The following is a 144179-nucleotide window of genomic DNA, read 5'->3' as shown; positions in this document are numbered from 1 at the left end:
GGAAACAGCCTCCCATGACCAAAGTGATGGACATTTTCCTTTCTGTATACTTAAACTCTCTGGTCCTTCTGATCCTATGCCAACACCTTCCCCGATCCTCCTCATTACTCTTGGCTCCCTTTCTCTCTCTCTACTCATCCTGTGAAGGGCATCATTCCCTGTGAATCCATCTCCAGCCCACACTTGTCTTAATGCTACCTAGTCAGCCAAGGGCTTAGCATGAAACAGGGGGCAAACTCCCACAGCTTTAAATTACTGAGGAGTGTTTATAAGGTACAGTCTACAAAGGGGTAGGCAGGGGTTAGGGAAATCAACAGAGGGTAGTTGAGAACTGTGAGGCTCGCAACCCCAAGAGGACCTCAATCACCCGTAGGTCTGAAGGAGTCTAGGAAAGAGAGGTTATGGGGACTCCCAGAGGGAGCTGTGGTCTTTGATAAAGAATTATAGTCAATCTTCAATGATTCACTGACCCAGAAGCGGAGGGGAGCTCAGGAAATAAACATGTATTCACCTTCTTTCTATCTCTTGATTTTTCTCCGTGTCCCCCATTGGCAGACTGCAAAACCCAGAGGGCCGGACAGCCCACTGACATGGTCCACTCGGACAGTGCTGCTGGGACCAGAACAGTGACAAGGGCTGATCTGAAGAACAAACAGAAGGCATGAAGCTACAATGAACACTCCCCAGATGATCTCATCCATCCCTCTAAGTTTGACTACAACCTATATACAGATGACTCCATACCATTACCTGCACACCAGTGGCTCCCAAAGCTGAGTGCACCTTGTAATCACTTGGGAATTTTTTTTTTTAATTAAAAAATAAAAATAAATAAAACCACGTCCATGTCCTACCCATAACAATTTTTATTTAGTTGATAGGAAGTTTAGCCTGGGCTTTTGTAATTTTTAAAAGTTCCCTAATGGGCGCCTGGGTGGCTCAGTTGGTTAAGCAACTGCCTTCGGCTCAGGTCACGATCCTGGAGTCCCGGGATCGAGTCCCGCATCGGGCTCCCTGCTCGGCGGGGAGTCTGCTTCTCCCTCTGACCCTCCCCCCTCTCATGTGCTCTCTCTCATTCTCTCTCTCAAGTAAATAAATAAAATCTTTAAAATAAATAAATAAATAAAAGTTCCCTAATGTGCAATTACTGTTGAGAACCAATTTTTGGCCTAGTACCTGCAACATGTTTCAAGATTACTTATGCAACTGCCTACAAAAACTCTCCCCTTGATTTCCGATACGCATTACAACTGTACAAACGAAACATGTTATTTTCCTTCAAATAGATTTCCACCATTAATTTTTTTTATTCTTAGTCGGTACACTACTGTGCAGCCAGATTCTCAAAATAGAAACCTAGATTCACCAACGACCTAAAAGTTGTTCGCAGTTCTCTGTAGCCATGATGGTCTTTCTTACTCTGTTAGCTGCACGGCCCTTTACTTTGTGTAAATAAACTCCTCCTCTGCCCTTAAAATGTGACTATCACCTCTAAATGGTCACAAGGGCTCTTCCACTGCAACGCTTAAGGTGCTTTCAAATTTTAATTCAACATTTTTACCTACCAATGACGTTCCTAAAAGTATAACTAAATATATCATGTGTTCCCCAAATGAGTTATAAACCAAATTGTAGCACATTAAAAATCATTGACATTAATTCCAATTTATATTGATTGTGAAGTAAATTAATTTTATAAATTTAAATTTATAAAAATACAAAGAAGATACTGTTTTTACATGTTTTAAGTTATGTAATAAGGTAATTATGTATACTATTTCTGCTTCAGGTAAAGAAAAGCTTTTACTGCTAAAACTGTTGAAACGCCATTGTTCTCAGTTGTGAGATCAGGAAAAAGCAGGAAGAGATGCTATAAGGGCAAAGGAGTTGGGGAGTGATCCACTGGATTCTTTCTTCTGGTTTAATCCTCACCACATCAAAACTGATTCAAGCCTGTGGTGCATTTACCCAGCAATGGGTTTCTGAAAGAGACGACAACAGGATAGGTAGGGGAGAACGTGGCAGTCCCTCTTCATTCACGCTGAAATGTTAGCCAATCATCTAATTTCCCCCCAAAATCCAACACAGCACAAGAACCTTTAGATTTATCTATTTTGTAAACCAACACTTCAGAACTATAAATAATACAGTAATTAAGAACACAGATTGATGGGAAGTAGAAAATCTTGGCATTGCTCTTAATTAAAAAAAAAAAATACTGATCCATTTAGATGGGCATCTAAAGTAACCAAATTCAGAGAGAAAGAAAGCAGAAAGGTAGCTGACAGGCTGAGGGGAGGAGGCAGGGGAAGCTGTGACAATGGGTAGAGAGTTTCAGTTTTGCAAGATGAAAATTTCTGCCTGTCTGCTGCACAGCAACGTGAATATAATTAGTACTACTGAACCGTATACTTACAAATGATTTAGATGCTAAATTTTGAGTTATGGGTTTTTTACCAAAGTCATCAAACGATCTTGAACAAAAAGACATCACAGCACATGGACTCTTTCCTAAATAAACCTAAACTAGTTAAGTATCATTTAGTGGTCAAAAACTTCTGTGATGATATTAGTTGCTCTTTTACAAACTTTGTAAGAGTACATTTTTTTAACCTGAATCTCTGCTCTCTCCTATAGGACTTTCTAGAGTTTTCCATGGCAGCAACTAGTTCTTGTTGATCTTGGTAACCCCAACGCTTAGCACCCTGCATACTGCACAGTAGACCCTCAAAGATGTCAAGACTGAACGAATGGGTGAATGAATCCGATTTAAAACATCAATCCATATTCCTCAGAAACTTTTTTTTATTGTGACATAGTAAATGTTTTTTTTTATTTATTATTTATTTATTTATTTATTTATTTATTATTCTTATGTTAATCCCTATACATTACATCATTAGTTTTAGATGAAGTGTTCCATGATTCCTTGTTTGTGCATAACACCCAGTGCTCCATGCAGAATGTGCCCTCCTCAATACCCACCACCAGGCTAACCCATCCTCCCACCCCCTCCTCAGAAACTTTTACAAACACAGCTACGAATGCTTGTTCATTTGACACTTTTCATAGCTATTTCAGGCTATGACGATGTGGAGAGTCACTAACTGCAAACCCGGGTGGGCCTGAAGGATGTCAGGTGATTGTGGATCTCCCTGTAATGTCATGTTTGTTTGGTTGTTTTTTGTGAAAGCAACTGTTTCTCCAGCCATTCTGAACACATGCTCCAGGCATCATTCCAGGTGATTTTACACATAGTCTACTTGCTAATCTAACCTTCATGTTAACGCTAAGAGGTAAGCATTCTTTTCCCAAAGAGGGAATTGAAGAACAGAGAACAGAGAAAGGTTGCCCAAGGTTACAGAACCAAAAAGTGGATGACCTTCAATTTTTTATATAAACATACTGAAAGTATAAATCAGTGTGATGAATTTTTCAAAGTAAATTCAGTGTAGTTAGAATAAAAAAAAAAAGTCTCACTCTCATCCTAGAAGTTTCCCTCAGACCCTACACCATTACACTGACCCCTAAAGGTAAACCACTTCTTACTTTTATCATTGCAGTATGCTCACACTTGTGGTTGAATTTTAAATAAATACCCTGTATAGAGTGCAGTCTTTTGTTTCTGGCTTCATTCACTCAAGTATGTTTGAGTTTCATCATGTTGTTGGGTGTGTAGCAAGAGTTCCTTCATTTTTATTTCCTTACAGAATTCCATTCTATCGATATAGCACAATTCATCCATTCTATTGTTGATGGACATCTGGACTCTCTCCCATTTAGGGCTACCCAAATAATGCTGTCGTGGTCATTTTGCACATGTCCTGTAGTGCATATATTTATACATTTCTGCTGTATAAGTACCTTGGAGTAAAAGTATTGGGTTGTAGGAAATCTTGAATTTTACTTCAAATATTTTTACTCAATTCCAGGACTTTTGGACAACTCTGTGCATACCCTGAGGTTTTACTATAGGCCTCAGGCATAACTTAATACTTTAGCCATTTAATCATTTACAAATACATTTAACTATTTGGTGCGTGTGCGTGCATGTATAAGACAGAGGGAGAGAGAGAGAAGTGATACAGTTCATTATGTATGAAGCGCATGGAAGTCCTGAAGTAGAACAATAAAACCATCTGAGTCTGTTCCTTACCTTCATGAAGCTTCACAATCCAATAGTTTGATTCAACAAGAGGCAAAAAACAAGAACAGATTTAGCATTTCTAAATTTCCTGTCATTCAAGTCAATCGTACTAGCTTAAACAAATTGAAATGACAAAAAAAAAATTTTTTTGAGCATGTCAGACTTTCTTACTTTTATATAAACTGAACTATTTATCCCACTTGTTCCCTGTTGTTCAACCCAAGAGAATCTTTATGTCTGAGGTGCTTCTTAGGGTAAATTCCCCTCAGTACCAAGAACTTGGGTATTACAGATGGCCAATGATTCAAGGTTCTCCATCATCTTAAAGAGACAGTCTAACATATTCAGTAGAAGGACCAGTAAATGGCGGGTCCAAAGAACTACAACCACCTGGTTTGGTCATGGCTCTGTCACAACCACGATGTGTGACCTCTCATTATCCACTGGGATTTTCTGGGCCTCTGTTCCATTTGTAAAAGAATGAACACTAAGAGATGCTTCTAGCTCATGCACTCCACACTTCAGTTTATGGCTTACGGTTCTTGGCTTATTTGAATTATGATGAAAGAATTCCACTCTTAGAGAAACTATTTATAATACCCTCAACTAACATAGTCCTTTAACAGGAAATCTGATTGGGTTCATTTTAGAATATACTGCATAATATTTTAAAATTGAAATAAACTTCTAATACTTTCTCTCAGTAAGTAAAAGTCTGTATGTACCTGTTAACCTATTTTATTTAATACAGATTAGGAAGGTCTAATGAGCAATTAATACCTAAGTTTTCTTACTCATCATGTAATTATTTTATCATCTTTGAGATTAAATGTCTCAACCAAGGCTGCACACATTAAGTGGACAACGAAGAAACACCTAAAATTTGAATGTCAGTTACAGCACACACATAAAAATAGTATATCCACTTCTGTATCTTCAGCTCTCATAAAGATGATTTTTCCTACATATTTTTTTCTGGATGCCATCTTCATTCAATAAAAAGCACATTTCTGAAGCATTAGTGTAAGTTGCTCTTTATGCCAGTCAGTAATTCACATCATCTGCAAAAAACATGTTTGGATCCTTCGACACCCTTTAGAGATGAAAGGAAGGAATTTGTGTGCTAAAAGGGCTTCATGTGCCCAAATCATGCAAATTCGCTCCGCCACTTCCTAAGATTTGCAGATGTGTAGATTGCTTCCGTTTTTGTTTTTTGTTTTTTTAAGAGTAGGTATACAACGGTATGAATCTCAAATCAGCTTTTGTCCCACCTCACGGTTCTTCAAATGATGAGAACTGATTTATTACTGAGACATTGTGAAATTCTGAATGGAACCTCATCTTCCATTTTAATCTTTTATGAAGCAACTGGGTAAAAATAAATTATAAATGCAAAAGATGTGTGTCAGGGTATGTCTGCACACATGTTTACATAACATACGCATATATGACACAGTGATGGGCATCAGACCTCTTGGAGAAGTAGAGTGACTTGAAAGAAACCTTCAGATTTGGCAAAGAATAGGAAAGAAATCGTGTTTCATAAAATTTGGACAGCCTCACAGCGTTCTACAAAGTGCTGGTACATAGAAGACAATTACATGTTTTTTTATTATCACAAAATCCTGGGATCACTCTCTCTGGAAGCACATGGAATAAAGAGGGAATGTTGTAAGTTATTAGATTTCTTAGGCCTACTTTGTTGTACTTATTTTTTATATACTATACATATAATGTCTTCACCCATTTGAAGGGAAATCACCTAAGATACCAGAGAAGCATTTAATTCTATGGAAGAAATGTTGTCTTGGAAGATATCCACCACATCTTGGAAATAAACTCTCACTCTGTCTCCCAGTGTGTCTGAGGTGGCCCTTCAAATCACAGGCCTTTCCTTAACAAATACAAAATGATAGAATGCTGTGGGTTTAAAAGCCACTTCAGTGAAAAATAATAAGACCACAGTGCTGGAGTAAAAGCATGATAAACCGTGTGCACGCTGGTGATGACGACTTGCCATGAGGATATGGATGAATTCTGACTGCCCAGGAGCCATCCTGGCCCGAGCAAAAGATCATTACTCCTTTGTGTTTCCTTCCCAAAGAAAGAATTAAAATGCAGTGGAATCCCCCGGACCCCTTTTCACATTTTCTGAGTAGGTCCTTTCCTGTCTTCTCCTATATAGCCATTCACACTGTTCAGCAACTTTCTGGGCGATGAATAAAATCCACAAAACTGACAGGAGCCTACAATGTGCTCTTTGTAACTGGAAACAAGGTTTTGGAGGAACATATGGTGGGAAAGGCACACAGAACGGCTCACACGGGATGACTGTTTTCTCTCTGGCCTGGAGCATACCTACCCTCCAGTTTTCTGACGGAATCCCCAAGCATCCCCACTGCCCCCTTCCCTGGGACCAGCAAGCAGAAGCCATGAGTAAGCAAGGGCAAGAGCTGAGGATCATGGTCCTGTCTCCAAATGCCTTCCTTCTCGACTTCTGAGAAACAATGTATTACCCACGGACAGCCTCTGAAGCAACCTCAGGGGAGCTGACTCCCCCGAACTGGGGCAGGCTGGAGAGAGTGGTGGAGAGAGGAAGGGAAGGAGTGGGAGAAAAAGGGGAAGGCGAGTCGAAAGGCACACTAGGGATGCTCCCTTTCTAACAGTGGTTCTTGAGCAGCTTTGCTGTTAAATGGGGTTTGAACTGGAATCACTTTGGTATGTGGTGGGGAATGCAATTCTCTATCCCTCCTTGAATGTACATAAAAAGTATCAGTAATAAACTGAAAAACTTAAACCCATTTTTCCCTGATTTTTATTTTTATTGATACCTGTAATACCCCTCTACACTTAGCTCACAGGATGGACTCACTTAATCCTACATCAAAAGTTATGAGTTTAAATCGAAAATATACCACTTTTTCTAATGGTGCCACCAATGAGGATGTCATTGATTCATTGTTAAATGTTCAATAATAAAATAATCAATATTACTCCAGTGACATAGTCTTTCACTCTAAGAATATTATAAACATAAACTATTGCAGAAAAAAAAAAAGTGGTAAATCGGGGTGTTTCTTCAAATTCAACAGGAATTTGACAAACATTTCATGCCACACTATTTTGGGGCTAAATATTGCTATTGAATATTTTTGGTCTTCTAAAGCTAAACCTTCTTTGCCAAAAATGTCAACCACCTCATTTAAGCATCTTTTTAAAAACCCATGTTTCTTTCTAGCATGTCCTCAAAGACTTCTGGCCTAAAATAGAAATGTACAGAAATCTCTTCCAAGAATTCTTTCCCAGAAGTACAAGTCTCACCTGCTGCTTCCCTTTTTTTCTCCAGGCTGTCTTGGTTTCTGTGGCTGTAATTCATTCTTTCAGTTGCTCCTAGATGACTAATGACACCTGAGCACCAAGTCAAGGGCCTCCTCTAGGCCATCATCATCCTTGGGCCTCTATAGCAACTCCCATGGCTGGGTCATGGGAGGTCGGCCTCCTACAAATCTCACCTACACTGGCCTCCATGGATCTTAAATTTCCCAGTTTATCTTGTCTCACTCTTTTTAACTTCCTCTTACAGACTTTATTAGTCTTTCTACCCCCAACCCCCACATTTTACTTTCTATGTGCTAATTCACTCAGTGAGTGTACCTATGACTTTACATTTATGTGTCTGGTATTCCTGCCCCATCTAACTGTCTAGATAGAAATCCCTTTGGATACTAACTGATTGTCACCCCAAACCCAACGTGTTCCAATGTGAACGCATCATCTTTCTCCAAAAACTGACTTCCCTTTAAAATTAACAATCAATTCCTGCCTAGGAGTCATTGCTCTTTTAAGTTCATTTTGGAATTCTCATTCTTTATCCACCTTTCCCCCCAGTAATATCATCCCAACCCATTTATGTTTTTCTTTGCATCTTTAAAAAATGATTTGTGTTGGGGCACTTGGGTGGCTCAGTCAGTTAGGTGTCCAACTCTTGATTTTGGCTTGGGTCGTGATCTCCAGGTCCTGGGATAGAGCCCTGCATCAGGCTCCATGCTCAGCTTGGAGCCTACCTGAGACCCTCTCTCTCTCTCCCTCTGCCCCACCACCACTCACACTCACTTGTGCTCTTTCTTTCCCTCTCTTAAAAAAAAAAAGATTTGTGTTGAACCATTTCTCTCTATTCCTACAGCTACACCCTCATAACTGATCACCATAGTTCTGTAATTTCACATTTACATTATTATACGATTCTCCTGCCAAAACTGTTTTGCCTTCCAAAACCTACCAGTCTTCCCTCAATAACCTGGCAGCACCTCCTAGATCCTACTGCGTCAATTCTAAATCCTCTCTTGTGCGAATCAAGCATGCTCTCAGCTAAGGTTGTTCTGATTCTGTGTGGTTAAAAATTGTCACATTGGAAATAAGCACAGTAGAGTCTTTATTATATGTCTTTACACATGCTATTTTTTAGAAATTTTTTTTAGCTGAGTGATAATTTCATATGCTTCTGTATAAAAATGATTTATTACCATAAATTTAATTTGTGTTTTAACGATTCAATCCTTGTATCTTTTAGCAGTTTCACAATTAGTTCCTGTGAAGAAAACCAGCCTCTTCATATTTATCTGTTTATCATTTTTATTTCATTATCTTCATAACCCGTTCCCTAAACCAGACATGGTTCCCTAAACCATTATTTCATATGCTCAATCACTAGGCAAGAATGTAATTCAGGAGCTGCCAACATATTTTAATGCTTTTAACTTTTTTCTCTTACCACAGTCTGATGTGAAATTCACTCCATCTACCAATCAGTCCATCATCATCTTCCTGGGCTCGTTACCAGGGCCACTGATGCCAGTCCTCCATTTCCCCCACTTCTCCCACACACCTTTCTCTGAATCCTCGAGCTGCTCAAGCTGCCCAAGCTGACCGCTCAAGCAACTCCTCCCTTCTCTCCTGTCAGGCTCTTTTAACACATTGCCTCCTGAGCTGACTTCATTCTGCTCTCATTACTTCAATCATCTGCATTACCTAACTCAAATCCAGATGGACTTACTTACATGCTCTTACATTTTCATCCTGCTCACTCCTTTATTGGCCCCTTCCATATCTAAAACCCCTTGAATAAAGGTTCTCTTGTAATTAATTAGTAGCAAGTTAAAGTAAAGGAGGTGGGCGCCTGGGTGGCTCAGTTGGTTAAGCGACTGCCTTCGGCTCAGGTCATGATCCAGGGTCCTGGGATTGAGTCCCACATCGGGCTCCTGGCTCAGCAGGAAGCCTGCTTCTCCCTCTCCCACTTCCCCTGCTTGTGTTCCTGCTCTCGCTGTCTCTGTCTCTGTCAAATAAATAAATAAAATCTTTAAAAAATAAATAAATAAAATAAAGTAAAGGAGGTTCATTAGTTTATTTCATCTAGTCAACAATGTCGGAGCCTATTATTACTCAATAAATACCATAAGGTACTGGAAATAGCCTCAGATTAATAGTATTCTAGAATAGATTAGAGATACAATGTAGTCAAATAAGTATATCCTTAGGTCAAGAAAGATAAGATATTCAAATTTAAGGAACACTGCCCAAAGCTTACTTGTCCAAAGACTGATAAGCAAATATGTTTAACAGAAGGTTGCTCCTCCCCAGCTCCTCAGGCTCTCCTACCCAGATCCCCATACCGTGACCCCCAACCCAGCTTGTTTCAGGCACCATATCAGCTAATGAAACAGACTGTCCTAAGGCTCATGGCATTTCCTGTTGGCCGGCTAAACATTTTTGTAAACCAAAATTCTCTAGATGGGTAAGTTAAATACAACCTCAGTATAAGTGTGGCTACAGAGAAAACCCACTACAAAAACATCTAAATTCGTAAGAGAATCTAGGTTCCACTTGGAAAATCTGGCTTTACTATGAAATGACAACCAGTTTGAATACTTCTGTCTCAGTGTGACTTATCTGTGTTCCCACAAAGCACACTGCATTTTTACACTGGGGAATTTATCTCTTTGTATTATAATGAGATTCGTATATATAGGTTTTCCCTACCAGTTTTTTTTTTTTTTTTTAAGATTGTATTTATTCATTTTTAGAGAAAGAAAGTGGGGGGAGCGGCTGGGAGGAGAGACAGGGATAAGCAGACTCCAAGTTGAGCATGGAGCCCTATGCAGGGCTCTGTCTCAGGACGCTGAGATCATGACCTGAACTGACTGAGCCACCCAGGTGCCCCTTCCCTACACCAGTTTTTTTATGTGGTACCTTGAGTTATTCACTTAAGTTTTTCCAAACACCTTAGGTATCCAATGTGTGCTTTGCAAATGAAAGAGAAAGGATAAGTATTTGTAACTGACTTTTCTTTACAGAAACTTCTGAATTACTATTCATTTTATCCCATTAAAAAAAGATATCAGCTGTGCAAAGATATCCTCTCCAAAGAACATTGACATAAGATTCACTGACATGACTTTAATCACTAGTCATTATCAGATGCTGTCCAAAAATATCTCCAGCCTATATCTTTAATTTGAGCTTGAAATCACATATCCAGGGGTATCTGGGTGGCTCAGTCTGTTAAGTGTCTGCCTTCGGCTAAGGTCATGATCTCAGGGTCCTGGGATCGAGTCCTGCGTCGGGCTCCCTGCTCAGCGGGGAGTCTGCTTCTCCCTCTCCCTCACCTCCTCTTTCCTGCTCATGCTGTCTCTCTCTCTCAAATAAAATCTTTAAAAAATTTTAAAAATTAAAAAAATATATCACATACACAACTTCCTAAATTATTCTCATCTTGGACATCATTTCATTGATATTGACAACTGGAGACATTAGGGTTTCTAACACCACCTCCAGTCTGTGCTGAGTGGAGTGATTGGTACCTCGATCTACAAAGTGACTCAAGTCACAAACCATATGCTTCCTTACTCCTCCCTCCTCCTTGTTCCCCAAGTTCACAAAATCACTAAATTGTACCCTAAGGGCCCTCTATGTCCATGTCCATTCAGGTCTCCACTTTCTTACCGGCCCTATTCTAGTCTAGGCCAAACTATTTCCCACTGCAGTAATGGCTTCTCCTCTCTGCCTTCATTCTCATTTCCAACCATTATCCGCACTGCATTCTCCATACTTTCTAAAAAATGATAACATACCTGTCATTATTCATTTTAGGACCATACATGTTCCTCCATGAGCTAGCCTTTACCTCTCACACTGTATTTCTGACTATTGCCCAATAACTCCCCATACCTAGATTTCTACTCCCATGTGAATCTCCGTGTCTTTTAGTACCTTGAACACAGCATGTTTTCTTTGACTTCTGGGCCTTCTCAAATGTTTTTTGTTTGGTTATTTGTTTTGTTTTGTTTTGTTTTCTGATTAAAATCTTCTCCACTACCATATCCTTCTTTAAACTAATCAGTCTTCAGGTTTTGGCTGAGACATGACTTCCTACAGAAAGCTGTTCTTGATTCCTGAAGTACCCTTCCTATGTATACTCTTCGACCTGGTGCTTTCCTCATCAGAGTACTGATGCTTTAATGCCTCTTTGTATGCCAAATTACTCAAAATCAATGAACGGCAATTACAGTGTCATGGTCACACAAATACTTCTCTTTAAAGAGCCAAGTGGGAAATAAATATGTATTTTCATGTTTATGCAACATTTTGGTTTTCTTGGAATTTCTAATTGCCTATCATTCCTTCCTACCTTCCTTCCTTCCTTCCTTCCGCCTTCCTTCCTTCCTTCCCTCAATTTCTTTTACATTATTACCTTTTATCATATCAGTTATTTATTCAACATCATTATAGAGTCAAGTATCTTATAAGAATATTGTTCTTTAATATTTTTAGAGGCCTCACTCCTGAGGGCCTTTAACTTCTCCTTCAAACTACACTGATTCTTAAACTGCTATTATCATGGGATTTCCCTTTACTCATTTTCCTAATTGGCTTCCACTTTTTTCTATATCCTATATCACACTATTTTCTTAGTTTGTGTCTCTGTTTTCCTATACCATTCTAAACTCATTATCTAAGAAAATTTTGGTAGAAAGTAAATTTCCAAAATTTTTCCATATTATGAAGATATCATGATTTGGTCCTCACACTGGATTGATAATGTGACTGGAGAATGAAAATGAATTTCTCTCCAGAATTTTGAAGACCTTTCTCTACTATCTTTGAGCATCCAGTGTTTCTGCTAAGAACTTTTAAAATTTTATATGGAAATAATATCAGGTTTACAAAACAGTTTCATAGATAACACAAAGCATTCCTATATACCCTTTTCCCCAATTTTTCCTAAGGGTATCATCTTACATAACAGTGTCACACTTATCACAACTAAAAAATCAACACTGGGGGACACCTGGGGGGCTCAGTTGGTGAAGTGTTCAACCCCTGATTTTGGCTCAGGTCATGATCTCAGGGTCCTAAGACTGAGCACCACTTCTGGCTCCACACTGGGTATGGAGGCTGCTTAAAATTCTCTCTCTCCCTATCTCTCTGCCCCTCCTTTGCTGGTTGCTCTTTCTCTCTCTAAAATAAACAAACAAACAAACAAACAAACAAACAACATTGGTATAAGGCTATTAACTAAAACACAGTATTCAGATTTCAGTAGCTGTTCCACTAATGTCATTTTTCCTGTTCTAGGATTCCATCCAGGACACAGGATTGCGTTTAGTCCTCATGTCTTCTTAGTCTTTTCCAACTGGAGATGGAACCCCAGTCTTCTCTTGTTCCTCATAGCCTGGAATTTTTGAAGAGTACTGGTAAGGTATTTGATAAAACATACTTCAATGTTGCCTTGGTTGGCATTTTCTCATGATTAGACTTGGGTTATGGATTTGCTACAAGAATGCCATAGAAGTGAAGTGCCCTGCTCTTCAAGAAAAAATGTTGATGGAAGTCTGATTCTTACCTCTTGTAGACAACCAGATTTTCCTTTGTGGGTGTTTTCTGTGATTTCAAGTGATGTTTCCACGTAAGGATCTTTATATTCATTGTGCCAGGTCCTCAGTGAATTCTCTTTGATGTAATTTTATTTTTAAGCTTCGGAAAATTCTGTTATTTCTTCTTTGATATTTCCTCCTTTATCTTTATCCTTACTTAATCTTATTTATAGGAGCATTTATTAGTTGTTTGCTTATACTGTATCTTGAGTTGCTTTCCTCTTCAAGTAAATTCATCTTGAGGATAACTCACTAACAGGAATTGTCTCTTACATATCTTTACCCAAAATTTAAGAAGTGAAACAAACAGATTTTTTTCTTACTGATCTCCACACATTCAAAACTGAAATCCAGGGAGGCATAATTTTGGCTTCTCTTTCTTCTCCTTTATATAATTATATTTAAAAAACTCTTTGTCCTATTTTGGCCTCTGAATACTTGAAAGTAATGACTCATAATTTTCAGCATTCTTCATCTCCTTCTGTCCCACAGCTGACAGGGTGGGCATACTGTATGTATGCCTTGGCTTTCTCTCCACAGTCCTAAAGGGATGGGAGCCAAGAGTGTGGTCCTTCTGACACCAGACACTGTAAGCAAAGTGTGGCTGTTTTTTCTCTGGCGAATGGGAAGATGGACTACAGTTGACATTGACAAGATGAGTTTCAGTTACCAGCTGCTCGGCTGGGTCATTTGGGTTCCCATAAGGTTCCCCGCCACTGGCATGAGGTAATGTTTCCTTTGTCATCAACAACTCTTTTTACAACCAAGTTTTAGACTGTTAGATAAAAGCTAATTTTATGATTTTCATTTCCTCATTAAAATAGGTCATATGCAGAAAATGTAAATTGGAGACTGTCTTCCAGATTTTCATGTTGTGGTTTACTCTGGCTTCCCCAGTCCATATTGAGTTACTTCAAAAAAAAAAAAAAAAAAAAAAAAACCAACAACAACACATTTTTAACTGAAACTCTAGAGTCCCTTTCAAAAATCAGTCCATCAAATACATACAACTTGCTAAGCAAATTAAGGATTTTTGGTCTAATATAAATCTTAGTTCTTGTAACTAGAGCCAACAACAGATTTTTTTCAGCAATTCAAGAAAACTGAGAGGCTGTTTACCCATGTTATACAATGTACCTATATGGCCCTTTGTCCCTCAAACTGCCCCCTAGTTTTAGCTTTATCAGTATTAGTAGTTCCATAATAATGGGGGAAAGGTATAATTTTCCTCCTTCTGGAAGCACTGTTTAAAAAAAATTAATAAATGAGAGAGTTCAAATGGCTAAAATAATATTTTAGATTATTCATGGATTATACTAACTGCCTATCAAATATTAATGACTACAAACAAAGCTGTGCTATCTTTATTTTATGCAATAAATCTGGATAAATACATGGAAAGGTTATTTTGTTAGTTAAAATGATACTCCACAAACTTTCAGAAACTATGGCGATCTCCTAATTTACAAACAGTTGCTACCAATATAGCATTTATTTCAAAGTGTAACTTATTCCATAAAATGAAGATGCAAAACCTCATAATTGGATGAGGATGAAGGAGCAGGCACCTGAATGTCTCAAGGAAGCCCTCCTCCTGTTTTATACCTCAGAAGCCAAACATGTTACTTGGTTATTTACTCTCAAACTTGCCCCTACTCCTTATACTCTAGCTGATTGACTGAGATCAACATTTATGCAGCCTCCTGATTATCAGACTCTACTCCCTGGATACCTAAGGCTCTAGGAAAGTTTAAATTCTTTTGAGACCAAATAAACATGTAAATACCTGACAAGGTGTGTTTATTTGGTCTAAGGTGAATCTAGAATGTAAGTTCTTTAAAGTTTAGATGTTTTCTTATTTAAGAAATGTGGGGGATTTCGATGTCCATGAATGTGCAGTACTACATGGTAGGGAAAACACAGGTTTTGAAGTAAGTTAGATCTGTAATTAGCCTTAGCTCTTTTATAGATATTGGAAAAACTATATAAAAGTTGCATAATTTCAAATCTCTCTTCCCAAGTATAAATAGGATTATTTGTATGTATTCAAATGTTTAAGGACATTTATTAAGGATACATAAAATTAAGTGTCTTGTGCTATCTGGTATTTAGAAGTGTTCAATAATTATAGCTAATGTTTTTTAATCATAATATAAGAATAAAAAAGAATGTCTCTCCATTCTTGATTAAAAAAATAATCTAAAAAACACACATATATCTCCCAGAATATTAATAAATTCTAAGATTAGATTTGAAATACAATTATCTAATAAAGAAATATGAGTGTGAAATGAAATCATGTTAAATATTCACACTTTGAAAGAGCAGCCTTCTGAGAAGCTAGAGCAGAATTCTTATGCCTTGTAAATAATATATACTCTGTAGGCATTAAAGTTCTCAGCCCTTCTTGTCTCCCTTTGTCTGTGACGATACACTAGGTAAACACTCCCATTTCCTTTTCACATCTTTCTTTCTTCCCTTCATTCTAGCAATGACCTGGAACTACAAGAAAAATTACTGTCAGGTAAAAGCCTTTTTAATAGATGCTGCAAAGAAAATTATAATTACTTTAAAGCGGTAAAATTGTAATCCTAACAAGTAATACTCAGAAATGTTCATCCTAAACATTCTTTGAACTCCCCAGTGATATTTTCTGAAGCTCTGAAAGTTTCCCCTTTTAAAGAACTAACATATAAAATACATCCACTCTCCAACTACAGATAAGAGCCACTTTAATCCCATATTTTATTATTGTAAGGATAGATAAATGGAAAGATAAATGATGTGAAGCACTCAAATGATCAGACCTATAAAGGGCTATATATGGGAAGTCATAATTTTCCAGACCTCTCCAACATATGGCCTATTAGCACTCCACAGAATAAAATGCGAAGACACAACTCTAAGAATTAAGGTAAAAAAAAAAAAATTCAGTTGAGTGAACACATAGCTATGGCCTCTAAGTCCGCTCTCACTACACGCTGCTGATACTGGATTTGTCTATGTGACATTTAATATTCAGCTCCTGGAGGGCCGGGAAAGGTACATTGCTAAATTGTGTGGAGTTAACACTTCCATAAAAATAAGAGTTAACATTTTATGCTAAAATTATGTGTGTGCCAGAGGTGCTAATTGCTCTACATAGATCATTTAATTCAATCCATTCAACAGCTTAATGTTTTATGTATTATTAACCCCTTCGTTTTAAATATGGAATGCAAAGTTTAAAAAGGCTAGGTTATTGCACACCCATGTGCATTCATAATAGCGTTCACAATAGCTAAAATGGGGAAGCCACCCATGTGCCCATCCATCCATGATGGATGAACGGATAAGTAAAATGTGATATGTGCCTACGAGGGAGTATTATTCAGCCTTAAAAAGTAAGAAAATTCTGATACATACTACAAGGTGGATGAACTCTGAAGACACTCTGCTAAGTGAAGTAAGATAAATACTGTATCATTCTAGTTAGGTGAGGTACTTAGAGTCATAAACTCATAAAGACAATAGAATGGTGGTTTCCAAGGGCCAGGGTGAGGGGACCATGGAGCTGTTGTTTAAAATGGATACAGAGTTTCATTTTTGTAAAATGAAGAGTTCCGGAGATGAATGGAGGTGGTGGTTGTACCACAATACGAGTGTACTGAATATCACTGAACTATACAATTAAAAATGACTAATACAGTATCTTTCATGTTATGTGTATGTTACCAAAATTTTCAAAATTGGGGTAAAAAGGCTAGATAACCTAAGCAAACACGATCAGTACTCGGGCAGTCTAAAACTTGTACCCACCTCAACATCATGGCTTTATGCTGTCTTTCTGTAGATCATGCATTGCCTTGGGCTTGAGAGGGTATTCTCCGAGCATCTGCAAGTAAATCTTTTCCCTTGGAGTGTTTGAAAGAAAACTTGGCTCTCTGGTAAGCCATAAGAATTTTTTTGAAAATATTTTGAATATTGCCTTTTTATTTTGTGGTGCCTACTTGAACTGCATATCAAAGGTTGCCTGTTTATCGGTGAGTTTTTACTACAAAGTATGATACAGAAGATCACACTGAATTATTTAGGTTTTTAAAACTTTGCTTTATACTTGATTATCTAAAACACTATTTTACCTCCATCCAGTAAATACTTATTGAGTGCCTACTGTGTACCAGGCCCAGATGCCAATATAAGGTATAAATAATGATTATGGTCTAATGGGATAATATAGACCATGAGAAAAAGGAACCCAAAAGGACATTCAGCTCACCCTGGAAGGAGAGGGAAAGTGCTCCAGATCTACTGACACCAGAAGGACATGCCTTGAAGGATGAGTAGTGGTGAGCCAGATGGACAAGGAAGTTAAAAACATGCCTAGAGTGAGGCATATGCATGAGCAAAGGCATGGGCCAGCCTGGTGCATTTCTGGAAGTATCAGGAATGCAGTATGATGGCAGGGAAGGCTACCGTGAAGGGTATGGAAAGGCTAGAAAGGTAGGCAGGTAAGGACAGGAGCAGCTATGCTAAGAGGTTAGGCTTTGTAATGGAGAGGGAGACTGGGTACTTTTAAATGAGAAAGCGCCATGATAATATTAAAGTCTACAACATATCGCCCTGGTGAATGTGTGGACGAATCTGAAAAGAATGTTAACACAGCTCTCCTTTGCTTTATTCCTTAGTACACTTTGGCTGTGTGTCTGGCCAAAGAGAGCCTTATAAAATTAAAGACCAATGAAATGATTTCAATACAGGGAAATTCAACTTAAAAGAAATAATGGGATGAACCAATGGGAGAGGGAATGCAGCCTGGACATCTTGTGTTCACCTCAGAGGGGATAAGGAAGAGGGGTAGGGTTCTCAGATGGCTCTTCAATTAGGCCATCTCTTGTGACCTATAGCCACAACCCATGAAGTAGAAGAGATCTGCTATCAACTGGACCACCCAACTGCTTTCACAGTGCTCACCCACACCACTGAACAATTCAGAGAAGATTCCTTTAACATATGCAGTCAGTGTTTAAGCCTCACTAACATTTTTAAGCACTGAACCTTTTTGAAAAGGTTCTAAAAAAATAAGTATGAAACTAAATCTCTCCAATACCTCATGTGGCATACATGTGTATATAATCTAGAAGGTGCATCTAGGGAGATGCAAAAGGAATTACAGTGCCCACAAGCTGCAGAACCTTGATATAAGCCTCTGCTATACTCAACACTTCATTCCTCTTCTCCTGTATTTTACTCCTTTGAATAGGCAGGTCTGTTCTCTCCATCATCCACCTTTATGTATTTTGGTCTCCTCTGACAGGGGATATTCCAGAGTATTTTGGCATTTCTCATCGAGTGCCTAGAACAGTGCTCTGCCCACAGGAGCAGGTCTATGAGTATTTACTAGTAAAAATTAGAGCCTAACCTAATTCAAATGCCTGAGCCAAATTCCCACAATAATGTGAATTTCTCCCTGTAATTTATAGTTTATAGCTAGAAACTGCTATGACCTCATCATGGTTAGGGGTCAGCAAGGTGGGAGAAGGAAGGAGTGTACTGAGGACAGAAGGAAGGTGTGGAGGCCAGGAGAAAACCTAGTGTGGGGAACTTTTTATGTAATGTTTGTATTTGTTTTCTGTTGTTGTTTGGGTTTGTTTTCCTTGTTTTTAAGAGCAGGTGGCTCTCTCCTAACATGTAATTAACTTCCAAATCTCCATTTTTTTTGGTGTATACTCTAAAGCTGGTAATTTATTTATTGTCATTCGTTCTGTCTTTAGCAACAAAAACTACAGTGAAGACAAAGGAAAAATCAATGACATTTAAAGGTAAATATGGAATTCAGACCTAAAAGTTTTTTCCTCTTCTTCCCATCTATTTATCTGTAAACTTTGTTTTTATAACCTTACGCTTAGGGGCACCTTTCAATCAGCTCTCAAAGTTCTCTAATTCGTGGGGCTGTCTGGACACTCGTATTTCCCCCAAACATAACCCTTTCCACCTACACACACACACACACACACACTCTTCTGTCTTTAAATTCCCATGATATTTTATTTATCCTTTTCATATAACTTATCACTCTCGTTTATTAATGATGTGCTATGATTATTGAGTATGTGCTCTGTATCAAGTTCTGTATCCATGTACTTTACAAAACATCATTCAACTTAATTATTTGAAATAATTTAGTTAATTGTCCTTATCTTGTGACCCTTTTTCTGTATGAGGGCATGAAGACCTAATTTATATCTGATTTTTCTTTTCCAAACATGATAATGTCTTCATATGCATCCTTTCTGAAGCCAAGCACATAATTAAATATTTGACGTGTGCCTAAGTGAATAAATAAGTCTTTAAAAGAGCATTTGGTTTTTATTCTTAAACCAAATATTCTACTGGTAAAACTTAAGTTGTGGTTATGCAGGAAGATGCAAGTTCTTTATTAGGTACATAAATTGGCAACTATTTTTCCCAGTCTCTGGCTTTTCTTTCATTCAGTATCTTTTGAAGAGAAGTTTTAATTTTGACGAATTCCAATTTACTTTTTTTGGGATCATGCTTTTGGTGTAGTAAGGCATCTGTACTTAACTAATTATCCAAATCACAAAGCACTCTTCTCTTAGAAGTTTTATGGTTTTTAGTTTTACATATAAGTACATGATAAATTTTGAGCTAATATTTTATATCCAGCAAGGTATGGATCGGAGATCATTTTTTTTAGGTGTGGATATCCAATTATTTTAACATCATTTACTTAAAAGACTATCCTTTCTACACTTAACTGTCTGTGAAACATTGTAAAAAATCAGTTGTCCATATGTGTATGGGTCTATTTCTGGAACATATGTTTTAGTCCCTTTGTCTATTTGTCTATTTTTATCCCAGTACATCACCGTCATCATTACTATAGCTTTAGAGGAAGTCTTAGAATCAGATACTTTTAGTTCTCCAACTTGGTTCTTCTTTATCCAAGTTATTTTGACTCTTTTAGATCCTTTGCATTTCCATATTTTAGAGTGTTTATCAATTTCTACAAAAAAAAAAAAAAGTCTGGAATTCTGATGAATAAACACAGTTAAGCTTCTTTCCTAACCTTCATTGTTGTGTTTTTTTTTTCCCTTTTTTTTTTCCTGATTTCGTAGACTTTCTTCCAGTCAAAATGTTCAGTAGAAATAGTGTGAGTGGATCTTTATTTTGTTGTTCATCTGAGTAAGACAAGATTCAACCTTTCACCACTGAGTATGTTCACTGTAGGACTGCTTTTGTTTTTGATGACACTTACCAGATTAAGTCATTTCTCTTCTAACTTTGCTAAGATTACTTATCAGGAGTATATTTGTTTTTTTAATATGAAAAATTCGTTAATTTCTGAATATTAAACTGAACTTTAATTCTTAAGATAAATGCTTCTTGTTCATTATGTATTATGTTTTGTATGTTACTGGGTTTGATTTGCTAAAATTTTGTTTAGAACTTTTGCCTCTTTGCTTTTAAAGAAAATTATTCTTGTTTTCTTTTCTGGCAATATCCTTGGTTATGGTATCATGTTAAGCTGGTCTCATGCAAACATGTTTGGAAGTGTTTCTCCCCTTTAAAATTTCTGGAAAAGTTTGGACAGAATAATTCTTTTAAATATGTGGTAGAGAATACTTGCGAAGCTATCTGAGCTGGAATTTGTCTTTGTGGGAAGATTTTTAACTATAAAGGGCCTTTCTTTGAGTGAATATTGACTATTTTTTTCAAGTAATTTGTCCATTTTTTTCCAAAGGTGTCAAATTTCCTGCCATTCACTTGTTCATGACATTCTTTTTTGTCTTTTGTGGGTTTTTGTTTTTTCTTAGTATCTATGGTATCTATAGTGATGCCACCTTTTGTTTTGTTTTGTTTTTGATTCTATTTTTTCCAGATCATTCTAGCTAGATATCAATTAATTTTATTGATCTTCTTTAATAGCCAGCTTTAATTTGTATTTTTCTCTATTATTTTTTTGTTTCCTATTTTATTACTATTTTGATTTTCATTATTTCTTCTATTTACTTTGTGATTAATTTGCATATATTTTTCTAGTTTCTTAAGTTGGAAAGTGGAATTATTAATTTGAGGCCTTTCCTTTTTCTAGTATGGGGGTTGAGTACTATTCTTTCTGTTTAGACTGCTTCTTTAGTAGCATTCCACTTACTCAGGTATGTTGCATGTATATTCAGTTCAAAATATTTTCTAATTTCCATTTTGGTTTCTCATTTGACACACAAGTTCTTTAGAAGTATGTCATTTACTTCCCAAATAATTGAGCAATTTCCAGAGATCTTTCTGTTATTTATTCCTCACTTAATTTTATATCCATGAGAAAACATATTTTGTGTATGAATTATATTAAATGTATTACGACTTGTTTACTGTCTAGAATATGATCTACCTTGGTAAATGTGACACGTGACATTAACAATAATGTGAATTCTGCAGGTGTTGAGAGGACTGTTATATTAAATATTAAATTATCAAAACATAATTGTGAAATTGTCTAATTCTCTCAGGTTCATGAGGTTTTTTTTTTGTTTTTTTTTTTTTTTTTTTTTTTTTTTTTTAAGATTTTATTTATTTATTTGACACACAGAGAGAAAGCACAAGTAGGCAGAGAGGCAGGCAGAGAGAGAGAGAGGCAGAAGCAGGCTCTCCACTGAGCAGGGAGCCCGATGCGGGACTCGATCCCGGGACTCCAGGATCATGACCTGAGCCGAAGGCAGTCGCTTAACCAACTGAGCCACCCAGGCGCCCGGTTCATGAGTTTTTAATCTTTTTTTATTGTGGTAAAAAACACCACTTAAAATTACCATCTTACCCTTTTTTTAAGTGTACACTTGAGTGGTGTTAAGTACGTTCACATTGTTGTAAATCAGATCTCCAGCACGTTTTCATCTTGCAAACCTAAAACTCTACACCCACTAACTCCCTCCCTCTCCCTTTATCCCCCAGCCCCTGGGAACAATCTTTCAACTCTCTGTTTCTACAATTTGACTATTCTGGGTACCTCATACAAGTGGAATCATACAGCATCTTTCTTTTTGTGACTGGCTTATCTCAATTAGCAGAATGCTCTTAAGGTTCATCCATATTGTAGCCTGTGACAGGATTTCTTCCTTTTTAAGAGTAAATAATATTCCATCGTATATATCCACCACATTTTGTTTATTCATCTGCCAACAGACATTTGGGTGGCTATAAACTTTGTCTTTTGTGAATAGTGCTCCTCTGAAGATCTCCTCAAGGTCTTGCTTACAATTATTTTGGATCTATGCCCAGAAATGGGTTTGCTCAATCATATTGTAGTTTTAATTTTTTGAGAAATTTCCGTACTGTTTTCCATAGCAGTTGCACCATTTTATAATTCCATCAAAAGTGCAGAAGGGTTCCAATTTCTCCATATCCTCCTCATCAAACTTGTTTTATTTTTTGTTCTTGTTGTCAATGTTGCTATTGTGTTTATTTTTTATAGTAGCCATCCTAATGGTTATGTGGTGATATCCCATTGTGGATTTGACTGGCATTTTCAAATGATGTTGAGCATCTTTTCATAGGCTTGTTGGTCGTTTGTACACTTTCTTCAAAGAAATGTCTCTTTAAGTCCTCTGCTCATTTTTTTTTAATCGGGTTATTTCTATTTTTATTGTTGAGTTGTAGGAGTTCTTTATATATTCTGAATATATATTCTGGTTTATCTCCTTATTAAATATATGATTTGCAAATATCTTTTCCCACTCTGTAGGCTGCCTTTTCATTCTGTTGATCGTACTCTTGGATGTACAAAGGTTTTTAAGTTCAATGTAGTCCCATTTGTCTATTTTTGCTTTTGTTGCCTGTAGTTTGCAACTAGCCTCTGGAGTTCTCACAGAAGTATTCTGATCCATATATCATTGTTAACTCAGTGTTGCAGTTGGGGAAGGAGGGCCTGTAGCTTCTTAGTCACATCATGCTGATGTCACTCCATACTGAGTGAATTTTGAAGCTCTGTTATTAGGTGTATGAGCATTTGGAATATATCTTTTAATGAATTCAGCCCTTTCATCATTATGAAATAAATTCCTGCATCCCTGACTATACGCTTTCCTCTGAAATCTATTTTTGATATTAACATGCTGCTCCAGATTTATTTTGATTAATATCAGTGTGGTATATTTTCAATTATTTTTAATATCTTTTTGTCTTCATATATAATGGCATATGTTATTGGCAGGATGTAGTTGGCTCTTGCTTACCTTAATCAGAGCATTTAGACCATGTACATTTAACGGTAACATTCACATGTTTTTAACTCTTTTATCTGACTCTTTGTTTTTTGTCTCATGCATTTTTGTTAACTTTTACTCCTTTTTTTGCCTTCCTTTAGATTAATTGTAATTTTTTTACGATTACATGTTATGTCACTTGGTGGTTTAATAGAGAAAACATTTTGTTATATGATTCAGGTGGTTACCTTAGGATTTATAATATATAATGTTAATTTATCACAGCCTACTTTCAGGTGATATTATATTACTTTATCTATAGTATAAGAGCTTATATTTTTATACTACCTTTTCTCCCCTCCAAAACTTCGTGCTAATGCCACCATGGGTTTATCATCTGTAGTGTTTTTAATACTTTTATGGGGATTCAGAGTTGCATCTGGTTTTATTTTTCTTTTACCTAGTCTTCTTTTTATATTCCTTGTAGTGTAGGCATAGTAGCAATGAATTCTTTCAGGTTTTGTATGTCTAAATAAGTCTTTATTCACTTTAATTTTTGCAAGACAAATCTTGCTAGGTATAGAATTCTAGTAGGGTAGGTGTTTTTCTATCAGTACATTAAAGAAGTTGCTCCACTCTTTCCTCACTTGCATTGATCCCTTTGATAAATCTGCTGCCATGCTTATGTCAGTTTCTTTTTCTCTCTGGCTCCATTTAAGATTTTTCCTTTTTCACTATTTTTAGCAAATTGATTATGACATGTTTTGGTATTTTCTTTTGCTTTGGGTTCTTAACCATCTTGGATATATAGCTTTATAGTTTTCATTAAATTCTGCAAAATTCCATTACTTCATCATTTTTTTCCTCCCATTTTGTCCTCCCCACCTCCCCTTTTTCCTCTCCTTCACAAACTCCAGTTGCACACATAGGCCACCTGAAGTTGTTCCATAGTTCAATGATATTCTTTTAACTTTATAAAATTAACTTTTATGTCTTTGTTTCATTTTGGATTGCTATATCTTCAAGTTTACTTTTCTTGTTTGCAATGACTAATCTAATGTTAACCCTATCAGTAAATTTTTCATATAAATCATTGTAGCTTTTATCTCTAGGAGTTTGATTTTGGTCTTTTTTATATCTTCCATATTCTTATCTACTTTAACACAGGAACACAGTTATAATAATTATTTTAAGGTCCTTGACTATTGGTTCTAACATCTGTCATTTTTGGTTTAGTTTCAACTGATAGATTTTATTATGGGTCGCATTTAACTGTTTTTCTGCATGCCCAGTAATTCTGTATTAGATGCCAAACATGGTGAACTGTTCCCAAAGTAGATGTTAAACATTTTGTATTCTCATAAGTATTCTTGATCTTTGTTTTCAAATTTAATTAAATTACTTGGAGACACTTGAAAAATATTTTGGTCTTACCTTTATGATTTGTCAGGGAATTTGAAGGAGTACTCAATCCAGCATAAATTACTTATGACTAGTGAAGCAAGACCTTCTAAGTACTCTATCCAACATGTAATAAATTATGAGGTTGTCCAGTCTAGCTCATGGCCATAAGTTCTATTCCTGTGTGAGTGTCAAACAATGTATCTCTGGTCTTTTCAGATGATTCTTTCTCCTGCCTTGATAGTTTCCTCACCTACAAGTGCTGATCAATATTCAGTTGAATACCAAGGAGGGCTCTCAGAAAATCTCAAGAGTTTTCTCCCTCTGTCCCCTCCCTCACACTCCCTCTCTCAATTTCTCATCTCTCTGGAACTGTGTCCTGAAAAGTCTATCTGTCTTGGTCTCCTTCTTCTCAACTCAAGGATGACACTGGATTCTGGCCAGGTTCCTTTTCCTTGTGCCACGACCTGAAAACTCTATTAAGGTTTTAATCTGGGGAAACTGAAGAACTCACATTGCTTATATTTAATCTCTCAGGGATCACTGTCCTTTGTACCGGATGTAAAGCGTCTTGCAAAGCACTGTTTTATATATTTTGTTTATTATTTCCTTAGATGTTTATAGTGAGGGGGTAAACTTACTCCCTGTTAATCTATTTTATAAAAAGCTTTTTATTATATGAGTGGTATTTTTTTCATTCCTGATTAAATAGTCTACTCTACAGATAACACCACATACAACCATGATATTTTCTTTGTAGTTAAATATTTCACGACCTTCTTGATTAGATAATGAATCTGCATCCCATTTGGATAAAAACATATTTATGACTTTGAAAGTTATTTCATTTTAAAGATAACACCAAAAGAATAATGGCAGGTATCTTTGCATTTAATTTCATTACCTTGCTAAGGACCCATGGGATGCCATTTGCAAATAAGAAAACTAAAGAATAGCCTTATCTTCTAGCTTTTTAAGGCAAAGAATTGGTGACAATTAAATAGGCATCTTTTGCCAAATAAACATAAATAAGAAATCATTGCTTGTTGTCACTGGTGAGAAAAAAATTTCACCAAATAATTACCTCTGTACAATCTTTCTTTTGTTCTCTAAAATATTCACATCAGGAAAAACATACAAGCAGCTGATGAAAAAAAACTTTATTTTTTTCTCTTTTAAAGATATTAAATACATTTAATGATCTGGGAACTGTAATTGTTGACAAATATGCATCTATTTATTAGCAAATTTAGAATTAACTTCAGGAATGCCCATTTTGATTAAAAGACTTAAGTCATAGATTTTGGGATCACATATTTCCAAAGATTCTTTGGAAAATCACCCAATAAAACAATCTCTTCCTGACAGGGATTAGCTTTGGTATTTTGACTTCTTTTTTGGTCTTTTATGATGAATTGGGAGACAAAGGTGGGAAATGGGATTCTTTTCTGTTGATATAAGTTATTTTAACTGATAATAAAATATCAAGATTTTTTTCTGTGCTAATATTAGAATCCAGCACTGTAAGATTTCTCTTTGAGACCTTAAATACTTTCTACTGCAAGAATTTTACTGCATGCAATTTTGCTGGGAAACTCTTTCAGTGTTGTCTGAAAATACCATGATGTCTGGGTCTTGGTTTGTTTGGATGAAAGACAAAAGGAATGATGTAAGAGAAGCTATTGTGAGGAAAGGCCATTATTAACATTTCAATGAAACTGAGTGGGCTGAAAAGGTTCACATTTATGTTGAACTAGTTAGTGGAGTGACCTTACTGCTTTACACCAGGAAATTTTATATGGTCTTTAACTTACTAGATATAACTGTTACTGTAATTCCAATAAATTATTATAAGAGCTAACTAAAAGGGAATAACCCTAGTTATTATTGCTATTGTCTACCTTAGACATCAACAGCATAAATACAGAACAAAAATTCCATGTTCACAAATCACATACATTGAAAAGACTATTATTACATATCAGCTAAGAACTTGCTCAATGACAAATGGATGAGTATTAGTGAGATTCCATGAGGTAGAGCTATATAAAAGAATGTAAATGAATAATATCATGTGTTCCAAGGTGTTTGAATCACCAATCTTATTAGAGAGAGAATAAAATTTAAAGAAGAAAACTAAGATCCAATTTCTGTCTGCTATACAGGAGAAAAAGTCTTGACACTTACTCTCCAACTGAAGAATTTCAAATACATGAGGAGAAAGGGAGGCAACATTCCATGCAATGTTCTTCATTTAAACTTGTCACAGTTTAACATGTTTATTTTTTATGCAACATCCTGCATCAAAATACAATAACACTAAAGAAACAGAATCCTTGAGAGACTACAGTTTAATAAAATTCAACTTTTTTGGTTTGTTTCCATCCTTACTTGTTTTACTTTGCTCATTTTCCTGTTTGAACAAATACAATATAGTGATTATTCTTTAATTTTTCTTTGAAGATTAAGTTTCTGAGCTTCCATTCTGGATTTCAAGATTCACTATACAGTAGACTCAAAGCAATATAATTAAATGGCCCTGTTCTGTTTTTGTTAAATATTTTATGTTTGTGTACATGTGTGTTAGGACATGTACATGTGTGCATGTGTGTGTGCGTGTGTGTGTATGTTTGTGTGTGTGTGTGTATGTTGGGTGAAGTAACAATTATCTCTTTTGGCTAAGACAGCACAACATAACAACAGTTCCAATTAAATGGTTATTTGAGTTCTGGCTAAGTATGGTTCACTATTCAAAAAAGAAATCAAATTAAATATGATTTCCTTATGCTCCACAACAATTGTAGCATTTTGGAAAGCATAGGAGTCACAGCCTTGCTGAGGCCTAGCTTCCACTCAAAGGTTAACCAAAGTGAACATTTCAGACATAAAAAGTCCCATCAGGAGGACAAAGGAGCAAAGATGGCAAAATTATCGTTTCCCATATTGCCTTTCACAGAATTATTATTATTACTTTTTAAGATTTACTTATTTATTTGAGAGAGAGAGCGTTTGAGTGTGCGAGCGTGGCAGGGGGCGGGGGGGGGGGGGGCAGAGGGAGAGGGAAGAGAATCCCAAGCAGACTCTGCCCTGAGCACGGAGCCTGATGCGGGGCTCGATCCCACGACCCTGAGATTGTGACCTGAGCCGAAACCAAGAGTCTGTCGCTCTACTGACTGCACCACCCAGGGGCCCCAACACAGAATTATTTTTGAGCTGGGTAATTTCATGTCAGCCAAATACTAATTGGGTAGTATAACAGAATTGTAATATGATATATTTTATCCTAAAGAAAAGCAGAATGTCTTTCGCATTTTATCTTTCAGGACTTTGAACTGGGAATTGCCTGGGGAAGGAAGCACTTAGAGACAACAGATGTTGTGAGCCTGCTTTCTCTGTAGCCCTCTCAGTGTTGGCTGTTTTTCTCACAGGGGTGCATTCCTGAGCCCAGAGATGAGGTGCATAATCCCCTCGCTTCTCATCCCCACTTCCAGACAATTTCCCCTCCCTTCAAGTCTAGCTTGGAATAACATGCCTGACTCTTCCTTATAGTCCTTGTTGCTGTCCATTTACCAAGTCTCAGGTCCCTCTCCCTCTTGTCTTTACACTAGAGATTTTAATACTTGTGTAGATGATCCTTCCGATAACTGGACTCTCAATTTTTGGGAATCCTTTCATCCAATGTACTTGTCCTCATGCAACTCATCATTCCTCCCACAGCCATTTCTAGCTCTGATCTTGCCCAAGGGTCAAGCATCCTTCTCTTCAACTACTACCTACTAGAACCGTGGGTCCCATAATCTTTTGACCTTACAGAAACTTATTTCTCATTAATGATATTATATTTTTACTCTCTCCCACCACCCCACACTCCTCCTTCTATTCAGAATAATTTCTATGGCCAGTAGATACAATCAGTGCCTTCTATGTATTCTCAACATCTATTCTCCCCTCTCTCTATTGCAGGTAATTATAAACCACATTCTGGTCTGGATTTTACCCAGTTTGTTTCTCCTCCATTCCACTAGTCATGCAACCACTTGTGGAACTAACCGTGACTGGAGAAACACAAACATCAGTGCTGATGGTTCCCATTTTCAGTTCACTATTGCTACCCCTCAATGGGCCCTCATACTGCCCAGCAACCATAACCATGCTGTATCTCCCTAGTGTGAGACAGACTCTCCTTCTCTCTCAAGTGTCCCTTCCATACCTTTTCTACTCTCCTCAAACTTCCGGCACCTCCTCTCCCATTCTCACTCTGCACTAGTTTTCTTGATTCTTACTTCAGTTAGAAAAGAGAAGCAGTCAGAAGGTACTCCTACAGGTCCCACAACCCAGTGAGTGTGAATCTGTACATTCTGCCTTTCCTCTTTTTACTGTGGCGGCCCAGCCATGCTCCTCTCAGAGGACACTCCCCAGCACACACTAGATTCCGTCTTCTTTGACGGTCCAGGGCATGGCTCAAGTCATTCTCTTCTTTCTCCTCTATGTCAAACACAGTTTCCTTCACTATTAAATCATTCTCATCAGAGTACAAACATGCTATTATTTCTTGCATCATAAAAAAATAACCTTATCATGGCCTCACCCTCTAAACAGTAGATTGTCTCAAAAGTGTTGTTTATACTGGATCTTCTAGTTTTCTCTTAATTTCATTCTAAACAAATTCAGCTCCATTCTGTGACCACACGCACTCAAAGACCTCTACATTACTAAAACCTAAGATCGATATCCATATCTAATTTATCTGTGCTGCCAGAAGAACTGGACACAGACGAGTATTTTTATGGAAGAGGAATGGTCTGCAAGTAGAAACGAGGAATAGGAACACCTACACCGTTTCTCTCTCCTTCAAACACGTTCTGTAGTTGGGTCCCAAGATACTACCCTGCCTGGTTCTCCTCCCACCTTATTAGCTCCTCTTCTCAGTTATCTTCCCCTTTATATCTTTATATTAAATCCTTATAATGTGGAGACACTAAAGGCTCCATCTTTGGACCTCTTTTCTTTTCTAGAAGTACTCACTCTCATGCTAATTCCATTCAGTCTTGTAGCTTTTAATGCTTTCATATCGATGCTCTGAAATTTATGTCTCCAGCCCTGACTTGTCCTTAGAATTCCAGACTCCCATGTCTAACTATGTATCAGCATTCCATTTACTCAAAGATTCATTCTCAGGGCTAGTTGGTTCCTCAGTTCAATGTCCAGATGTTCAGATTTCACTTCACCTTTTACCTTTGTACTCTAACATCTCTGTGTGCATCTTAGACATCATGGTATTAAGAAGATTTGATCAGATCTGTGCAGTGATCTCAGGATCATCTCTGGACTCTTCTGAAGAGTAACTGGGCTATTCAGCTCTGGACTAGGAAACTATAGCATGTGTTTGGAAAAGTGGATTAAGAACAGGGAAGTGAGTGTGCCAGTATCCCTTGATACAAGGATTTTTTTTTTCCTGAGAGGTATTTTATCTCTGCTATTTTCAAAACAGGTTTGAATGGTTGTATTACTGTTTTAAAATTCCCTTGAGGCAATGCTCTCCCTTATTATCTGCACATGATGCTCTACCTTACTATTGCTTTCACCAAACTTACTGATTTTTAAAAAAGATTTATTTACTTTAGAGAGAGAGAGAGAGAGCACAATGGAGAGAGGAAGAGGGAGAGAGAGTCTTAGACTCCACACTGAGCACAGAGGTTGATACAGGGCTTGATCCCAGGACCCCAAGATCACTACCTGAGCCGAAACCAAGAGTCAGATGCCCAACCAACTGCATTACCCAGGTACCCCACCAAACTCACTGATTTAAAATAGCCTCAACTTTATAGTTAGCCATAAGAGGTCTGCATAGCCCCATTCAGGGTGAACAGTGTAGGGAAGGGAGAGGGAAGATGACCAGAGCAGGTGAGTTCCTCACAGACCTCACCGTAATTCACTCAGCCTAGAATGCCTACCCCAAAGGTTGTCAACCCTTTTGGTATCTTCAGTGCACTGTCCTTACCTTGTTTTGGGGGCCCCCACCCCTGGCAAATGCTCATTTCTCACATAAATCTCTCCTTTACATATGCCTATAGTTTCTTTTTCCCTTCTCCCCCTGGTGGGCAAGCCTGGCCAAACACCAGCTTCGTTAGATGAGAGCAGGTAAATATGGCTACAGAAAAATGTCTGACCATTCTGACAGATCACACTTAAGATCTCTTATCAGAAAAATAAAAGCATACCCTTGGCTGTGCAGAACAACCCTACCTTTAATTCCACTCACTAAAGAACTACTTCCTGACTTTTCTCTTTTCTCCCATCCCCAACAGCTTTTCTTCATTCTTACATTCGACTGATGACTTGGCCTCTTACTTCACTGAGGAAGTATTGGCATTCAGAATAGATTCAGGTTATTACCCCCTTTACCAAATTCACCAACCTACTTGTGTCTGAACCATACATGCATACTCTACCTTTGCTCCTAAAATAGCAGGTGAACTGCCTGTATTCAATACCCCTGGAGAAGCAGATCACAAACCCCCTGTGCTTAGTCAAGACCTTTGCATTTGAAGTTTGCGTTCATTCTGCTACTTCATCAAGTATTCCTTCTATTTGATATTTTATATACTCATTTTTATATATTGTTCAATCTTTCATTATAAAAACAGTAACAAACAAAACTTCCCCAGACACAAACCATCTCCCACTGCACCATTTACCACCACTTTCCAAGAGCTGTCGATTTCTCTTGTTCTACTTCTTTCTATTGTTCATGCATCAGGGTGGAAACACCTGCCAGTACTCAGAACATATTTTCCTTAGAACAACACACAGCTCATCCCATCACTACTTCATCCAGTTCTCTGATCAAATGCTATTTCTTCAGAAAAGTACTTTGGTCATCTTCTTAATAAGCAAGGCCCATTTCCCATCGAACCCTCCATTCATCTTCTGAATTTTCCTTCTTATCACTTATCACCTCCTAAAATCAATCTCCCTCTCTCTCTCACACACACACACACATACACAACCCTTGTATGTTGTTTTTTCTATCTCTCTAGTAGAATATAAATATCCTAAAGGCTGGTGACTTGGATTACCATGTTCAGGACTAGTTTTTCAGAAGAGTGCCTGTCATAAGTTCAGCCCACAGTATATTTGGTAAGTGAATGAATGAACAAAAAAACCTTATATTTATTTATTTTTTGTATTGGGATGCTACCAACAAATTTCATTTGTAACAGGGTGTTGACAACCCAAAAGTTTGAAAACTTCTGTACCAGATGATAAAGTCCCCTTTCTACTCTTTTTCTATTAATATCTTTAGGTCTTGACCACACTGAATTCCAGGTTTTTAACTATAATTCTATCAGAGAACTTGGTCAAATATATAATCAAATTAATTACATTACAAAGGAAGTTAAAAAAAAAAAAAAGCTGAGTGTCCCTAGCATATTGATACTGCAGGTTCAATAATCTACACTTGGAAGAATTCTAAAGAGTGAAGAGCTGTTCAGTTATATGAGAGGACATTAACTTTTTTTAATGAGTCATTATCCAAGTCATGTTCTATGTCCTATAGTGCAGATGATGTCTACTGGAGAGAGTCCTGGAGACCAGTATTCAAATTCAGGCTTCTCTTCTGGCATGTGAATCTGGACAAATCTATTTTAGAAACTTCCGTAAAATGCAATAGCAGGTACCACAGTGGATAGACTGCCGGGTGGCTCTCCTGTTTATGCTCTGTCTCATCGCGTCCCCTTGAATGCAACTGGGACCTCTGACTTGCCCCTTACTGACAGAACATGGCAAAAATCATGGGATGTCACTCCTGTCATTTGGTTTTATGCTACATTACATAAGATTTCCATCTTAGTAGACTGGAAGGAGGTTAATCTGGCAGGCCTGATGAAGCTTGCAGTCAGGATGGGAACACTCACAGGGCAAGAAACTCTGGACTGCCTCTAGGACCCATGGGCAGCCTCCAACCAACAAGCAGCAAAAATCGGGGGCCCTCAGTCATACAGCTTCAAGCAAAAAATTCTGCCAACAACCTGCATCAGAGTGGAGGCAGATTTTTTTCTAACAAGCTTCCAGATAAGAACACAGCCTAGCTACATCACGCCTGTACTCCTGATTTACAGAAACTATGAGATAATTAACGTATTATGTTTCAAGCCACTAAGTTGTAATTTTTTATGCAACAACAGAAAACTAATACACCATTTAGTAAGCCAATGCATGTAAAGTAAAGGCCACCATACTTAGAATTATTAATAATGGATAAGACAGAGGAATGAAGAATAACTTAGGCCACCACTGAGATACCCATCTTCTAGGAAGGTCAGTGGAGAAAGAGCTCCCTTTCCACTCACTGGGGCTACAGGTAGAAATGGTTGAGGGGCCCCAGAGTGGAAACTAAACATCATTACTTACATTGCCAGTGTACTAATATGAAAGGAAATAAGAAGCCCCTGCTTTATTTCTAGTTAACATTTAGGTAACTGTGCTCTACCAGGTTAAAAGACATCGGGAATTTTTTTTTTTTTTTTTTGCCTTCCCTGATTCCCAAAATAGTATTTTGGGGATACTATTTCTGGAATAGTATTCCCACTGCAGCATTTTTAAGCACTTCTTAGAATTATAATAAATTATTTGCATATTTATATATGGAATGACCATTTTCCTTTGAGATGGGGACAGGAATGTCATCTGTTTTTTTGTAACTGCTTAAACTTAGTGATTTCTCAATACATGTCTGTAGAAGTGAGAAACACAAGTTGAACTTTCTCGAATGCTCACAGGGTAATTCAATAACCCCATTTCCAATTCTCTGCTCAATCCTCTATAGATCCTATGGAGAAGTTTTACGAAGCATCATCTCTATTTCTGGCCCATGAAAGTGTGCTCAGCACATTTATTGGTGTGCAGGATGGCAAAGATTCACTTAGAAATAACGATGATCCTGCAGATAATATACAAAGGAGAAACTGAAGCTGTGTTTGTGCTCATGTCCCAAAGCCACTTGGGCACTGGTTATTCTTCAGAAAGCTTTAGACAAAAAGCTACAGACTTATTCAGAACCTCTTGTTTGATAAGGGCTGCTGGAAACTCTACATAATAAGAGCAGTCTATACATAGATTTTTTTTTAAGCCACTGTTCCCTTGTACCAGCACGACAGATATTATCTCTGATGTCTGTGGGTAATACTTATTTTTATGTTACAGGAAGTCTAAATATAATCCTAGAAATCAGGGGGAGAGATTAAGAGTTTATTTTATTCTCCTTAAGAAAAATGTCCAAATTCATAAGACAGCATTTGTTGTGTTGGTCCTTGCTTACTAAAATACCCTGGAAGACTTGTCAACACATCCTAGTTGTGTTGTGCTTTTCTCTCTCCACCCTCATCCAAGGAAGCCACGTATGCTTATCCCTCGCCCCTTCTGATGCAGGAATACTTTGGGTGGGTGGGTAGGGGAATATATTTTCCTTTATTATTAAAAGCTATAACCAAGGAATGATTTGTAAATTTGGATAATTAGCCTCTTTCATTTTGGGGAAATTAACAATATACCAGAAATGGGGGTCGGGGGATGAGACCCTGTTTTGCTTGAAGCAATGAGACCCACGGGTGGGGAAACATAGGCAGGATAAACCATTAAAGGTATCTGCTTTCATGGATATTGACCTTTACCAGGACATTAAATCGAGTCTTCCATTTTTCAGTTTATTAATAGATTCTACTTAACATCCCTGAGAAAAACAGTACTAAATCATCTAAGCTTTCCTTCAGAGCACCCAATGATTACCTCCAAGGGAAGACTTCTGAACCTTGGCGTTACCATGGAAATATTAAGCTGAGGCTCAGAATCAGTTCACTTTTCCAAACCATCCAAATGTTCCTGTTTTAAAATGTCATCACTAGTAAATCTACTTTGTTTGGTTTTACAATGTGTGTAGCAGTAATCCAGGGAAGTAGTAAGCCTTTTATTAGCCTCCAGGATAGCAATCTTAAAAGTACACATATATAATAAATATATAGAATGTTTATACATTCTGCCCTAACAAAAATGTCTATATGAAGAAATTTTCATAATTTTTTGTGATAAATTTCTATTCTACTACATTAAGAGCTCAAAATGATTTTTCTTAGAAAGTTGAAAGGAGCTTAATAAAAATATGTAAAATATATGTATATGCAATATATATCTTATATGTTATATATTTTATATATATATATATATATATATATATATATATATATATATATATATATATATTTAATGGTTTTCCCAAGCTCATTTACTCTGAAGACAAAAATGGGTCAATATACATTTGAAGGACAGCGAAGATACACACATTTTTACTTTTATTACTTCCCATGTCTGCTTTTCTCTGCATTTTTAGGATGCCTAATTAGAAACACAAAGAAGAAAGAAAAATGGTTTTAGCCCCCATCTTCAACAGCTTATAAACCTCTTCAACAATGTTAAACTCCCAGAGGAATGAGGATCATTTTATCTTACTAAGGATATAATAGCTATATTCCCTGGAGCTGTCAGGAATAATTTTATAGAACATCATAATATAAAAAATATTTTTAATGTATTCAAAATATGGCACAGGAAGAACTACAGCCATATGTACAATTCACAAAAATAAATCACATCATTTCTGGCTGTTAATTAAGTCTGTTTAAAAGCTTTTCTCTCATACTTAATGCATCTTTCAGAATAAAAAGAAAATAATCTTATTGAACAAAATGTGCTAATATGCGGTTAAGAGAAAGATGAAAATTTTCTGAATCACTATATATCTAAAATTAATTACTGATGGGGCAAGGTCTTTTTTCAGTTTGACAGAAATAGCCAATTATAATTTTGTACTTAAAGTTGCTCTTTCTTTGAAATATACAGACTTGAAAATTCATCCAAAGCAACCTTATTTCTCAAAAGCAAATTTACCTTGGAAAACATGTCTTCCCTTTGTTAGCTCACCAGTGGATTAAATCCTCTATAAAACAGTCTGTGGTGGGTGAAAGGAAAATAATTCCATTTGAATGATTTTGAAACATATTTAAAGACTTGATGAAGACATGTTCTCTAGAAAACCCAGAAGCCATAACTCACTGTGATTTTTCTTAAGCTCCTGTCAACTTCCCAAGAAAACATATTTTGAGCTCTTAATGTGATTGAATGGAAACTTCTCACTAAAATTTATGAAAATAGTGTACATAGACATTTTTATTAGGACAAAAGCAAAAACTTCTGCTCACATACTGACAGCTTATCAAGCATCCTAACGAAAGCTTTGGTTTCTCTCTTCCACTGGTGGCCCCGCTGCTCTCCTGGTGGGAAATCTCCTGCCATGTGCAATCTCGAGGTGGCCTGGGAGCCTGTGTCTACTCAGCTCAGTGAGTCAAAAGAGGGGAGGCAAGAACCCGTGAGGCAGACACTGTGGCTGATGAAACCCATATAAATTCCTCCTGTCCAGCTGATTTGGCTGGAGGGCATCAGAACTCTACAGACCCCAACACCTAAAATGCTCAGACCAATCTGGCTACTTCTTTCCTCAGAGGAAAGCTCACAGGGCTGTTTTTTGTTTTTCAGATTTTTCACTTTGCACAATTTTAGAATTCTATATTACTATTTTAGCTTATAAAAGGAAGAGTTAGGGAAGCATCCAATTGAAGGGAGGACAAAAGGAGAGAGTTTGGGTTTTTTGTTTTGTTTTGTTTTGTTGTTTTAAGATGACGGTGTCTGAATATTAGGCTTATTAGTAGCATTGTTCTAGTAGCTTACACGTTTTTACTAATTTATCCCTGCAACTATCTAACAGATCAGGAGATGGAGGCAATAGAGAGAGGCCAATAATTAGCCCAAGGACACATCTAAATAGCACAGCATTTAAACCCAGCATTCCAGGCTTGGAGACAATATTTTCCACAAATCCATTATACTTTCCTTCAATGGTCAAATAAACCAACTGAATTTTGTTTTAATTTCATTTAATTGATTAAGTCTGGCATGATTCAGGTCCAACTTCAAACTAGTTCCACAATCCATTTTATAATATAGTGATTGGGTATTAAGAAATTACCTAGGCTTTCTCTAAATTCATTCATTCATTCATTTATTCAATGAGCTTTAAAAATGATGTGTGAGATCCTCTGCTGAATTTGGGGCTATTTTCTGCAACAAGACAAGTATGATTCCTGCTCTGAACTCTGCACTCACATTCTAAGGGGAGAATGAGAACCAGCTGTCATACATGGGATGAACAGAGCAAAAGGGGAAGCAGAGATTGGTGTAATGCCAGGAAGCATGTGTGTGGTGGGCATGGGGGTTGCTGAGGAATACTGGAAAGGCCAGCAGCAGTGAATGGGGATCATGCTGAGATCTGAAGGCAGGAAGAAGTTAACTAGTCAGTGTTGTGGAAAGTGGCTGTATCCCAGGACTTAAAGACCTGACTGAATGAAAAGGACAAGAAGAACGGACCCAAAATGAGGCTGGCAAGAAGGCAGGGATGGGTTATGCAGGGCTCTTCCTGAGCTGAGGATCAGGGACTTCATCAGGTGCAAAATGGGGAGCCATTCAAGGCTTAAGACCTAGGGAGGGTCACACACTAATTAGAGGTTTTAGAAGATGTCTCCGGTTCCAATCGTAGATGAGAAGAACAGATGTGTACACCTTTGGGGAGACTATGACACTTGATCAAGTTCAAGATGGTGGTGGCTCATCCTTGAGGGAGAAGGATTAAAGAGATGCTCAGTGTGTAGAGTGAACACGGCTGAGTGACTAGCCGGTGGAAAAGCAGTAGAATGAGGTGGTGAAGGGAAAGAGAGAAGCCACGGACAGTTCCCTTGTTAACGGCATTAATGTATTACTCTGTTCCCTTCTAGATTAAGTCTCAAAACATGATATAGCCCATAGTACTTATAAAACTACTTTGATTTCTGCAAATATTTCTAATATTAAATATTTTCTAACATTCAATGGGATCTATGTTCATTTTCCCATTTCTGTAAGTAAAGCCCTAATAGAATGAAAGTGATGCTTTTAATTCTTGTCAGAATACCATCATAACACACACACAAAATTAAAATAGCTTTACATTTTTTTACATTCCTATATTTACATTCATATTGAACTTTATAGGGACGAGTCAGAATCCCCCACGTGGTTGTACCAAATGCACTGTATAACCATGCCTTGCCAGGAAAACTGTCCTGGAAAGGGCATGCTTGTTTAGTTTCCTGGTTGTTTAAATTAACTGTAAAAAAGGATGTGGTTCTTCAATATTATTGAATAATGTTGCTCAGACTTTTCTTGGGTGTCACTCAACTTCCATAATAACATCCCTAAACAAAGGAGTTAGTTCTATCCTAAATAATGGTTAATACGGTGAAAATGCCTGTCCATCAGTCATACAGACAAACCATTCAAGACTGGAGAAATAGTAAGTGATCCTTCAGTGCACTGAGACCAAGCTACTGATGCAAAGGTAAGAATGGCCATTCTCACATATTAACTCATTTAATCCTCCCCAAAATGTAGACGGTAATATTTATATCTCTACTCTGTGGATGAGAAGTGAAGATACAGAAATTAATCATCCTGCCCAAGGTCAAAAGCCGGGAAGGTATGGGAGATAGGGTTCAAAGCAGCCAGCCTGCATGGGCGGCATGTGTTACCAGAAAAACACAGACATGGAAAGCGAAAGTTCCAAACATGTATCTGAGTAAGCGCACCTTCAAATAATCCCATTAATGTACAAATACCGTGTCTTTTCTCTGGGAAAGTTAACATGATAAAGATCACCTAAAGTAGAGTAGCCGCCATGACTCGAACTAAGTCTACTGCCATTTAGCAGATAACCTCCTTATCATGCAGAAAAACATCAGGGCAGACAAATGGAGCACAAAGGAAATGAGACTATCAGCAAAGAAGATAAAGAAGCTTGTACAAAGCACCTTTTTATAAATGGATGGTTGTCAGTTAAAAATCAATTTCCCATGGACAAGACCAAGAGCAAGCAAGAGGGAAATAAACATGTTTAAACTCTGGGAGAGTCCATAATTTAAATACAGACTCTTCTGTTGAGTGGTAGTGTGTATTGAATCAGTTCCACCGTGGCGATAACAAACGTCACGCCGCATTTCAGGAGGCACGAGAGAGGAAGCAGGGGTAAGAGGAACGAATGCATGATTGATGCTGAATATTTGGGGTTGCCTAGAGCAAAGGAGGTGGGGGCTGCACAAATCCAGATCTTTGAAGATTTAATAGATTCCTCATTCTCTGTCAGTTGGGCCTTTCAGATTTGTGAAGAGTGAGCTCTGTTTTTCCTTACACATAGGTTTTTGAGCTATGGCTTTTAGGTTGAAAAAAAAATCGGGTCGAATTTAAGTGATGAACAATAAAAGTTTAGGATTAGAGATACTGTTTTATTCAGCATCTAGGTGAGGATCTGCAGTGAATTCAAATCTTAAAAATGGATGTTTTTATAATGACACAAGCTGTATCGCTGTGACATGTTCATAGAAAGAAAATATTTGAAATTGTTGACATTTGCATGGTAAATTGGAACGTGTGGCATAGGCAAGGGAGAAAAATTAAGGCACAATGGTGAAATTAAAGGTTACTTGTTAATACTGAAGGCAAAATTCTAGTTGAACTGGAAGGGGGAAGGGTTGCTAATTATTTTTTTCTATAGATGGAATATAAAACTAAGTGTAAAAAGTTCCTGAATGAGACCCAAGGGTTGGCATTACAGCAAATTCAATGATTTTTGAAATGCATGCCTCTACAAAGAACACACTATTATTCCGTCTAGACTTCATGGCACAGTAGAATAAACAAAGACTGACAGCATCAATATATTTCATAAATCTATTACTGGAATTTACATTATTTCTGACTATTAATATTTTCTGGGCTACCCTAGGGTAAGCAATGTGTGTATCTTATAAAATAAAATCTATTGGTAATGCCATTTGTTAGCAGACAAAGAAATAATAATGGCATTTATTTCTGAATATATTCATCTTCTTAAGTAAACCTAGGAAATCTGAACTTGGACCCATAGATAATTCATTAGCTTCAGTCCATAGGTTTGTTTTCTTAGAGTCTTCTCATATATATAATATCCTAGCACAGTTTTTGTAAGATTGCTTCAAGGAATTTTTTTTTTTTTCCTGAAAGGGTATATCTCATATAAAATAAACTATGATGGGTAACTTGTAAAGCTATCGATTGACATGGAGCTGAAATAAATTCTTTCTAAAAAATTTTCTTCTAGAGATATACACATTTTTGTAATGAAACCACTAGAAACAGATGGAGGTCCACCAACAGGCCTCACATTTTTGAGTCTAACATTTCCTAGAGCTGTGGATACAGAGAAGACAACTAAAAATATAATTCTGGAGAACAATTAGTCACTCTCAGGAAATCTATAAATACATGGGAAAGCAATATGGTATAAACATTCTGCCCCACAGACAAGATGAGCCATATTATATTATATCATGTCATGATTTGCAATTTTGTGTAATGTAGACATGCTTCACCATTTTTTTTTTTTTTTACTTTTATTTTTAGAAATCACTAAAAAGGAAATAGTCCCTTTGGCTGAAAGGTCCTATGTCCAGAACATAGGAATGCCCCCCGTCCCTCCTGCTCCTGCACTGGCAATCTCTCCAGAAGGTTCCTTCACTGCTCTCACTTGAAGATGAGAGCTTTTGCCTGCTCAATCTGATGAAGTTCTCCTACAAATACACATTCCTATGAAAACAAACCAAAAGGGAAAAAAAAAAAAATGGAGCTGGAAAAGCGGAGCACATGGAGTGTGCTTGTTTTGCAAAAAAGAAGAACTGGCTTGATTTCTCAGAGATTTGGGGATACTGACTGGCACTTAAGTCCACAGATGCAGTAAAATCATGTACACATCTATGCATGAGTGTGGCTGGGTGTAAACCAGGTTTTCTATTACCCCAGAACTTGGTGTTGCTCTAGGCTCTTGCATATAGAAACTATAATAAAAAAATTAGTGAATAATAATTAGTAACATGTTGTGCCATAGGATATTGCCAATATTTTTTTACAGAACAGCAATTCCATATAGCTCTTCTTAATATCAGTTATTTAGAGGTATGGTAGGTAAAATAATACACTGTGTTTATGTTTTTCAATTTGTGCTTATATATGCTGTTTCTTTTAGTGGTCATTAGGAATTAATTTCTAGAATATTCTCTCCAAACTCCATGCATGATTTAATAAAAGTTAATATTCTTGGGTTCAAATCTATCCTGATTTTCTTACTGAAAACCAGAGCTCAAAATTCATATTGAATATGTATAAAAAGATAGAGACATGAGAAAAAAAATGTTATTGTTGAAATACAAACCAAGGGACTTTTGGTATTGATTTCAGACTCATGAATTAAAACGGCAGTCACAAACTACAGCCTAATGACAAAAATCCAGCCCAGTGCCTGTTTATATAAATAAAGTTTTATTGGAACACAGCCACACTCATTTCTTCCCATCATGTCTACGGCTGTTTTTGTGCTACAGAAAGTTGAATAGTTGCAACAAAGACTCTAGCCCACAAAGCCTAAAATATTTGCTGACTGGCCCCTTTCAGAAAATGTTTGCTGATGCCTGGTTTAACACAAGGGTAACATTTGATAATGTGAAACCAACCCCTGACTAGGAAAGTCTTGGAATACTTTTGTATCAGTCAGGATGGACTAGGTTACACTGAAGTGACAAAGAAACCCAAATGACAGTTGTTAAAACAGCTCATTTGTTGCTCATACTAATGGCCACCACTGAGTTTGGGGGCTCTGCTGCATGCAGTCATCAACCTCACTAGACAGCTCAGATAGCAGGTGTGGATGGAACAGCTCTCTGGAACTCTGCCCGTAACCTTGGCACAGGAAACAGTGTCTCAAAAACATGCACAGGTCCTTTAAGCTTGTGGTGGAAAATGACATACATCACTCATACATTCTTGATCAAAGTAAGTCCTATGGTCTGGAGGCACCTAAATTCAACAATGTAAGAAAGGGAAGTCCTGCAAGGAGGAGTGGATACTGAATCACAGCCCCATCAACAATCATAACTTCCAATAGGATGTTATGTCTGTGTTAAGTAACCAGTTAGGCAAAAAGGGATGGGGGCACTTCTATTCCAGAAGCTGCCTGTGTTACAGTCTGACTGGAGAGAACAGAAGGAGAAATGGCAAGAGAGAAGACTGGACATGTAGGCAGAGTGGACCCTGGAGGGCCCTGATACAACGCCAAAAAATTCACCTTGACTCTCTGGAAGCCATGGGAAACAAAGATAATTTTTTTTTTTCTTTTATGTTAGAGGCCTATTTGGAGATAGTGAGTATCAATAGAACTCTTTGTAACACTTAATAAAAGGATGCATGACTTGGTTTGTACCCACTGAGAATGTTTATTTTTAAAAAGCTCTTACAGTGAGACTTTGATAGGAACCCTAGATTGAAAATGATTACTGAAAAGGAGTTCCACACTGACTGTGATTGTCAGGGTTTTCAAACATACTCAGGTATAAGATGAATCTATCACCTTCATTCTAGACACTCCACGGTTTAGTCCTGTTACTAAAACTTTGAAGAGACCAGTCTCCTCAGTTAAGAATTCACTAATGTCTCCTCAGTTACGAATTCATTTATTTGAATTCTTCAGATTCAGTCCCAATTTTTATTTCTAATAAGAAACCAGAGCAGATGTAAAATAAATAAGTAGACATATATAGATCTCAAAAAGTAGAAACATGCTTAAAATATCCTTCCATTCACTCTCAAGTGATCTAAGTCCTGTTTTTGGTGTGTGGTTTTGTCTTTTTTAACCTGAAACTCAGCTCGAACCAGACTTTCTTGATAAAACCTTACCTGCTGTGGACCTCTGGGTCTGCCTTCCCCAGGGCTCGGTGGGCTCAGGGAGTCAACGCTGTGGATCCGCTTCTGCTTGGCGCCTAGTACCCCACCTTCTTGTCCGCCCATGGGGGTCAGGCCCCCAGCTCCCCGGCCGGCCGCAGCCGGGTCTACACGACACCCCAGGGATCGGAACGCCAGCGCGGAGGCCCGCGGGCCAGAGGCGCGGCCTGGACCAGGTGGCGTCGAGTTTCCCAGGAGGCCAACAGGGCGCCCCTGGAGCCGGCAAGGTGCGGCTAGGTGGCTTCGGCGTGTGGCGCAGTACGTGCGGGACCCGAGGGAGGTGCACAGAGGGGACGGTGCCCGAGCTGCAGCGGCAGAAGGGGCAAAATCGGCGTGAGGCGCTGAGGCCCACACACCCTTCCCCGAGGAGCCGGATCTCGCGGGACCTCGGGAGGTACACGGGCTGCCAGAGGCCTAGGACGACAAACACCTGCTGCCCTGGGGCCGCGGCCCCTCCTCCCAGGCTCACCTGTTAGGGTCTGGCCCATGCCCCTTGGCATGTAAACCCCAGTCCTTGTGGACCCTCTCTCCCACCCGCAGAATCACAGTGCAGGGCTGGCCAGGTGCGGGTGGCCAGGTGCGGGAGGCCAGGTGCGGGTGGCCAGGTGCGGGTGGCCAGGTGCGGGAGGCCAGGTGCGGGTGGCCAGGTGCGGGAGGCCAGGTGCGGGAGGCCAGGTGCGGGTGGCCAGGTGCGGGAGGCCAGGTGCGGGAGGCCAGGTGCGGGTGGCCAGGTGCGGGAGGCCAGGTGCGGGTGGCCAGGTGCGGGAGGCCAGGTGCGGGTGGCCAGGTGCGGGAGGCCAGGTGCGGGAGGCCAGGTGCGGGAGAAAGGCCTCGTGCTGCGCCAAAGCTCTCCAAGCGCCGCACCTCCCAGGCCAGACGGGGCAGTGAACTGCACATGCGCAGGCCGCCCCGCGCTGCTTTCCAGGAGGGCGAAGACCCAGGGACCTCGCTGGTGCACACCCCGGGGGGCCAGGGTCCAAGGCCAGCAAGGAGAATGCACCCTCGCATTGCGCAGCCTTGAGCCCGGTTGTTCCTCTTGTCGGCTTGGAGCTGTCTGGAATTCATCCCAGGAGATCATTGCTGCCTGTTTCTCCAGCCTTTCTCCTGAAGAACAGCCTCAGGAATGTGGGGGATCCCCGCATCCCCTGCTCTGTGCTGCCTCTGTGGTTAGCTCGTAGGTCCATCAGTAAGCTCATTGCCTTATTAGGGTTTTACGTCAGATGGGCATGGGAATCAATTCTGGTCCAAGAACCATATAGGTAACACTATTTGTATGCTTCTAGGAATATGTCCTGGCTCTTGAGAACCACCAGAAGGAGGTAGATAGGTAGGTAGGTAGGTAGGTAGGTAGGTAGGTAGGTAGATAGATAGATAGATAGATAGATAGATAGATAGATAGATAATAGATAGATGATAGATTGATAGATGATAGGTAGATGATGATTACATAGATAGATGATAGATGATAGATGACAGATAGGTAGATGATAGATGGTAGATGATAGATACAGAAGATAATAGATGATAGATTGCTTATTATTCATTTCTATTAATTACTTCTTCCTATTCTTTCTTCCAATTATTTCCTTTCTTTTATTTTTTTGTTTTTGCTAAATTCAGTGGTATCCAATAGACTCCCTAGACAGATGTAGATTTTCTATATCTGTACTGCCCAATATGATCGCTAATACCATTTGTGGCTCTTGAGCCTTGAAATGTGGCTAGCACCACTGAAGAATTGGACTTTGAATTTTATTTGATTTTGATTAAATGTAAGTAGCCACATTTCTACTGGTTACCACATTGAAGAGCACAGTTCCAGATAGTGTCATGCCTGGATGTAAGGCTACTGCCATACTACAAACCTGTGAACTAAGACAGTAGTGATGGTAAAAAGGAGCAATAGAGAATCCACATCTGATACATCAGTGAACCTCTCAATAAACGAGCCCCAGTGGCTACCCTAATTCTGATTCTTTATTAGGTATTTATAGAATTCTTTGTTATTTAGGTTTGGATTCCTAATACATAATTTAAAATATCCTAACTAATACAAATTAGCCCTTAATTTTATACTACCCTATATTCTCCATCCTTACTCTGATTAAAGTGTAAGCAATTTCACTACAGGAGTCATGCCTTATTCTTCCTTTGTATATTCCACAATTCTTGCAATACAGAACTCCTACACTGCATGTGTTCATTGAAAAGCACACAAAGTAGGCTTAGACCCTTTTCTGGCATTTTCAGCAGTGGTATCTAAGGGGCAAATTGCCTTCTGAAAGTAGCTAGTATGTCCAGTAACCACAGGGAAATAAAAAGTTCTCCCCAATACTTCTCTCAACTGCTCTCCCATGAGACATAAATGTGATCATCATCGGACAATCTTTCCACCATTTAAAGTAGTGATTTCTTGCATTATTTTGACATGATTTTCTCCTAAATAAAAATTTACACAGAAATTCACTGTAAAAGACAGCAGATGGGGTGCCTGGGTGGCTCAGTCGTTAAGCGTCTGCCTTTGGCTCAGGTCATGATCCCAGGGCCCTGGGATCTAGCCCCGCATCAGGCTCCCTGCTCTGCAGGAAGCCTGCTTCTCCCTCTCCCACTCCCCCTGCTTGTGTTCCCTCTCTCGCTGTGTCTCTCTCTGTCAAATAAATAAGTAAAATCTTTAAAAATCTTTAAAAAAAAAAGACAGCAGATGAACGTACAGCTGTGGGTAAAGGCGGTGGTCAGAGGCTCCAAGCCCTCCCTTTCTCTGGCCTGACCGACCCCTTTGGGCAGACCTGGAGGTACTTCCTAGTCGAGCCTTCTATGCATCAAGCTCAGTTTGAAAAACTCAGATCTATGTGTAAATTTCTAACTTGCTAAAATGTGAAACTCTAAATATTGGTAATTAAGTTCTGTAAGGCAGTAAGTCTTTATGAAATGATCTAGCCATGTTTTTAAAATATGTAAAAAAAAACAGAATTAACAATGTATGTTTAACATTTAAAAGAGTAACGCCCTTCCTTGCTTTGCTTTTTATGCTAGAAGAATTGACACAAGGCCACTGTGAAAATGTTGCATATGAGCTAGAGTTGTAAAACTCCGTATTCCTCAAACACATATTTGTCTCATCTTCACTTGTCCCTTTTCAAATACTTTTTTAAACTGCCAGCATAAAAATAATGTATATTTGATAAAATATGGAAAGGCAAACAATTTTTCACCTATAACTTTACTGCTAACAAGAATAACACTGTTAAAATTTCTATTTTTTCCAATCTTATTCTATACCTATATTTTTACAGCTGTAATCATAGTAAATATGCAATATTCTTTCTCCACATATAATTAAGAACAGTTTTTCTGCATTATATTAGCTAAGAAGACATACTTCAATTATATATATAGCTAGCTAGATCTAAAACATACATTTACATACATACATGTGTGTGTGGGTGTGTCTATTTTAATGGTTATTTCTCTGGGAAAATAACATAAATCCGGGGGGGGAAGGAAAATTAGAAGAAAAACAGAAAACAGGACTTTTAAAAATAATTGTAATTCCATTATCAGCAATAAATAGGTTGAACTTTGAAATATGTTTAAGTAGATTAATTTATGGCTACCATACTGAAGAGCATTATTCTGGGTACGGGGTCACAGTCATGCCCACAAGCCTGCAGAAGACACCACCACAGTGGTAAGAAGGAGCAGTGGAGAAAACCCATGTCCTTGGTGTGTCCTTGAAGCTCTTAATAAACCAGTCCCAATGGCTACTCTAACTCTAGATTCCCTGTCAGGTCTTTATAAAGTTCCATATTGCTTAAAAAATAATAAATTAAACATATAAATAAGTAAAGGAATAAAGAAATCAAGTTATGTATTATTTACATCATAATTTCAGTTGCATCCACCTGAAAGCATCCTAAATAGCACAAATTTCCCCTTAATTGTATCAGCTGTACCCAACCCTATCAGCTCTACATGTTAGCATTGAAAAAAAAAAAAAGAAAGAAAAAGAAAATCTGCAATAGTGGACTAACAAAAATAAAGGAAAACTTAAGTTGTGTGCTTGCTGCCCGTGGGACACCATAAATCTCTTTTCCCTACTATCTCAATCCTCGCAGCAATCCAAGAGTTGGTATTCCCACTACCCCTAATTTGCAAATGAGGAAAGGAGAACACAGGACCTGGTGGGGTATGGACTTCGATACAATCATACTCAAAGCCCAGCATTTCTTGCATTTTCCACCAATGTGAGACAGTAAAACAGGATTTCAGGTCTTTGCTCATAGGTCTCTTCCTTGGGGAGGCCTTCTTCTTGGGTCTGACTTAGAATTGCTATGACTGCCACTCGCAGGGTCTTGCCTTGTACATCTCCCCGCTTCCTTTCTCTCTTCTGTACTCCACAGTATTTAACAAAGAATGACATGTATTTGTTTTGTTTCATCTCCATCATCTTCTACAAGAATCGGGGCTTCGTGAAGGTTGAGATTTGTTGCTTGTTTGTTTCCTGCTGTGCTCCCAATGCCTGCCCAGAGACGAGGACATTCAAAACGCATGTGTTTAAGGAATGAATGAATGTTCTACTTTGCTTTTCCTTGACTAATAGTGCTATTAAACTTTGAAGCTAATGATCTATCGATAACTTTTTTTTTTTTTTTTTTTTTCCGAGATAGGCCTATTTCTCCTCTGAGCCATGTATTCAATCCTCTGGTTCCTGTTCTGGTAGTTCAGTTTTGGGGTGTTCGGGCTGTGTGGAGGGACTTGGATCCACTTTTCCTGGTCTGTGGAAAGTCGGTGTGGGGCTCACTCCTGGTCTCCCCATCCTCAGACAGCTGGAGTTCACCTGGGAAACCTCTGAGGGTGGGGCCAGCCTGCACAAGCCCAGGGAGGTCAGGGCATTAGACAGTTATTTGCTTTGAGCCTCTCGATTGGCGTTTTACGTTTTAACCCATACTTTTTTGTTTACCTACTTGCATTACCTCTCTATAATAAAAAGAGTAACTTTTCATTACCTTTGTTGAAAACACTTCTCCCCATTCTCACATTTATCATATAACTTGCCGCATGGATTTATTTCTTAGAATTCATTTTTCTTATAAACTCTGGATTTTCTCTAACCAATTATTAAATCTTTACAACTCATTCCTAACTTTAACTTCTTGTCAAAATATGCACATTTTTTATTCACAGTTTGTCCTGGACTAAAGTTTTAATACTCTCTAGTAAGAAGTGTATTCTTAGATTTTTGAGTTAATAATAATAATTTTTTAAAAAGGCATGAGTTAGCTATCTAGAGTCTTCAATATTAATGGAAACTTACTATATCTGTCCCTTAGATGTTTTTCACGTCTCAGGGATTTCCATTTCAGGGTTTAAAAATGTTTTTTAAACATTTTTTCATGTTTTTCATGTCTAAGGGATTTCCATTTCAGGGTTTAAAAAGTCTATGAATGAAAGAGTCATCTTAAATATCTTTTTATTTCTGTGAATGCATGCCAGCGTTATGTTTGATGTTGGGGACAGAGCAGTAAGACCAACAGTAGCTAGCCCGTGAGTCTTTTCCTTCCAGGCACTACATATTTATTTTGCATGCAAATTACATATGAAAATGTGTGCCAGGAGACACAGACCTTACAGTCTCTGTCTTTTCGGGATCAGGTCTCAATCCCTGCTCTGTTACTTGCACACCTGTGTGGCCCTGGGGAATTTCCTTAACTTCCCACATGTGCCATGTCTCAAGCTTATGTTCAAAATTAAACTCTTCCCCCGTCTCCCCATACAGATCCTGCCTCAAAGTTTCCCCTGTTGGTAAACGGGATTTCAATTCTTCCAGTTGCTCAGGTCACAAACCTTGAAGTCATTCCTGACACCTAGTTTCCTCTTATACAACTCATTCAATCTTTTAAAAAGATATACCATCAGCTCTGTCTTCAAGATAGGTCCAGAATCTAATGCGAAAATCACCACACCTATTATGTGATAAAAGGCAACATCCTTTCTCACCTGTACAATGCTATAATTTCCCAGCTTAACCTTTCTTTTTCTACCTTCTTCCCCTATGGTTTAATGTCCACAGGGCTGCCAGTTATCTTTTTGTTTTTAATAGACTTTATTTTTGAGAGCAGTTTTAGGTTCACAACAAAATAAAACGGAAAATACAGAGATTACCCATATGTCCCCCACCTCCACCCCGACACACAACAGCCCCCACTGTCTACATGCCCCGCCAGAGTGGTCCGTTTGTTATAATTCGTTATAATCGATAAACCTACATTGATCCATCATCATCACCCAAAGTCCATAGTGTATATTTGGGCTCACCCTTGGTGCTGTACCTGCTATGGGTTCCAACAAATGTATAATGACATGCATCCACCACTGTCATATCTTACAGACCCAGCCATCTTTTCAAAGTGGGGTTGATTCTCCATTCTCTCAAGACTCTTCAATGGTTTGCCATCTCCCTCAAAATGGAACTCCAATTCTGCCATGAACTTTAAGGCTCTCTGTGATGGGGCTCCTTGTTTCCTTTGGTATCTCCTCTGTCATTGCTACTGCCTCTTTCTTGCTCTCTCTAGATGCTCCCAGATGTTTGCATTTACCCTTCCCTTGGCCACATTGCTCTTCCTCAGGCATCAGCTCAGCTTGCCCCTCGAGTAACACCTTGCTTTCACTCGAGCACCACCTTGGCAGAAGGGCAGGCATCACAACCAACCCCGCTCTGCTAGAACCCTCTTCATTCTCTGAGCCCTTATTCTGCTTTCTTCTTTCTTACACTTATCTTCTCCAAATATTTTATGTATTTTTGGGCTATATGAAGGTTGTCTTTATGTTCTGACATAATGTAAGTCATGAGATTAAGGACTTTACTCTTTCTGTTCACCATCACACTGAATAAACTGACTTCTCTGTGCCTCAGTTTTTCCATCTGTAAAGTGGATGTAATAATAGAAGCCACAATGCAAGATTTCTACAATGATGAAATAATGTCACAAAGCAGATAAAGTTATGCTGGTATACCATGTTTACTACATGTTAGTTGTACTTATTTTTGTCATTTTTGAAGATAATGTAAAGAGCTCATTGTCTTTTCCTCTGGCTCTTTTTCCTCCTTTTAAACTTTAGTCTCTCTGGACTCTTTCAAACTAGTGTCTGGACCTTATGAAACTCTGCCATTCTATGTATATTAATAGCTCTAACAGGCCCTAAATACTTAGCAGCTGACATTTTTAAAATACACTAATATAGTGTTTTAAATGACAAGATTCATCCAATACAGAAATTGAATGTGGTTAAAATAGTCTTATAATACAGCTACAAAAATCATAATAATACCCACTTTATATGGAGAAACTACTATCTGTCAGAATGTTTTTAATGTGTTTTCTCTAACACTTAAAATAATCTTGCGAAGCTGGGATTATTTCACTGAGTTTTGAGATCAGGACACTGGATGTCAGAGCAGTTCCGACTACATTGTCTCTTTAGACCATAAACCCAGCAAGAGGTGGGCCTGGGATTTAGGATCATCATGCTCTGGTTTTCAAGCATTGCTCTTCTCACTATGACACAGATGAGGAGGCTTTGAGGGAATGTAACTCAGCATAAGCTAGCTTCTACAACAGCCATGAATGTAAGGTTCAGAAATGCCAGCACTCCTTAGTAGGGCAGGCCCAGCCATGAGCAGGGTGTCCTGGAGGGCCTCTCATGGGCCACACTGCAGTGTCTCACAGAAAGTTTACCTGGAAGATTGAGTTACTTTTTAAAGAGACTTTAAAAAAATGTGCAATTTCACAGCTTTCGCAAAACCGTGGTAAGGGTGAGTGAACAGCTGGCATTTTGTGTATGGAAAAGTAGAGACCGTCTACTCCAGGTAAACTGATACATCCTGTAATATAATATATACAATAATTTCACATGTCATCGTTAGAATCTCACTGTTTTTAAAATACCTGATTAATTGCAATCAGCTTCTTTGCTTATTGTTTTGAACTCTGTGTGTGTGTGTGTGTGTGTGTGTGATTGGTTCTTCCTCTCTCTGACTTTGTGCTGGGTTTTTGTGTAGATCAATATTCATATTGTTTTTCTTTTCTTTGTAGTGTATATTATATTGGTGATATTTTAGAAGTACCATTCACAGGGAAATTTTTCTTGATTAAAGCAGTATTAGGAAGGTGATGGTAAGGAATTCACTTATTTTTGCTTATAAAATGAATTCTATGCAGTCATTAATTTGTCTATATTCAAAGTCAGTTTTTCTCCCTTATACAAGAGGATTACATCTTTTTTTTAAATTTTGATATTTCCTTTAAATGTTGACATGCTTAAGGAAACCAGATTCTTTAACAAAGAATGCAAGAAAAAATAGTCAAGACTAAAGTTTTAAGCATTTTTATAGACTCTCCATTGCTTTGTACCCACATTGAAAACTAGAGGTGATCTTTTAGTCTGAAGATTTATTAAAAGCACAAATGACCACCAAAATGAGTTACTGAAAGAACAAATAAAAAGTTAGTGACACCCCTCCTCCTCACAAAATCCCTAATTATACTACAAAACCAGTTATCCAACTGTTTAATCCTTAATGTAGAAAAATCCGTCTGGAAGGTAAACACACTTTAGTATTTGTAGCCAGCTGCATAAAGAAGCACATTGTAAAAATCTTGGTTTAGAATGGTCTTCAATTTTACTTGTTTCTTGGCATCCCCAAATGATGGTGGATTTGACTATGTCAAAAACCAAACTTTGCACAGTAAATAGAACAAAACAGAAAGATGAATTTGCTGTGATGGTTTTAATCTCAAAACCAGGAAACTCAGGGCTATAGGAGCAATGAGTTCTAAGTTACTCATAGACTAAGGGATTCTTATGGGACAAATATGGAGGTGATTTGTCTTTTTCAACTGACTGGTTGCCTGATGATCTTTCTTACTTTAGATCAGATTAGCTGTCAGATGAAGAAGGAAGTCCAGTGATGGCATGAACAGACTTGACATTTGGGGATTGGCTGATGCCCTCTACTAATTTCTGAGAAGAGCTGTAACTTCCTTTGAGGTTGGGTTAGGTCTCCTTCATCACCTGCACATATGTGACTCCATTTCACTTTTGCTCTACCAAAAGGCACAGGTAAGAAATAAACATTAATAAAACAAAGGCCACACATGGGGCATTTGTAAATATCACCTTACCTAAATCTCACCAATATGTAAAGCAAGCCATTTTCTACCCCTTTTATAGGTGAAGAAACTGAGTTCTGAGTAAATTGCCAAAGTCACAGAGATAGGAATGTTGCATATACTCAACGTTGGTTTTTCCCCTTAAACCCCGGGACTCTAAGGGATGGCTTTTTTGCCCCCTGGCATGATCACTAAAGATATACAGTGTACACACAATGAAACAAGATCAAACAGTACAGAAATATACAAAGTACCATGCCAACCCATCATTTCCAAATCTCCTTTGCAAAATTTACCATTGTCATGATTTAATGTACAACTTTCTAAATTTTTCAATGTCTAGACAACAAGAGTTATACCATGGCTGGGCCAAGGTTCACCTACACATGTGTTTTGCTTGGCTAACACTGTATTTTTAAAGCATTTAAATGAAATGAAAACATTAAACACATACACAAAAGCATACATTAGCACCCGAATCTAGTCTACCTTGTCTTGAGAAACATAAGCATCTAAGTGGGGCACTGGTTCCTGCAGGGCACCAGTTGGCAGGCACTGGGGATCCTGTGCCTCAGTCCACATAACTCCCTCCCATCACATGCCCACAGTCACACCTGGCCTGATGTTACCTGGTTGGCTCCTGGGAGAACTTCGAGTTTGCAACCCAGATATTTATCCATTAAATATCTTTTTCCACTTATTATTTTATTGGGGCTATCTTACCGTATCTTCACTTCATTTCTTAAATACCTATCCACTAGTCCATTGTTTGGATACAATATCCTTTATTCAACGCTCTTAATACAGCTGAAGAGTTAGCCTGTTTCTGATTTTTGCTACTGAAATGCTTTAATGGCTGTCCTTATACATATATTTTGCCACTTGTGTTTATGTTGCAATAAGATCTAGTCCTAGAGGTGGAAATTGTAGGGTACAAAGGTATGCATGTTTCATCCTTTGATGAATTGACCAAATTGTCATCCAAAGTTTGCATTGAATGTATTACATGTAAAAGCACCTATTCCCCAGTGCCCTCAAAAGGGTCAAGTCACATATGAGTAGACACTCAATTTGGAACCATTTTGGGGAAAGGGTACATTTTAGAACATGAAAGAAGTAAAGTATTATGAACTTTATTTTAAAATTGCTTTTAAAACACCTATGTCCACCTTGAACTTTATTCAAGATGCCGCTGTGGACTATGGTGCAATGGTTCTTCATCGTAGAGCAAGACAATCCTGAAGAAGCCACAGGAAACTGCTCTGCTCTGCTCAGATCCTCTTTGGTAAATGCAGTAAAGAACTCAGGAGAAGCGTACATTGCTGTAGGAGATTGTACTGAGTGTGGCTTTTCTATTGTTCCTAGCTTTTGACCTATTGTTCGAATAATTTTAAGGAAAAAAAAAATCCCTCCTGAGAAGGAAATATAATAAACACCACTTAGGAAATACAGAGATATAAATATAATAATGAGAAGAATGTGCTATTTCTGCCAAATTACTGGTGGAAATCTAAAAAGGAAATTAAGGCTTTTTAAAACCCAGCAAAAATGTTCACTTTACAAAGAATAAATCCTGCTTAAACCTAACCTGAAGTGAGATTTGTGAAAGATTGACTTGACATCCATCTCCTAAGACAAGAATAACAAGAGAGCCTGAGCACAGAAGTATTTATGGCTTTGCTCTTTCTAGAATATGATCATCGATCTAAGTATTTTTCTATGACAACAAAGATCATGTCTGTTCTTTTATACATTTCCTCCTTAACAAGTAATTTTAAGCTATGTATAAATATATATGTGTGTGTGTATATATATATACATAAACTATAAACTATATGGGGAAGATATATATATATATAATACATCTTCCTCAAGCAGAGTTTAGAGACTGACCCTTACCTTCATTAGGGTTTAAACAGATTTCTCTTTATTTTCAGAAAATAAGTTCCTTGTCCAAATGATCAACTCTACAGAAAACAAAATTCAATCTTTATCATATAAGAACACCTCCATGACAAGGATTTTAAGGTAGAAGGGTAGAAATTCCCTACCCTGAAATAGAATCAACTTTTCCATATCTTTTGAATCATTACTTTTCTTACCTTTATATGCCCCATTTTTAACTTTTCGCTTCTCGTTTCTTTCTGAATAGTTAATGAAAAGCAAGTGACTTTTATATGCTTTGGTAGAGATTCAGTGAAAAAAATCAATATATTACTTATGCCTATCCTTGATCTGCCAAGAGAACATTTCACCATCTTCCCTTGCCCCCTTATCCTTTGCAAAATGAGCCAGATCAGAAGAAATATGGGAATAAATATGCCACTTTACAAATGAGAACAAGTGCTATGCTTATCCAAGTGGGCTATAGATCACATTTTGCTTAAAAGATCCCAAATTTAAAATTCTCCCAAAAGATTGAAGCGATAGAACATTAATTCATTCAACAAGTACTTGCTCAAGATTTACTATGGGCTAAGCTTCTAATAAGGTGTTGCAAAGATATTAGGAAGTATCAGATAGTTTCTTCTTAAAATCTGAGTGAGAAAGTACACATACATAACTATGTGGAAAGCCCCAAATTATTGACCCAAACTGAAAAAAAGAAAGGGGCCATTGACAAGTGTAAAGCTCTCCACTTAGTTTAAAAATAATCCATTTCATAGGCTCACATTTAGGAAGAACTGAGAACTGGCTACAAACTGTAACAGCCGCTAAAATCCTGAACATGAGCCTCCCTTTAAAGTGTCTATCATCATCCCCAACTGAGACTCAAGATGTAAAAGTGCAACAGAATTCTCACAATGAGTGAGAAATCCTGGCCAAAATCAAAGTGAGGAGGAAATGTCTGTGTGCCCAGCACACAGGAGATGCTCAACAAATTGTTGGGAAATGAATCAATAAATGAACTGTCTTCAAACATGGTTGCAATGAATACCTGAGGAATAAAGCCATGTTGTTCCTTATTTTCACTTTTCTAGGGAGGAAATAAGCACTGTGAAGAAGAACTGAAAAGAAAGAAGGTTTCTCAACCTATGGTCCGGTTTTGTAAATAAAGTTTTATTAGAACACAGTCACACCCACTTATTTACCTTTCTCTAGGGCTTCTCTTAAAGCCTAAATTATGTACTATCTGGCCTTTTACAGATATTTCCTGCCACCAGCAGGGCTCCAGTAGGGCCCATGGCAACCTTGTTACGATAGTGCTGATGATTTTATAAAATAAAGGGGTGTGGCATGACACAGGGAAACAGTGCCTTCCCTGTGGGAGCTTCTTCATTCTGTTGCAGCACAACCTGAGCTTATTTTCTTGCTTTCTTATGTAGGAGGATTTTTCAGAAAATATGTGTTTCTGTGACCAACCACATTTAGAAAAGACTATATATAATAACCTCTTACTGAAGATTCTGAATAATCTATAAGCACCTACTTACTCTTATTCTGAGGTGACCTGTGGGCAAGGAGCCAGGGTTGCTTTGACTAACCCATTATTTTTCAGTCATATTTGAGGAAGGAACTCCTGTTCTCAGAGCATCCTTTAAACTCACTAGTGCCAGCATATACATTTCCTTAGAGAATATTGCTCCCTTTCTGTACGTAAAGGAATTGGTGGAAGTGTCCGAAGTAGTGCGGACACGCACGGTAAAAGATGATCACGATGACAAGAACATTACATGCCAGGCATGAATGTTTAGAATCCTAACAAAGCACATGACAAACTATAAATAAACTTGGTGATTAGAACTTTGTCTATAGTAGGATGATGTTTTTCCAAGCAGCCCCATGGACCTTCAGCATCAGAATTACCTGGGATACTTGCTAAAAGTGCTAACTTCATGGCTCCACCCAACAATAAATCAGAATATTTGTGGTGGTGATGTGGATCTTGATTTTAATAAGTCCCCAGGTAATTTTCATATGCCTTATTATTAAAGAACCAAGGCCTCTGGAAGGTCAACAGAAATCTCTGGGAGAGAATCCCAGGGCCCATTTGTCCATGATATTCCTACTTTCCCCAGGACTTTGGTAAAGCTGTATATCATCCAAACATGAAGCCCTACTGCCTTAGGATAACATCATTGAAGCAATGGAAGCAGACTGATGCCTTGGGAAAACCACAAAACAGAGATTTGTACCCATCATAGCCATCTCTCTACCAAATTATAAGACATCAAGAACATTTGCAAAGAAGTCTCAGCTTCATTTCTCACATTTTCCATAAAGTTTTCTTGGATCCTTCAGTCCTCCAAGATGTCTTTGTCCCTTGAACTTGACTGTAGTTTAGTTTCTTCCCCATTATTTCATAAATATTTGTATTGTATTGAATATCATAATATTCTATTATTTTATATTTGATGATTCTTATCTGCCCATTGCATATACTTAAAAACCTGCTTGTACATTGTGGGACACAGTGGGGACAATTAAATCTGTTTTAATAAATACATGTGGCATGTTTGATTTACTGGTAATTTCAAGTCAATAGCAACATATGCATGAACCTTGTCAGGACACTTGCTCACTGTCAGCTATGTGAGACTAACAGGCAGAAAAAGACTCCTGACCATGTCCAGCTATTTCCTCTCCTCCCTCCTGATTATAAACACTGGTCTCAGCGACTTTACAGGTGGTCTTTAGGGGGAAGAGCAGTTCCAACATCATATAATATTGGGAAGTGATGGCTAAGCTATGAAACTGAGAATATAGAGTTTGGAGTCTGCTTGTTTCACTCATCAAATAGGCTCAGGCAGGAATTTCCCTGCAGTCCTGAGGTACAAGTTAATAGCTTGAGTAACAACAACAACAAAATTGTTGTGCACAGAAGGAATGTTTTCCTGAGTGGACATGGTAAAAATTGTGTATCCCCAAAGTCACTGAAGCAGCCAGGCATCATAAGCCTTAATTAGGAGAAGAAGAGTTGAAAAGAATTCTCTTAAGGTGCTGATACAATGCACACATGTCCTGTGTGAGGGAAAGATGTGTATGATCTGCAAGGTGGAGGTGGGGTTTCAGATAGCTGTGTGGCAGAACTGTAAAAAACGGAGGGAATGTGTAGAATCAGAAAGGAAACAGAACATCATAAACACTTGAAGGCACAATTCAGTAGTGCTGGGGAAATGATCAACAGAAGATCAGAGAGAGTTCAAGAGCGAGACCAAGAGGAAACCCGGAATATACCGTCTCGATATTAGTTTTGCAGGCGAAGAAATAAGAGGGTATCCATACTCAAATGGCCCAGTGAAAAAGCCCAGGACTTCTCTGAGGAAGATCTGGGGCCACCACTGGGTGTGAGGAGGGGTTTGGAGTGGGTATGAGGAGGGGGTATGAGGAGGGGGTTTCCCTGCAGCCAACCTCAGTGGGGTGGTGCCCCGGTGCGTGGTGGGTGCCAAGCTCACTTCTGCAAGAACCTCTGTGGTCTTCAGAAACTTCCTGGGCTTGAAGGTAACTTTGATTAATGAGTGAGAGGTAAAAACAGAGTATCTCTTTAAGGCTTAAAACAGTCTATCACAAAATGTAAATTCAACAGGTTTATAATTTCATAAGGACAGGAGCCTGTCCCATGGCCATAGTAGACACACAGTAATTACATTTGCAAGAGAATATAATTTTCCACCGAACTTTCTCACAGGAGCAAAAATTAGTTATGCCTTTGAATATCTTCTGTGCTAAATTCAGCATAGGCAGCCTGAGGGGATGCAAGGTACCACTGCTAAGAAGGAAAAGCTAAAGGAAGATCCAAGGGTTTTCGATGATCTGTACGTCTTTCTATATCAACACCTATATCCATAATAGATCTAGATATTTTGTATATGTGTATATAGGAGCTAGATTAATATCAGTAGCCATCTGTCTGTGGCTCCTACCTAATACTCCTTTCTGTATTTTTTCCCACTTCTATTGGACTGTGGCCACAGAAAGTGACGTACAACAGAGCTATCTGGCCATGCAGCCTACAGTTTGGAAAATAATTAAATGTCTCTGCAGTTGATTGTTCATATTCCTGGGATGGAGGAGGTCTGTGCCCTCTTTTAGTGACCACAAAAGAAGGAATGTATTCTATCAGCTAAAGTACTGAAACTTCAGAGTGAGGCCTCCAAGGATTAGATTGTGTTTGTTTGTCTGTTGTTCTGTTGCTTGTTTGCTTCTGATAATTTGCTTCTCCTGCCCTCTCTCTGAGCTCTTTCAAGGTCATCAGCTTCTAAGAGCCCTTCTCTTGTGACACACAGATGACTGACGTGTCAGAGTTATTCCCAAGGAAGCTTTGGTTGCTGATCAAAAGTAATAGCTCTGCTCCTCTCATGGTACATTTACTGAGAATTTGAGAGCAGTCAAATGTATCATGAAGAGTAATGAGCTCTAATTTAGAGTGAATTGAACAGGAGAAATGCTGTATTTGCCTGAAACACTATCCTACAGAAACCTTGTTTTGTGGTTCGACTTTATTGCCCTAAAACCCTATCAACCGTTGATTCTGAGCTATTGTGCTCCCTAAATATGACAGCAAATATGCCCTTCTCGAAAATTAAATTTCACTGAATTTAGTTTTCATTTCCTTCTATTTTCTTTGTAAGAATTTTATACCAACTTTTTTTTAAGGATTTATTTATTTATTTGAGAGAGAGCATAAGCAGGGTCGGAGTGCAGAGGGAGAGGGAGAGAGAGAATCTCAAGCAGACTCCCTGCTGAGCATGAAGCCCAACACAGGGCTTGATCTCATGACCCTGAGATCGTGACCCGAGCTGAAACAAGAGTCGGACGTTTAACCTACTGAGCCATCCTGGTGCTTCTACACCAACTTTTAAGATACCAGCTTTCAAATTGTATTTGAAAAGGAGAAAACAAATGAAACCTTTTATGAAACTATGATATGCATGCTACTTTAAAGATGAACCTTTCCCTTCTACCTCCACCTTACCGACTTCTGTGGCCCAATGCGCCTTTGTAGAACCATAAGATGTCTGAACAATGCCGTTGTGCTCTCATTGCTTTCAGGTAAGAGTATTTAGTGGGACTGAAACTAGTGTTAACATTGTCTCTCCTACAAGTCCCAGTAAGAGAGTGAAAGCTAAGGTCTACTCAGAACTTTCCTATTTACCTTACGGTGGGCAAGAAATAGCCTTTGATCAAAAAATATTTCTAACTTTTTAAGTATTTATTTGAGGACTACACATCTGTGGCTGAAACTAACCAACTGAGAGAAACTAGTTAAATCATGTTCATCAGATAATCATTTTATTATATTTACGTTTTGTTACAATTTTTATCATAAATTCCAACTCATCATTCTTTTCTTCTCAGAAAAATCTGTTGAACTTGGAAAAAATCCATCTTCTGAGTGAGAATATTCTGTCTGCCAAATGGTGATGGTTGGCATTTGAAGAAAAAGTAAACAGTGAAATAGTGAGATAATTATTTTTATGGAAAGTACTATTGGTAACAATATACCAAAGTTTGTTCTTCAATTACTTTGGACTATAAATAGGCAATCAGAAGAGGATGACGGGAAAGACTATTCCAGATTTCTATTTGAGTTACACTAGTTCCAAAATGTAAAATTACTTCATATTCTCCCAGATATTAGTGCAATTAACCAAAGAGCAGATGCCCTTCTTTATGGATGCTTACTTATGTACTGAATGAGAAAGATGCAGTAATTGGCTTGATCCAGATGTCCATGTGAAGTAATTGGGATTCAGAAATAGCAAAATTTCCGAAGAAATATGAAAGGGATACTAAATCAAAAACCATGATTTTTTAAATCATGGGAAACAAATTCAAGCAAAAAAATAGTGCTTTAAAAAATGTGTGATTTTAAAAATGCACATTCAATAATTTCAGATGGCATGGGTTTAACACTAATGTTGCAACTGTACATTGTTTATAAGATACTTTATTAGTCTAAGATCATAACACTATTTCTTTAGAGCTGCTGATTCCCTGGGCACAGTCATATCGAAAATGATAAAAATATGTTACTCTGTGGCTCCAATCTTTCAGAATTCTAACTATCATTCATTTCCAGTCAGATATGTCACAAAAATTCCTATGCAGTTTCTTGTTCTATCAAGGCTCTAAAATCATGTCTAGCTATTCTCAAGAAATCTAAATATACAAGCCTGACATTCTTGTCACATAGGGTCAACCCTTTGTCAATCAGGACTACTGTTTGGAACAAAAGAAATGAACTTGGTTAATAGAAACGGAAGAAAAAAAAAGGATTATAGGGGTACAGATAAATTAGAGAATCAATAAGAAGCCTAGAAAATCAGATTTGAGGACTCAGGTCCAGAAACTCATGGTTAGAAATAACAAAAATTAAGCTCATGCACAGGGACAACTGTGGGAGGGTGCAGTCATGGCAAGCTCTAGAACACCATGAGTGTTGTCTCTGGACCATGGATGCTGCCATCTCCAGTGGAATAAATTCTAAGTCCTGCTTGCCATTACACATGCAAAGACCCAAGTCGGGGCATTCACATGGACACAATTAGGTCCCCTGGCCTTCTTGGAGCTAGCAACGTCTCGGGGAGCAAGTATCTGCTCACCCTTCCTTCCTTCCTTCCTTCCTTCCTTCTCTCTTGCCTTTCGTGACCTTTCTACTTTTTTGCTGCAAGGTAAAGTCAGAAAGTTGAGACACTGGACATCCAGAGGAGTGAAAAGTGCTCATAAACATGTGGTGTCATTTCTCCAATGTACCTACCCAGTGGTGTGGAGAGGTAATCTCTCAATTGTGGCCACTTTCCACTCAGGAAAGAGCACTATTGACTAAACTTGTACTGTTTTGTTTAGAAGAGATTTATGAAACATAATTTATATTATTATTGTCAAGATTTCATGTGTTCATTATAAAATAATTGGAAAACAGATAAGCAAAGAGAAAGAATAGCACTCATGACTCATCCAGCCAGAAATGAAGGGTCAACATTTTGTTGTGTATTTCGAGATTTGAAAAAAAAAATTTTTAAATAAAAATGTAATTGTGTGTGTGTCTAAATGTATATGCAAATGTACACGCATACCACACAGAAACATAGTTAGATAGCTTGAGAATACAAAACAACATATAGCAACATATATCAACATGCTTCACATTTCATAGTTTTCCTACATTATTTCTATTTACTCACATAAATTCCATTAAATTACTATATCATAATTCATTTAATGCATCCGCTATTGTTGTCATTCAGGAACTTCTCCTCACATGTCTTTCCTGTGATAAACAAGCCTGCAATGAACATCTTTAGAGAAAAGGTATAATTACATTCTCAAGATAAATTTTTAGACTTGGTTTCTCACAGGATCAAAGTGGGATATCTAATTGCCTTTTCTAGGAAAGCAAAAGCTTCAGATTATCTAACTCTGACAGAGCTAGCTAGCATCCTGTCGTTAACAGCTGTGGACTTATAATTGGACCCATCCAAGGAATGTTTCTATAAACCATAAACATGTTTATAAGACGAGAGTCTAAGTGTTTTCCCCTCTCTGCATTGTTTGATGAGATAAGGCTCAACAAGAAAGTGAATCCCTGATGTCCAGATTGTCAGAATGGAGTCCGGTCATTAGGGAGCACATTTAGGACGGAAGAATTCTCTTCACCTCTCTCTACCCCCATCTAATAATGTTTAAATCCACTTTATCCATCCTTCAAATGACAACTGAAGTACAGCCATTCACAAAAGCTTCTTTCTCTTCAAGTGACCCCTCCCTGGTTTTCTCTTCCTTCACATTTTTCCTGACACAAGCCCCCCCACCCCCCAACAGCTCACCAGCAAATTTTGCTTGGGAAGTGCAGTCACTCTATGTCTTTATGCCCTCATCCCCCTGATATTCCATGACCAAGACACTACTTTTTTACCTACATTCTTTCTTAACTGACCTAGAAAAAAATATTGATTTTCATTGCAAATATAATGTGTGCTAAATCTTTAAAATCTATAATTACAGAAAAGTATGTATTAGAAGATAAGCATGCTCTGTAATCCACTCTTTACAGAGAATCTGCTTCCTAACTGCCACTGTTCCCCAAGAGTGTTTCTTGGGGGCCCCTGTCTTCTCTCAATATAGACCAGTTTCTTCCAGTCAACATTCATAACCAATAGAGTCAACTAGTCATTTGCAAATGATCAAAACTTCTTTCTTGATTTCAGGACGCTTACTCTCAAGTGCCTGTTGTATTCCTTTGCCGGAAGGGTTGTTTTGTTGCGTGTCTGTCCCTTGGTTCTGAGGCTAGAGCTGCTTTTGATCACAAGATGTGATCTGGCACTTTCTAGTCTTGCATTCATCCTCGTACAAACATTTTTGTCTCAGTTCCTGGTGTGCCCTGAGATTCATTCTGGTTATTCTACTCCTTGGTCAGATCTACTCCTGATCCCTTAGTAGTGTCTTGATAAAGAAAACGTGCAAATTGGCTTATCCTGATCACTTGTTCTTCCAGTTGAAGATGAAACAGTCAGCTTCCCCAAACCACACAGCAGACCATGAGGGAGTGACCTGTCAAAAGACTATGGGGACCAAAAATGGATGTTTGTGGCACTCAGAAATATTGAAATTCTTGAGCGTAGCCTTCAGACTTTCTCGGTGCTCCTTTGCGGCTCCTTTTTTTTTTTTTTTTTCCCCTGAGAGGGGGTGGCAAAGTGAGAGGGAGAGAGAGAATCTTAAGCAGGTTCCACACCCAGTGCAGAGCCTGACACGGGGCTTGATCTCACACTCCTGAGATCATGACCTGAGCCGAAATCAAGAGTTGGACACTTAACTGACTGAGCCACCCAGGCACCCTTGTGTCTCCATTTCTAATCTCAGCCCAAACTAGACTGCTCGGTGTTCTCAGAAATGGGATTCATTTTTTTAATTATACTTCTAAGGCTTAGCTTAAGTTGTTCTCTTAGCTGAAATATTATTTACACTATATAGGTTTTCCTGGCCCTTATCTCCACTACCCCATCACTCCCTCAAATAGATACAATTGCTTTTGAATCCGTATTTCCATGGCACATTGCAAAACCCTCTGTTAAAGTACTGATCACATAGACTTGCAGGAATTTATGTTTACATTTCAGTCTCTCTTAGTTAACTGTGAATTGCCAAGGTTAAGTCTTAGCTTAATAGACCAGGATGCCAAAGAAAGTGCTTTGACTAAAACATAAACTCAATAAACATTTACTAAATTCAAATTTTGTACACTTAGCAACAGAAATATCTCAGAGTTGTTCATATTATTTTCGTTAGTTCAATCAGCTTTAACCATACAACATAACCACGCAAGAAGCTTAAGCTACCCCACTGTCACTGACATATAAAAGCACTGAAGTTATTGTTGGTAAAAAAAAAATGCAGTTAGTGGTTGGTACAAAAACAATTTGTACCACAGACTATTTCTTTCTAATCAAACATTTATTGAACATCTAAGCACAATGCACAATGCTGGAATCAGAGGTCGTTGATGTTTTGTATAAACGTGACAGTCGTGAGATTCTCTTCTCTCGAAAATTGAGTGCTGTGGATAGCCATCCATGATGCAAGGCCAAGAGGGAAACACCCCCGAGATGGTGAGATGGTGATTCCTCTGTGCATAGATGATATAATTCTGAGTTGCAATGCACTCCATTAATTAAACAAGTCTGTGTGTCCATAATTTAATTTGCTGAAAGAATTCACAGGAGCGATGGGAAACTGGATTCCCTTGCTTCCCATAAATGTAATTGGCATAATGAGCAGCTTTCCCTTTTGAGTCACAACACCTTACAGTAATACCTGCCTCACGTGATACCCAGCTCTCCTGGAATTGCACAGAGAAATAATTTTCTAAGTGCAATTCAGCTCAATGGAGATAGATATCACATAGCATCAGAGACTTGAGAAGTCAAGAAAATGAAAATGACTTCAGTGAACTCGGTGGGTGGAAATAGTATAATCTGAGTCAAATAATAATTCATATTAACTCATACGACATATTTCCCTCTCATGCTAGGTATTTTCAAAGTTGGCAAAATTCGAAATGGAAAGGAAAAAATCTTAGACGGAAATGTGAAATACCTCACATCGTATTTTGATTAGCAGTTTTCAAAGCACTTCTGAATGCCCTACCTTGGTGTTTTATGCATTGAGCTTATGAATGAGATGTGTTTTATCTTCCTCCTCATCATTTCCTTTTATAAATGATAAGACGGGTTATTCAGAGGATTTCATAATCTGACCTTTGTGCTAAGCTGTCTCCATGATGTAATTTTAAGATTGTGTCAGCATTTATCACCAAGTCAGGATCACACTAGATGCTCAGTAATTATTTACCCGGTGAATGGATACAATCACATAAAAAACTTCTCTCTTGCCACTTATTCCTAAAAAAATGTTAAGTTATTTTTAATGCTGACCACCATGAAGTCAAATATCTTCATAACTCCAATTTCTCTAAGATCACAGTCACCAATGTGGTTTTTTTTTTCTTATTTAATTTGAAAATGGCATTTTTAGGCCTCCAAGATAAAATAACCAATAAAAGAGGAAAAGAGAGTCTTTGATTTTGTGAATGTACTTTAAACCTCTCCCTCTATCAGGGTTTAATTTCATTCTTTTGTTTCTCCCATTCACCTTCTTGTTAGTGGCTTCTTCCCAGTTAATTATTTGTAGCCATTAGATTTCAAATGCAATCCCTTTCTTCCCTTCCTGAGCTACATCGTTAACAATCATAAAGAAAAATAACCAGGGAGCTAATAAATGTCATTTTTTACATGTTATATAAAGTATTTGTAAAACAGTAAGCACTGTTCAAGTATCCTTAGAATTGGCCATTTAAGACTTTAATATCTGGCACTGAGAAAAATAGTACTTTGAAAGCTTTCATTTTATACCTAGGCTATAGAAATTTCAGCACCTACTGATAGGTTGTGAACATTTACAAGTGAATGAAACAAATTAAATGGCAAACTCCTACCAGGGTTTGAAACATAATATTTTAGTGGCTGCTTTATTTATCAAATAAAAATAGAACACTGAGCAACTACTCAATTAACTTAGTTTTAGAATTCTTTGAAGCAACCTGACTAAAAATTCCATTATGTGTAGGAAGATCTATGTTGTATTTTTCATTAATTCAGTCTATTTCTCAAATCCTTAAGTTCTTATGCCAGAGTCTCAGAGGATCACCGAGGCTAGATGTTTATATCTACATATCGGGCTCTATATCTATCACACCCTTCCTTTCAAGAAGGTTGTTTGGAAAAATTAATCTGGGTGTTCTTCATCTACAATACCTCTTTTGTCTCCCCTCCACTACTCCAACTCATTTTAGTTAACACTTTAGGCCTTAGAAGGCAACTAGCTCAGAGAAGGAATGATACAGCAAGAAAAAGAGTCGATTTCAAGCATCATTTGAAAGAAAGGTTTCAAAAGCATGGCCTTTTGATGCAAAAGACACACATATTGTGTATGTGCCATAGATAGGAGTCAGTTTCTCTCCTCTGGGCTGGGGGCCTCCTATTCCCCATCACCTGCCCCATCAGCAGGGATTTTGCCAAGGGGAGAGATATCAGAATCTAGACAGGTTTTAGAATGTGCAAGTAGGAAAGAACACTGTCCTACTCCCTACTTAGAGATGGAAGAACAGAAACAGCAGCTTTGCAGGGCACTCTGACAATCTGTGCATGGACATCAAGGGTGCAGCATGTGGTATCAAGGACTAGAGGCCTGTAACGGCCCCACAAAATTCACTAGTACCCCAGAGTGCTCCTGGAAAGCAACCAATGTTTCCCATCTCCCCCAGGATGGGTGTGCACGTTAGAGACAGCACACTTGCAGAGAGCTCAGGATTGGGATGAGGGACTGTACTTACAAATAACAGTGTGGGCCATAGTCCAGATTGCCGGCGAAATCAAAGTAAACTCAGTGGGTGCTCACAAGGGCCAGACAGGACAATGGCATTTATGGGGATGCCAGTGTGGTCCACAAACCCAAGATTAAACATTCAGCCTACTTCTACTGTTATTATAAAAACAGAACAAAAAAACAAACAAAAAACAACTCCAGAATTGTATATCACTCATTCCTAAGGAGGAAAGGGGATTAGATAGAGCCAAATCCTAATTAATTCCATAAACATGTCTTCCTTTGAGGGAAATAAGCTCAAAATAAAGACGAGTTTGACAAGGTGAGCTTGTGAAAACTTCCATACCCACGTTTTTGCTGTGAAAATATTGTGTGTTCTCCCTAAATCCAATCTAAACAGTACTATAAGGTAGTGAGCCATAAAGTTCCTTAAGGATACAAATCAAATTTCAAAGTAGTTCAAGGGTAAAGCACAAGAAAAAGAATTAGGTAAAAGTGAAGAATCACCTTAAGACATAAACTCCAGGCAAAAATTCAAAGGAGTTTGTATGGTATATTAAAATCATTGGACTTTTATGCCATTAGAATAATAAGAAGTTACTGTAAGTTGTTGAATATGGGGATGACAAAATCATATCTACGATTTAGGTTAATTTTGTAAAAAATGTGAACTATGAATGTGAGATTTAGAATGAGAATGTTAATTGAGAGGCTACTGCACTTCTCCATGCAGGGGATAATAAGGCAATAAGAGTAAAATATGAGAGGTGGATATCAGAAAGATGGAATTAACAGCATTAGATTTGACTGGTGATTAATTATGGAGAAAGTACGTTGTCAGAAAACAACTCAGATTTCAAAAACTAAGGGGACATGAGTAGGATTAATGAAGGAGAGGTGTTGGCTTGTGGTTAATAGCATAATCCCGAACATTTTTAGTTTTAGGTGGTGGAAGGACATCTAAAATGGCAGGTAAGAGATGAATCAATAGGGGAAACATCTAAGAGAGATGATTGTTGAAGATAGGAGGAAGATAGGATTGCTGAAGGTAAGAGCATAGGAAAAGCAACTTGCCTATGTGTATGGAACAAGAAGAGAGAGAAAAGTGCGCAGAGATGGTAGAGAGATGGGAAATTGGCAGAATGCTAAGAAGCCAAGAAATCCATGTAATCATCCCTCATGACTGTTGAGAAGTCAGTTGAATAATCAATGTGACTCATTAGGACACACTTGGTTCTTAGACTTATATGGATAATGTAGGAGCTTGCAAGTGTCTTCAAAGCAATTAGCAATACTGATGATGACATTGAATTATGCATGTTCCTCCTCCTGGATTTTCCAAGACCAATGCTTTTCATTGCTGCTTTTTTCATGTTTGTTTTAATTACAATGTCTATGCACACTGTTTCATCCTGAAATTTTTATTTTCCAAATGGTTTTCCATTTTAAAGAGACTAAATAAAGGTTCTGACTGAGCTGTACTTGTGGGAATTCCTAGATCTTTTTATAGGAAGTTATTTTAGTCGAATGGAGTTGGGAATCAGATTTCCAGTTGGAGAGAATGACAGAGACATGCAAATTCAGAATATAGCTGTACAGCACCCTCATGTTAGTGAAGAAAGAAAATTTTGACTCATCTGAATAGTAACTGCTAAACATCTGAATATTTTAAAGGATTGAGAGAGAAAAAGAAAAAGAAAACCCTGTATGTTACTTGTTTTATTTAATTTAGTGAACTTCAGAGGGCAGACATTGATGGAGACTGCTCTTTGCTCATCCAGATCCAGGGTTCCTTCTGCTCCTGAACACACAATGAAGCTTTCTGGCTCGGGGTCCCTTGCAGTTAGCTGAGGCCAGGAGACTGAGTTGTAGCCAGTGGAGTGTCAGCAGAAATAATGGGTGACAACTGCAAGCCTGATTCCCTAAACTGTAAATACCTTCCAGTCATGATCACTCATATTTTTTTTCTCATTGGTCATTTGGATGGAATGACCATTGGCATCTTAGACGTTAAGGATGGAAGGTCCCCTATCAGCCTGATTCCTCAGAGAATTATGTGGAACCAAGCTCCCATCGTGTATCTGGAGCTGCTCAGGCTGGGCTAGAGAGAAAACTGAATTCCCACTGTGTTTGAGTCATTACGCATTTTGAAGTTTCTTTGTTCAGCAGCTTGTGTTACTTCTATTCAGACACCCCCTACCTCAGCATCACTGGGGAACTTCCATCCTTGTCCCTTCCCTCCTGTCTCTCCTGCTGTCTCTTCCCCTCCCTTCCTTCATTTAACTATTATGCTCTTTCTCCTCCTACAGTCCTCATGCTGAGATCAAGAGGTGGGAATACTGGCTCTGGGGATATTGTTCTTACTCCTTATTGTCAGACCAGTCCTTCCTATAACAGGCTCTTGTCATCTTGCCAATTTCCATGCCATGGCCCTGCATGTACCGAGGTGTTGACACAAAGCTCACAATCATCCTAAGTGTCTGGTTTGGGAAGATGTCTTCCAACACAACACATCTAGCTTCAAAAATCCATCATCCTTTACTGCTACTTCATTTATGCCACCCACTGTCATATACACATTGACGTCTTCATCTTTACCTAAACGTGTCCGAATACTTTAAAATCTGATATTCTCTTTTGGGCCACAGCTTCCCGCTGCACTACCTTGTTCACTCTGTACACGCATGCTATCTTCATTCACCATATCATCATTTCAATGGCCTCTGCTTATTCCTCTGCCCATAAGCTTCACTTGATACAATGTCATCCAGTGTCTAGTGCGTAGTCTTTGAGTATTAGTATCTAGTATCTAGGTCTTACAACCAATCGCTTTAACTACTATTTCACACTAACAACCCCCCCATTTCCTTCGATATCCACCAATACTGCCATGTTCATTCAGCGCATAGTGGTTGAGTACCTGCTGTGAATCTGGAGATCAGAGGAAAGGTCCAGAATGTTGTTATAAGTGTAGGAGTCATCAGCACTAGAGGGTACGTAAGGTCATGGGACTAGAAAAAATCTCCTAAGTGTGAGACTGTAACTAGAGAAAAGGGCCCAGAATCAATTCTAAAAGAACTCTTGAGGAAGGGCAGGCAAAAAAGAATGAGGAAGAGAATCCAGGGAGGTATAAAACAAAATCCAGGAACATTTAGTATTGCTGAAGGCAAAAATGGTTCCTTGATTTCAAACAATAGAAAACAGATTAGGCTAACCTCAGGAAACAAATTGATGGGGAAAGTATTTTAAGGGACACAGAATTGAAGAAAAACTGGAGAAAACTTTGAAACCTTAGATGGTCTAGGAACTGGACCTTATTTATGGTCTTATCAGTGCATTTGCTGAAGTCTAAATATTTTTGGTCATTGCGTTGTTCTGTTTAAAAATTATATATGCAAGAATTTGTTATTCTAGGGGAAGAGTAGAAATGAAGACCCACAAACTATGTGATTAAGTAATTAAACATTATAAATCTAGGTAATAAATTAAAATATATTATTTGCTCCTACCTGGGCAAATATACCTACAAATGGAGAAATATGTGTAACATATAATTTTACTTAGCTGAAATTTGGCAAGACATGGAAGATGACTAGACCATATTACTGAGCATGTTTAGATGAATAATGACATTAAGACACACAATTTATAAATTATTATATAGTTACTCACATAAATCATTTTTTGTTTTCATTTCAGAAAAATACTAATTAAATCATTATGATCATTATTTTACATAATTTGATTTTTATTGTGATATGAAATATAAGAAAATGAACTATTCAAAGATATAAATTTAAAGATTTTCATCAAAACTGTATAGTAGAGTATATATAAAATTTGAAGAACTAAGACAATTTTTTCATCTTTTTAAATGTCATCTTTCTTCAAAGGTATTCAAAATTATCTTCAAAACATAAGAGGTAAAATGTAAGTTTTAATTAATATCAAAATATAGTAAGTCATTTACATAAACTAAACTTTATCTACATTAAAAGTAATTAAATCTAAAAAATAATTAAATCTTAAGTAATGTTGATAAAAACAAGAGTAGAATTTAAAATCTATCTGCCAAAATGGGAATTAAGTATCATGCCTCACACTTGGTAAATACAGACCTACATGCATCAAAATTTGAATAACAGGGATTATTGACAATTACAAATGTTTCTCAACTACCTCATGCAAAAACACACTCACACATAAATAGCGCCATACTCTTACAGTATGCCTCTGGAGCTATGTATGGGAACACAAAGTGAAACAAGAAAATAAGCATCCAGCACTACTGGGAAACGATAGCTCATTATTCAGTCCAAACCAGCATCTATTTCTTTTTTTTTTTAAGATTTTATTTATTTATTCATGAGAGACAGAGAGAGAGAGAGAGGCAGAGGGAGAAGCAGGCTCCCAAGGAGCAGGGAGCCCGATATGGGACTCGATACCAGGACCCTGGGATCATGACCTGAGCCGAAGGCAGACGCTCAACCATCTGAGCCACCCAGGCGCCCTACCAGCATCTATTTCTACACCAGCAGGGGTATAACCACAAAACTCTGTGACACTTAGACACAGTCATCTTTTAAGGACGCTGGGCAAGAGACATGGAAAGATTTTGCTTGAAGCCTGAATTGTTTTAGGCATTAGAGCACATGTTGGGAATACAGATCCTCCTTGGTCAGTGCTGAGCACTGGTTCTCAAGTGATAGAGATGTCTATGTATTCTTTAAACAACAGAACCCAGAGTAGTGAACTTCATGCCTGTATCTCAGAGTGGTCCTGGTTGGGTGATCCCCTAAAGTAAAATTAGGGTATACTAATTAAATAAGGGGGACTAAATGCAGGTCAAGCAAAAATACACGAAGAAAGAAATGGTCAATTGGTTAAATGTGGCTTAAGTAATTTAAACATTGGATATAGAAGTATTCACTTGAACTTAGCAACTTGGAAGTCACTAAAGACTTTAGCAAGATCAGTTTCACTAAAAGGGAGATGAAGGAAATCCAATTGAAGTGAATTGAATTGTGAATGGGAATGAGAAGTGAGGAATAGAGACAGCGAGGCTTAACAAATCCCTTGAGAAATTGTGCAGTGAATGCTGAGTAGAGGCACGGGACAGTCATGTGAGGAGGATATAGGGTAGGAGCACAATTTTATAAAATAGGAGATACTAGAGAAATTTATTATGCTAAGGAAATAACCTAGCATAAAGGGATAAATGGGTGATTCAGAAGATAAGGGAGGGGTAATTAAAAGAGCAAAGGCATTGAACAGAGGAAGACAGATGGAGGCCAGAGAAGAAATGGAAGGACTGATTCTCAGTATCAGAGGAAGGTATGGCCAGAAGACCAAGTGCACACATTACAGAAATTAACACAAGAAGGTTTAGGGAACTAGGATTTGGTACATAGATCCAAAACATATTGAAAAAGCCCCTTTCCCCAAAAAAAATCAGTTATGATTCCAGGGTACTGTACCCAAGACTTTAAAGGGTGACACAACTCAAGAAGGATAGATGAGATCTCAAAAATACACAACACAAAATCAGATGTCTTTGCATCCGTGATGAATGAATGGCTTTCAAAATGGGAGAAAGTTGGGATGTCTGGGTGGCTCAGTCGGCTGGGCATCTGCCTTCGGCTCAGGTCATGATCCTGGGTCCTGGGATCAAGTTCCATTATCGGGCTCCTTGTTCAGCTGGGAGTCTGTTTCTCCCTCTGCCTGCCCCACCCCCTACTTGTGTTCTCTCTCTCTCTGACAAATAAATAAAATCTTTAAAAAAAATGGGAGAAAGAAACCATGAATAAGAAGATGAGAAAAATGGTAGTCTTAGCAGAAACAAGAAAGCAAGCCAGATTGAGTGCAAATCTTTCTAAAAACACTAGAATTGTTAGATGTGATAATGAGATATCTAAGTAGAAATGCCTTTGGGCCATTGCATCAGAATTTAAGAGCAGATATTGGAATCTTGGAGCAATCAGCAAATACTCATAATCTCCTAACTCTTAGCACATTAAAAAAGGGGAAAAAAAGAAGAAGCAAAGAAACAAACACTTTAATTTTGTATGTATAATGTGAACACGTAATAACAAAATAAAACATGTTTTCTAAAAATAGATTCCTACATGTTTTCTTAATTCTACATTAAAAACAATGTGATCTTGTTTTTACTTTTTAATAGAATAACATTTATAATATAAAAATGTACACTGGAGAGTAGAATCATTAACTATATGTGTATTAAGTTTAGTTTATTAAAAGCATTTTTATTGGTCTCTCTTAAAAGCAATGTCTCAACTGCCTATGCAAAGTGAGTTTTAGTATACCAGTCTAATATAACAAGATGAAACTTTTACATTGTTCGGATATGTCTCAAACCTTCTGGTTTATGGAGATGATCATGCTTTACCTCCTAAATGAGTATGTAATTTGTGTCACTTAAATTATCACTGTGAAACTAGGAGATAAAATTTCAATCCACATCTAACTGGTGAAGCTTAAATTGCTAAGTATACTGTTGAGAGATTCAAAGTTTATAACAAAAGAATTAAGAAAGCAAACATAAAGGGAAGTGTCAAATAAAAAAATATATTGAAAATATATTTGGAGGAGTCTGTAGAAGTAATAATATTGTGGTGGTCTAATCTCTCTCTCCTGGAACCTAGTAAAATGTCAAGGAGAGTAATAGAAAATATGTTACATTTAAGGTGCTCTCTAGAAAGTTTTAAGAGTTAAAATTACAAATGAATGAGAATGCAAATTTTCTATTAATGGTTGAGACAGAATGGACTAAAGGGCTATCTTTTCTCCATTTTGAAAATTTTAAGAATATTTTTGCCATTTTTAAATAAATTTTATTTTTTAGAATAGTTTTAGACTTACAGAGAAATTGTGAAGCTAAAACAGAGCACCCATATACTCCACACTCTTTCTCCTATGATTAACATGTTATATTAGTATGATACATTTATTACAATTATGAACAAATATTGCTACACATTATTTTTAAATGAAGCCCAAATTTTGTTCTGCTTGCCTTAGTTTTTACCTAATGCCCTTTCTTCTGTTCTGGGATCCCATCTAGTGTACCACCTTACAATTGGTCACCCCATCTCTTTAGATATCTCTTGACTGTTTCTCAGACTTACCTTATTTTTTAATGACCTTAACTATTTTTAATGAGCACTGGTTGGATATATTGTAGTTTGTCCTTCAATTAGGATTTGTCTGATTTTTTTCCCATAACTAGACTGGGATTATGTGTTTTGGGGAGAAAGAAGAGAGAGGTAGTTTGTGTTTTTTGTCACATCATATTAAGGATAGTTGCCGTTGGCCTTAATCACTTGGCTGAGATAGTGTTTGTCAGGTTTCTTAACTGTAAAAATTATTTTTTAATCTTTTTTTAAGATTTTACATATTTATTTATTTCAGAGTAAGAGAGAGAGAGCAAGGGGAGGAATAGAGGGGGGGAGGGAGAGGGAGAGAGAGAGTCTCGGGCTGACTCTGAGCTGAGCACGGAGCTTGATACCTAAGCCAAAACCAAGAATCAGATGCTTAACAACTGAGCCACTGAGGCATCCCTAAAGTTATTCTTTTTTAAAACCCCTTTTCACAAGGTGTTCTTTAGGAGGAAGCACTATGAGCAGCCCATGCTGTAGGGAATTATTCTCAGCCTCCTTGAAGCGGGGGAGGGTCTGCATGGCCATTTGTCTCTTCTTTCCCACTTATTAATTTATTCAACCATTTATTTACAGCAGTGTGGACTTATGCATATTTGTTTCATTCTTTGGATTATAATTAATAATATTGTAGTGACTTTGCTGCTCAAATTATTCCAGTTTGGCCTTTGGGCTCTTTCAGTTTGCTTTTATGTCCCTTTGCTGTACCCCATTAATGTGGGCTTGGGTTTTTTCGCTTGAGTACGTCCGTACCTCCTGACAGTTCAAAATGCTCCAGGATCATCTTGTATTGTCCTTCCTAAGTCCTAAACTCACCCATTGCTCCCAGGAGCCCCGGTTCTATTCCTTAGAGAATGGAATTAGAGATGCGTACTGGGAGCTGGTGCACTCATGTGTTGGTGCTGTTGCTTCTAGTCCCCGTCAGCCCACAGAGCAAGGAATATATGCCCGTATACTAGCCTGTGCACGATACTACATCTACAAATACTTCTGTATGTAGCCATATGTGTATGGCTGTATGATGTGATCTACATCAAGCTAAATATGAGTTCGTATTAATGATGTCTTCAACTCTAAACTACAACCACACAGATCCTTCTAGACCTTCCCCATTGATTACGTGATACTTTAAAAAAGGAACAGAAAAGATATTTTTTAAGTATCTGAAAGAAAAATAGAGATCGTGCTTGAGCCAAAAACTACTCCTAGTGCATATTTTATTTAGAGAGGGAGCACATATGCAAGTGGGGGTGGGCAAAGGGAGAGGAAGAGAGAGAATCTCAAGCAGTCTGCCGTTAGCACAGAGCCCCCATGCGGGGCTGGAGCTCACAACCCTGAGATCATGACCGAAATCATGAACTGAAATCAAGAGCTTGACATTTAACTAAATGAGCCACCCAGGTGCCCCACTCCTAGTGTATGTTTAATTGACATGGGTACAATTATTTAGATGCAGGCTACTATTAGCCTAATTTGCATATAGGCTAATGTTGTGCATGGAACTTTGCATACGAGCAGGCAATGTGGATCTCTTCAAGGTATAATTTGATATTTACCACTACCCTGTCTATGTATAATTTCTGAAATCTCACTGTTTGAGAGACAACTACCTTGGTTTTATGCATTCTTGTTCATTATGAGATCTCTGTGAAAATGAAAACAGACCTAAGGAATATCACACAGTTTATTATAGTTTTAAAAGCAAGGAGGATTCCAAATTCTCATGCTCTGCCTTCACCGGCAGTTAGCTGGTAGTTAGCCAAAGAATTGACTTAATTTGGAGTAGAGCAAGGGTAAAAATATAGATGAAGAATAATGCCTTGTAATCTCATGCAATCTGAGACTCCAGTGCCCAGAAGGGAACATGAAACCACGAGGAAGGCCTCTGGGTCTGCAGAAGCTGGGGCAAAGAGAAGAGTTCTCAGTAAGGGTCTTACAGCCTAAATGTCTTCATTTCAATTAGCATTGGTGAGATGGATGTTTCATTTAAAATCAGTCAGTGTAGTAAATGTATCTTATGCGAATTAAACATTATTCGATGATTGAGAACATTATTTAAGTTCCTAAAAAATGTATAACAATTTCTGTGATATAATTATTACCCACAATTATTTATTAGTCTTCACAATCAATAAAAGGTATAAAGCTTTGCGCTATATATATCAAATGAGCACTAGTTAATATTTAAACAGTCCCCATCTTTTGCAAAGCACAGACATCAAGGCCCTGGACAGAATCACGGTGTTCTCGGGAGGGGCTTCCTGCCTGTCCATCCCAGGAGTGGGACACAGGAGTCACGTCCTCACATAGGCAAGAGGAGAGAGAAAGTAAAAGAACTCCATAGAATTAATATTCCTCTCTTTGATAACTACCCATGGAAAGAGAGAGCAAGAAAAAGTCAGTTAAGGCTGGCTACAGGAGGGGAAAGCTCACATCCACTCACTGACCTATTTGTGAATTTCTGAAAGAATCAATTCAGGGCAATTGGCCTTCATCCACCACTTCCAAACATATATTCTAATTTGTCCCTCCTGCCCTCCCCAGCTCACCTGTGTTCTCTGGATGTCTCTTCTCCTCCTGAACTACTTCTATGCATTTTGGTGGATATTTTCAGGTACAATTGCTTCTCTGAATGAGAGAGATGACAGGAAGAGAAAAACAACAGTCGCAAAAACCTGGTTACCTTCCATTTTTCCCTGTTCTCTTGTCTTATTTATATGACAGGACAGAAAACACAAAACTTTATTCTGGAGTATCAGCTTCGTTTGCCAGGCATGACCAGACCCAAAAGTACAGCTGAGTCAGAGAAGCCTGGCAGAAACAGGTCATTGAGAGCTCAAGTTCTGGAAGACCACACAAGGCTGGGCAAAATCAGATACTGTCAGCACAGATGGGCAAGAATGGGAGGCTAGAGAAGTAAGCCTCAGCAAGCATTACAGGATGAGTTTCATTTCTCTGTGTGGCGTGCAGACAGCCTGGATTACCCTCACTTCAAGTGTTCATAAAAATGCAGGTTCTGTGGCTACCTACTGACTCACCGAGCCACATTGCTAAAATCATAAATTTAAGGAACTGGCATTTTTAGCAGTGTGTTCAAGTTTGAGAATCACAGTTGCAGAGATGAGAAGACTCAAAATGCTTTTCCAGAAAAATCTGAAGATTCAAGAAAATGTATACAGTTGCCACAGATGGAAAAATGTAGCTATTTAGCAGCTAAGATCTAGGGTAGAGCTATTGGAGCTGATAAGCAGAACACAGTGAGTTCTAGAGGAAAGGCTCCGGACCTTCCACCTGCTCAGCCCCCTTCATGGGAGACAGGAGCCTCAGCACTCAGGAGTCAGTGGGTGCCCTATGTGAGCAGAGACCTGAGATCAGGTCCTTCCCTTTCCTGAAACAGGGGCAGGAATGTTGGAATTAACTTCTTAACAAAATGAATTCCTTCCAATTCAAGGACTTAAGGAGGAAGAGAGAGGCAGGAAGGGGGAGCCTGCACAAAGGTTTGCGGATAAATTACCACTGGACCTCAGATTTGGGTTTTCTTTAGCACTCACCCAAACTGTCCTTGTGCACACAGAATTCCTCGTTTCCTTTTCAGAGGAGCCTGTTAGGACAGAAAGACATGTGACAAGGGATTTTAGTGATGGGTTGGTGTTTTTTTTGTTTTGTTTTGTTTTTTTATCTAATAGCCCTGAGAAGTTTCGATTCCAGGGGACTCTTTGACTTGGGGTCTGCAGAATCCTGGTGGATAGTCGTGTTTTTGTGAAGGCCACATCTTTGTTTATACTCTCAGCCCCAGGAAGGCAGACACTAACAAAAGGCCATCTTATTTCACCTCCGGGTGTCCTTTGATCTCAGCCTGTCAGTTCCAGCAGTGTCCTGCCATCCTTGGGTGGGGGGAGGGTGGCTGGGGTAGCCCCAGACACAGTCTCTGCAGAATGCCCCTTCCACCAGGTTGCAGGATCATGGCTGAGAGCCAAAATCTCTCCCCCATATCATTTGTTCAGTTTTAGTACATTTTAATTTTTCTTCCTCATTGACCTAGTAGCATGAAAACATGCTTGATTCTATCATCATTGCCCGATGCGTTGCGCTCTCTGTCGCTCACTAACACGTAGCTCTTTGCGCTTTGCATTTCTAACGGGGCCTTTATTGACTATCTTGGGCCATCCTTAGCATCACTGTCATCATCTGCATGCCGTCTCAGGATCACGCTAGGCAATTAGCCAGTTCATTGGATTAAGATTCACAGGCAAATGATTGATTAGTCTCCTAAGACACCTCTGACTGTCTACGCTGGTCAGGCGGACAGGGTCTGAGCGCGAGCAGTGAGTTCCTTGGGTTCCGTTCAGCTCAGTTCACGACTAGCCTGCCGAGACTGATGAACGGTCAGAGCACATCGCACCCCTTCCTGACTGCACAGCCACGCAATCTGGGAACGGCAAATCCCGTGGAACGAATGATCTGGACGCATTCCCTTCTGCAGCGGGACATACCGATGCTTTTACGAGGCATGACCAACCTGAGAGGTGCGCTCGGAGTCCCAGGGGAGCTTCTGTACCGAACGCTCACCATGCCCTATGACGTATGTGCCCTCACAAACGCCACCACCTGCCCGGGAAGCAAAAGAGATTGGATAAGCTCTCCAAAGCCACAGAGCTGATCAAAAGAAAGCCCATCTGACCTAGGCCTCAGTCTTGGTCAAGCGCACCTTCTTCCCACCGTGCTACCTGCCACTCGAAAGGCAGCTCTACTACTCCTTGAGCTGGAAAAGCTACTCAGTCTTCCTGTTTCCCCGCATCAGACTCCTGGCTTCTCACTTGCAGGATAATTGTACTACCTGTTCAAAGAATGGACCTCAAGCAAACTGAAAAAACTCTTCTCGGGGCGCCTGGGTGGCTCAGTCGTTAAGCGTCTGCCTTCAGCTCAGGTCATGATCCCAGGGTCCTGGGATCGAGCCCCGCATCGGGCTCTCTGCTGGGCGGGAAGCCTGCTTCTCCCTCTCTCACTCCCCCTGCTTGTGTTCCCTCTCTCGCTGTCAAATAAATAAATAAAATCTTTTAAAAAAAAATGTTCCCTGTACTCTAGACCACACCATTTATTTAGGGCAATAATTACCTCATTTGAAATTAATTTAAAGATTTTTCTCATGTATTCTCTAAATCCCAGATCTTTTTGCCCCAGTGTTCCCCTCTTGGGTGTTTCCATTTTAAGAATATCAGAGAGGCAGTCACCGTAACATAATTATTAATTACCTTTAATAAAATGGGGGTGATGACCTGCATCCCAGGAGATGTGAGGGCGGGCAGGTATGGGGTTTTCCAGGCAGTGAGAACAAGCTTGCAAGGAGCCCTCCCTATTTGCACAAGTCTGACCTTTCCCAGGAAGAAGAGTTTCTAGTTAATCCACCCACTGATCTGCTCAATGACTTCCATATAAACAATAAAACCACCTTAGCTTTCTGTTTACAAGCAAAAGCCACCTGTGGTCCTTGGTTGCCCAGATCTGATCGCCAGTTACATTAATCCTCAGAGTTTAAGACAGGAAGGGAAGTGGGGAGTCAGGAGACAGGAATTCAACAAATTGATTTAACATGAAAAGAACAAGGTTAATAAGAAGAGGAGAGAGAGGGAAAGAGGAGAGAGAATATCCTTGTCTGCTCTTTTTGGTTCAATTTCAGTAAATAGGAGCATTACCTTCTCAGTAAATAGAAACATTTCTGTTTCGCATCCTCTTTCCATTCTTTTCCATTTTTTTGGCCCCCAGAACATTCATTTGACTTTAGATGCCAGATATGAAATTTGGGCCTGAAATTGATTAAAGGAACATCCAGGTCCCCTGTGTTTTGTTCTCTCCAGTTTTGTACAAAGTGAGCAGAATAACACTGGGTTTTGTCTGCATCTTTGGAAAAGATGTCCCTAAGAAGCTGTCTGTGGCCTACAAAGCTCTAGCTTCTATTTCTAAAGAAGGTTACAGAGCTGTTGATGCTGTGTGTTTCCCAGGCTATCTTTTTGGGGGAGTTTGGTGTGTTCCTATAAGAAGTCTGTTTCTTATGTGTGAGCAGCAACTCTCTGTACAAAACTCTCGAACTTCCCGAAATCTGTGTGTGATCAGAGAAAGTACACTGAATTAAGCAATAGCAACACTGGATCCGCTAACCAGCTACGTCACTCAGTACACGTCAACTTTCCTGAATCCTACCCCTGTTTGAAAAATGGGGAAAATACAGCAGTGATACTTCGCTTATGGGGTTGTTCTGCCTTTCAAAGGAGGTAAGGAAGACACAGAATGATCAGACTCTCCAAAATACTATACAGTCGTGAAGGGAGCATGTATGTGGTTATTCAGTTGGTCATTGATTTAACAGATACTAACCAAATATCTGTAGTAATAGGCACCATGGTACCTGCCGGCCTTTGCCATTAAGGACCTATGTCTTGTTCAAAAATAGCAGGACAAGGAAAGAGAATTTCTGTTTACCTACAACTCGCCAGGTTTCAAGAGCTTTGTATTAGTCTATCACTTAATCTTTCCTGTCATTATCACCAACGTCACATTGACCCTCATTTATTGAGCTTTTGCTAGGTACCAGGTGCTAAACTGAACACTTTCAGTTAGCTTATGCGATCCTGGCAAACATGAGAGGTGTATATTAGTATCCTTCTCATAGATCAGGAGACAGGCTTCTGTAGGGGATAACTTGCTCGCCCATAAGGCTGTAATGGCAGATTCCAACTCAGATCTGCCCACTTCTAAAACCTATGCTCTCATCACGAGCCCAAATGGGCCTCATGCAACTCAAAGATAGCAAATCCAAGATCCTGGGGATAAAGTAATAATCTAAGGCTGTATAACAGCAAACAGGACCAGGAGCTGAACTGGATATCATTTCCTTGCAAAACCCTGTTCTTTCTATCACGCCACTGCCCAGCACCCACATGTCACGACCCCAAGCCAGACTGAGCCGTAGAATGATAGCATTTCATTGAAAGAGGACTTATTTGAAACGGGCCTCAGAAAAATGGTTCCCTTTGAAACATTTTCTTTTTAAAGACTATAGGAAATCTTATTTATAGTGTTTAATTTCACTTCTCATTTTATTAACATGACTGAGGTGGTATTTTTCCTTTTCTGTTATAACCTGCTGATTTTGTAGTCTGTATTATTTTATGACGCATCCTTTAATTTTTTCTATTATTTCACACTGAGTGTTTTAATGGGCTTTCAGAAAATTTCCGTTCCTTTCTCAAAAAAAAAAAAAAAATTCTTTCTTAGAAAGGTTTTCTTTGGTGCATTTCCAGCTGAGGAATAGTCTCCCAAGCTATATCAAATGTTGTTAGCTCTCTGTTCTCTCCTATAGGTCTATGGAGATGAGCTTTTAATATTTATTTCTAAAGGCTGTTTTCTCTGTTTATACCCTGCTGTTGAAATGAGCACTTCAATAAACTTCTTAATGAAGGTGGTTGAAGCATTTCCTTTTGCTTTCACTTCTATTGCTTTTGAGATGACAGTGTGGTAAACACTTTCTGGGCTTTTAAAACTTTCTGTGAACTTGAAATGCTCTAAGAAATAATCCCAAAATCATTAATTGGCATAAAGTATCACTGAGTTTAGAATTATAATGTTTTTAGCAAACAATCACGCTTTCAAGCTTATATTATCTCTAAACTAAATTCTCCTACAATTCAATCTCCATAAGGCTTTTGGGATAAAGGCTACATGGGGCATTAAGGTTCATTATGTATTGTATTCCAGTGTAATATAGAGCTCCAATCCTGTGACATTAAATCAGTAATACTTCAGCAAAACAAAATTGTTAGAGGCAGAGAGGAAGATTTCCTAGAGGCCTGTGAGAATCCTGTTACACCACTAATCCAACTCCTAAATATGTATTATTTTTTATTAGGATCTCCAGTGAATTTCAAATAGGTTAAAGTGTTTTTTCAAAATGTAGGCTCTGAGAAAGTCAAAACTGTCTCTTGTCTGGTGTCCCACATCAGCTAATAGATGTTTACTACCTGTCTCATACTCCCAATGAGTAATCTAGTCCCTGGAAATAAATTTCCCACACTTAGAACAGTTTCTTTAAGAAACAAGAATAAGGTCACCTTTTTTGGCAATGATACCCTATTGTCTTAAAAATAAACAGGTCACCTCCTCAAAGGTAGGTAATTGTCCACCAGGTAGGAATTATTCACTGGGAATGGTCATGCTGGGCTATCTCATCTGCCTATCCATCCAACTGTGTCACAAAGGTAGAGAGCTCTATCATCTATCTATCTATCTATCTATCTATCTATCTATCTATCTATCTATCTATCATCTATCACCTTTTTATCTGTCCTCTATCTATAAACTCCCTTAATCTATCCATCATCTCTCTTTCTCTATCTACCTACCTATGTATCTATCTATCTACCTACCTGTCATCACTGACTCCAAGGGAGGAATTTATTCAATGGAGAAGTTGTCACTGCTGTATCATAACAGCATTATTTGAGCACATACACCAAACGATGACCATAGCACAAGTTCTAAGAGAGCCAAAGCATAGATATATATAAGGATGAAAAAAAAATGGTCTTTTTAAATTGCTTATGACTACTAAAAATCAAAACATACATCTAACATGCATTATAAGAGAGTAGCACTAAAACAACTGCTAAAAAGTGAAAGATGATATGGTCTTTGTTTTTGTATTTTTAAGGCTAGTCAAGCGAAGCAGGAGGAGTGGAGAAGGAACAGAGGTCTGTAAGTGGTTGCAGTCAATTAGCTGTAAACACCACAGCACTTGGACCATCCGAAAGATGATATGTTTTAAAGCAGCAACAACTGGAAGGGAAAGCGCCATGAACACACAGACCGACCCTCAGAGGTGGAATGAACATGGGTAACTCGGTAAACTTCTCATATGCAGACCTGTACTTGCTCTTAGAGCTGGACTGGAAAGGTGAGTTAGGGCCGCTGCTCTGAGCTACCCTAAGAGAGGGACTGTTCATCTGTATTCTATTCTCTCACCCGTTCCTCAAACTGGACACGAGGAGGACTGAGCTCCTATAAGTCCTGCAATTCTCAGGCTTGACTCAGCCGGGCAGGTGGAGATGTCCTACTTTTGTTCCTTTCCTACCTGTCATTCCTCCTGTAGAAGGTCATACAGTCAAGGAGGGGACTGGTCTTCGGTCAGGGATGAAGAAGAAATTTCTGGACACTCCTGTGAAGATTCAGTCTCCCATTCTAGAAACTTTAAGGTCATCTGTGACTACCTTTCTCTTATGCCTGACTATCAAAATGTCCTGAAGGGTGTCTGTCTGATCTCCCACCACCTCTTTTATTAGAGTGGCTCAGTCCTGGGCTCAGTGCCCACCACAGCCGACCCCATATGGCCATCCATTCCCCCACTGAGGCCAGGACCATCTACATCCGAGTCCAGATTTACACAAGAAATTATTCTGATTAATGGTTCTTCATTGCACAGAGATTAACCTTATTGTCAAGAGCAGTGGTTTTTGGGCGCCTGGGTAGCTCAGTTGGTTACGCAACTGCCTTCAGCTCAGGTCATGATCCTGGAGTCCGGGGATCGAGTCCCACATCGGGCTCCCTGATCAGCAGGGAGTCTGCTTCTCCCTCTGACCCTCCCCCATCTCATGCTCTCTCTCTCTCTCATTCTCTCTCTCAAATAAATAAATAAAATCTTAAAAAAAAAAAAAAAGAGCAGTGGTTTTTTATTCAGACTGAGTCACGTAACCCTAATCAGGTTACTAAATCTTTCTATCCTCACCTGTAAGATGGGAACAATTCATTCACTCACTTACTCTTTTGGAAATGTTCCCTGAGATCCTAGTATGAGGCAGATGCCGCTCTATTCATGAGAGACACATCCATGAACTAGACAGGAAACCCCGCCCTCACAACATACACGCTCATGGGTCCCAAAGAGAACAGAGACAAGCCCTTCCCCAGGGGATCTGACAGCGATGAGAGGAATAAACACAAAATAAGTCATTATCTAGGTAAATAAGAACATTTAAAATGCATAAAATCTCTTCCACCTTCAATATTTGCTCTAAGAAGTTATGAATTATGCATGTAAATATGGTAACGATGTACAAAAGAATCCAAATGTGCTTAAGTCCCCCTAGTGAAAACCCTGCTCACCTCGGAGAAACTGAGAATAACTGGTTCATAAAGTTGTTGAAAGTAATAAATGATAACATCCCATGCAAGGCGCCTAGCAGAGTGTTTGCCCACGGTAAGAATTCATTAAGTCTTACCCAGGAGTAGAACACGTCCTCAACTCGGTTTGCACCTCCCTTGTGAACCCCGTGCTCAGCGAACCCACCCTACCTCTCCCCCATGCAAAACCACTACCTCAGCTTCCGTGGATCAGAGGCAGCCTGGCTCCGCCACGTCCTTCATTTTCTGCTTCTTATTTACACGTTCTCCCCTCTCCTTGACATGGTCTTCAAAACCAGGAGAATTTTAGTTGTTGGGAAACCATATAAGTAGCTTATAAATCAGAAAATTATATTTTTATATTGGATGAAGCTGAATGGTTTAGAATTAGCTTTTATTGTATTTTAAAGCTTTGAAACATTCACACTGCTTCAGACAGAAGATGAAAATAGAAATGCAGCCCAGACACCTGTTTTGTTTGCCTCATACAGAGCTTTACAATATTGACTGTGAATGCCTTCACATGGGGTAAGTCCCTTCCATTCAGCTAAGTTCCCACCAGCATCTTTTGTTTTACTCCCAGAAGTCTGCCCTCATTAAATTTCCTCCTGTCCCCCGTGGTCACAGAAGATTGCCCATCTCGGATATAGTTAGATAAATGATAACCCTCTCTTAGCCAATACGTTTGATTAAAGAGAACAGCACCATTTCTTTTTGCCAATACCTACCCAACTCAAAATAGAACCCCAGAGAGTGCGGGCTGGACATGTTTAACTTTAGACTTGCTAGAAATACCGGTAGGTTTGTCTAAAGAGATGCTCAGTCCTCTTGCTTATCCACGCCATATGAAGGAGAATCTTACTGAACTTTAGACTTCGGCCAAGTTCTCAGAAGGAAAAGTGAATTCTAAGCATCAAGAAAGAAATACAACTGTAGGGTAAAACACTGGATTCTTAGTCCTGTTGCAAATAATACCGTAAACCCTAAAACCATCCTATAACATTTTGGATAATGATGAAAAACATATCTAAGCAAAAATGGAAACGTTTTATAAACTATCCTGCTTTACAAGGCACAATGTAGGAAGCTCATAAAACTGAGGGGGTTTCTCTGAGAGGGCTATTTTTGGGGCCATGGTAATAAAACTTCCTGGTTCTCTCAAATTATATTAGACATTTGATGTCATTTATGACGAAAGATGAAAATAATCACATTGCTGGAGGAAACTCTTTCCACATCTTGAATTCAATGACACCAGAAACTTCTAGAAAGTGAGATCTAAGGAATCCCAAATTGGAATTTAAATCCCTGCTACTGAAAGGAGATTGGAACCAGTTTGTGAACAGTTTATGATCAAATTATAATGAGTTAAGAAATGAGAAAGCGAATCATTTCAAAACTTTTATAGCAATTTGACTTTGCTGTAACATTGTATCGTATTTTACAAAAATAAGAGTCCTCGATGGGCTGGAAATGTTAAAAATGAAAACAAAACCCCACAGTGTGGAAGTTCCTCTTTGAGCTGATAACAACCCATTAGTATCGGTATGGTAAATTTCCTGAGTGCAGGGGTTTGATGTCAGGCAGACCAAGGTCACTTCCAGTTCTGCATAACCAGCCCGCGTGACCTGAGGATGCTCATTTCACTGTCTGAGACTCAGTTGCCCCTGCAAACTGAGGGTGGAAATTGTACTCATTTTAAGTGATCCTTTGGGGGAATAAAAAGAGATAATTTTTATAAAGAAATTTGGCACATTTCCTGGGATATTTTCCTGGGTTTCTAAAAAACCTGTTACTGACAGAGGAAAATGCAACCTTTAAACTCGAATTGCACATACTGAGTATGTGAAGAACTTGCAGGGAAAAAATAAGTTAGTATCATTTCAGAGGATTGATTACAATGATCCAACAGCTACAGTTTGTATGTGGATGTTAGATTGCCTATCAAATGAATACCATAGCATCTAGCATTAAATGCATAATTAAATCACTCTAACACAAACACTGCTCTATGGGTAAATCACATTTGTAGGTTTATTTTATATGTCAGATGCTAGTCTTTTTTCCTTTTTTATTCTGCCACAGAGATAAATATAATATGCATATACACACACAACACACATACACATATATGCACCTCCCATGTATTTTTCTTGCCATTCTTGGTCAGATCAATATCCCCTGTGCAATTTTTAAAACAAGCATCTTGTGCTGCAATAGGTAATTTTCCTTGTCCATTTCAACTTTCATATTTCTCACTAGACCCGTCCACAAGCGTGTTTTATGGCCCCATTACCCAGTCCCCTTAGTGAGACAGATGTGTTTCCTTGGGCAATTGAAGCAAGGTTACCCATTTGTATCATCTATGAGTCAAACCCCCAAATTCTATGCGTGTGGCCAGCTCTGCCTCAAGAAACAGCCTCCTGAAGCCTCTTAGAGCCCTTCTAACTTATGGAAACTCTGTCTCCTCGGATGAGAAGAATAATCATAAATACTTGTATTTAACTTAGAACATCCAATGTGCTTTTATATACATTGTTTTATTTACTCCTCACAACCCAGGGAAAGGAGATGACTGATCTTCCCAGCTTCTGGAAGAGTTCTACAAGTACCAAGACAAGAGTAGCTTAGCTGTTAGGGTCCATATATCAGTCCTAGCTAGATGCCTTTGGACCAAAGAGTCGTCAGGGTGACAACTGCCGGTTATTTCTTTTTTAACAGATTGCTTTTTGCTGAAAGACATTGTGAACCTCCAGTACACTGGGCTATATGCACTTCTCTTCATTCTATATTATATTTGATTACCGGATTTTCTTTTAATGAAACATTCATAATCATTTCCCTTACAACATCAATGTTCTCAGTTCCAGGAAAAATAAAGATTCATTAAATTATCAAATGCCAGTAATCATTTTATTTAAGCCAGGAAGGCCATATACATATAAATACCCTGAAAATATTTTAAGTTATCAACAAGGCTGTTTTAGTCAAGAATATAAGCAGAGGATACAGACACAAAGCACAAGTATGCTTTGCCTGTGTTTGTTTCCTAGATAGCGAACGTGAACTAAGAAAGAAATGGATGGGTGATGGTTTAGGAAGTTTGCCTAAAATTGAACTATTCTGCAGTGTATCCAAAAACTTACATTTGATGTATTTTCCTCTAGGGGATAACAATAAGCAAGTGGCCGAGTCAGACCTGCACCAGACTCCAGACACAATTTTCTTCCTCCCCCTCTGCCAGGCAGCCAACGATGCTATATTCATGACCTAACTCCCACATCTTGCCAGCACGTCCCACGTGTAATCCAGAGCTGTCTACCTAGGATCACTGGTGTGTTGAACTATAGAATCCGAAAAGCCGAAGATTGTGTTTGCTACGGTTGGGATTTAAGCCTGTCTGAATATGCCACTTTCTAGCCAAACAAACCAAACCCAAATGGAGGGAAATCTGCCAAGACAAACTTTCAAACCCCAAGTTTAAAAACATTGGAATTACGGTCGTGTAGCACTCCAGTGTAAATGTTGTCACATTGGGCCAGACCGTCAGTTTCGGAGAGGCCCCAACTGTGGGAAGGGTGGACGGAAAAATTATTTCTGGTGTCATTGACTAGTTCTTGTTGACAATGGCAGAGAACGTGACTTACTCGCCCCACTATTACTTCTCCTCTTCCTCCTGAACAAAATCCTGCGTTTTAGCTGGACACATCGTTTCCAACCCAAGAGACTATAATTCCCAGGAGACTTCTTCCATAAGAACTCACACTGCTTTGGTTCAAATCCCAACACTTCTGGACCAAACTGATGCAACAAACTTCCAACTATTTTCCCTGCCCCCTACCCCACCTACCTATGTATTGTTTTTCACATCACTGAGAGTGCTCTTGACAAAATCCCGATCCAATCCTATTCATCCTCCACTCCAAATTCTTTAATGCTCTTTATGATTTAGAATACAATAAGGCTAACTCATTAGCTTGGCACACAAGACCCTCAAATGTCAGACCATGCCCATCTTTCCAGCTCTGTCCTTTGCCATTGTCCCCCAAACTATGCTGCACTATAACAATAGTGTCTTTCCCAAACCTTCCCGAAAGACCAAAACCCTGAAACTGTTATTCCTTAGTCTTTGTAAAAACATTTACTCACTGTTTTTGAAATGTGAAAGCATCTCCTGACCCTACTTCTTTTCCTGGGCAGAAGCTAATATTCTCTGCTGTGTTCTCAGAAAGGATTCTATGTATTTCTTTTGTACAGCTCTTTTAATAGCTTCTTTTATAGCTGATTATTTCCAAAAACTGTATGTGTCCTTCTTGGTTCATCCTCATGTCTCAGGGCCTTCTGAAGAATCTCAGACAATGTGGGCAGTGAACACACATTTAATTGCTTAATGGTAACAGATAGCTGGTGACTTTGGTGAGATGTTGATAATTTTTACTCTACTAACATAACTTTCTTGTATCTTCCCTAGAAATAGGAGATTCACATAACTTTCTTGTATCTTCCCTAGGAATAGGAGATTCACTGAGGTGCCAAGATATAGTAAAGTCCTCCTTTAACTGTAGGCCCCAAGTTAAGATCCTGGACATAAATCCCTTCTTAGATAATAGAACTTGGAACTGGGTCCTATAATGCTCTTAAGATTGAGACAGACTGGGATGGAGACTCCATGGTCTGTGTTATTTAACTTAATTAGCTTAATTGATGCTCAGAGTAATTCTGTGAAATAGATGGTCTTATTATCCTAATTTTGTCATTATTAAAATATCTTTTATGTACTCACGGTCAGTCATTAGCTAAGATTTACAAAACGTAGATTCCCAAATTCTCTGCATGGGAACAACCTTTGATCTGATATGGTTGTTATCTTTGAAGGCAAGTTTTTATCTCTTCCAACTGTGTTCTCACATATCTGTTCTAGCATCTCTTGGAAATCCTTGACCTGTTCTACAGGGCATCTGGTATTTAATGACAAAAGATGGATCCAGTGGAAAGTCACAATCTCATATTACCAGGTTTTCTAACCAGTAGCCATATTCTACCAGCTGTGCTCAAAGCCATAACTAGAACTTTCCAAAAGCAGGTATCATAGCCATACATTTGTTTCTTGCTTTCCCTTTCTCCATGATGTATGGAGATTCCAAAGAGAGAGAAAAGCCTGTCAGTGCTGCTCCGTAAGTCTACCTTCTTATCTACTCAGATACTTACATGTCTCAAGTTTGTTGTCAAGGTTTCAGTGAGAAAAAAAAAAAATTAACTTTTTATCCTAGAATATTTGAGAACATTTATCCCAATCACAGGTTCATAGAGGGCACAAGTAATTACATCAAATGGTATTATGTCATTTGGAAGGTCATGCTCCTAGTTAAAAGGATCTTGCTCATTGTCTTGATGCTATATCTAAAAGCTTGTCATTACATCTTTGTTCCAATGTGGTAAGACTTTTAAATCCTCAACAATTTCCTTTAAAAATAACTAATTGTCTTTTGAGTAGTAAAACACTGTCTGTTTACTAGTACTTGAATGGGGTGCTAGTTCATTAGATCACTTTACAGAGCGGTCACAGACTAGATCAAAGCAGGGAAGAATGGTTCAGAGATACCCAGCTAGAAGCAAGGGTAACAGACCGAAGTATGACATCACAATGAGGTACGCAGGTTGTTCCTGGAATTAAAGGAATGATAACAAGACTTCTTGAGTGTCTATTTCAGTCCAGAGACTATTCTAGGCAATGTATATGTGTTACTCATTTAATTCAATATCCTAAAATTAAGGGTATTATCCTGATTTCATAAAGGAGATACCTCAGGCTGTAGACGTTTGAGTATCTTGCCCACATCACAGAGTTAGTGTAAGCATTGGTACTGGAATTCAACTTGGAAACACTGGGGTCTGAAACAGATGGTTTTTGCTAAGCTCCATGGGGTCCCTCAATAAGGCGTCATCAGGTGCCAGCACTAAGAACAGCCCATCAGACCCCAACTATTTCATAAAGCGGAGGATGTCATGCCTTTCTTTCCCCTTCAACAGATACCTGTTAAGTACCTACTGTATGTCAACACCCTTTTTAAGTTGCTAGACATAAACAAAATTGAAAAGCCTGTTTTCTTATCAAGTTTATATAATAGTGCGAGTGTCTTTGGTTTTATTTGTTATGCTTTCTGCTCTGTCTATAAATATTTCCAAATATTGACAAAAATACACCACATTGTAGACTCTCTAGTGTGCCTATTTGAAAAACTCTATATATACTCCACAAATGGTAAACAACGAAAATGTACTTATGTTTAAATTAGAAAAAAAAATTATCCTGTGGAAGAGCCATGAAGAGGATGCATACTGCCCAACTGAACTAAGAATATCAACTAAACTGTTAACACCTACAGAGTTTAGTGTGAACGCTGAATTCTCAAACCTGTTAAATAATGCAGTGCCTGCTACATGCTGCGCATCCATTTACATATGTGCATTTGTAGATGTCTTAGCTGAGTCACCAATAGACTTAATGTGTTTTTAAAGTTTTTAAAGAACAAATATCCCACCACACAGTTGCAAATGACCAAGTATATATATCTATATATATCTCTTTCTCTCTATATAGGGTTATATCTCTATCTCTATCTATCTATCTATCTATCTATCATCTATCTATATACTATGATTGTGATCATTGAATGTATCAAAATAAAATTGTTTTCCAACTTCGATGTAACTTTTCTTGAACAGCAGGACTTAGGATGATGACAGCCTCATCTCTAATTTTCATTTCCTAAATTTTAGGACACTGGGGTTTTTTGAAAGAACTTACTACATAAAATTCATGGAAAGCTACTACACGAATGAGAAATAAATGGTTTTATTTAAGATAATGTTTCTACTGATCTATCTAACTCCCTTATGTTTATTCCATCTCTTATGTTCTCTGGAATAAAGGATAAGAAAACAGACTAAGTACCAGGAAATCAACCTCAAAAAATTAAAAAATTAAAAAATGCAAATTTTCAGAAACTAAAAGCATTTACATGTTTTAATTTTATGCTTTTCTAATTTACATTGCAAATACTGACAACTAAAAAACATTCTACAACCTCTGAGAGGTCAAATAGTCTAGCGAGTGTTTCCAAAAAGGCATTCTACACATATATCAATAAAATGATGGTAGTGAATACATAGAAAGCTAACGGCCACACCTGTTACAGGTAAGCACTTTTAGCAAACCATGTATTGGGCTCAGCCTTACACTTTCATTAGTAATCTTACTCATTGCTTTGAAGTCATACTCTTTTAGTTCACAACTATTTATCAGTTACAAGAAACTCATGATTGAATTGTGTGTGTATATATACAATTTATATATATTCTATATAAATTCACAGACCTGACATGTATTAGGGAAGACCACACGCCTATAAATTTTATGTGCATTAATAACAATTTTAAGTGGGGACTATGGTCTTATTTATAGTAAAAGAAAATAAAAACAATTTCTTTAACCAGAGATCCACCAATAGAAACATAAATAATAAATACACAAAGATAACAGACACTTTGCACATTGACAAATATAGGCAGAATTATTTGGTCTTGAAATTGTTGGGAACAGGGGCTCATGCAGGTTGTAAGGCTAAGGCATGACATGATACAAATGGTATTTATTTTTAAAAAGATTTGTCTGACGGATCAGGGAAGGTGGAAGAGCAAAAGAGACTCAGGAGTCATTAGGTGGCAATTAATGTGATAAAAGAGGTGAGATGAGCCTACGTGGAGATATTTAGTGGTAAGAGACGGATGTTAATCCTTCACACGCATCATATTCTTAGACATTTGCACAGTGGTGCTTGTTTAGCTCAGAGAGATACTCGTCAAGCACTACTGTCTCCATTTTACTTGAGACTTAAAAAGAATAATAATCCTTAAGATGTTCCACATGTGCTTTTCAAAAGCTCTTGTCTCTAAGCCAATAAACCAATTAGATCAGCCTAAACAAATTGTTACCGTTTTGAGAATTTCCTGTACCTTACGCATGTGTAAACATTTAAGGCATTATAAACATCGTAAGAGTAGAGAAACACAACTCAGGCATCTGTTTGTCAAATGAAGTTCTCCCAGTTTTCTATTTCCACAGGTTTAAAAAAATTTTCATGGAGAAGTATCAGCAGATGAAAACAAGCAAACTAATCCAAACAATTGTGGATCTACCATGTGGACAGTAAATTATTATCAACACTGTAATTCCATTATTTATGAGCCTAGATGCCCATTCACATGCTACAGCTTAACCTGAGAATGCACTACAAAAGGGAAAGAACTAATTTTCTTAAAATTCTAATTATACAAACACACATATGTATGTATACACCTTCGCCGGTCTTATAAAAGAAATATTTAATTAAAGGGTGTTCTCTCTAACAAAGATAAATCAACCAACCTAGAATGCTTTAAATTAAGCCCCAAAAGATGAGCCATTTTAAAAAACAAACAAACAAAAAAACAACTTCGGGTCATCTAGGTGTCAGAGTCAGTTAAGCGCCAGGCTCTTGGTTTCAGCTCAGGTCGTGATCTCAGGGTGGTGAGACCGAGCCTGACATCGGGCTCCATGAGGAGTCTGCTTAAGCTCCTCTCTCCCTCTCCCTCTGTCCCCCCATGCTCACACACACTCTCTCAAATAAATAAATGAATCTTAAAAAATAAAACCTTCTATTTGTTCTGTGATTTATATTTTACAAGCATCACTACATACATAATATTTGGTCATGATGATGGTGACCAGGATGAATATTTCTGTCTTGGCCATGACAATGACTTGGGTTCCCAACAGATACAGTTTAAAGGGTACACTATACACAAATATGTACCATTTGTTAATATGGGACATTGACTTTCAAGCATTTCCCTCATCTCCCCTCCATGACCTCCCCAACACCATCCCCATCACCCCCAGAGTCTAATGCATCACACTGAACATATAACATTCTCTTGAAGCCTTGTTTTTATCCTGAAAATTTATGTGAGTTTTAAATATTCTGTCATAATGTGTCCCTATTCGTTGTGATATAAATTGTTCTCCCCCACCTCCAAATCTTTCAGGAAAATGTAGTGTGTTGATCACATGGCTTTGAGGACATCAGCACATGATGTCACATCTGGCGAGCTCCATTGGAGAAGCACTTCTATAATGTTGAAAGATCAACCCCAGTGGACTGAAAAGTAGTTGCAAAAAGAGTATGCAGCCCCAAATCTCCATCTCTCTGCCTGTTACCTTGGTACCCACTTATCCTTCTGGTAGGGGTAGGAAAAATATTAGGCAGCAACTCTCAAGGGGAGGAGAGCTTCATCCTTTTAGTTTACCAAACATACCGACTTCCCAGGGAGAGGTGAGCAGGACAGTGCAATCCAAAAGGAAGAGCCAAGAGGATAAGACCCCAAAAGAAGAACAGAGTTGACCTACTATGGAAACAACAAAGCTATTGATTTCTTCTCTCCGTTCCTAATTTCAGTCCTCACTTCTTAGTGCTATAGCCATTTGCCTTTACTCATTCAAATGCTTCTCTTTAGGGATTGAGTAGGACCCTTTTCCCCCATTCTGCCCATGATCATTCCCCCACATTTTGAACTTTCTTCCGTTAACACAGGGAGCTTCCCAGTTAACCACAGATGCTGTTTTCTACTAAAGGGAAATTGACACAACATGCGATAATCCTATCTAGAACATTAGGAGTTTAATTCTCCTTCTTTGCTATTTCTTCCATGAGTCAGCCTGGAGCCAATGGATAACTCAGCTTTTTTTTTTTTTTTTTTTAATTTTGTTTATTTATTTGAGAGAGAGAGAGAGCGCGGGAGCAGCAGGGAGGGGTGGGGAGGGGCGGGGAGGGGCAGAGGCAGAGGCAGAGGGAGAAGCACACTGAGCAGGGAGCCGGGTGTGGGGCTGCATCTCAGGAGCCCGGGATCATGACCTGAACCGAATGCAGACCCTTAACCTTTGAGCCATCCGGGCATCCCTGGATAACTCAGCTTCTTAATGTCTTCCGATTCTCTCCTTTGGGGTACATCTAGAAGTTACTGAATAGAATCAGGTCATTGCTTTGATAATTTTCACCACAGCCCTCCTGTACAATCTACCAAAAAATCACCTTCTATTTATTTGTCATCTCAAGTCATGACGTTATATACCAGTTCCATTAGACATTTTATGCAATGCATAGCTGGTAATAAAAATACCCAATCAGTGCCAGCCCCTGGGTGAGTGCTGGGGCTAGCGTCCTCGGTACGGATTGGGCCGGAGGAGCTGAGCTTGAGCCACCTGGAGCCTCCGCTGTGCATCCTTGGGCCCCATCCCCCAAAAGCTGTGCAGAGCCAGGGCTATGGGGGGACACAAGAGGGACAACCAGGTGCCTACCCCACCACACTGTGCAGGGGCCCAGCCTTTCTCTCCTGTGCCAGACCACCCGGATGGGGGATCTCCAGGCCCTCCCCGTGTGGCCTAGCCCAGCCTGCCCGAGTCGTCCCACCAGTTCTACCAATGGGTTAGCCGCTCGCCCCACCCCCACCCCACATCCTATTCCCACTTGCCAAGGATCAGGGGACGGGCAAGGTCTACCTGGCCCACTCTGGAGTCAGCACTAGGTCTCAGGGGAGGCCCCTGATGATCCATAATGGGAATCAAGCCAATTTGGGAACAGACTGGATCCAGCTTCGTTCAGAATTACTACTAGTTATTTCATAACTCCAGAACCATGGGAGGGACAACAATCCCAGGGGAAGCTGCCATTGTGGAGTAGTTGCCTAGCCTTCTGTTGCAGAAAATCCAGCACAGCACCACAGCGTGGGACCAGCAGCCCAGCCAGAAAGGTGCATCCTCGGCCTAGTCGTGGGCCAGCTCAAGGCGATGAAGACCCCATCATGGGCTTCCACCAGATGTTCCCACTATAAGAGCATCAGTGGTGCGTGGGTTTGCACCAGCGGCATGTTCGGGCTTGCCCTGCACAACTTTGGCTGACCTCCTCCTCCCAGCCTAGCATTCTTGCTGTTTCCTCCTCCTCCTCTTCCCGACACTGCGCACAAGCGTCCAGATGCTCTGCAGACCAGCCACAAACGAGCAGGACCGCGGTGGGAGTGGGCACAGCGCGCATCTACCCCAGGTGTCCTGCGCGGCTGGATTGCTTGCAGCCGACAGAAGTGCATGTTGTTCTAGCACCTGCCTTGGAAAGACTTAAGTCATGCAAAAGGTTGTCTTTTTTTGTTGTTTTTGTTTTAATCTGCTGACAAGTTGCTCAGTAACCCAAAAATGTGAAGGAGAAAGCATCTGCCTCACTGGCCAGATATGGATTTGTTCAGAGGTTTCAATGCCATATTATACAAAAACAAAACAAAACAAAACCATGAAAATTTTCTTAAGGAAAAAAACAAAAAACAAAAAACAAAGCAAAACAAACGCAATCCCTGTAAAACAAAGAATGTGGTAGCATCTCTGCTGGATAAGTAACCATATTTACTGTCATTTCAGGCTCACCAAACGGAAATTAATTCAATTACTCCAGGGATTCCCACTTATGAGCAGAAGAGCCAGAATTCAAATCTAGGCCTGATGGACCCTGAAAGGGAAAGAAGTCCTTGATCATTTTACTGTCCTGTGCTCTTCCCATTAGTACCCATCCCAGATAATTTAAACTTTTCAATTTTCTTTTCCAGTGTATGTAATATTCTTTCAATGCCTCTTTCCCCAACAATGACAGCAAGTAAATGAAAAACCAAAAATAATTCTAAAAAAATAATTGTCTATTAAGGATGAAGAAAACCAAAAAAAGTAAACCTTTGTACTGTTTAAATATTTTTCACTATTTTAAATTTATTTTCTGAAAACTAGTAAGAAAAAAGTCTAATCAATTCTAGCCTTTGGCAATACTACTTACAGAAATCCCCTCATGTGTTCACTATAAGAAGATAGTGCATTGTTGCTAAAGTATATTTTCGCCTTAGAATTACAGTACAACTAATCTTATCTGTAACATAGATTTCAGAATTCTAAGATTGCTTTTAATTCTGCTTTTAACATTATAAGAAGTTTAGAGACAGCTTAGGGAAAATTGAAGAAAATTTGTTTGGAAAAACCACTTCCAGTAGTAAATAAAAGGACTAGGGTGTAGGCGTGTGTATATGGTCAGAGAGCATCTAACTGAACCCAAAAGCTCCCCAAAGCAGCAAGGGAAGCACCTTGCCCTTTAATAATGCTGATCAAAACTCTTGTCATAATTCATCAAAATCGTGGCTGATTGGCTAAGTACTTCTAAAAACCTAGAAGTTCTGTCGGGTCAAAGTTGAAGTATGCTAAATAGACTCAGAAAAAAAAAGTACCGCTTTCATCTTTAAAAAAACAAAAAAAAAACAAATGTGTTTTCTTTAGTATCACATAGCAATTTCCTAAGCACCACCTTTCTTTTAGGATGATACCTTACTTTTTGGTTGTTGATTTGATCATCATAACTGTTGTCCTCGTCACTATCATCCTCGCTGTCCCGTAGTACTTCTTCCCATTTTCCTTCTGTTCAGCTGACATGTCATTTGTCGAGAGTGATGCATTATGGCTGGGTAACTTCGTGTCTATTACCACGTGGCTTATGGCAATAACAGTACTTACGTTCTCAATGATTTTCAGAGTCACATAGCATGATATTAAGAAACTAAGACAGAGAGTAAGAGTCTATTTTTTTGAAGAAAGTGACAAAAACAATATAGAACTTTGAATAGTATCATTATACATCTTTATGTTCCATTTCTATGTGTCATTAAAATCTTTAAAAAGTCTTTAAAATTCTTTTTCAATGGCTCTTCAAACATGTTTGAGTAATTCTAAATTAAGCTATTTACGTTTTACAGATTGAGTTTGTATCTTCTTTCTCCGAAAAGAAAATAGACAAATGTCATGGTCTATTTTTATTAGAAAGAATGTTCTAAATGTACTGGCTTTAAGAAATTAAGAATCAAATTGCTTAGAGAGTAGTATATCCAAGAGCCTTTCTACAGGAAAGCTAAAGATTTATATTATTTCTTGTTTACAATTTCTTAAAACCACTTATACAAACAGACGTGACCCACAGTATGATTTAAAGTAATCCAGAGCACATTGTGCGTGTGTGTGTGTGTGTGTATACACATATTTGTTTTTAATTTGTTATATATGTGCCTGTTTGAGACAGTTCACTCTCAATTACTAGCTCACTGTGGTAACAGACTGAAGACTTATTCATGAGAAAATGTATGACATATATCCTCTGCACGGTGATGGCAACAGCAAGCAGTTTGGGATATGACTTAGGTTACAAAGAACCATTGGTATGCAAGTGGAAAACGTCATTCAACCCATTTAGAAAAAATATATACAAAACAACATGTTTTCCATAAATATCTTTTTGGTAATATTGAAAATGTAGTTAACATATTTGCAACATGCCCGCATATCTTACTCTCTTCAATTGCCAGAACTCTTTTGAAGTTGAACAGCATTAAAGCAATAAGGCTGAATACAAAGCAGTGTGAGGGGAAAACACCTGAATGCAGTGCTGTGCTCTAGAATCTGCGTAGAAAGATTATATGACAAACGGAAGAATTCCAAGTTATATTAACTATACATTTTTCGCTTTCCCATTTCTAAACTAAAACTAATCAAATGCAGCTCTTTTATTCCCTACAGTCCTATAATGGCTCATGCCTGGATCTTGCTGTTTACCTGAGAACTTGCTCATGAGTAGATAAATATTTCTAAACGTTAAGATTCCAAGGTGAATCACGGCAGATGCCATGTGAAACTCTGAACAGCGCAGATGGTCTATCAACAGTTAATTAAGTAGCAGGTCCTAAAAGGGCAAGCTGCAGACCCAAAGGCTGCAGTCAGTTCTGGGGTCCTATAAAAAGGACCATTTCTGGGAGCTGGCCTCAGGGCTCTGTGACATCACTGGGAGAACCAGACAGCAGTGGACACACCTACACATACACACAGGCATACGCAATCCACAGAACAGACCAGAAGAATGATGTCAGGTCAAAGACAGTGGCTTGGGATATGGGTAATGAGTTCTGAAGTCCTCAGCACAGATCTTAAGTCTTTGTCAGCATCTTTAATCTTGTTTAATGCAAGTGGGACGAAAAGTCATTAGCCTTTCCCATCTGCTCACATAATTATATAAAACAGGAGTGGGGTCCATGTCCTCCGCCTGGATATCCCTGACTATACTCCCTGGCCTCTAGGAGTGTCCCACCCCAAAACCTTTAGAGTACACTGAGGATATGAGAACAGGATTTCATAATAATCAAAGCACACTGGTTTTGTGTGAAAATATGCAAGTCATTTAAGCTCTCTGAGCCTTGAGTTCTCCATCTGTAAAATGGTGTTACCAGCACAGTGCTATAGGTAGAAATGTGTGAGGACAGAATGAGCTAATCCATGTGAGAGCAGAGCCACATATATCATGACTGCAGAAAAAAGTATAAGCTGTTGCAATGATGATGATGATGTCCTCCTCAAGGTCAATTTCTTTTCTTTTTTTTTAAAGATTTTTATTTATTTCACAGAGAGAGACACAGCGAGAGAGGGAACACAGCAGGGGGAGTGGGAGAGGGAGAAGCAGGCTTCCCGCCGAGCAGGGAGCCCGATGTGGGGCTCGATGTGGGGCTGGATCCCGGGACCCTGCGATCATGACCTGAGCCGAAGGCAGATGCTTAACGACTGAGCCACCCAGGCGCCCCCTCAAGGTCAATTTCTAATACATCATTATTTAAGTATATAAATCGGTGCTTGGCACACAACAGGCATTAGATAAATATGTGTTGAAAGAATCAGCGTATGTTGAATATAAGGGCATAACTTTGTGGGATGGATACTTACACATCACGTCACAGAGAGAATGAAGCTCATCCTCAAGGGGATTAAATGAAGAACCTGACCCGGCTAGTAACCACTTGAAGTGGGTGAGCAGACATGTCCCCACTATACCGCCTTCTATCATGATGTCAGTCCACGGTCACTGGGGCAGGTCTTGCTTGATCAACACAGCACACCTGTGAAGCAGAGAACAGGTTCGTGCTTCAAATGCAGTTGAGTTAACCGATGTCCAAAGGATAGAGCATCTTGCCTTAGATCCTTGCATATGTCCTGGGCAAATGGATGGTAAGCTGATTTTAGTGATGTGGGTGAGGGGCGGCAGAAGAATTTTGGTCTGGCCCCAGGATTTCCAAGATCTAAGTGATGACACCTCTGGGCAAAAAGGAGTGAGAGAAATGACATGTTATATCCCCAGACTTCATTATGGCTGTCATTTGGCCTTTTAGCTTGTGACACAATGACGCATACTATAAAGAGGTCATTATTCCACTACAACCTGCCTACAACCGTGAATATTCTATTTTGCACTTTAAAAAGTACATCATTGTGTATTTAAACACAGCTTCTTTCCCTCTTTTTTTATTTTTTACATTCTATTGGAATAAGATGTGACAAGCATTACAAATGTTGCTCTCCTATTGAAAATCTTTTTCACAGTGACTTTGACGCAATAGAATATGATTCTTCAAAACATGTTATGATTGCCAACCGTGAGAAGGAAACAAGAGACAGCTCTGTCTAGCTGGTCATGGATCGTTCTTTATTAGAATACTTTTGATGAGAGAGAATATCTCTGTTTTTGAAAAACATATTGATTATAAAACTAATATATAAATATAATAATGACTAAACTGTCTTGATGGACTTAATATGCATGAGACACGCTCCAGGCAAATTACTTCCATACAGAGATGCTGGTTAGTACCTTTTTCTTGGTCCCACAGCTACCGAGGAGCAGAACTGGGGCTGAATGCAGGTGACTGCAGAGACTGCGTTCTCTCGTGGTTACAACATTGGGGCTATACTTTGCAGGTGCTTAAGAATGCCAATCACTAAAAAAAAAAAAAAAAAAAAAAGAATGCCAATCACTCTTTTAGGTGCCGACAGTTTGGCAGATAAATACCTTCACGTCTTCATGAGGCCAAACACTGTGTTAGCAGCTTTTATAAAAGATGGCTAGAACATATAGGCATAAGTGGAATATCACTGCCTTTTTTTTTTTGTAAAACTGCTTTTGAAGACAGTCTTTACCATGACATTCAATATTCCTTTTAAAAGACGTGGGAAAACTCAGATTAGGCACAAATTTGCCTCTCCTGACTAATTAATATACTTTCTTTTATGAGAAGAGGGGAGCTATAAAACATCTGATTTTCTGTTTCTCCTGGCCACCAGGAAGCTCTGAGAGAAGCTTTAAAGTAATTGTAGTTGCTTTACAAAGCTAGTTTTTTTATTCTGATTATTTTCTTCTCTTACTCTGTATTACTTGACCCTGTGTTATTTTCATGAAATGCAATTGCTTTAATGTAATCATTTTAGTTTTATTTTTTATGTATTTTAGTTTTCCATCTTGAAACAGATCCAGTCTTTCAGAGAAGCAACCAAACTGGACTTTAGTGGGTGATTTTTGTATACCACTTTGGTGGAGTGAATGCTGGGATTTTAACATTTGCATTATTCACTGTCCTGGACAGACTCACTGTTTTCTAGAACCCCAAAAGGTATAGATGTGTTTGGGAAAAGAATATAATTTTATCTGACATCTTTCAACAGACTCCTCTTTTATTTTAAAATTATACTGAACATGTTACATGAAATCCAAAGGGATAATATGACTATTATAAATTATGAAAAGTCATACACATAAATCAATCACATTAGATTATAATTATAACCCTTATTCACATCAGACTAATAAAAGGGTTGATCTTTGACATATAGCTCTGGGCAAAATCGATCCAAAGTCCTAACTGCAATATAAAGGCTTTTTGAATAAAAACACAATATGTGACTTGGTTCTTAAGGAAGTATGGGGAATTATTTGGCAGACTTGATCAAGATAAAATGACACTTGATAAGATTTACAAAAAACAGAACCTCTTGATTCATTTAAATATTAATATGACACACAGAACATTTAGCATCATGTTTCTAAATATCAATATCAATATAATATAAATAAATAAAAATAAAAATAAATAAAAAATAAATATAAATATAAAAAGTTCAACACAAATGAATATCAAATGTTTTAGGAACTTATGGATTCTTTAGGAATTCTTCCTAATTTGGGTGGGTCCTCAATTACTAAAAATATAAGAAGCTAAAGTACTTCATTATATATTTTATTGTTATGTAATCAGAGAGCAATACATTTTTCAAAAGGAAAAAGAAATAAAAGGTATCTGTGGGCATCTATTATTTTATTTTCTTCTTATTCTTTATTATTATATTCCTATTCTTTTGTTTTCTTATTATATTTTCTTATTATTATGTGTTCTTATTTTTGTTTCCCACTGACAAAAATAAGATACTTGATTCATTGAATAGAAAAAATAGAACTTTATATTTTTTCTCCATTAATACTCATAGCCAAAAAGTTAGAAATTATAAAATTCTAATATACAAGACTCTTTATTATGATAAAGCAGATAGAGTCCCAGAGAGACAGAAAATGTACCATGTGAGTTGAGGATCATGTCTCTTAAGGATTTTATCGCTATTCAGCACATTTTAATACTTAACACAAGTAGTGATAATTGTAGGACATAAACTTTTTTCTTAGTAAAAAAAAAATAGTGAAAATAAGTAGGACACAGTGGAGAAAATGAGGTACTTTCCAGTGTGAGAGAGTCTTATCACCCCTTCCCTGGAGGACGGGGGGATGGTTGGGGAACTAATGGGAGCAGGAGAGGAAGGGGAAGAAGGACCTATGGTGAACCCAGTCATAGCGAACAACTTCCAAATGAAGCTATTTAGTTGTTATTTTTCTTTGGAGGAGGTACTGAACTTTAAGTTCCTACAAATTCTGCCAATAAATGACTTTGAGATCCCCTTTTCTATCTTTGTCCAAATGAAACTGTTCAAATGTTACCAATTGCATGAGAAATTAATCAGATACTGGTTATCTGGTGACCCCAACCCTTGGAATTCAGCCGAGGAATCCCCACAGGAATAAAAACGCCAATTAGTATTAGCAAGTACAGTTTATCAGAGTGAAATATGCATAACTTTTCTGAAGCTAAATAAAGGGAAAATACGTAAAAGCTACAAAAAGTTGCAAGCCTCGGTTGGAACAATTCCAAAGCTAAGAATGTTTCCTACAGAAAGGACCAGAGATGTGTACAAACAGACTCCAACAGACAGGGACAATAGTGAAAAGCTGAAACAATATGAATGATCAACAGCAGGAGTTCAGCTGAGTATGCAGTATCCAAGATCAGGCAAACACTGAATACTTTCAACAACCAAGAAACAAATGGTGACATGGAAGACTATTCATGATACATTTTTATGTGAAAGAAGCCATAGAGAAATGAACGATGATTAATTACGATCTACATTAAAGTGACATGGGTTGCTACATGAAATAAGTCTTGATGTTGCCAGACTTCCAAAAACAGAAAATTATTTCTTAACATGTAAAATCACATTGTTAGGAAACCTTCCCCTATACAGTCGTTCAGGGATCCATTTTGATAGAAATTCCGCCATCTTCAACAGGTTACTTTTCTAGGTCACTCTGGGCAACCATACCCAGCCAGCAACAGAGGGAAGAAAGAGCAGAGGATCACACCGCATTGTATAATGGGCCAGTCCTGGAAGTGGCTTGTATTATTCCCACTCTCGATTTTGTTAGCCCGAACTTAGATCCTGGGCCACACTAGGATATGTAGTCTAGATATATCCAAAAAAGAAATAGAAGATTCAAACAGTTAAATGTACTTGCTCACCAGGGTCTGCCCCTTCCTCTAAATCCAACCTCCATAGTTGGGAAAAATGAGGTGGAAGGCTCAGACATCTTTCTCCACCTGCTTCTTAGATTAAAGTGCCCCCAGGTGCTCAACTTTACCTGTGTGTGTGTGTGTGTGTATACATATTCATGTATATACATACATTTTCCCTTAGGTAGTAGGATAATGACATTTTTATTTTCTCATTTATACTTTTCCATATTTTAAATTTTTCCAGAATTTGTATATTACTTTCATAATAAAAAAGTTAAAAAAAAAAAGATATCAATGCTGGGATTTCATTATGGAACTACTTTATATTTTTCTTTTGTCCCCCCAAATTCACCTAATGTGAATGTAAAGGTAAAGGTAGAAATATCTAATTACAGACAAAATATATTTTCTATAATTAATCATATCTGAATTGAAGTTGAGTTTGAAAGAAAGAGATTGTTCATGACATAGAAATAAATTCTGGTATATTTTATATATAACATATTAATTATTAATTAGCAAAAGCATACATTTGTTTTATAGAAAGCAAAAATGAATATATTACATATGTAGCAAAAGTGTCCATATATTTTATATATATAATATATATAAAAATATATATAATACATATATATTATATATATTTATGTACATATATGGAATTATGTATATATATACATAATTATGTATATATGTAATATATGTACATAATTCCAGGCACAGCTCCTTCGAATCACCAATGGAATGTCCCATTAGAAATGTTCACCAACAAGGGGCTCCTGGGTGGCTCAGTCAGATAAGCAAAAAACTCTTGATTTCAGCTCAGGTCACAATCTCAGGGTGGTAAGATCGAGCCCGGCATCAGGCTCCTGGCTCAACATGGAATCTGCTTGACATTCTCTCCCTCTGCCCCTCCCCACCCAGCTCACCCACACGCTCTCTCTTTTCTCTCACTAAAAAAAAAAAAAAAAAGTTTACCAACAAGGTGCATCTCTGTCTCAAAGCACTCTCCACAGCTTTAGAGTATAGTGGTTAAAAAAAGTATAAAGGGACAGAAAAAAAAAAAAAAAAAACTGTGCATGGAAGAAAGGGTACATTTTAAGAGATCAAAAGTCTTCTCTAGCATTCTCTGAGTCAAAAGTGCCAAGTAGAAACAATGAGGTTCTGTGAAGCAAGAGAGAACATGGCTTGAGAATGTCCCAAATCTCAAAGCCTGGGGGATAAATCCAACCTCCATAGTCGGGAAAAATGAGGTGGAAGTCTCAGACATCTTTCTCCACCTGCCTCTTGGATTAAAGTGCCCCCAGGTGCCTAAATCCCCTGTTTTCCTATGAGGTCCTAAAGAAAAGCAATAAAATAGGAGTGCCAAAGGGCGTAGAAAAATTCCTGAGGACCCAGATGGCTTAGGTTTGTAACACTGACCAGCCGGACTGATTTACCTGTGAATGCAGGACACAAAGTCCAGAAAAGACCCTTTTCCCTTCACTAGATTACTTTCCCTTGTCCCGACTGGGGGCAAAACTACTGCTTCCAGACGCGGCCAACTTCATCTTGGCCGTTGGTTTTGCTTTTACCATTACCCTCCTGCTTGTGGGGACCACGTCTGCACTGGGCTGGAGTCTCAATCTGATGAGCTCCAGGAAGGGAAAGAGAATTAAGGGAGTCTGGCTGGCATGGAATATTTAAGGTCATGTCTGTGGGCAAAGTCTCTGTTCCCTGCTGTCACTGGGAGTCTTCGAGAAGCATTTGACCGGGAAGGCTTTCATCTGTGTGGGCATTCCTTCTGCTCTCTCCAGAGACCCTCCGCTGTTCAACGTACTTCACAAATATCAGTTCCTACTTTGGAAGCAACCATTTGACCTTTGTTATTTTTCTTTTTCGATCTTAAACCTTTTATACATCTTTTTTCATAGAGTATTAGAGAAGCCACTAAATGCAGAGAAAAATCCATGTGATCTTTGGAAAGGAACATACCGTACTGTTTATTTTCCTTCTTCTTTTAATTAACACTAGCACCTGCCTGTCCCTTTGCATGGCTAGCCCGCTGCAGACTGACTCGTACAAGGTTATTGCGTGCAATCTCGGGAGGCAAAAGCCAGAGGGAGGCCTTTAAAACAGTGGCTAGTTTGTTCTCTCGACTTGAGTGATCCCACATAGATATGAGTGAAATAGATAGGTGATCTATCCCCATGGCCTGGAGCGGATTCTCTTTGGAAGCTGTGAAAGAGACAAGTACATTTGGGAACAATGTAACCTTTTTACTACAGGGGAAGAAAAAAGATTAACATTACACATTGGAGGTAGCAGCATAGAATAAAATGCCAGAAATTGTTCTTCTAAAATTATTTAAAAGTAATTGTTGGCAGCATTGTGCAATTTCCTGGGGAAGAAAATGAGGGCACACGTATTTAAAAGAGAGGTATCCTGATTCACACACACTTACTATCATCACGTGTGTCATCCACGCGAGCTCTGGGGCGAGGGAAAAGAACGGACTCAGCAAGGAAACTGAAAACCACATAAAAGCATGTGTTTACTTTTAAAGTTCATTCAAATTAGCCCATCCAACTTACAGTTTCTCTTTAAAGTAGGGTTTAATCGAGTCCCACATCAGGCTTCCTGCTAAGCAGGGAGTCTGCTTCTCCCTCTGACCCTCCTCCCTCTCATGCTCTCTGTCTCTCATTCTCTCTCTCGCAAATAAATAAAATCTTTAAAAAATAAAATAAAATAAAGTAGGGTTTATAGACAGGTGGATACTAAAAAAGTTCAATTTTCCAAATAAACATTTATCTTCAAGTAAAGTATTACAGAAACGCGAGAAATCCTAGCTCCTTTTTCTTTAATTTGGACTATAGATGTTGGTGTACTCTCTCACGGACAAGGGAATTTGTGTCTTTTGGGGGCCACTGAGTTCCCAAGGAGGTTGCAGGGTATGTTTTGGTCCGGCATGATGCTTAAACTCAGAACTGATTTACATTCCCCCTACAGCATTCAAGGCTCAGGCTTTCTGGTCTCTTCAATCATGGGTGAAGCTGGTGTCTTCAGTTGTCAGTTGTGTGAATTTTAAAGCTGGGGGAAACCAGATGGCAGGGCCCTAGGAGCCAAGCGGGGAGGGAAAACTCAAAACCGTGAATTCTGTTCTTCGCTCAGCCAGTGACTCAAGGTGTGATCTCAGACAAGTCACTTAACCATTATTACCTCCTTAATTATTCCATCTATAAAAGAAGGCTTAGTGAAACATGAGGCAATATAAAACTTCAGAGAGAAAATTAGGAACCTAGGTCTATTCGAAGAAGCATTTGGGCAATAGTCTCAAAGGTGAGTAAGATATTGAGCCTCCAACTGCTTTTTTATTTCGCTGTATCAGTCTCTGGGCCAGGAAAGGATTTAGAATTCACTGGGTTGTAACTTTCCCCAGTGCTCCATTTAAGTGATGATATCCAATAGCATCTTGGTAAATCAGGTCTTTTGCTTTCGGCTGAGGAAAAGTTCTAGGATTATTTTCAATACCTCAAGTAAGACTTTGCAATTGAGAATATACAGGTTTCTCTCCATATTTCTACAAACTTGTACCAGACACTTGCTATAATAGTGCACACAATAATTTTTTAAAAATTTAATAAAGGTGAGGAACTCAGAGTATAAATTAGATCTAGAAGTCACTATAAATCCTATAAATCAATTTAACTGGCTTTTAGTTTACCCATAAGCGGGGTTGATACATACAACATGGGATGCCAGTTAAATTTACGTTTCAGATAAACAATGGGTTATTTTTTAGGTTAAGTACGTCTCATGCAATGTTTGGGATATGCTTATACTAAAAAAAAAAGTCTTCGTTTTTGTGACATTCAAATTTTACTCAGCATCGTGTAATTTTTATTTGCTAAACCTGGCAATCCTCTTCGTAAGTCAAGTTTTCACCTTGATCCCTGTTCTAATTTCTCCTTTGTGTCACTGCACCTTCTCTCCTGAGGAGGTACTGGACCCTCTCTTAAGAACCTTTGACAAGGGGCGCCTGGGTGGCTCAATTGGTTAAGCGACTGCCTTCGACTCAGGTCGTGATCCTGGAGTCCCTGGATCAAGTCCCGCATCGGGCTCCCTGCTCGGCGGAGAGTCTGCTTCTCTCTCTGACCCTCCCCCTCTCCTGCTCTCTCTCTCTCAAATAAATAAATAAAATCTTAAAAAAAAAAAAAAAAAGGGGGGCACCTGGGTGGCTCAGTCGGTTAAGCAACTGCCTTCGGCTCAGGTCATGATCCTGGAGTCCCTGGATCGAGTCCCGCATCGGGCTCCCTGCTCGGCGGGGAGTCTGCTTCTCTCTCTGACCCTAACCCCTCTCATGCTCTCTGTCTCTCATTCTTTCTCTCTCAAATAAATAAATAAATCTTTAAAAAAAAAAAAGAACCTTTGACAAAACACAGTAGAAACAAACAGGGTTGTTGCGGAGGGCGCTGGAGGGTTGGGGTAACTGGGTGATGGGCATTAGGAGGGTGCGTGATGTAATGAGTGGGTATTATATAAGACTGATGAATCACAAAACTCTTCTTCTGAAACTAATAAGACGTTCTATGTTATATAATTGAATTTCAATTGAATTGAATTGAAATTGTTAAAAAAGAACCTCAACAAAGCACAGTAGAACCTTTTGCTTATCTGTCCTTCTCGCTCATCCTGGAAAATAAGCTTCCTCAGAGCAAAGAACCCCATTATATTCGTGCCATCACTTTGAAGCCTACAGATACGTACAGTTTCTTAAACAACCTGTGTGGGTAAGACAGTAATTCCCAGTGACTCCGTCTCAACTGCTGTCTTGGGCCCCAGCTTTCTTCTTCTCTGCCAGCAAATTACAGGCACTTACCCTAGAAAGAAGGCAAACGGACCAAGGGAAAATTTCTCACCTCCAGTTTTGACACACAAATGTGCGTTGGTGTTAGGTACCAGAACTCCGGCAAATATGGTCTTAACAGTAACAGTTACAACATCAAAGGTTGAGAGTGGCTTATATTTTGTGTGATTTTTTTCACTTATTTTTTCATGTATACAGCAAATAATTATTACATATATAGGAAGTGCCTAGCCACTGTTATTTATATATCAATATATATCATATACATCATATATATATGTTTTCTGCAGTACTGAGCAATGAAGAGTGGGACTCTGGAATTAGAAATACGGATTTAAAATGCACTTTGCCTCCTCTTAGCTTCTCATCCTAGTTTTGCTCCCTTACTGGCCTGGTGTGAAAACTAAAAGAGAGAACACTTACAAGAGAGTTACTTGCCTGGGCCAGAGTAAGAACTCAAAAAAATGGTAGCTGGCGTTTTTGTTAGAACACAATCAAGATTACCTCTTTGAAATGGCATTACTTCCAAAGGTTCAAGTATGCTTCCTTGAGTAGATGTGAAAGGGTGTGGTTCCAGGTAGGATTCCCTATGAGACAGCCACACACAGACACTGACAGTCATCTGTCACATGCCATGCAAGAGGAAGTAAAAACAAAAGAAGTTAAGAATAGTCCAGAAAAAAGAATGGCTCAGGAGTTTATCCACTTGGACTGTTGTACGACATCGAGGATTTTCCTTAACCTCATGGAGCGTCAGTACCTTCACCTGCAAAGAAAACATATCAACTTTGTTTTGAAAGGTGAGTAACCAACGAACCTAGAGCGCCTAGCCCAAATGTCTGCCACGTACACAGAAGTCATGTAATAAAGATGATTTTCTTTCTTTCTCCTTCTCCCTTTCCTTAAAGCATAAATCCTATGCTCTCATCTTGGTATCAGGTTTACCTACAGTAACAAGAGGTTGCTTAAGCCCACAGTGAATCCCTTTGAACAGGACCTCCTCAGGCTTAGTAACTCCAGCTGAGTTCATATTCTCTGGACCTTTTGCACCTTTATATTCCTGGGCACAGTTTGCACTACATTCATCAATTTCACACTAATGTAGGGCCATGAAAGTCAGGAAACATACGAAACTCTGACATGCTCCTCCACTGGTCCATCCCTGCACCTTCTTGCCCTGAGCTGATACCCAGCTCCTTGGTCCCTTCTCTTGATGCATAATCATTGCCAAGCAATCAAGTTCCAAACAGGTAAAGCCTCTTTTCATCTCACTTCTAAACACCCTGTTGACTTACTGATTTGTTAGTTTTCCAAAGTGCTTCTGGGTCATCTTCCGTTTTTTTTCTTGCTCTCCTTTGTCCTCATGTTGACCTTAACAGCGTATTCTATAAGTGTACATATAAACACAGTAGTTTTAATCACTCTGATCTTTCAAAGGTTATGCTCAAGTCATAAAAATTTGGGGGGGAGTTTTTATGATGTTTTGTTTTTGGCACACATGACTCAGATGTTGATAGCATAACTAAAAGGGTCACAGAATGAAAACAAAATATCAAAGAGTGAGAGAGAGAGAGGAGAGAGAGCAAGTGAGCACTAAAATGCTAACACACTTTAAAAAGAAACAATTTTTTTTTTTATTTAAAAGAGAGAGAAAGAATTTTCTTTCACCCCCATCTTTAATCTTCTGCATGGAGCACCATTCATTCTTCAATGAATATCTTCCTCTTGACACACTTTAAGATTCAGGATAAGTGTTTTTAACTATTTATAAAGATGCATTATTTTGTCCTTGTTAAGAAAACTTCTTAAGGGGCACCTGGGTGGCTCAGTCATTAAGCATCTGTCTTCGGCTCAGGTCATGATCCCAGGGTCCTGGGATTGAGCCCCGCATCAGGCTCCCTGCTCAGTGGGAAGCCTGCTTCTCCCTCTCCCACTCCGCCTGCTTGTGTTCCATCTCTCTGTGTCTCTGTCTGTCAAATAAATAAATAAAATCTTTAAAAAAAAAAAAAAAGGAAAGCTCCTTAAGATAATTTCCTTATACTTGATGTAGCAAAACCAAGATATTAAAGTTTTTTGAAAGACTAAGAAAAGATCCAATTACTGCTTCTTCTGACAAATAATGGGCAATTTGTGCCTATACTCTGAGTATTAAATGCCATTCTCATTGCTTGTTTTTTTAATAACACACCCTTTCATGCAGGAAAAAAAAAACAATAAAAACAAATTAACAGTAAATTAATAAGTATTTTTATTGAGAAAACAATAATAAAATATCATTGTTTTGTATTGCCCAACATCTTCCGGATTTCTTCTATAAAATAGGCATAGGCTTTCACTTTGCTATAATCCATGTGAATCAGAAGTTTGGAGATGCTTCTAAGTCTATCCAAGCTTGTTGACTCAAGTCTTTGCTGGTTTTTAATATACAAACCATGACCAAGTTTTCTGTGCAGAATTGAGAAAGTATCCTTTACCAAGTTTGTTTGTTTGTTTGTTTTGAGTCAATAGACCAAAATTCAGTCTATAATGCTAATCCTTGGTGTTCAGCAAATACTGTGGTCATGGTGATTGAAAGAGAAAGTAAAGAATTAGGGAAGGAAGAAAGGGAAGAGGAAAGAAAGAAAGAAAGAAAGAAAGAAAGAAAGAAAGAAAGAAAGAAAGAAAGAAAGAAAGAAAGAAAGAAAGAAAGAAAGAGAAAGAAAGGGGGAGGGAGGAAGGAAGGAAAAGAAAGGGAAGGAAGGAAGGAGAGAAGGAAGGAAGGAAGGAGGGAAAAAGTAGCCTTTTAAAAAATCTCCCAGCATGCCCTCACTTACCTGTAAATGTGCCCATGGATACGTTCATTCCATCAACCTCTGATCTCACTATCAACCACGTGTCCAGAACAGTTCTGAGCGCTGGAGATAAAACTGCCCCATTCATTCTCCTTAATTGAACTCACAACCTAAAGGGAGCACTAAGGATAGTCACTTTATTATTTTTTTTTCAAATGAATGGGAAGACTCTAGTAACTTGGAAAAAAATCCTAAATTCAGAATTCTTTGGGTTTCCTCAGATGGACTATTCAAAGGACAAGTCATCTATGCCTTGAAACAAAAGGGCAGATGCTAGAGGGTAGGGAGGCATGTTTAGGAGATGTTGGCCACTGTCCCAGGATAGGGATCTCTAGGAGGGAGTTAGCTCTAGTGGTGAGACATGGGCTGTAGCACAAGTTATTTAATGTTTTTAAAAATAGTACTGACTTATTTTGGAAAAAGTAATTTTGCTTTCCGTGTTCATAATTGTTGTATCTAAATGAATTGTTCAAAGTGTCTTATTGAGACAATGAGCAGAAAACTAGTGAATATTTTGGTGACTTTTTTGCACATCAAAAAATAAATTTTGCACATGCACATACAGGACCAACGATACAACCTTGCCTCTCATTTGTGGCCCATAGAATTCCCAAACTTCCATATTCTTCAGTTTCACTGCACAGATAAGTCAATGATTATTGTTCAACTTTCTATGCACTAACCACTTGAAAATGGCATTTTCTGGATCTCTTAGAAAATTATTGTTTAAGATTATGCTTTTGGAAATAGAAAGGTCAAGGACTTTCATAATTTACTTCTCGTTATTTCTTATAAAATAGTTACAAAGACTTCTTATACTTTATATGTGTCTTAGTTTTATAAGGCTGCCAAAGTGCCATTAATTGGGTGTCTTAGAGATATATTTTCTCACAGATCTAAAGGCCAGAAGTCTGAAATCAAGGGGTTAGCAGAGCCATGTCCTCTGGAAGGTTCTAGGGGAGAATCTGTTCCATGCTTTTCTCTTCGTTCCTGGTGATTGCCAGCAATCCTTGATGTTCCTTGGCTGCAACTCTACCATCGTGTTCTCTCTGCCTCCATTGTCACATGGTGCCTTTCCTGTGAGTATCTGTCTTCTCTTTATATAAGGATACAAGTTATATTGGATCAGGGTCACCTAAATGATCTTATTTTATCTTGTTTACCTATGCAAACATCCTATTTCCTAATAAGATCACATTCTGGAGTACCAGGGGTCACTACTTTGATATGTCCCTATGAGGGACAAATTCAACCCATAACAATAAGTAATGGTGATGTCACAGTTCTCTTTAAATTGGTTCAGGGAGAAAAACAGGACATCCACATTAGGAAATATCTACAGAAGAGACAACTATCCTGTAAACTGGACATTATTGAGTATTTAATACATAAAATACTGAACAGACACAGATGACCCCTTTTAGGAATGACATGGTGAATGTAGACATTTCAAATCAGAAAACTTGATGCTTTGAAGCTTAAAATTAATCTGAAGGTTACAGATGGAGAGATAAGTGAATAATTTCAGAAAAAGAGAGCAACGTTTTAAAAAATTGATCATAGTATTAAGAATTCTGAGATGCAAGAGCTTCAAGTAGATTTACAACTATGTTGTGATTGTTTTAAGTTTGTCTTTTCTCCTGTGCATTCCAAAATGGCCACCATATTTTGTATCTAAAAACAATCAATCAGCATCTGTACTAGTTTCCTAGGGTTACTGTAACAAACTACCACAAATGGGTGGATTAAAGCAATGGAAATGTGTTATTCTCACAACCCTGGACGCTAGTTTAAAATCAAGTGTCAGCAGAGCCATGGTCCCTCTGAGACTCTGTTTGCCTCCTCCTTACTTCTGGTGGTGGGCGTCAAGCCCTGGCATTCCCTGACTGGCAACTTGATCCTCCCAGTCTCTGCCTTTGTCATGACTTGGCTTTCCCCCTGTGTATCAGTGTCTTTTCACCTCTTCTTATAAGGACACCCACCATATTGGATTGGCACCCACCTTAATCTTAGCTTGATTATATCTGCAGAGACCGTATTTCAGAATAAGGTCAGTTTCACAGGTACTAGGGGGCAGGAGTTCTATGTAGCTTTTGGGGGGGGCACAATTCAACCCATAACAGTCTGCCCTCTGATTTGCAGGCGCTACATGTTCTCTCCTTTAACAACGGAATATAAACTAACGTGGATTGCCTGAAAGTTGATCACTTGGCATTTTGAGTGATGTTTTGGGCACCAATAAGGTACTTTCAAAATGTATTTTAAAACCAATTTTTTTTTTTTTTTTTTTTTTTTTGAGTAAGAAATAACACCTAGCCTATTTGGAACTGAGAGTCCCTCCGGGTTGGGCTGATCTGGAGGAAGTGCCACTGCTAGCCATTCCCCCCACCATTTCACAGGGTCTATGAGCTAGGTACCCATTTTTTTAGGTAAAAGAAAATTAAGCTGAATTTCATTTAAAAAATTATTTTGATGATGCCTTTTCTTTCAAATAATTGGAAACACCAGAAGGTACCCAAACTACAGTTCAGACTCATCGGTGCCAGAAATATCTTTCTGTAGGAATAAATATCTGACTGTATATTAGAAAGTGAATGATCCAAGCCCTTGATATTTTTCTCCTGAAAAATTCTATATTTGATTCTGCTTTTTGCTTCAATTGTCTATCTTCAAAAATGCTTTTAGTGACGTCTGCAAAGCAGAAAAATTACCAGCTCTGGAAATGGCATAATGATAAATTATTTTATTGTTAGAAGTGGCCTCAGATACCTCTGAATAATTTTAATGTATACCAATTATTTTTAAAGACTGAGGGTATTTTTGAATGAATTCTAAAATTTTGAGGTAAATTTCTGAACCGTTTCGGACATGAAGTTGAGTAACATTTGATAAGATACCCATTTGCACCAATATTAATCATTCAACAAATATCATGCAAATTACTTTCCTCAAGAACTGGAACTCCACTTCTTATAAATGTGGGTTTATAGTATGTAAATAAGAGGCATCAATCTGCCCTTTTCTTCTGGTCCACAGGGCCCCCTGCTTTTGTCATAAGGGGGGATCTCATTAATTACCACAAGCTCTGGCCTTAGGTGACTTCCTCAGTCTCTCAATTGCTCTCCTATCTGTAAGACAAAGGGAATTGGATTAGGTGCTTTTCAAGCCATGACGTGCAGAGACACCACCTAAATCAGTTTTGAAACACTTGTGGATAGTCTTGCTTTATAATAACACACTTGGACAGTTAAGTGTTTAGTGTTAAGTGTTTAGACAGAGCTTAATGAAGAGGGTGTAGGAAGCAGCAGAAAGCGTGCAGGCCGATTCAGGCATGAAAAATTATACAGTGAACCAGAGGGGCACACCTGCGTCCATTCTGGGAACAAAACTGTGTGTGACTAACCAATAATCCACCCCAACATTTACAAGGGCGATTAATTAACTGGGAATGCATGATTCTCGAATACAAACTTCTTCTGATTCAATGTGAGTCATGCAATACAAATTAATGTTGTCTCGTAGATTTAGGATTCTTAGGAGTCAATGCCAAAAGACCTGCGGTCTCCCATTGCCCCATCCTTTCTAAAAAGAGCAGATCGTACATGAAGAAATCTCAGCAGGTCGTGTCCAACTTCACTCAAGCCTCAGCCCGTGCAGCCCGTGCCGTATTTTATCATTATCATACACCCTAGCTCAGTCATTATGCCCTTAGGTGTCCAAAGGTATTTAGAAAACAACAAGACAACTTCATTAAGATTGGCATGTTACCAGAAATCCAGATGCTGAAGGCAGCCTGCACAAAAGGGCTGGCAGACACCCGTATCTGGTTCATTAGATGTCCGAGGCGATCAGTGGAGTCAGGAGCGTCCATCGGGAACACGTTACCCAGTGGCCATGGTATAGGAGGGGACGGTACCATAGCACATAAAAGGTAACTGCTCAGTGAAGTGGGTGATGGGGACTGATATTTGAAAGGTGCTTGGAAGTCCTCAAGCCCTTTCTTCTACATTATCTTATCAGCCCTCCACAGCAGTTCTCAAGGTGACCCTCACGCATGCGTCTGTCAGAACCAGCAACATGTCCGTGGAGACCCCAGTGAGTCAGGGCCAGAGCTGAGATGAGTACCTGCTCCCTCGCCTCAGGCGCCCTAAACCTTCCAGACTGTTTGAGAAAATAGTGCATAGGTAACACTCCATTAGTAAAGCAAAATACAGACACTTGAGTCCCATATGGAAATACATCGTCTTGATTATCTATTTTTAATAATAGTTAAGTTGTCCAGATATTTTCATAACATTTAAATTATCTAGAGATTTGAATAACATTCAAATTATTTACGTACTTTAGAAACATCTATTTGGTTTGTACCGTTATGGAAAAATTACCTCAATTCTCAAAAGTCTGTATTAAACAAAATGGAAAAATCAGCAAAGAAAAGCAGCCAACTGCATGTGATTACCAGACGTCCAGATGCCCTGGACTGACTTACACACACACACAATATGAGGGTGGAGTTGCTATAGCAAATCACCAGGAGTGAATGTATCTTCGTGTAAGGTATCTAGAGCACCTCGATACTGTCCAAAAAAATATTATCACCTTAAAAGGATAAGGAAAACCAGAGGATAAATATGTAACTTCTCAAGTGCTTCTTGCCCAAGTCACCTGGCCACAAAGCCACCTCCATAGGGATCAGGGGTGGGCAGAGAGCACAGACACTGCTGGGGGCAGGCCACTTGGGAGGCATGGATCGGCCGGCTGATACACTGGCCAGCTTCAGTCACAGAGCTCTCTGGGCCTCAGTGTTCTCATCTGTAATGGGATGAACTGAAAAGAGCTACAAATGGAATAATACTCAGTGAAGAGCCTGATCCAAAGTGGGACACAAAGATGTCCTCTCCTCTGAATCTGAAGCCTTTCTGCAGTACATAATCACTTTGTAGTTGACTTCTTCACCACGTGCTTCTGATGAGCTCATGGACACTCTCCAGTGTCTTCCTATTCCTGCAGAATTGGCTCGTGCGATCAATGACTTCTTGGAGTATGTGCTAAATAAACTTCCTGTGTATGGAATCACGCACCAGCTTGGAACAATAGAATTGTGTGAGATGATTCAATTGGATTGAATTTAAACTTACATTTCTCCACACCACTCTGAATATTCCTCATTAGCGTAAAAATGGAAACTCTTGGAGAACATTATCAAAACTATGGAGAGGTGCATCATAAACCTATGGAATCTGACCCTGGGTTTGAAAATATAGTGCCTAAAACATGCAGTGGATTTTGCAACAACAGAGTTAAAAATCTGTTTGTCTCACTTTTGGCCTTCAGTTATTTGCCAGTGTTATCAGTATATAACACGGCAAAAGAAGAAAAGGGAAGGTCAGCGGATGTGCTGTTCTTTATTTACTGTTTAAGGTAGCTAACTTATTTGTCTTCATTTTGGGTTGACATACACTATTGTTTTTCTGAATAGTTATGAAATTCACTATTATACATCAACGGCATATGTTAAGTCCTAAAGATTTTTTAGCCACCAGCAGAGAATATCTTTTTCTGATTCCTGAACTCAAGGCAATTAGGCATCGATTTGGGAATCAGAGGAAGAGAAACAGGTGAGACCATGAGCCTATTACTTGACGTCCGGTGTTTGTCCCAGAGGACACGCAGCTCCACGGAGTGACTTTGCCAGCGTCAGATGGCTCCCAAGGTTGTGCAAATCGGATTTTTCACTTTTCTGTGTCTTTCTTTTCTTCATTGTCCTTAGTCCATCAGTGTCTTTCTCTTCCTGAAACGCTGACCTCGTAGCTCAATCCCTTCAGAATCCCCTCCATCTTTACATCCTTCTTGTTTCCATAAGAGCTAAAAATGTTCCCTCTGGCCTTAGGATGATGATGGTGCTTCTGGTAACGGACCCAAACTGGAATTAACAGGGTGTCACCCAGCAAGCTGGCAGCCTCCGATTGAAAAGATTGTTTAGACCTTATTTGGAGTTGCCCTAGGCACAATGGGTTGGCTCCGATTTAAGTCATGTAAATAAGCAACAAGTGCTGCAGGGCTGATTTTCTTTGAACTTGAGGGCCCTCCCTGAAAATAGCAGTGAGTTCCCATCCTCAGGCAGGTCAGGATTGTCTAACATTCATCCCAAGGATGGCCTTCATCAGTGCAAAGGAGATCATTCAAAGGAGCACTCCACAAGCCATAGTTTCAAGAATTATTACCACAACATGTGTTAGCACTCTTGACTGGAGAATGCTGCCCCAGCTCGAGGTGATCCTGGCTGCCTGGGTGTGGAAAAAGCACAGGCAAGCTCCTTCTTAAACTTGGACTTGATCCCGACATATCCATGGATAAACAGTGCCAATAACTGGAGCAAAAAATGAGCATCAGAAAGGATGAGCTCTTGGGTATTTTGTCACGTGGAGGTCTGAGCAGCAGTTGAAGAGGGAGGACTGGTGGGGGTCCAGGTCGGGGACTGTTTGCCCCGCCCCCAGCATAAGGCTGGGCCCCGCCTTCCTCGGCTGCACATTCGCAGTCAGAGGTGCTTCCCTTTGGCTTGCAGGCTCTGCCTTGTCCGGACCCCAAGGCAATACCGGCCCCGTCTGGCTCCTGAGAGCCACCCCCAGTCTGGGGCAGAAGGCCGTGGGATGTGCCACGCAGAGCAGGTGTAAGGTGGGAAGGAAGCTCAGCGAGCCCAGTACTCACTTGGACACGCTGGAGGCCAGTTGAGGGCATGCTCAGGTTCACAGGAATCAGCAAAGAGTCTGTCCCTGTGTAGCGTTGTTTACTCCCTCCTCTCTTACACACACACACACACACACACACACACACACACACACGCAGCAAGGGGGCTGCTGAGGAGTGGGGAGAGGGAGTGGGCCAGCACCCCAGGCCTGGGAGGGGCGATTCAGGCCCAGGAAGATGAGCCAGGATGGAGGTCAGGGTCAAAGAGTGGGGAGCACGAGGTCTGGAGCTCCCTAAGCAATATCTACACAACGTAGAGCAAAGCACTGAGTGTGAGACGTGCCAGGAGTAAGGATGAAGGACGAGAAGCAGAAGGTGCTGGAGCTGAGCGAGGCCAGAGCCTCGGCTCTGCTATTTTTTAATCGCAGTTTCCTTAGCTAAATTAACCTTTCTCCCGGTCTTCTCCCACTTAGGATGCAGCAGATTGCCTCTCACTTGCTGGAACTAATCTAGGGCGTCGGGAGCATCTCGCCTAATGGCCAAGAGGCTCTTCTGGAGCACCAGCTTCCTGGTAGGAAGCCCGCCTCCGCGTGCGTACGCTGCGGACTCGGCTTGTAAATCGGGCTGACTGGTGGGTGTGAAGGCGCCTCGCGCCTCTGACGGGTCCGCAGGGGGACGCAACCAGGCTTGGCAATCTAACAGTCACGTGGGGAACTTGGTAAAATCATTAATAAACGGAAAGACCTCCCCCTCAAAAAAGTCTAGAACATTCCTGGTTTAAGACTAAAATGCAATTCCCATCCAGGACCTGCGAAGAGGAGAAAATTAGTTTGGTGTCATTTCAAATACCGAGATAGCGTGACAAGTGGGGTTGCAAGGTAGCTTGGGTATTTTGGTGGAAGAGGCCTGGAAGTTGGAGCCAGGTGCTCGCAGTCCTGCCCGAGAACCACATGTACCATTTTAAGGGCGGTGCTGGCCACTGTCAACAACGGCCATCCTCCACCACACACACTGGTGCACCCAGACCCCCTCCCAAGATGTCCTTCGCCCAGGAGACTTCCAAAAAACTGATTTTTGTTCGGTTGAGATTTAAAAGATTATATAGACCTTGTTTGTGCAACAACAATCGATCATGAAATATAATCTGAGGTATACTTCTTTAAAAAAAAATATTTATTTGAGAGAGAGAGAGAGTGAACGAACACAGGCTGGGTGCAGGGGGCAGAGGGAGAGCGAGAGACAGAGTCCCAAGCAGACTCCCCACGGAGTGCAGAGCCTGAGGCAGGGCTCGATCTCAAGACCCTGAGATCAAGACCTGAACCGAAATCAAGAGACAGATGCTAAACCGACAGAGCCACCCAGCCCCCACCCCACCCCCCCCACCCCCGCCCCGAGATATGCTTGTTTATAAAAACTGTGTATTTGGAGGCAGTGAGTTTACTTCCTCACTAAGGTAGGAAATGGCAGGGCTTTTAACTTCAGAGAAAAATAATCCCTGATGGCTCGTAATGAACAGTGAATTTACAAGGAATTTTAAGCCTAGAAGAAACAGAAGCTGTACTCTACTGATGAGTTTGCTAAGAGAACATCTGCTTCTGATGCAGGGGATGCAACAGTTGGCCCTCATAGTATCTCCAGACGTTGGTCCAAAATTCTTAGCTGCTTAGGCTGGAATGAGTCAAAAGCATCTCTTAAAAAGATTTTTTTAAATGGTTTATTATTTTGTAATTCTTCAACATGCTCTATGGGATGAATGTTTAAAACAGGAATTGTTATAATTAAATATCAAAAAGTATAAATTTACATATAAAATATGATATCATCTGTCAAAACTGCTATAAAAGAATAGTCACTGGATCATATCCCAGCAGACTTCTGATACAAAGACCATGGTTGTCCAGGGAACAGAGTATTAATTGCATTTAATCTGTTCAAAAGCTGAGTTGTTAGTGCCACACTAATCGAGTCTAGATTTCTGCCTACTGTTACATTTCTTTCTTGTTCCAAGTGATAGGTTTCAGATATATGTTCCACTCCAAGACAATAACCTGTCTCAGAGCTCTCAGCATGTCAGGAGCTATTAGTGACAATCGCTGACCATCTGCTTATGCCTCAGACGAAATAGACATGGATGCCCGCTCACAAGAAGAATAGAAGAGAAATTTTTAGTGCTTAGAACAAATGTATATATGAACCAATCTGAACAACTAATCATCACAGAATAAAACTAGAAATCTAAAATATCACATAAGAAAATGCAATCCTGAAAATCTGATTTGCAGAGTTTTGTTTCTGTTTTAATACACACACTTAATACCTAATAAACTTAATACTTAGTAAACACACTTAATAGTGAAACAAGCCACTTAACAAACAAGGCATAGACCTGATAGATGGACAGATCCTACAATAGCATCCTGAGTCAGACCTCCAGGGTTCATATCCAGATGAGTGCCAAATTTCTTATGCGTGCAGAGGTCTCTCCCGATCGGTAAGAGTGAGATTTTTGCGCTACCAATCTCATGGGGTTGTTTGCAAAGTTTATGAAACAATCTATGTAACATTCTTCACCTACTACAGTGTATTGTTAGTACTCAACAAGCTAGCTAGCTATCATTGTTACTATCTTACTGATTTACTTTGGGTCACATGAAAATTGCTGACATATGACATACTCTCAGCAATCAAAATCATATTATTGTTTCATTGTGTGATGTTTTACAACTGAAAGGGCACCTTACCCATAGAAGTTCAGTTAAGCTTCACATGAACTCTGCAGAGTAGATAGGTATCGAATCTAATTTGGGAGACTCTCAATGTTCTTTTCCCAATGATTGTCTGCTAGCGAGGGTAGGAAACACAACATCCTGGAAAATTAGGGAGCTCTCTCAAAACAGCAACTCCGAGGAAGCAGATCAGAAATGAAAAGTCACAGTAACTCACTGGCATGGCTTCTGCTACACAATAGAAGGATCACGTGCACCCATGAATGAGGCCCCTGGAACTGAATTATGGAAATGAACCGGGGATCAAGTTTCATCTACCAGTTTCTCAGAACTCTTTATGCACCAAGGGGAGACCTCCTGAATCTTGCATTAGGACAGGTAGGCAGGGAGGCAGAGGAGTGCCAGTCTGGCAGCGGACAGGCCTGGCCTTCCTTCCTGCCTCTGCCACTTTTTACCTGAGTGACCTTGAAACAGTTTCTTTACACTGTCTCAAAATTCATATTTTCCTGTCTGTAAATGTATATGGTGGATGTCGTTGCTTATCTCTTGAGTTTGTGACAAAGACTAAATAACATCGCTTGTGCCGAGAGCTTAGTGTAATGTGTAGAGCATATTAAATACTCCATTACTAGTAATCCTCACAGTACTGTTAATATTTTGTAACTCAAATATAAGAATGAGGGAATTGAAAAGGTCTAAGAGCCCCCAGTCAATAAACAGTGACACAACAAGATATCAGCACATCCCGCCACATGCTACACGATGCCAGGGACCTCCGGTCCGAGGGACACCAAAGTCCTCAGGACACCCAAACCCGGCCGTCACCTCCCCTGTCCCAGAAGTGATCCTGCAAAGGGGCCCTGCTATGGCCTTCAGAGTATGTTCAGACCAACTTGTGAGATGGGGGAAGACTTTAGGGCCCATCTTATTTCACAGGTAATTGGAGGATGTGAGAAAAACATGGGGAGAAGGAAGGAAACACACGTGGTGTGCTTGCTGTGTTCGTTGTTCATGGATTTCCCCATTTAATACCAGTCCAGCAGCTCTCGCTGCTCCCGTCTCGCTCATGAGAAAATTCGGGCCCTGAAATTGAGGAACAGGAGAGCCTGCTAGTACAAGGAGGACTTGACAGTTGACTACTGGTGTGGAAAGCATCCGAGTAGTAGCGAAGAGACGCAAAAGTTGGAGTTTCAAGGTGGATCTTCTGAGAAGCGAGATGAATGATATTTATTCATACAATGAAGCTCTATTTGGCCCACCTTGATTGCCATGACACCTCACCCCTGCCTCTTCCCTCACACCTCCAGCTCTGCCTTGAGGCTAGTTGGCTTGCGTGGCCTCCCTCCACCTCCCAGCCCAGGGTCAGATCCTGAGGACTGGGCTGAACCAGATGACCCGGTCCCCCCGAGTGTCTGATGGCAACATGTCTAGATGTAACTGTGACCAGGGGAAAGCTAAGAGTCAGAATATCCCACCAGAGGACAGTCAAGGGAAAGTTACCATGTCAGAAGACACAAACATTAGGACAAGGTCAAAGAGCTGGACAGGAGACAGGGAAAGTGCTCTGGGTCTGCAAGTCCAGAGATGAGCAAAGGGCAAAGCGTGGTATTCTTGAAGGGTGCCACACTGCTCAGAGATTCCATGCACCCCCACCCCACCTCACTGTGTCATAACCCCTGTAGCAATGTCCAGGTCTCTGGAAAGCCTTTATCTCGTTCATAGGCAAAATGATCAATTCTGTCTTCTGCTCTCAACACATTTTGTTCCTTTTCCTAGTATGTTTATCATATTATATCATAGTTATTTATTTTTGTGTATTTACCCCCTACTAGATGTATTTATCCCCTACCAGAAGGATTTCAACCTTCTTAGTCTTACTGGAAATAGTCCAGATCTCCTGACACTGAATAATCAATAAATATTTATTAAGGTGAGCAAAAGGATAATTGAATTAAGAGATAAATTTAAGAAAAACATCAGGTGTCATTCATTTAAATTCTTATTTCTCTAGATCTGATGCTGCGGATTAGAAGGTTCATGTTTTTCCCTTTGTTTCCTATTCCCTAGCTCTACACACTATTCTCTGGCTTTGCTTGGTCCTTTTTAGAGATGATCCCTTTTTCCCTATTCTCGGAAATCAATAAAAGATTGTACAAGAAGAATATATATATACGTATATGTATATATACATATATATTTAAATCCAGTGTAAGTAGTAATGCTGATGTTGGAACAAGAGACCTGCGCTGGGTGAAGTTGCTGTTGTGACCCAGAAACACCACGAAACTGACAAAAAAAGCGTCATAAAACCCCGCCCCTCCTTCCTCATGCTCTAACTACCACCCTATCACGCTCTCCTGTCCCTGGCCAACACCACACCTCACTCTCAGAATGACCCTCTTTCCCATGGGTATAAAGCACACTCCCTTCTGCTCCAAAGAACCCGGGAAGGTCCATCTCCTCCACCCCAGGAACCCGTTCCCACCAAGAGCTCCAAGGGCAACTCCCTGGCCACTTCAAGGGAAAAAATGACTCATGCTTGGAAATGGGAGAATTCACTCATTACAAAACCCCAAATGATAGCTATTCTCCCTGGTATAAATAATAATTTGTTTGTCCATCCAGTGGCCTCAACAACAGGATGTACAGTCACCTTGGAGTTTGTAAATCCCCCTCTGCAGCTAATGCTGTTCTTAATTTGTTTGGATTGAAAGCAAGGATTATATTTGTTAAGTAACCACTCATCTTGGATGGCTGCTGAAAGGCCATAATTGCCTGGGCCCTACTGTACAACACACCACCTTCGGCTTCCTGAGAAATAGTAGTTGAATATTTTGTGATAGGATCTATGAGGTGTTATTTACCTAAATACATTTTAGCCTTGGGTTCTGCTAAGGATTTTATACTGACCCACCCAATTTTCTTACAAAGTAACCATTTCATGAGTAGCAAGATTGCTACTCTCTCTATTATGGTACCTATGCATGAATTGCTGAAGTCAGGTATTTTTAAGAAGAGAAAGAGAACTGGAATCACAGAGCCTCCTCTCATATAAACACAGAATAAATGTCTTCCTGCAATGGAAAGTAATGGAAAGAGGAGTACACAGTCTGCCAAGTTCATTTACTCCTGCCTTGCTTTTAAAGAGCAGGTGCAAGGCCAGCTGGTTGTTGCCAACACCTGTCCAGCACATGATCATGGGGATGATTAAGTGCCTATGTTAACAACCCACAGATAGTGGTGGTAAAGTAAAAATAATTGATGATAAACATCTTAAGGGGTTGAATTCTTGTGTCTTTGTCCCTGAAATGTTGATGATAGAGGCAAGATTTACTCAAGATGTTTGACTCCTGACATTCCCAACAGGGACAGGCATTCTTAAAAAGGGGATGCCCTATTGCTTCCAGAGTGTTCTCCTTCCAGGCTTTCCAACTACCCCAGGATTCTACCGGGATGCAGGGCTTTCACCTGTCAAATCCCTCCTGCCTAGGACCAATGTTCATGACAGCATTATTAATATTATATAATTATTATATTATATATTATATTATATTATATTATATTATATTATATTATATTATATTAACCTGGATTTTAAAATCACACTATTGCATGTAAAATATGGAACATGTGTGCAAACGAACATAATGTGGTTTAGAGAGCGTCTGGCATCTTGTAAGCACTGGACACAGCTTGGCAGTTACAGCTATACCATTATTCCCACTTCTTCAGAGAAGACGGTGTGGTGAGGCCATGCAAACATTGATAGAGCACTGCTGGGGACCAGTCCCCATCCCTGTGACCACTGACATGTTCCAGGAGAGACACCTGTGACCGCTCTCCTTATGCTCCTGGGAAATCATGAAGAACAATATTGACCTTCATGAAACAACACATACTTTATAAATCAAAAGCACTCAGATTTCTCACCTGATTTCAGAAACAGATGTTTTGCTTAATGCCCACCCCTGCTTAACCCAAGACCTCTATTCACTCCCCTGGATTCTAATCCTGAGCAGAAATACCTGACAAAATTCACATAAGAAGGTCGTTTCTACTACTCTTCCACTCTGACTCTGAGACATGTTCTCCTTTAATACGGATTTCTCAGCTTGCCCAGCAGCCTGATTTCCTGCTTAAATGCCCACCATTTGAAGTTGGAATAAATTTGGGACATGAGGCCTGTTAATGCCAGCAAAGTGACTGCCCACTTCTCAAGGGCAGAAGATGCTGGAACACACAATTGCACAGAGAAGACTTTATGTCAGCATAGAATTACACAGGGACCACATCCCCGATCTTCCCCGGGTTCAGAGCCCATTTACACCTGCATCCTGGCACAAGGACAAAAATCGTCCCTTTCACTCTCAAAAGTGTCGGCTTTCGATAATACCCTATGAGCTCACTATAATTATAATAAATGCTGATAATGTTTCCTCTGAATTGTTAATTAAGGACCAAACTATGGTCAATCATCTCTTTTAGGAAGGTAAGAGAAGTATACGATCATACTTGGCCAGATCCAGCAAAAATCATTGGGTTAAATATTGATTGGGCAATTGTGTAAGCCTCAATTATCTGGAAATTCACTGCTTGGAACATGTGTGTCCCAGAATTTGTTATATTAATGAAGTGTTACTGTAAAATGCTCAGATTTTGCTATCAGTTTTCTTAATCATAAATTTGTGATTGTGCTTTTAGTGTTATTGCTCACTTGGCTTGAATATACAATTTTTGTTCCTCATGACTCTTCCTATCCTAATTTTTGTCCCTGACTTCTTTTTAAATTTAATTTTATTATGTTATGTTAATCACCATACATTACATCATTAGTTTTTGATGTAGTGTTCCATGATTCATTGTTTGCGTATAACACCCAGTGCTCCATTCAGTACGTGCCCTCTTTAATACCCATCACCAGGCTAACCCATCCCCCCTCTCTCTCCCCTCTGGAATCCTCAGTTTGTTTCTCAGAGTCCATAGTGTCTCATGGTTCGTCTCCCCCTCCGATTTCCCCCCCTTCATTTTTCCCTTCCTACTATCTTCTTTTTTTTTTTTAACATATAATGTATTATTTGTTTCAGCGGTACAGGTCTGTGATTCAACAGTCTTACACAATTCACAGCACTCACCATAGCACATACCCTCCCCAATGCCTATCACCCAGCCACCCCATCCCTCGACCCCCCACCACTCCAGCAACCCTCAGTTTGTTTCCTGAGGTTAAGAATTCCTCACATCGGGGCGCCTGGGTGGCTCAGTCGTTAAGCGTCTGCCATTCGGCTCAGGTCATGATCCCAGGGTCCTGGGATCGAGTCCCGCATCGGGCTCCCTGCTCCGTGGGAAGCCTGCTTCTCCCTCTCCCTACCCCCCTGCTTGTGTTCCCTCTCTCGCTGTGTCTCTGTCAAATAAATAAATCTTTAAAAAAAAAAAAAGAATTCCTCACATCAGTGAGGTCATATGATACATGTCTTTCTCTGATTGACTTATTTCGCTCAGCATAATACCCTCTAGTTCCATCCACATCGTTGCAAATGGCAAGATTTCATTTTTTTTTTTGATGGCTGCATAATATTCCATTGTGTATATATACACATCCTCTTTATCCATTCATCTGTTGATGGACATCTTGGCTCTTTCCATAGTTCTGACTTTTAATGTTGCCCAAGCCCTGAGCTTCTTCTGAGATCATCATTGTCTTACACCAAATAAAACCATTTCATACAAGGCCATGCTTAACAGAAGGCCAGCATATCATTGGTTTTCTGTAAATGTTACATTATAATGACAAAGACATAAGTTATTTTGGAGAGAAAATAGCTAATCTCACTTCCCATCTGGTTTCCAGGAAACATTATCCAGAAGCATTTCCATTGAACATGCTAAGTGTCTTCTCTGGTGACCAGAGTTGATTTCAGCTAGATGATATTAGTTTTACTTCTTTTTCTGTCACTTTTCTCCTGCTTCAAGTACTTTAAATTTCCAATTATGATAAGATTTATGGCTTGTTGAAATATTCTTGCTCAGCTGCCTCCCCCTACCCCCCCCCATCTCATCTGAAAGGTTATATGTGGCTTCACATAATGCCATTCAGTGAAGGAACTGCTCACGTGGGCTTCTGTAAACACAAATTGTATGTTTCAGTTGGTGTTATTTTCAGAAGCTGGGAATGGTTCTGGGTTCCACTGTCCACCCTCCACCTGTAGAAACCCATACACTGTTGCTTGTTCTTCTCTTGGATGATCATAATACCAACAACAAAAACCGACACATGCTTTTAAGGATTAGATTTTTTTCAATGCAAGAAATGGGAAAATTATAACTAAGTCAAGCACCATGGGGAAACCAAAACAAAAGTTAGATCAAGATAACAGTGATGGAGCATTTCCACTGAGCTAAGAAGAATCCAGACTGTATTATTCCATTTGTTTCTTTACCCTGTGTGATCAGTATAGTTGTCCTTGCCTTCTAAAATTGATGTCACATTTTTGGTTTTATTTATTTGGGTCCTTTCTCTTTTCTTTTTGATAAGTCTGGCTAGAGGTTGATCAATTTTATTAATTTTTTCAAAGAACCACTCCTAGTTTCATTGATCTGTTCTATTGTTTCTTTAGTTTCCATATCATTTATTTCTGCTCTAATCTTTATTATTTCCCTTCTGTTGGCTTCAGGCTTCATTCATTGTTCTTTTTCTAGCTCTTTTAAGAGTAAGGTTGGGTTGTTTGAAATTTTTCTTGCTTCTGGATGTAGGCCTGTATTACTATATACTTCACTCTTAGGACTGCTTTTGCTGTGTCCCAAAAGTTTTGGACCATTGTGTTTTCATTTGTTTCCATGTATTTTTTTTAGTCCATCTTTGACTTCCTGGTTGACCCATTTTATAGTGGCATTATCACCAATAGCCAAACTATGGAAACAGCCCAAGTGTCCACTGACTGATGAATGGATAAAGAAGAGGTGGTAAATATATATATACACCCACATACATACACAATGGAATATTACTCAGCCATAACAAAAGAATGAAATCTTGCCATTTGCAAGGACATAGATGGAGATGGAGCTAGAGAGTATTAGGCTAAGTGAAATAAGTCAGTTGGAAGAAGACAAATACCATATGATTTCACTTTTATGTGGAATTTAAGAAGCAAATAAATGAGCATGGGGGAAAAAAAAGAAAGAGGCAAACCAAGAAACAGACTAAACTATCAAGAACACACTGACGGTTACCAGAGGGGAGGTGGGCAGGGGGATGGGGGAAATAGATGATGGGGATTAAGGAGGGCACTTGTGATGAGCACCGGGTGATATATGGAAGTGCTGAATCACTATATTGTACACCTGAAACTAATATTACATTGTATGTTAACTACCTGGAATTTATTTAAAAAATAAAATAAAATTTCTAAGAAAAAAATTGATGTAAAATTTTATTTCAGGAAAGTAGGTAAAAAACAATCACATTTTGATCCTAATCAAGCATGACCAAGTGTTTTTATACAGTATTGATTTTTAAAATTGTGGTAAAATATACAGGGTATAAAATGCACCATATTTGCCGTTTTTGGATGCAAAAAAGTTCATTATTGTTAAGTACATTCACATTGTTATGCAACTAACCTCCAGAATTCTTTTTGTCTTAAAAAACTGGTGCTCTATCCTCATCAAACAACTCTTCATTTCCCCCTCCCCCAGCCCCTGGCAACCATTTTACTTTCTGTTTCTAGGTATTTGACTATTTTAGATACCACTGATAAGTGGAATCAAACAGTATTTGTCTTTTCAAAGGTGAAATCTCAAGCTTCCTGTATGTTGCAGCACATGTCAGAATTTCTTTTCTCTTTAAGACTGAATAATATTCTATCGGATGTATAGGCCATTGTTTATCCATCCATCTGTCGATGGACATTTGGCTTGCTTCCACATTTTGGCTACTATGAATGATACTGCTTTGAATGTAGGTACACAAATATCTCTTCAAAACCTTGCTTTAAATTCTTTTGGATGTATACCCAAAAATGGAATAGCTGGATCTTCTGATAACTCAATTTTTATTTTTTTGTGTGTGGAACCACCATACTGTTTTCCACAGCAACTGCACCTTTTTACATTCCCACCAACAATGCATGAGGGTTCCATTTCTCCACATTCTCACCAATAATTGCCATTTTCTTTTTCTTTTTTTAGAGTAACCATACTAATGAGTGTGAAGAGATATCTCATTGTGGTTTTGATTTGCACTTCCCTAATGGTTAGTGACATTGAGAATTTATTCATGTTCTTGTTGGTCATCTGAATGTCCCCTTTGGAGAAATGTTTATTCAAGTCCTTTGCCCATTTTTAAATCAGGTTATTTGGTTTTTGTTGTTAAGTTCTTGGAGTTCTTTATGTATTCTTGATAGTAACCCCTTATCAGATATATCATTTGCAAATATTTTCTCCCATCCCATAGGTTGCCTTTTTACTATTGATTGTGTCCTTTGATGTTCAGATGTTTTTAATTTTGATGTGGCCCAATCTATCTCCTGTTTACTTGTGTTGTCTGTCATCCACATCTTAAGGAGAATGAGTGATATTCATAGGTAATTAAAGACTTCCCTAAAGTCATACTAGGATACAGAGCTCATCAAGTCTACCTGCTGTGGAATCTCATGTACCTTCTGTTATACTTCCTGGCTTCATAAAAAAAAAAAAAAAAATACATAGGAAGCCACAAAAATGGTATCAAATGAAAAAAAAATTGAAGACAATATGAATGTAGCTGTTGGAAATGAGAATGGACTCATGAAAGAGATCAGAAAGGGAAAGACAGATATGAGTAACATGGCTGAAAGCAGAAAGAGGTGTATCCAAGAATGTTCACTACAACCTTTTTTGATATAATAGGAAACTTTCTACTGTTCTGCAATAAGATGGATTAAGTATATTCATGAGTTGAATATTATGCCACTGATAAAAATTATCTTACAGGAAATGCAATAAAGGGGGCTGTTGTTGAATACTTTCCCTGAACCCATTCAGTGCACCCCCTGTGTTACAGCCTTTATCATGGGATTACCCATCCACATCACTGTCACTCTTATCAACACACCTGCCCTACCTCCCATCCACCAATCAGCATGCCCCCATCCCCCTTGCCACAGAGACTGGCTCAGCAAGTAAACTAAGGTAAGCTGCTAAGCCCAAGGTGTTTGAACCCAAGCCTGTGGACACAAAGATTATTCACGGGTGGTAGTGAAACCTGTGGTGGACCGATCAGATGAAGGAATCATTCTTACTTTCTCAGTCACATGAGCTAATTACTTCTTATTGTCTAAGAGAGTTTGTGTCACTTTCTGTTACTTGTAACTGAACACACAAAATAATACATAGTATGTGTATTATTTTTCTTAATATAACATATAAATTAAGATAGAAAATAAGACTAAAGGGGCACCTGGGTGGCTCAGTGGGTTGAGTGTCTGCCTTCAGCTTGGGTCATGATCCTAGGGTCCTGGGATCAAGCCCCAAGTCGGGCTCCCTGCTCAGTGGGGAGCCTGCTTCTCCCTCTCCCCTGTCCCTCTCCCGGCTTGTTAGCTCTCTCTTTTTCAAATAAATAAATACAATCTTAAAAAAAAAAGAAGACTAAAGATACACATATCAAAACGTTAACACTCCTAGAGGAGGGGTAACAGGTAATAGTTGTTTTTTTCCCCTGTATTTCAAAAATATTCAACATTAAGAACACATTTATTTTGTAATTAGTGATAAAACCAACTTTCTGCTGGAGCATTTTTGCCCCCACATATTTTACAAATATTAGTTAATTTAATTATTACAACAACACTGTGAGATAATTTTAGAGTCTGGGAAACTGAGACATAGAAAGGTAAACTAGCTTACCTAAGGTTTGCTCAGAGGGCAAGGTGGCAGTGGTAAATTAGGACCCAGGTGGTCTGGCTCCTTGCCCTACATTTCAGCTCATCTCCTCTTTTTGGTTCCAGTTATCTCCCTGAGCTGGATACCCAGATTGGTCCTAAGAAGGTTTTATCACGGTAGTTTCCCAATGAAGGCAGAATAAACAAAAGCATTCCTGGATGTGCCTGATAAATAAGATGTTCTCTCTCTTGTAATTGTGAGGAAAAGGGTTAACTTAAAAATTATTAAAATCTATTAAATATTACTAGATTTACCAGGTTATTTTATCAAAGGCAGACTTGGGGCTCTGTGGTTAGTGGTTGGGTCAAACTCGGAGGGGCTTCCAGAGAGAAACCTGTCCTGTGGTCTGGGATGGGACCGATCAAGCCTCCAGGCGTGAAAAACCGTCCCTGTGGGCAGTATGCAATGGACAGGGATGATGGGGATGATGGCGACAGAGCCAGTTAGGGACCGGCGATCTTCACAGGGCTTCCTGCCACAGGTAAAAGGGTCTTAGCCCCAGGATGTTGACCTCTGGTTCCAGAAAGGACAAACAGGAGACTAACAAGAGGAAGTTAGTACCTGAGTAATGGGTCCCACGGTGACGCTCAAGAACGACGCTCCAGCATAGAGAAACGAGACAGCGAGACAGCAATACTATAGAGAGAGAGGCATAAAGTGGAAGTGAGGTTAAGAATGAAGTGAATAAGAGGTTCCTGAGCTCAAAGCAGTGCTAGTAACAGGGCTGGTCGGTCAAAGAGACAGTTACTGGGCACACTTCCCTCCGTCCACATACAGATGGGGACTGTAACCAGTGCTTTTGGGGTTCAGAGCTCGGGGGCTTGAACGTGTTGGCATTACTTTTTCTCAAATATCTTATGGAGTTCTCAAGGATAGGGATGGTCTCCCTCACTCACCCCTGGCTTCCCCAGGGCCTGGTGCAGTAAGCCTGTGTATTGGGACATTAGGGACATCTATTGGGAGATAGGACGCTCCCTTAAATAAAAGTCCCACTTTAGGGATGCCTGGGTGGTTCAGTCAGTTAAGCATCTGCCTTCAGCTCAGGTCATGATCCCACATTGGGCTTCTTGCTCAGTGGGGAGTCCGCGTCTCCCTCTGCCTGTTCTACCTGCCACTCCCCCTGCTTGTGTGCTCTCTCTCTCTCTGACAAATAAATAAATAAAATCTTTTTAAAAAGTCCCACTTTATTGATTTTGTACACAATAAACCAAAAGATTGGAATAACCATTTCCTCTTTTTAGGACACCAGAAATAGTCTTTCTGAGACATTTGTTTATTCCAAGTATGACAAACTCTTTCCCCAACCCCCCCGACTTGATCTCCAAGTGTTTACTATTAAAGATACTAGACGGATGCACACTTTTATTCCCAGTGCATACATCGTTTTCCGAGATAACTCATATATGTAGTTAATCTCCTGATTTTGAGGCTCTGCTGCATTCTTACATTTCTCAACGGATGTGACCACTAAAGAGTTCAGTTTCAAACAGGCTAGTAAAATAACATCCTCTGCCCTCAAAGGCGAGAGGGGTGGTCTTTGATCACAGAGTTCACTGGAGGAGGAAGAGGTGCCTTAGGATGTGCTTAGCATACAAGGGTCAGAGGGAAGAAGAGTGATCAAAACCAGGCAAAGCATCCAAATGTGCATCCCGGTCCATCCGGTGTCTCCCGGAACACGGAGCCCAAGACTGTAACCAGCCGTGTATAACTTTCCAAAAGGACATTAGTAGGTACATGCTCTTCACATTCATCTATAACCAGCACCACCTAACCTTGATTTTACAGACACGACTGCAGCACCAAGACAGAAAATGCTGTGTTTATTTTGGCTAAAAGCAGTGAACTGTTTTTTTGACAGCTTTTAGAGTAAAATCTTGAGAAATAAAACTTCAGGGCTTTTTTAGAAATGGGTTTTGGTGGTAATAATTTTTGACCTTGGCTTTTCAACTCTGCAACGTTTCTCTGCATTCTTCCCTGTAAAAAGCTTTTTATTTCAATACTGGCTATAATGTGGGTACTAGAAAAATTCTGGGCAGGGGTTTAATACAGGCAGCTGGTGGTAAAGCCCTTTCAACTACCCAGAGCTGAGGGAGGATCCAACTTTTTCCAGCTAAACTGCTCTCTCCCAGACCCTTCCTTACAAATCACCGCCCCTCTGCATGCTCCCTGCTGCTCTCCCCACCAGCCAGCTCCCCAGGAATATGCCTTTCTGGAAATGAGGCTATGCCCTTGTTCTCCTGTGTTCTCCTGTTTATTGCTTGATTTTAAAATTTAATAACGTTGTGTACATTGTTCTTATGCTTAAGGTTTTTGTGTTAATGAAATAGAATACTCAGTTTTCATTTATAACAGTTTTTGTAATTAATGAAGTGTCCTTTTACGAGTAAATCAAGTTGAAGACAAATATTAAGCGAAAATAATAGAAGTTTAAGAAGCTGGGGGAAATTTGTGGCAGTGGTGTGTTATGACTGAAATTTGGGCAATGTTCCTTAAAAACTGAATGCTTACTGGATGGAGAGAAGAACTGATTATAAGGAACAAAATGGGTTCAGAGAGTTTAAGAGTCTCCTGTGCACAGGCCCACTTACACCATATTCCAGGCGAGTGACTTTCAAAATACAGTCTCCAGTCTCTGTTCCTCAAGCTCTTGCTGGGCAGTGTCGATGCCCAGGACACAGCATCCTTTTTGGGTTTTCCTTTGTAGGAATTATTCATTTCCTTATAGTGCTTGATAAAATAAGATACATCCTTATTAGTTTCTCATGAGAACCAGCGTCTCCCTTCTCGTCTGCTCTGGTGGTTTTCCTGTTGTCCCAAGCTAGGGATGTCCCTCCTGAGCTGAAGAAGTTTGGAAACAAGTGACCTGTCTAGAGCAGGTCGGGTATGGGGCAGCCACAGAATCCTAGAGAGGTAGAGAGTCTCTGTGGGAACTCTGCCATTAATAAAGGAAAAGAGAGTGCCTTCTTTTTTTTTCAATTTAGAATTCAAACTTATCCCCACCACACCGAGAAGAGAGAGCCCTCAAAGAATCAATGAGAGATGTCACCTTGTAGCTGGACAATTTCTTCCTACCTTCCTTAGTCACCTTGCCATTCTTCTCATTTGCCTGTTTTTCTGTTCTTCCACCAATATCTTTTCTGCTCAACGATGTATCATCTATTTGCATCTTTATTCATGCCATTTAATCACTTTATGTTAATTCTGCTCTAATACCAAAAACATACTTGGGTTTTCAGGCATCCAAAACCACAGTACACGTAATTGCCCACAAAATTGCTACCAAATACAATGAATTAGAAAGCTACTGAGTATTCACCAGATTCTATTAAATCTAATTATCTGAGATCCTCTGAATTACAATGAGATTGTTCATAGTTAAAGTCACGGAGTAGTGCATAGGTAATTTGTTAATTTCTAAAATGCTACTAATTTTACATGGTACTATCACTGGCTTAGCTAGTCATAGGGGTAAATTTACATCGTGCTCTGAGGAAGGTGAGCTCTGCAGTGAAGGCAGCTGTGCCTACTTCTGTCCTCAGTGTCTTTATTCTGTAGAACCATTGTCAGCATGAAGGGAATGTCCCAGGCCCCTGGGCAGGGCATTGGTTGGCCTCTGAGGACGGTGAAATGCACATATTAATAATTTTCAAGATGTTTTTGTGAGTCATCCCTTCCTTCCCATCAACAGTCACGTTCACCTCTTAACTGCTCTGTTGTGGATATTTGTTGGGGCAAATTCCTGATTCCAGTTTAGCCCCTCTCTAGCATGTGCTAGAATTAGAAAAAGGGGAAGAAAAAGGACAGGACTGGATTATACTGAAGAATCAATGAGTTTGTGCTGCTGGTGCTCAGGAAGTATTAACCGACACGACTCAGATCATTTAAAATAAAATCCAACCCCTGGCCGGGATGCTCCTTCCGTGGAGTATTTTGGAGGCGCTGCTCGGAGAGACGCAATCGAGGTCATTCTGGAAGAAGCTGGACGCTGCAATGAGGCTCTTGTGTTCACATGGCCATGGCGGCTTCCTCTTTCAAGGCGTGCAGCAAAGCACATGCTCAAAGGATCAAACAACTCGCTCCCCACTAATGGAAAACAACTTGGCCCCTCAGGGGGCCAAGGGGAAGGAGCAGGAAGCCAGAGGATCTCTTTGCCGGGAACAAAATTTCACAGGCACCAGGCCTCCTGGGGCGGATGCCTTGGCATTTCCATATCTGTCCCACCTCATTTGGTTAAAGTAAGCACAGTCAGCTGGGCTTACACTGGATCAGAGTCGGGCAACTGGGCTGGGAGCCGTGGCAGGTGGTGGGGTGGGGGTGGGGGTAGGTACAGGGAACATCTGGCTCTGAACCCACTGGCTATACCAGGTCCATGTCCACGATGTGTGGCGGGCAGGGTATTAAGCTTATTTGGATCTCACTTTTCTTATCTCTTATCTTCGCTCCCAAAATTGTCCTAAGGATCTCATGAGCCAGGATCAGGCAGGCCCTCGTAGGGGCTCAGGAGCCACGATCTCACCGCCTTTCTCCACGTTGGGTTTGATAGGATGTTATCAGTCAAGAGGCCACCTAATAGTCACCACGTGCACAGATCGGAAATGGCCAGTTCTTTCCAGAGCAACGCAAAAGGGTGATCAGATTCTCTCAAAGAATGTCTTGTTAATCTCCCGCATCATTTTGCAGACACGTTAAAATGCATGCTATTAATTCTCGCACTTAAAACTAGACTCTGGAGAGGATGCTACTGAGGCCTGGAGAAGGTCAGGGACTCGCCAAATATGACAGTGACAAGAAACAGCAGAACTAGGGGCCCAAACTGGGGTCTCTTGTCCGCCCCCCACACCGGAAGAACATCTGCTAAGTGAGCCACACATCCGCCTCCATGGAGGTCTATTTTTCTTTTTTTTTTTTTTTTAAGATTTTATTTATTTATTTGAGACAGAGAGAATGAGAGACAGAGAGCATGAGAGGGAGGGGGGTCAGAGAGAGAGGCAGATTCCCCGCTGAGCAGGGAGCCTGATGCGGGACTCGATCCCGGGACTCCAGGATCATGACCTGAGCCAAAGGCAGTCGCTTAACCAACTGAGCCACCCAGGCGCCCTGGAGGTCTATTTTTCTAGCAGAAAGGGGGCAGATCAGGAGGGGAAAGTAATCGCACGTAAGCTGCCGCCCACCGTCGCGTGCGCCCTCGAGACACACACATGCGGGCTCCCGGGGCTCAGGCAGGCTGTGAGGTCTCCCACAGCTGTCAGCCAAATCAAAGGCCCACATGCAAAACACAGCCCCGGCAAATGCTGTGTGATGTGGTTTTCTCACACTTACTGCAGGCCTTGGGGTCTATAAAATCGACGGAGAATTAGGGGACTAAGGACACTAAGAATAGAATTTTCATGTGTGACAAATGTAATCCTGGAGGAAGAAAAGGATAGTTTTCATGTCCTTTAAAAGAAAATGGGACCCACTTAGAGCAGCCCTAGATTTCTAGCAAAAGAGAACTCGCTCCCATCCCTTCAAACGTCGTATTTCTGTGATGGATGGAGGGGTGCCGTTTCTGTGTTCTGTTTGACCAAAGGACCAGAGCCTGTTTTAAAGAACAGTCCCGCAGGGAGACAAGCCTGGGTGTGGCGCTGGACGTGGTGTCTGAGGACGCAAGCCGGGGGCTGGAAGAGACTCTGGTCATGAAGCAGTCCCTTTTTGAAGGTGCCACCACAGAGGAGCTGGGTCACCTCATGAACTCCCAGAGCACAGACCAGGTGATTTGCTGAAGTAGCAAGCACAGCCCAAGCCCAGCTTCTGAGTCCACTGACCGTGGCTCAACACCAGCAGGAGTAGAGTTGAACTGCGGTTGGAAGTGGGCTAATTAGCCAAGTTTTCAAAACCATTATTACAGGGATGTGGAACTGGAGAGGGGTGTGGCAGCCCTTTGTGTCCCTCCCCACACCTCCATGAGTGTACCACATGAGAGCAGTACTAGGCAGTGATACTCCATCACCGGGATAAAGGTTCCCCAGCCAAGCTGGGGACAAGGTTAACTGCTCAAAATGATATCTCAACAGAACCATGTGAGGTGTCCCCGAACCTTCAGAAACGCCTGTTTTTGTTATCTTCAGGAGAGAGTTGCCCTAGACTTATTGTAGGCAAGAGTCCTAGGGCCAAGTCTGCACTGTGACTCAGATCCAGGAATGTTCTTAGGAAAACTCTGCCTGGGTGGGAATCTATTGGCTAAAGTCTTGTCCAAATCACTTCATCTCTGCATGGCAAAATTATCATGACTTTGATTTGAAGCTATTTGAACTGGAAGATGCATCAAATCTTAATATTTCTTTTAGGACTCCAGAAAAAATAGCATTAAATATGGCTGAAAAATATCCCTCTGAACCATCACACTAAGCATACAAGGTGATAGATGATCAATTTTTCTTAGGAAGACAGAGCTGTGAAGGCAACTTCCAAACCTGGGCTGGTAACTTCAGAGGAAAAAAAGACATGGAAAAAAGAGTAGGAGGAGGATGACAGATCAGGCTAGGAGCCACGTCCCCCATGCTTTTTTTTTTTTTTTTTTCTAGTTCTAATTCCACAGAAAGAAAAATACCACTTGTGGGGGGGGCGCGGTTGAGGCATAAGAACAGGTGGTGGAGGTCTGGATCCTATTTGGCCCCAAGGCACCCGATAATGAAGCACGTGTGTCCCGCCTGGGTTTTCACTCACAGGTGTACTTGCTCTGCCTTCCTTTTGAAGTTTCACGTCAGCTCCTGGTGGTCGGGGCACAACAAGCTGCAGAGAAAAGCCCACACCTCGTGCTGCCTCCCCAGCGCTCACAGGGACAGAGTCTTGTGTTTGGGATGCATTCCCAGCGCTCCGAAGAAAGCCACGAAACATGGGCAACCTCTTTCTTGACATAGCCTAGTCCCCAAATACAAATGGCCCCATTAACATTCAGAGATTCCTTTTGGCTAAGGCTGTCAGCCTTGAGATCAGACAGTTTGTATAAGCTCCCTTTCTGAGGGCCTGTCTTTGCACACCTGGCCGTGGGGATGGCAGCCCCGATCTGCACCCACGAAAATTCAACCTGTGAGACACAAGATCGGTATAAACACCTCTCCGATGTCCACGACAACCACGACATGCTGCACGGCCAAGGTTCTGCATTCTATTAAACACACTGTGGTTTATAGATGATGCTAGACCCACCCATCAGGGTGTCCAAACCCAGTCGTCACTGATCTGCTTGGCCCGTTTGCGATCCACCCGAGAATGAAGCAGATCCACACACTGGCAACTACACACTTGGCCATAGCTGTTAGGTTTCGGCTTCTTAAAAATGCTAGGGAGAAAGCCTACGTTGAGCTATGTGGATGTTTGCCTTTTAACTAGGTCCTGTGCATTTACATACACACTATATATATATATATATATGTGTATAGTGTGTCTTAATACTTCTGAATATTGAAGGGCAATATTTTTTCTCCCGATATTTGTAAATACACTGCTAAATATCCCATAACACACTTGAGCGGAAAAGAAAATCCTCTGTATAACACGCTCATAGACATAAATGGCAAACTAAGTATAAAAATACTGCACTCGATTTGTTTCATTTATCATTCATGTAGCGTCTTTCATTCTTTCAGTGCTAGTGTATCAATACACAAAGACTGACAGAAACCCAGTAGTACTATGTCATAGGCATGTTTTATGCATGTGACAATTTAGCTAAGGCGATCCATGACCTCATATTTTTCCTATTATTTGAGCTGAATTGAACTCTTTGAAACTTGGAAACATTCAGGAATCCCACTTGTAAAAATATCCAGGGATTTTAAGTTTGTGCTAAAATGAGCAAAATCCATAATTAGCAACAGGCAGCCTTTTCTTACCGTGATGTTTCTGGCAAAAACAAAACCAGGAAGCACCTACCCAAGCAAACCCAGTCAGGCCCTGAAGGTAATTATTCTCTTCATTTCAGACACTTATCATTCATCAAAGATGTGAGAAATCTTGATTGACAAAACAAGGTGCTTCCCTTGCTAAAATGGAATGTCAGAATGCAAATTCCTTGATTTATCATTGTCTGCTGGGTATTATGTTAGAGCAAGTCATCATGGAAAGCACTGATTTTTTTTTTTAGATGGCTTTTTCACTTTCAAACTTACTTTAAGGTAAGGAAAATGCTTTGATAATTTGTTTTCAGTGATTAAAACAACAACAACCAGCACCACCACCGCAGGCCTCTCTGTGCAAGGCTTACAAGAAATCCGAGAGGACAGAATTAGTATTCATTCACTCATGCATTCATCCCTTGAATAGTTATTTATTGAATACTTACTATGTGCCTGTCACTATTCTAGAGATTGGGAAACAGTTATTTTAAATTATATATGTAGTTAAGTCTCTTACTGGTGTGTGGGAGGGAAGGGGGAGGTGACTTGTGTGAACCAAATAAACATAGAGGCTACTTAGATAAAATAAAACAGGAGATGTGATGGAGTGTGGAAGTACGCGGGTTGCGGCACTTAGGAAACGTCTCCAGTGTAAAGCAAGGCTTAAACCTGAGCTCAGTGGTAAGCAGGAGGAGTCCATGTGGTCAGTGGAAGGACCTGGTGTGCCTGATGGAAACGTGGCCTGAGGGTATGGCCAGAGGCTTGTGAGAGGTGGGGGACAGGCAGCCGGCCAGCTCCTGAAAATGCCCAGCCACTGTTGGGCCTTTGCTGCGTCCCTGGAGAGCGCCACGAGATGAACAGGGGTGACAATCCCACGTGGGGTAGCCAGAGAGTGCATCTTTGAGGAAGTAGCATTTAAGCAAAGATCAGAAAGACTGGATTCAAGTTTGGAAAATGAGGGTTGAAAAGAACATTCCTGGCAGTGGGAAACATGTGTGTGGAAGCTCTGTCATAGAACAGGACCTCAGGTGTTTGGAAAACAGAAGGAGGTAGATTCGTTTCTCAGGGCTGATGGAAGAAGGTACTACCAACTTGGCTTGAAAAACAGAAATGTATCCCCTCACTGTTCTGGAGACTAGAGGTCTGAAACTCGGGTGTCAGCAGGGTCACGGCCCCTGAGATTCTGGGTCAAATCCCTCCTTGCCTCTTGCTGGCTCCTGATGGCGCCTCTCCATCCTTGTCACACAGCCTCTTCTTCTGTCACCATATGGTTCTGTATCCTCCCACGGTCATCTTCCCCTCTTGTAAGGACACCAGTTGTATTGGGTTAGGGCCCATATTAATGTCCTCCTCTTAACTTGACTGCACCCACAAAAGCACTATGTTTAAATAAGGTCACGTTCACAGGTACCCGGAATTAGGACATATTTGGGGGGGAGGAGCACAAGAGCACAGTTCAACCCATAACAGGAGGCTCCCATGGCAGAAGTTGGTGAGCAAGCTGGAGAATGGCATGAGTTCACTCGAGGAGATGGGTTTGGCTGCAACTTTGCAGCCTGTGGTGAGCAGCCAGGACCTCATTGTACGTGAACAAGGAGCCCTCACATGATGGAGAAACATGGCACATTCTTAATGGTCCCTGGACCTGTGAAGGACTAATTCAGATGGTAGCAAGAGTGACGGAGGAGAGAGACTCCTGCAATGGGTTAGTCCTTCGATGTGCCGATGCTGGTGGGAGAAACCTCAAGGCTGCCCCCTCGGTTTCCGGCTTGAGCAACGGGGTGGCTGGTAGTACATATACTCAGAAGAGGAAGACGGGGTGGGAGCTAGTCTGGCAGACAGTCAGATGTTAATCTGGATGTGATAAATCTGAGAGGCTTGTGAGACAGTCGAGAATGCATCTCAAGAAAGCAGCCAGCCAGATGAGTCTGGGAGACAGATTTGAACTGAAGATAAGAATTTGAAAGATTTTGGAATATATGAGAAATATCAATGGATTCTATTTTCATTGTTAATGCTTTAATGCACTGTGTTTTCTCGATTCAATTATAGTTGGGTGTACCTACGTTAGCTAAAACTAACATAACAGACGTATTTAAGTCTAAATGGCATTAGAAGGCAACCCCGTGAGACAAAAAAGGTGATAGGGCAGTGCTCCTGGTACTTGCAAAAAATTAGCGCATGGCCTACAGTACCTCTAAATCTTTGATTCTTCTATTATTGGGCAGTCTTTCTATTTGTATGTTACTTGGAATGCATTTCAAATTGACTAGGAAGCAAAGAGGGGATTACCGTAATAAATGTTACGAGGCAAGTGGAAAGTATGATGCCCCAATTCTATCATACTTGGTTTTTGTGATTTTTTTAAAAACTCTTTGCAAGACCACCCCCTTACAAAGGCATGACTCAAAGCCAAGGCTTCTCGATGGTTGAGGCCAAGACTTTTATCAACTCGTAAAATGCTTTTGCTTTGTACATAAATTCTCCAACGGCCAGACTAAAGAGACCCAATGCTAAAGTCATCTATGGAGGGAAAAGACCATAACTGTTACGCATATGACTTTCCAGTGCTGCAAACATGAACTGTAACCTGCTCATCTTGCGTTTCCTGCCATCACCTACCATCCACAGGAAGATCAGTTAGACCTCAAGGAACAGAGTCTTGGGTCAGGCAAATTGTGTTTTAATTTATATTTCAAAACATATCTATTTTAACCTAACAGCATGACAAAAGAGGCAAAATGGTTTGAGTCAGCAACAGAATACCAAAAATTTAAATTCATTTAGTTGGTGGTGTTAGAACATTGAATGCTCAGCAAAATTTTTAGGAAAAAAATTATCTTGTGTGTATATATATATATATGTATTAATTTACATCTATAATATATTATAGATACATATGTATATATATATGTATAATATCTGTATGTATTTTTTAATTTAAGCAAGGGTAAGTTTATTTTGCAGTAAAATGATTGCCTAGACCTAAAGTCAATCTGTTGCCTTACATCATATATTTTCAGAATGGAAAATTTTCCATTTTTATTAATCTAGGGAGACAGCGAAGGGCTTTCAAATGCTATGTATTTAAAAATAGATGATCATCTTGAGGACTTTTTAGGGAGAGGGGATAGTGCTGAATTGCTCTGTAAAATATGGGGTTAGGAGCCAGGATAACGTGGTTATCGTGGTCATAGATTTTTGCCTGGATCAAAACCACACGTGTCAAGAGCAAGTAGAGTTCCAAACATCACATCATTACAATAAATATAATTAACTACTGTAAAGAGGCCAAACTCAGGATCCTGGGAGAATCCAAAGATATTGAAGTCTATTATAAAATTATTTTCAAGAACAGAAATTATATGGTTCTTGAAAGCAATGCTCACACTCCATCTGATTCCATCCATTAGAAAATTCATCCTGAATATCCAGTGTCTCAAGCGAGCCCATGTGGCATCCAATCTGGAGGAATTTGTTTGTTTGTTTTGGGTCTGACTTTAACGCTGGGTTATATTTCATCATTAGAATCAGCTATTGTAACCAGTTGGCATATGACTGGCCCTGATTGGCTTTGCCTGGTTTAGTTTAATAAAGGCATTTGATTCCAGTGTTGGCAATGCTGACGGAATTGGATGGGGGGGGGGGGGGGGCTTGATAAAATCAAACCTTGCCAAAAAGGTGAAGTACAATTGTTAATTTAAAACATCTTTGGCAATTTTGTCATCGCTTTACACTGTATGTTATTGTAACCAAAGACCGAACAGACACAATACCAAAAAACTGACAACAGAAAATTTGCCTGCAGTAGTTCTATTCCAAATATAAAAATCATGATTCTAAATACTGCTTTTGAAATGCAACTTCTTTAAACCCAAATCCTAGCTCAGAAATCAAGTGCTTTCAACACAGTACTATAAAATTAAAACTCTGCAATATTTAGGAAATATTGCAAAGCCTTATCACCTTCTAATTACTCCACAAGCACCTAAAGTCTGCATGAATGAGCAGGCCAAGTATCCCATGTTGGCTGATTAATTCAGACATCTCCTTAAAAAAAAAAAAGTTTATAGGGGCACATGGCTGATGCAGTCAGTTAAACCTCTGACTCTTGGTTTTGGCTCAGGCTGTGATCTCAGAGTCCTGAGATTGGGCTCTGTGCTCAGTGAGAAGTCTGCTTGAGATTCTCTCTCTCCCTCTGCCCCTTCCGCTCCTGCTCTCTCTCACTCTCCCTCTCTAAATCAATCACTCAATCAATAAATCAATAAAACGTTTATAAATTCCCTATTGTCCAGACTTCTAAGCCAAGGCTCCCACTTTGCCTGAATTTTGCCGACAGTTTCATTTAAAAATAATATTTTGCTGTCTTTAATCCCTGGAACAATTGCGTACAGGCATCTTGCTCCTTTATTGTAAGAAGTTGATTTTATAGCCATTCTCGTCCAATACACAGACCTCACACACTCAGCCCATCTTGTAGAGCGAGTGCTTTAAACACCCTTTGATGCACATAGGGATCTTGTCAAATGTTGGTTCTGACTCGGTTGGTCGGGTTGGGGCCAGAGCCTGCGTTTCTAACAAGCTCTGCGTGAAGCCAATGCTGCTGGTTCAAGGATCCCTCTTTGAGCAGAAAGATCCTGGAAAACCCATTGTTTTCTCTCCCCGGACTTGCTTTTTGTCCTGCATGCCATCTTTCAGACAACAGCACTGTTATGTCCCCATCAACACCCTTCCCCACTTTTCTTATTCCCAGACCACACGCATTGCCCTCCCCTACCTGCACGCTATAGACAAACCCTATTTGTTGCTAATTCCTGTGAATTCTACCTTGGAGACATCTGGATTTGTGCCCTCCTCACTCTCTTTCTTTTTTAAAGATCTATTTATCTATTTTAGAGAGAGAGAGTGCACGCACAGGAGGAAGGGCAGAGGAAGAGGGAGAGAGAGAGAGAAACAGATTCGCTAATGAGCATGGAGCCTGACGTGGGGCTCAATCCCATGACCCTGAGACCATGATCTGAGCTGAAACGAAGAGTCCGATGCTCAACCAACTGAGCCACCCAGGTGCCCCTAATTTGCCACTCTCTTATATGTGACATCATAGTACCTAAATTTTTCTAATTATCTCCTACCAGACTGGTCTTCTTTTCCCATCACTCTCTTCCCCTTCAATGCTCCCCACCTACCACAACCAGGTGACCTTCCCGGAGCCCACATTCCCATCACAGTATCACATTGCTCCAATACCTTTCCCTCGATCTAGACCTTTTTCTCTCTCTTTCACACATGACAAACTCTTAGCTTTCCTCCAGGGTTACCCCGCAATTGCTTCTTCTTTCAAAGCTGTCCATCTTCCATTCATGATATAAAGAGTATTGTCCCCTCAAGGCTCTGATAATGTTTATTAATAGCTCTTTCATGGAACTGGTAACACCTTATAATAATGACTTATTGCATATTTGTCTACTTTCTAGAACTTAAAATGTTGAAATGCTGGGACTGGGTCTTTCTTATTTTATTCTCAAAATTTAGCATGATGCTTGACACTGAGTAGACTCACAAAAAACACTGGTTGAATGGGAGACTTTTAACAATTTAAATGACCTAATTGATTTAACATGAAACTGCTCTCCAATTTTAAAATATTAAAAAAATGTTGAATATAATTCATTTATATCCATGGTTCAAACAGCTGATTCTATAATTTGAGGATAAATAGCTAGTATTTATTAAACACAAACAATTTGAGACAAGGATAGTTGGAAATATGAAATCTTAATTTCCCAAAAGTACAGTCTTGAACATTTCATTTCAAAGCTGCAGATTTCCAAAATCAAATTATTTTGAGTCCTTATTTTTATATAAGTTATTGTAAGAAGTTGATTTTATAGCCATTCTCTGCTCAGGATGCAGCGAAACAGTGAGAAATGCAGTGAGAAATATTTTATATAAGTTAGGGACAGGAGGAAGCGAATGGAGTAGGAACAGGGACACGGGTCAAAGTGGAAATGGAAAAATTATCAAAATCGTGTCATTAACGACAAGTGCCCTGTGTTGGCATTTGTCCTAAACAAACAAACAAACAAACAGGTTCAGTCATCTCAATAGGGATTCATAGTCTGATGTTCATCTTTAGGCAAGAGGTGTCTGAATTTCTATAAAATAAGTTCACTTGAAGTAAGGGATGACTCTATAAAATGCTGATACCCATACTACACAATGAATTACTTTCAGGACATACTTTTTATCATGTGCCTACCATATTTCCAACACTGGGCTGGTGCTAGAAAGAAAGGGACTGGTGTCTGCCACTGAATTCCTCATGGGCACTATAGGTGAGGCTCTGTGTTTCGCCCAGTCTACTCAATCTTATAACAAGGTTTACAGGAAGGATTGACTCATGGCCTATCTCAGGGGTGTCCTTTGAGCAAGAGAAGGGTCATAAAAGTTTTTGGAAGGAAAGGAATGAAGATGGCACTAACAGAAATAGGAAACCATCAGCCACAAAACACACACCAAACTAATATCCATAGAGTGAGCAATTTCCTTTCAATAGCTGTTTACGATCTACACCGTATCCTTATACATTCACTTGCTCATTTGATCCTGCCAATCATTCTGGAAAGGAGGTGGAAAAAAGTTATTTTCACAACTGGACAGAGACATGGATAATTAAAAGGTCATGTCCAAGGTCATACAGGTACAAGCAGAACCAAGACCCAACCTCATCTGTCCATCTGTCGGCATACTTACCCTCTACCACAGCCCCCTGGTCTGTTCCATGTGGTGACTTTGAGACTTTTCAAGGTGGCATCTAGAAGGAGTGTGGTCACTGACATACTCGCCAGCCATCTGATCAGGAGCGTATCAAAATATTGCAGTTTGGCTTGGGGGAAGCTGTGTCCACTTGGAATCATGTTGTCGACCTATTTTTGAAATTCTATTTGTTTCCTTTTGTTTTGGATTTTTGCCTTCCCACTTGGTTATATCTGTCAATGAGAGGAAGTAAAGGGTCTGTGATAAGGACTTATGTGGAAATATTTTATATAAGTTAGGGACAGGAGGAAGCGAATGGAGTAGGAACAGGGACACGGGTCAAAGTGGAAATGGAAAAATTATCAAAATCGTGTCATTAACGACAAGTGCCCTGTGTTGGCATTTGTCCTAAACAAACAAACAAACAAACAGGTTCAGTCATCTCAATAGGGATTCATAGTCTGATGTTCATCTTTAGGCAAGAGGTGTCTGAAATAATGAAGTTAATAAAACAAAGATGGTGTCAGGCACCATCTCAAAAATGTATCATGGTGACAAGCACAGTTTTTGCAGGTAGCGGTTCAGAATTGAAAATCAATGGGTTAAAATTTTGAAAGATATTTGGAATCTGGACTACACTGTCCTTTCAAATCATTCTTCATCTGTATTTGGATTTGTTTTCAAATCACTGCCTCAAAACACCTCTCTGGAAGCACAGGAAAAATATGTGAAATACTAATGTCCACAGCTC

The 144179-nt window shown here is 39.4% G+C and overlaps 1 pseudogene; it reads left to right on the top strand.

Moving 5' to 3' along the window:
* Positions 1-93617: 93617 nt before the first annotated feature.
* On the top strand, positions 93618-93961 carry LOC123838796 (nuclear transport factor 2-like; annotated as a pseudogene).
* The last annotated feature ends 50218 nt before the right edge of the window (positions 93962-144179 follow it).

The sequence above is a fragment of the Mirounga angustirostris genome, unplaced genomic scaffold, assembly GCF_029215605.1.
Source record: "Mirounga angustirostris isolate CCGP_5_RB_7025 unplaced genomic scaffold, mMirAng1.0.hap1 SCAF_3, whole genome shotgun sequence".
NCBI classification, from domain to species: domain Eukaryota; kingdom Metazoa; phylum Chordata; class Mammalia; order Carnivora; family Phocidae; genus Mirounga; species Mirounga angustirostris.
Note: the sequence above shows the minus strand (reverse complement) of the source record. Positions and strands in the feature narration are given on the sequence as shown.